At 45.5% G+C, this 144,179-nt stretch overlaps 4 protein-coding genes and 1 long non-coding RNA gene across 5 annotated transcripts; 2 read left to right on the plus strand and 3 right to left on the minus strand.

Annotated features, from left to right (window-relative positions):
• Nucleotides 1–14,578: 14,578 nt before the first annotated feature.
• On the minus strand, nt 14,579–16,735 carry LOC125426339 (disintegrin and metalloproteinase domain-containing protein 20-like). Its single transcript, XM_048484598.1, has one exon. It carries the CDS (start codon nt 16,733–16,735, stop codon nt 14,579–14,581), a length of 2,157 nt encoding a protein of 718 aa, XP_048340555.1.
• Nucleotides 16,736–20,268: 3,533 nt separating this feature from the next.
• Nucleotides 20,269–24,063, minus strand: LOC125426645 (disintegrin and metalloproteinase domain-containing protein 20-like). Its single transcript, XM_048485202.1, has one exon. It carries the CDS (start codon nt 24,061–24,063, stop codon nt 21,955–21,957), a length of 2,109 nt encoding a protein of 702 aa, XP_048341159.1. The 3' UTR covers nt 20,269–21,954.
• A 3,911-nt stretch (nt 24,064–27,974) lies between these two features.
• On the minus strand, nt 27,975–43,279 carry MED6 (mediator complex subunit 6). Its single transcript, XM_048485796.1, has 8 exons — nt 43,203–43,279; nt 35,373–35,532; nt 34,327–34,418; nt 32,264–32,346; nt 31,646–31,754; nt 30,873–30,988; nt 29,801–29,828; nt 27,975–29,303 (listed from the first exon to the last, which is right to left on the minus strand). The coding sequence occupies exons 1-8, from the start codon at nt 43,222–43,224 to the stop codon at nt 29,173–29,175; spliced, it is 741 nt and encodes a 246-aa protein (XP_048341753.1). The 5' UTR covers nt 43,225–43,279; the 3' UTR covers nt 27,975–29,172.
• A 14-nt stretch (nt 43,280–43,293) lies between these two features.
• On the plus strand, nt 43,294–43,866 carry LOC125426931. The gene is made up of 2 exons (XR_007243600.1): nt 43,294–43,408; nt 43,707–43,866. It is a non-coding gene; the product is annotated as an uncharacterized LOC125426931 (long non-coding RNA).
• A 36,344-nt stretch (nt 43,867–80,210) lies between these two features.
• On the plus strand, nt 80,211–115,043 carry TTC9 (tetratricopeptide repeat domain 9). The gene is made up of 2 exons (XM_048485734.1): nt 80,211–80,700; nt 114,679–115,043. Exons 1-2 carry the CDS (start codon nt 80,319–80,321, stop codon nt 114,888–114,890), a joined length of 594 nt encoding a protein of 197 aa, XP_048341691.1. The 5' UTR covers nt 80,211–80,318; the 3' UTR covers nt 114,891–115,043.
• The last annotated feature ends 29,136 nt before the right edge of the window (nt 115,044–144,179 follow it).

A 144,179-nucleotide genomic window follows, 5' to 3' on the forward strand; every position in this document is an offset into this window, starting at 1 on the left:
ACAATAAAATCTTTAAGAACTCAGCGGTTTGGAGTACTGGAGAAAAGAACCTGGTCAGAAACACAGGAGTGAATCTCCCTAATTCTGGTAATTCATGTTGTAAACAAAGAGCTTTATTAATAAGATAATGAAAAACTAAAATTGTATACATTCAATTAAGTATATACATGCATATAAAAATAAAAGTGCGAACTTGAGAGAAAATGGGGGAAGGATTTTAGGGATTGGTGATATTTACCAGTCTCAAAGAGAGAGATGTCCAATGTAAACAGTGCTGAAGAGGGAAACGGCTAGTGTTTCTGGAAGCAAAAGGAAAAGTGAGGGTGTGCACACGGATCCAAGACACACATACATTAATCAAGGCCAAAGGACTAATATTTATTCCCCCAAATGTGTCCTGAGGCAGTATGAGATAAGCTGGCAGGTATGCCAGAGATGAAGAGAGATAGTTTTTCTGGGCCCAGTGCTATGGGCCATCAGGATGGAATAGAATGCTTTGAACTATTTCCTGAATATTGAGTAATGGCTGTGATAGATGCAGATCAGAGCGGAGATGGCTTCGATGGATGTAGATCGGTGCTGAGATGGCTGTAAATTAGAATATGGAGTTTTGCATGAATGAACGAACAGAGACGTAGTTTGAATGGAGATGATCCACAGAACATACTGTACCTTTAAATATCGCCGTTCCCAGCGATGAATTGATTCCGTGCATTTGAATTGAATGGCTATACATTTGGACTGCGTATACTGAGAATGGACAATACTTTGTATTGAATGTTTTGAATCTTTATGTTATAGACCTCATGAATAAGAGTTCAAGTATATTATATAAACAATAAGAATATTGACTTAAGCACAGAATAAGCGTTATAATACATAGCTGATGTGTTTATTTGGAGTATACCTGAATTCATAGCTCTTTTGCCTTTGAGTGCAGTGTGTTTTTGATACTACAGTACTTTCACAGCACTCCAATTTTTTGGTTTCTGTAAATTAGAATAGACAAAGACTGGATCATAGCACTGATTTTTTCATCTTAGGGTGAACAAACGGAGTTCTGCTGACCTCTTTGTTCATTTGGGCATATCATAGACCACTGGAGAAGTACAAACTGATAAATCACCTTCTGACCCATGCTATGACATGAAACAGAGGCTCAAAAGTCTCTGGCCATTTCTGCACAGCCACGCTCGGGGGGTGCGTCGGCATATATGATGCCGACGCACCCCCATGGGACCATTTGCACGAACGGTCCCGGTAGGGTGGGGAAGACGGCACTGCCTGCGCAGAGGCTGTGCCGTCGTCCGAAAGCCTTACCATCCCTCCGACCTTCTGGCCAGGGGAGATGCCCCCAGGCCAGGGGACACACCCCCTGCCCTGCACGACAGCTCTGAAGTCTCAGGGCGGGGGGGGGGGGCATGTCCCCTGGCCTGGGCAACGCTTCGGAGGGACAGTAAGGCGTTCGGGAAAGGGGGGGAAGTGGTGCCTTCCAGCTGCTGCCGTTCGCACAGCAGCGTTGGGAAGCTGCTGTCGGAAACAGCAGCTTTGCGCCACTCAGGGGTTGCGATGCAGCTGCGGTGGCTGTGCGAACCCCTCACCAGGGATGCTGTTTTTAGCGTCCCTGGGACGCTGTATTCCACCCGTGCAGAAACAGCCTAAGAAAGACATCCATTTTATGTGGAGCTCTCACACTGGTGGAGCTTTCATATTGCTATAGCAGAGATAGCATTTTGAGAAAAATATATTAAGTGCTTTGTATAAGAATAGATAGAAGGAAGAAATGTTTAAATGTAAATGTTTAATGAATGAAAGGGATAAACTTTGCTGTCTAGATTGAGAAGTTACATTTAAAGGAAGGGTTGTATAAGAATGTCTGTCTTTAATTTTTAATACTTGACTGGCAAAGTCACATATCTTGAGTATCTCCGAAGCTAGTGGGAGGGATGTTTTGTCAGCTTGCCAAGATCTTGCTAGGGGTTCTCTGCTAGTCACTCGTGTCTTCTACAAATGAGACACGACTCCCTCTCCTTTCAGCTTTCAGAGGTAGATTGACCCAAAGTAACTTAGGGCAATATAGGAAGCCTGCTTACATGGAGGGCTGGTTTAAGATTACCTCATTGTAGTCAGGTGGGGATAGATAATTCACAAAACTCTATAAAAGCAGGAGTTCTGAAGTGACTCTTTGCTCCTTTAAAGCCAGTCTGTGGGGTGCCACTAGGGCTCTTGGGCATGACTTCTAGTCTTGCTAAAATATGCTATGGGAATTGGCTCTTCCCTGGCAAGAGTCTTTTGGACATCTACTGGAGCAAGAGAGCCAATAAGCTATATTTCTGCCTTCTTGCTTTGATAGCATTAGGTAAAAATCTGATGCAAATTCTATTTATTAGGTAAAGAGTCTTTGCATTGGGGTGATATGCGGTTTCCGGGCTGTATGGCTGTGTTCTGGTAGCATTTTCTCCTGACGTTTCGCCTGCATCTGTGGCTGGCATCTTCAGAGGATCTGAAGATAGTAAAGCAAGCGGAGTATATATCTGTGGAATTTCCTGGGTGAGAGAAAGAACTATTTGCCTGATAACAAGTGTAAAGGGTGCAACTGGCAAGCTTGATTTGCATGTGTTGGGTGGGATCCACCCATTTAGCATGTGAGTAACCTTGAAGATAGCATAATCAATTGGTGGATGAAGGGCATCTGCATTGTAGTAGCCTGGCCTTTTGATCCCTTTGATTGCTTACTGCCTAGAGTGGTGGGTGGTGCTCTGGGTGGTGTTCACTAGCCCTTTGACAGCTTACTGCCTTTGTCTGGGTGGTGTTAATCACTGTCTTGATTCTAGTGTTTTCCAGTATTGGTAGCCAAATTTTGTTCATTTTCATGGTTTCTTCCTTTCTGTTGAAATTTTCCATGTGTCTTTGGATTCCAATGGCTTCTCTGTGTAGTCTGACATAGTGGTTGTCAGAGTGGTCCAGAATTTCTGTGTTTTCAAATAATATTGATTGAAGCTTGATTTAACACGTGTTCTGCTATTGCTGATTTTTCCAGCTGAATTAGTCAGCAGTGGCTTTCATGTTCTTTAATTCGTGTTTGGGCGCTGCGTTTGGTGGTCCCTACATAGACTTGTCCACAGTTGCACGGTATGCGGTGGACTCCTGCAGAAGTTAGAGGATCCCTCTTATCCTTTATTGAACATAGCATTTGTTGAATTTTCTTAGTGTGTCTGTAGACTGTTTTCCCTATACAATCAGATAATCTCTTGATGTATGGTAAGACCATTTTCCCTCTGGGTGGCTGTTTATCTTCTTTCCTGTGGTTTGTTCTTTGTCTTGCAGCTCTTCAGATGTCTGTAGTAGAACAACCATTAGCCTGTAGAGCTCAGTTTAGGTGATTCAGTTCATCTTGAAGGAGGTGGGGTTCACAGATTCTTTTTGCACGATCTACCAAAGTTTTTATTGTGCTCCTTTTCTGTCCTGGGTGATTATTGTTTATGTAGATATCTATCAGTATGTGTAGTTTTTCTGTATACTGTGTGGCCCAATTGTTGTTTCGGCCTAGAAATGGTAGTTTTCCCTCATTTTCTTTTTTCATAGTAAATTAGATGTCCAGGTGGATATTGTTAATATGGTCCAGAAACTTGTTTAGTTCTTCTTCCCCGTGGCTCCAAATTGTGAATGTGTCATCCACATAACGGAACCATATAGTGGGCTTTTTTGGTGCTGTTTCCAGGGCTTGTTTCTCAAAATGTTCAATGTAAAAATTTGCTATTACAGGACTAAGAGGGCTGCCCATGGCTACTCCATCTCTCTGTTCATAAAATTCATTATCCTATTGCAGTGATGGCGAACCTATGGCACGGGTGCCAGAGGTGGCACTTGGAGCCCTCTCTGTGGGCACGCACATACAGAGTTCGTCATGTGGGGAGCGGAAAATCACCCCCCCCACACACACACACACATCTAGGCTGGCCTGGACCACTAAGCATGACGTGCACGCACCACTGTGAGCAGGGAGGACTTGGCTGGTGAACCTGGTGCCTGTGCTCAGGGTGGCTGTTGCCTGAGGGGGGGGGGGCACAGAGGATGCAGAGATGCTAGAGAAGCACAGAGCGGTGCACGCGGGACTTGCTAGAGGCTAGAGCAGGCTGGCCCCTGCTCAAGGGTGTGGGGCGGAGGAAGAGGGAGCCAACCGGTTTTTTCTAAACTAAAACCTCAGCATTCGGGTTAAATTGCCGGGTTGGCACTTTACGATAAATAAGTGGGGTTTGGGTTGCAATTTGGGCACTTGGTCTCAAAAAGGTTCACCATCACTGTCCTATTGGAAGTAGCTTGTCGTGAAGCAATGTTGGAACAAGGCTGTAATGTCTTTAGGGAAAATCCAGTTAATGAGTGCCATGATGTCTGCTATGGGGACCTTGGTGAATAGGGAACCACATCAAAGCTGATCAGTTTGTCATTGGCCGATTTTTTCTATGAAGTGGGCTGAGTCCTTAATGTAGTGTGTGGTAAGTCCAATATGGCTTTGTAATTGTGCAGCCAGAAATGTTGCCAAGTCGCATATAGGGGATCCAGTGGCACTCACAATGGGTCTGAGTGGAGTGCTTATGAATTTTTGGAAGTCCATAAAGTCTAGGAGAGAGAGTTTCAGATTCGCATAGATGTTGCCGTATGTTAGGATGAATTGTATTTATTTATTTGTTGGATTTATATCCCGCCCAATCCCCGAAGGGCTCTTGAGGAGTTCTTAATCAAAGTGTTGATTTTTCTGATGATTTGCATTTGCAGTCTTTGCATTATATTTGACTTCTTTTAGAAATTTTGTTTTATTGAGGTCTGGTTATTGTTGTCTATATCATTTCTGATATGGCCCAAGTAAATATGAATATTTTAAGTCTCTGGAGTTACTGATTGAGTTTATGAGCTCCAGGGTTTCCAAGGCTGGGTCATTAGGAGGGGACAGCGTTTGGATTTGAATCTGAATATACAGATGCACTTACAATACCAGTTCTTGTTCCACATGCCACTTATGAATCCTCTATCAGGGCAGCAGTGCAGCTACCTACATTGCTCTACATAGGGCTGTCCTTGAAGATTGTCTAGAAGCTAAAGTTGGTACAGAATGCCATAGTCAAAACACTCACCAGAGTGAATTGTCTGGACCAAAGCACTTCAGTCTGGTACTATCTGGTCCTCACTTTGCTTCCCAGCCTAATTCAAGGTGCTTGTACTGATCTTCAAAGCCCAATATATCTTAGGGCCGTGGTGGCGAACCTTTGGCACTCCAGATGTTATGGACTACAATTCCCATCAGCCCCTGAAGATTCTCCTAGCCAAGAACTAACCATGGTCAACCTTGCATAGCTGCTGCGGATATTCAGACTGCTATGAACTAAACTATTCAGCTATTAATATAAAATGGATGTGTTTTGCTTATTATGTTGTAAACAATCCCTGGAAAATAGGATTTTGACTATACAAGCAGCTCTTCATATCTTATGCCCCCTTGTGTTCCCAGCTTATGCCCATCTCCCCTCCCCACCTCATTCAGTGCTTCTGTTGTCAGTGACTTGCTCAATTACTTCAAAAAGACTTTGAATTAAAATGCTTCCATAATTGGTATTTCACTTGTTACTTGGATTTGGTTGAGATCTCAGCTCCACTAGTGTAAACTGGGGATAGTTCACTTATTCAAATAGCACTGGAAGCCATATACATTTCTGTGACTAAGTCCTCTGCAGGAACAAAATTGGTTAATGGTAACTTATTATTTTCTTTTTCCCCCCTCCTGTGGTAAAGGAGGTGGAGGTTCTGAGAATCAGAGAGTGCATTCAGAGAACCTAATTAGTTAACTTAAATAGTACCAGAGCTTATGATCTGTTCATACATATGAGAAAAAAAATCCATAACACACCAGTTAAAGTGAGTCAGATCTTTGTACATTACAACATCTTTATGCAGAATAATACCACATGGTACTGGAATTTATATTAATATTATAATAATATACAAGTGGCTAAAGCTTTCTCTCAGTTCATTTTGAGACACGTTATATGTTAATACACTTAGCATTATTCTGGGCTGTCTTTCTTTGTCAGGTCCCAAAATATTCTATGCCTCTACATCAGATTGGCATGTTGTTTCTGATTTACCAGGATGTGCTAGGGCACCAGAGATTGGGTATAGAAGAACCCAAAATCTCAAACAGAATTTGGTGAAGGCAGATATTTTATCTAAGAAGATAACCACCCCCAGTTGGGTAGGCCACTTTAAATGTGGGAATTGTGCCCAGTGTGGGTATTCCCTTAATACCAAGGTTATTGATATTCTACAAATTAATGTACATTGGAGGTTGGAACAATTTTCAAATTGTAATATGAAAAATTGCATTTACATCTTTTTGTATCCATGCAGCAAATTTTGTATAGGTTCAACGACCCGAGCTTTGAAGATCAGAATTTCAGAGCATAGATTAAATACAAGGATAAGAAAGGAAGAAGCTCCTTTGGTCCAACATTTTCAACAAATGGGACATTCTGATCAAGATATTAAATTTGCAATGTTAAAAAAGATAACACAACACAGGATATATAGATATGAAGAAATTATTATTGCAGACAGAAAATAGACTTATTTATAAATTCCAAAGCTATAAAATTGGATTGAATAAAGATTTAGAATGTTCATGCCATTTGTAAAAGTGGATACTCATCAGAACCTGTACCTTTTAGCTTGCACCAGCAGGTTAACATCACAGGTGTGATTGATTAACAGGTCACAAAAACCCAGTAGGACTGACGATTAGTAAACAGACGATGAGCCAACTTGGAAAAATACAGCTCCACGGAGAGTCATGTAAGTTATTATATATATTGATGAATGAACTGAAATATTATATGAGAAGTAATATTATATGAGAAGTATTATGATTGAAATAAGTAACGTGAAACACAGCTTTCATTATTGGAAAGATTGGCGTTTGAGTGCAATTGATAATAAGGGTAGAGATAGACATTTATAATATAAGTATAAAGGTTATAAAATTAGAGATATTATTTTGTATTATTTATTTTATTACACCAGAATCCCATGCATGTTGGACAGTCTTACATGATTAAGCAAATACTGAAGTGAAAAAGAAAACACCTCTAATGCGTGGAGCGTTCTAAATGTTGTTTGACGGACCAGCAGACAGAAGTCTCACTGGTATAGTGCCTGATATAGAAGCCGTGAGTGCACAAACAGGGCTTCCGGATTGACAATTTACACATACAAACAGAGAAATCCAGGACTGGTCTGTCACTTTAATTCATTGTGTTGGTTTGTGAAAAGGAAACGTCTGAGGAACTTTGCAGTTGCAGTCATTTGGATGCTTGTTGACACATTCAGGAAGCTAGACAACCAAGCCATTAGATTTACAACCTGAGTGCATGAACTTTACTGACTCCTGATGAAAGGGATTATTTATGTTCACTGAATCCCAGCAAGGGAATTGTTTATATTTGGGTTTGTTTGGTTTAATCAGCACTGATTAACATTACGTATATATGAGTTGAATAACAGGATAATTTGTGCATATTGATGTGGTTACACAGTTAAGAGCTTGGTGCCATGTATAAAGTAATAGAAGATTTTATTTATTTATTTATTTATTTATTTATTTATTTATTTATTTATAATTAATTTTATATACGGCCCCTCCCCCGAAGGGCTCTGGGCGGTGAACAACAGAGTAATAACAGCAATAATATTAAAACCCCGATTAAAACAGCAGATTAAATAAAATATATTTTAGAATATATTACAGCATTGAATTATTTCGGCTTCAGAGGGCCTTGCGTGGTTGGTACTGTTGGGATAAGTGCTCCTGGTAGTTGGAGATTACCTTTATCGTAGTTAGCAGAGCGGCACGGGTGGCTAGAACACAGCAGAAGCCCTTACCTCGTGTGCGTGCGTGATGGATCCCAATGTGCTGCAAGCTTACACAAAAGAAAGTCGGAGTCAGTTGTAGTTTCTAGTCTAATAAAAAGAGTATTTATTAGTGAACTCCATTCTGGATAGAAAAGGTAGAGTAAGATAGAGAGTCACTTTATGCTATCCTAATCTAGCTGGATGAGAGATAAAGATGCGAGGAGCATCCATCCTCTCTCTAAGAGCATGGTAGGAATAGAAGAGAGAAGGGGTCGAGGAAGAAGCCGGAAGGAAGGAAGTCCCTGAGAGTATCAGTCTAACATCAAAGGGATAGAACCAGCATGATAGAGTAAAGGTGTCAAATCCCTAGGTCCCTATCTAGCCACTAGCTCTCTAGTAAAACCCCCTCTGTAGGTTGAGGCAGGAAACAGCGTAAAGTCCTTCACTTCCAAACGGTACTTGATTGTTTACTTTGCTCTCTGCATTGGTAACTTTCTGGTAGAGCTTTATGTGGCAAAGATCAACAGAGTGCACTATAAATGGCTGAAGAAACTTTGGGAGAAAGAGTGGTTGTATCTGGGCTGGTTTATACAAGTTGTTGAATGTGCATCAGACATTTATTAGTGAAGGATTCGGCCCAAATATTGGGAATCTCCCCAAACAAAATTATTTTCAGTACTGTGGAGACTTCAGAACTATGATTGTTTTATTTATTTTGATCAGCAACATGAGTTTGGGCAACAATAGAGAGTGAGTCAGAATCAGTAGACTCTTGTCAAATAACCCAATATATTGGTTTTGTGTGTGTGTGTTTTTAATGATTTGGAGGAAAAGAATGTCTGTAGTGGAGTTTACTTGTTACACCCCACATTCACCATGCAGATTATTCAACACTTTTTAATAACAGGAATATCGAGATAACATCACTGTATTCATCCTTTACCTTCAACAATACTGGATGCTCAAACAGGCTGCCTGGGAAAACCCCTCCTGCTTCCCTGTGCAAAACACACCTTTGCAAATGTCTGTATGTGTGATGGGGAATCTGCTTTTGCAAGGGGATGGGATCACTTCAATAAAAAATGGAACACTACTAGGAACTTTTACACTATAAGAACAAGGTTACAGTTGATTGGTGAGTCATGTGAAAACAAATTTTTGGATTTTGGATTTTTTGGATTTTGAGCTATATGTTTAAGTAAATATTTTTGCATTCATTTCACTTTTCTGAATGGTGAGAAATTTCTCAGAGTGTGTATCAAGACAAAATTTGTGTTAGGAAAAGTAACACAACTAAATTCACCTGGTTTGGCACCAGTAACTCCTTGCGTAACTCACACAATCAAGCAAAATAAAGCTTCAATAAATAAAATTTTAAAAGAAGATATTAAATTAGTAATTAAAGTCCAGAGCCAGTAGACTGCAATAAAATTACAAAGCTCACCAGGTGTAGTACTTACTTGAGGACACTTCAAATAGTTCTTAAAGGGCCACTCCCCACTTACCTCGTCTGAGTGCAACCCCGCAGCAACCCCTCGTAGAAAAGCCTTCGTGGCTTTTGACCACGGAGACATTTGTTCCCCACTCATTTTCCATTCAGGAAATAGCGTGGGGTTCCACATCAAGAGTCAAAGAGGCAATCAAGCGTTCTGATTGACTGGCACGCGTGTGCGTCATTTACATGTGGGAGTTGCAGCCAGCCAAAGGCGGGGCTCCATTTTGATTGGCTGACCCGAAAAGTTGGTTTGGATAAGCTGAGCGCATTGTTTTGACGGGCGTCACCGCATGCTGGCGTCACTACCCGTTTACCAAATTGCTTGGGCAGAAGCGAAAGTAAAAATCGGTTTCGGTTTACGCCCGTGACACAACCCTGTGCTCCAGCCCGGCACTTTGCCGAAGCTGCAAAACCATGCGGAGCTTCCGAGCAAAAAGAGGCAAAAAAAGAGCAATGTTGGGACTTCTTGTTGTGCACATGTCTCAATTTCCGAGCACTTTCTGACAGGGACACCCTCCCTAAACAAAATGGCGGTTCCTGTTTCCTGATTGGCCAGAAGCTTCTGGCGATGTCAGAGCCAGAATCAGCAGCGCGCATAAACAACCAAAAAGCCCGGCACCCGGCTTTTTTAGTTTTTTTGAAAATGTTGCTCTTTGCAGAGGACCTAATTTGCCGCGCGACAAGGAGGTGGGAGAGCGGCGGACAAATTAAGGATCGGAAGAGTCGCGCGAGTGGAGCACTGGTTGGCGATGAGAGACGTCCATCCTCCTCGTGTCTTTTAAAGAGGTGACCCCGCGGCTTATGGTGAGTGGGGAGTGGCCCAAAGTGTTTCCAGAGGTCTTCCTGCAGCACAGATGAGCAGAAGAGGGAAATGAAGGGGGTGGTAAAGGAACTGTTTTCTCTAGTTACACTTATGGGAAAAGCTGACCATAACCTCCTGACCTGACTAACCAAGGATGTAGGTAAGGGGGGGGTTCCTCGGGTTCAGACCCCCCCATTCATGTCCAAAACTCCGCCCACCCATTTGTGGGTTTTAAAAACATTTTAGTGTTTTTCAGTTTTTGGCCTGCAGGGGGTGCATTGTTTAGGCTAGCAGCACCAAACTTTCTGGGATTGTTTGGGGGAATCTCCTGGTGACACTACCCAGGTTTGGTGAGGTTTGGTTCAGGGGGTCCAAAGTTATGGACTCCAAAAGGGGGTGCCTCCATCATCCATTGTTTCCAATGGGAGCCAATAGAAGATGGGGGCTACACGTTTCAGGGTCCATAACTTTGGACCCTAATAGCTCTTGCGCTCTGGGTAGTATCGATAGGAGAGTCTCCTAAAAGATACCCTAAAAAAAGTTTGGTGCTGCCTAAGCTAACAATTGCACCCTGACAGCAAGCACCCCAAATTTCCCCAGATTCTCCTTTTAAAATCCACCCCCCTTTGGGCATGGATTTAAAGGGAGAATCTGAGTCAGTTTAGAGAAGAAGAAGGAGGAGGAGGAGGTTTGGATTTATATCCTCCACTTTCTCTCCTGTAGGGAGGAGACTCAAAGGAGGTTTACAATCCTCCTTGACCTTCCACCCCCTCACAACAAACACCCTGTGAGGGTGGGTGGGAGCTGAAGAAGGCTCCAAAAAGCTGTGACTTAGCCCAAAAGTCACCTGCCTGAAAAGCATTGTGTGGGAGATGCTGGGGCTAATCTGAATTCCCCAGATAGAAGCCTCCACAGTTCAAGCAGCGAGGCGAGGGAGATCAAACCCAGTTCCTCCAGATTAGAGAATGCACCTGCTCTTAACCACTACACATGCACATTAGAAAGTGATGCTTTTGTTTCAGGGGTGGGTGATGAAATCCCACCCCAAAACAGCGAAGTTGCATTTTTCAATGTTGTTCTAACTGAGGGACCCCAGAATTCTGCCCTTTAAAGTTGGATTTAAAAAGGAGAATTTGGCTCTCTAGGTTCTAAACACCATTGAAAGTGATGCTGTTTGGGGAGATTGGATTCCAGCTATCACAGCTGACTGCAAGAGGGGTGGAAGGGGCGGGATGGGATGCAAAACTCAGATTTTGCACCAGGCTCCATTTTCCCTCTATGCCTCTGCCCAGAGGGGAGGGCAGAAGGAACTGCCAGCTGCTGGCTGGGAGCCCACCTGATGGGGGGCAGGGGAGGGCAGGGCGGGGGAGTCTGCCGTCCCCGGCCTTGGAGAGCTGCTTTTATAAGCGCTGGGCCAGGGGCGGGGCTTGGGGAGGCGTGGCCATGCCCTAGAGTTGGATGGGGGTGTGGCCCCACCCCCAAACACCCCCCCATAAAAAATCTATACCTACATCCCTGTGACTAACCAATCGTAAGTCAGCACTGATGGAAGATTCCAAGGAAGAAGCAATTTCTCCCCTCCCAGACCAGATTCACAACTAAAATACATAAGTTAATTAACTAGCCCAGGGAACTGACCTTCAAGAAAAGCTGCTGTGTTCCACGAGTGAGCTGACACTGGCATAGCATCCAAAAAAAAGAACCCAAGCTTAAGCTGGAGGAGTCCTTCAGATGGTCTTTCTCTTGAGAGAGGGATTACCTGGACTGTTTTTTGTTTTGTTTTTTTGGAGTTGAGAGCATTGGAAACTTATTGCATTTTTCTAATAGTTTCCTTACTTAATGTTATAAGCTGACCCTGTTCCCGCCTGATTCTGTCATTTCTTCTGGCAGGGGTGTGGGATCCTTTTTTGGAAGACACGTTTTTAATGTCCTGAAGATGTTTTATTTATGTTGTGTGGAATGGGCCATTATAATTCTGGGGTTATGATGGGGCAGTTAAGGAGGGTATTTGCCAGTGGAAGTGCTTAGGAATCTTATGGTCTCTTCTATTTAGTTTATAAACTACATGACCAACAATCTTCTGTTCTTGATTAATGGCAGAGAAATGAAAAAGTCTATTCTCATCAGCGTTATTTTTAGTTCTTCTTACAAACCCCAACCCCTAAGCGATATTCTTCCTTTTCATTCTCACTAGCCTTGTGAGTGGAGGGGTAGAAATGGAAATACTTCTCCCACCCAGATGATGGGCTCACCCAATGGCGACTCTTGCAAAGAAAGGCTATCTACTTAGATACAGGACAGATGACACACCATGGCAGTAAAACACAATAGATTGTTGTCTTCACCTATCCTTTGCAGTGAAGTCTCTTTACCCGTCTATCTCCTTTGCCCACTGACAAACTAACATTTTGGGTTTCTCCTTCAACTTTTAGAAGGGAATTTCCAAATTTCCTTATTGCTTTCATTTCCCATTTAGCATCTAAAGCAAAGAGACCAATTCAGTATTTCTTCTGGGACCAATACTGTGGTCACCCAATGGAGTTCTGCCTTTCTTCCACTAGAACCTCTATCCCAATCAGCCTGAACCCAGTCCTCTTCCATATGATCCTTTGAGTTGGATTCCCCTGCTCTACCAACCACCCTGTCCTATTCATTTTCCTACTGGAATTCAAGGATTTGTACTCCTCATCCTGGGACCAGTTTTTCTTTTACATCTTGTATAACAGACACAATGTTTTCAAGCACTTGCCACATGACTGGAAAGTTCCCTCAGAGTGCAGTAAATAGGCTCTGAGACAATTGAAACTCTAGGGGGTTGCAAGACACTGTGATGGAGAGGGAGGGGGAATCAGGCCAACCAATGCCTGGGGTGAGTAGAAAGAGATAGGGAGACAGTCAGCTGACTGAAGAGAAATGAGCTGGATAGATTTGGACAGGAGCTTGGAGATGAGCTGTAATTCTGGGGGATCCTCAAGTCCCACCTGGCGATGGCATTCCTACCAGGCACATACCCACAGAAAGGCATGGAGGAGAAATTGGGGAAGGGTTGCCATTTCCCCACTCCCAGCAGAAGATCCCCCTTTTTTGAGTCCCCAGTCCCTGCTACACTCTTGATCAGCTGGTGGGTGAAAAAATAAGACAACAAATCACCATTGCACCAATAGCTGAAATCCTAGAGCAGCATCATGTCACTTCTAGGTTCATCCCAAAAATTACATTATGCTATTGACACAATGTTCTGCTGGATGCCAGACACAGGCTGCTAATATGGGGATGGGGGGTGGGGGTGGTAAAGAGAAATTATATTGCCAAATCATGTACCTTTATAGCTACTGGCTCCAGCAGTTCTATGCTTTGGCCCTTCCCTGTTTTCCTCCTGCCCTAGATTTCTCCTGGGATGTTGTCAGTCAATCCCAGAGGGGGGAGGATTCCTCAGAAGAAGAGTTGGGCCAGGACACTTCAGTCCAGCCAGAGCCTCAGCAAAATTGAACAACAGATTAGCCAAGGCTCAGAGCCCCAGTACAGACTGTTGCTAACACATGTTAGAATTATGGTGCTGTGCTCTTCTAAGGAAGGCAATTTATTAATGTTCACACTGTATTCAGCCACAGAGAATGTTCCTAGAATTACATTTTATGTAAGTAGTACCATGAATTTCACAGTTGCCAAAGCCGTCAGCTCGAGTATTCAGTTTTCTGAAGCAGACCTCTGAAGCAGCTGTTGCCCTTGAGCCAAAGATCATTTTGCATTGTTGACTGTGAGTTGAGCAATTCCCATGATAACAGTAGGCCTCATCTTGGCATGGGGCCCTATCCTGCACATAAACATCTTCAGGACACCAATCTGAAGTCCAGAAGTTGGTGCTGGTGCAGCATGCTGCAGCTTGGCTACTGTCTAACACCCAACCTTACAATTGTCTTCCCTTCCTCTTCCCACAACAGGTACCTTGTGAAGTAGGTGTGACTGAGAGGTCTGAGAGAACTGTGACAAGCCCAAGGTCACCCAGCAGGTTTCTTGTAGAGAAGCAGGGAAGACAAACCCAGTTCATCAGATCAGAGTCCACTGCTCATGCAGAGTGGGGAATCAAACTAGGTCCATTGTTCTAAACCAATACATTACACTCATTTGCATAACTGATACATTACACTCAATTGCATAACCAATACATTACACTCATTTGCATAACTTGCAATCCAAGTGGTTACTTGGATTGGTTGAGATGGGGTAGATATTGTTAAAGACTATCTGGACTTTCTCTAGCTGTCATTGCCATGAGTACAGATGATTTTGTAAAGGAATCAGTAAACCTGAAATATAGGGGAGGCACGTGAACATCCTATATATGTGTGTATATATATATACATTGTGATACATTGTGGACTTCATGCCATTGGATAGAGTCTTCCACTCAATCTTCTATACCATGGCATCAATCTAGACTTGGAATATAAACACAGGCCTAAACATACAGCAGCACAAAGGAAAATTACAATTCCTTCTATAGTTCTTGCACTGATAGCCTTATGGGGTGGAGGAGGACCACTGTCAATACTGCCACCATAACCTTTACTTGTACAGTACGGAGGAGCAGAGCCATAATCACAATGACAATGTTTCTGGTTGTTGCATGTTCCTCGATTATGGCACTTTGTTATATTACAATCGAACTTCAAGAAGGAAACACTGGTACATTCCCTATTAATACATATCATGCCATTGCCACATGGTGTTCCATCTCTAATGGCTCCAGTATCAGCTATCCTCATTCCATTATGGTAATCTGTCCCCCAGCATAGCCTATTATTAATGCGAGTTTGAATTATGCTATTGTGCTCCTCCATTGAAGGTAAATAATTAATGTTTTCACATTGGATCCTGCCACAAAAGATGTCTTGAACTTTACACCCCTTAAAATCTGAGCCTTTAGTAATGCCACAATTACCAAAACGATCACCTCGTGTATTCAGTTCTCTGAAGCAGGCCTCTGAAGCAACTGTTGCTTTTGAACCAAAGATAATCTTGCACTGTTCTTCATGAGTAGAGCAATTCCCATGATAACAGTGGGCCCCATCTTGACATGGGGCCCCATCTTGTATATAAACATCTTCAGGACACCATGCTGAAGTCCCATTGCAATACTCTGGTAGGTCACAGATACTAGTACTTTTCCTGCAAACAGTTCCCACCGGAAGATACTGGCATTTGGAGCAGCACTCTCCAAAAGCACAAATGACACCTGAACTCAACTTGCAATCGGACTGGCAACAGGGATCTGATTCACATTCGACTTTTGAACCACAGTCACATTCTTCTCCATCTTCTAGTACTCCATTTCCACAGAATTTGGGCATATACAGTTTATTGGGATCTGGACGTATTTTCATACATTCTTTTCTACCCAGAATTATTTCAGTGTAATAATCATTATAACTGCAGCTGCTAAATTTATGAGAGAGGGTATGAAGTTTAGCCATAATACAATTTGGTAGTTCACAAATACAGTGCCCTTCATCATGCCTCATGCCAAGATTATGCCCCAACTCATGGGTAAAAATAATCGCAAAAGAGATCAAAATAGAAGTGACATATGATTCAACAGCAGATGCATGCTCAGGTGAACACATACCTGCAACATATGCTAATCCAAGATCAGTTCCAAATTTTTTATATATAAATAAATGACTTGAATCATGCTCTAGGCGTGGTGCAAGAACATTTTGTCTCCACAGATTGAAATCATGAAGCACAGTATCCAACTTGCCAGCAATTGGGATGAGGTTTTTTTCCGACCATAATTCCATCCCAACCAGGGACACATGTACACCAAGTGGAGCATAAAATGAATTTGCCATATGGATGATATCCAACAGTTGCATAGCAACAACAGTTTCATTTCGGCCAAACTGGACATATCGCTCATGTTCTACTACAACTGCAACTTTCGCATATCTGGTGTGTGTCCACCAGGATCCTCTAGAAGAAATTTTAGCTACATTTTCTACATTTCTGATCATGGCCATTTGATGATGTTGCTTTTCCACTGTTAGCCCACACCTCAGGTGGAAAGCCTCTTCCTCTTCTTCCAGTCTGTACACCACATGTTGAAAGGTAGAAGATGTTTGGATAGGCTTAATTTCATAGGTCTTATTTTCTACTCGCAACAGACCTCTTAGGCCCTGTGAGCAAGTGCTGAGGGCAACCAAAGCAAGAGGCCTACCATGTATTAAACCATCATAGAAACAATCATCCCTGATGAAAGGATAGTCCACCAGGATATCCCCCTCCTTATTGTAAGTGAATACAGTAAAGTGTTTAGGGACCAAGTCTTTCTTTTGTCTGAGCTGAACCATGTGGCTTTCCCCCTCAATCTTCAGCAAGTAGGTAAGTTCTTGAGGATCTTGTTGTCCATAGCTGAGGGTCTGTCTCCTGGGGATGATCACTTCATAAGAGGCATATCTATACCCTTGAGGTGGTATTCGAACAGCAGTCAAAATGTCTCTCAGGACCAGCATCAGCAACCAGACGAGGTTACTAGTCATTTTCTTGACTGGAAAAGAATCATGTAGGACACCCTGACCCTATCTAGGAGAAAGAATTTCCCTGCAGCAGCTGGTAGATCAGTACCAAAATGGGAAGAAAGCTCCATACGATGCAGCAGAAGATTCTGACCACAGTAACAGCCAGTGACATTATCCTTAGAATGGGGGTGGAGCTTGGAATCAGGAACAGAATAGAACATATGGAGAATGGCAGGAAAAGATTCGAATGGTTGGAAAAAGGGATAGTTGTCACAGACCCGAAGGGCTGTGAAATTGAAAACAACGCAGAGGTGGGGAGATGGGGAAAGGAAGTGAGGGAAAGGAGTTCAGAAGCAGCAACTGTAAGCTCAATACTAATGTCCTAGTGGCAATCCTGGTTATGCTAAGAGGTAAACACATACAAATGGCAATTATTTATCACAAATATTCTTCAAACAGGATTTTCAGTTGGAGCTGGATACAGTATCTATGGAAAGCTGCTTGGCTTCCACCTCTCCTCCAGCTGGTAGCGTCATCAATGGCAATTGAAAGATGAAGATTAGGTTGGGGATCTAGGCATGGTAGAAGGGTACTCCAGTCTGATGAGAGGGAGTCCTCAGCTAAAGCTTGGTCCAGATATAATGAAAGTGTATCAGACTGACACTACCCTTCCCACTAATCACTGCGCTGAGAGAAGATGGAGAGAGGGGGATCTCTGTTGCATGCACACACATATAAAAGTAATATAGAGGTAACATAAGATAAAAATACTGTTTAATTAAAAAGAAGAACTAAAATTTGGCCTGGAATTAAACTTCGCATAGTTTTATTTTCTCTCTTCAATTAACTCTCATTGTGTGGATGATTCACTGATTATTGTTTAGTTATTTTTAAATCATATTCAGTAAAGGATCTGATTTGATTGTAATTTATTCTACTTTATTCCACTTACATTTTTGTTCCAAATTATCCTCGACCATAGGATCAATGATAAACAATAATTGAATAATACACTTACATTTTCAAGGTTGGAGGAAAAAAGCCAAAATTATTTTAAACTCATGGAACTTTCTCACACATCTCACTAAAAGAGTCTTTCAGTTTCTGATGTAATATTTCTGTGCATGTGTACAATATTTTAACAATTCTGAATGCAGAAAATGCTATTTTAAATTCATTTGGGATCTGCATCTGTGCCAGCTGGGTTTACAATCATATTTCATAGTGCTTTTGGTTTCATTTGTATATACTCACAAAGGATAAGATTTGATCTACAATTCCATCGGTCATTCTCACTGAAGGTGTAGCTTCCAAACTGAGCAAGGGGATGAATGACCTCTCCCCAACTAGATTAATGGGATGGAGTAGCAGCAATTTCCACCCCCATCCTACATGCTTGAACAGAAGAAAAATGCACATTAACTGAACTACCAGAAACACTGAGAGATTAATATTTTCTACAATAGGCAGCTCCAGGAAGGGGATCTTTCTGAAGTCAGAAACAACAGCACAGGGGGTGCTTTGCCATCATCCCAATATGAATGCCACTAACATCTACTAATAAAAACATTATTGGGTGATCCATAGATCTCCTAATTTGTCTCTGAGAAGAGAAAATAATTTTTATAGTTTCCTATTTTCTTGCAACTTTATAGTAGAAGAAAGGAACCTAGTCTTGTAGTGAATTTGGTGGCTCTCATTAGCACTGTCCCAAAGAAGCGGCACCAGGTGAGCACCCTTGTTCAACATTTAACTTGCAAGGAGCAGGATTACTGCAGCAAGTTTTCACTCCAATCTACAAGTATGCAACAGAATACAACATAGAACCTGGACACATTAATGTGTTGACTTGGGTTCAGTTCCATGCAAGTAAAAACCCTGGGGAAATTTTCCCCAGTTATGCAGAAAATCATGTACCTGTGTCCATGTATGCTAGGTAAGCCAAAAGGTAAGGGGCGGCAATCGAGTCTAAATAAATAAACACAGTCCAAAGAATACAAATAGATCAAGACGGAACAATCCTGAACACATTGTCTTTCTCAAAATGTCTGAAAAGACCAGCACTGAGATGAGACTAGGTCCTTGCTGGCACACAGGACCACTTCTCTTTAAATGACTGTCCAAAGCTCTTGTCTAAAGACTTTCACTTTAGAGGAAAAAAGTTTTAATTAGTTGCCTTTCTACTTCCCACAATGCCATTTTCCTGTAGCTGATATCTTTCTTATAAGTCACTAAGAAATTTCCTTCATACTTACTGATCTTCAGTAAGCATTTGTGAGGCATGTAAGAGGGAGAAGAGGAGGGCATTTCACTTGAGAGAATATGCGCAATCCCAGGACTTGGCTAACTTGATTCTTGTGCAGTCCCATTGCATTCAGTGGCAAGATCTATAAACAGTTGCACTCAAAGTCCTGCTCATGTCTACTCAATGGGGATTACTCACAGGAAGGTCTTAGGATTTCACTGAAAATAAACAGGTGGAGAAACAGAAGCAAGATCTCCTAAAAACTAATGTCATATTGGGCAAATTTAGACCCCTATATCAATTGTTTCCATTAGTACATGCCTTTGGTTTTCCCATATTAGTGAACAGCTAAGGAAAGGAAATGTTGTGCTTTGGAACAATTTGAAAGTTGGAGAAAATAACCAATACTGACTGGTCTGGCCGCCAGAAACAAGGATGCCATGAGAGACCCCAAAGCCCCTCTAATCCCTCCTGCAAGAACAATATGTATTTGATTCCTTTTTTACTTCCACGCATCTACACCAGGAATAGGGTTGAAGGGAGGCCAAGAGACTCAAGAAGGAAGAAATATATAAGATGGGTCTTACATATAACATGGATCCTCTTTTCTACCTTCTCCAATGAACAGAAAGGGACAGGAAGCTGCTGACAATGCTGGACTGCTTCATCCTGTAAAGTACCAAAGCCAAGTAGCTTCCAAGAGTGCAGTTCTTATAAACACTGGTTCCATTACATAATTTGAGCAGGAATGGGTCACATGATTCAACTCTGTTAAGATTCAAAATGTTGAGTACTTTGGAGCAGGGTTTTTTAAAAAAAAAATTAGAATCCTTGTTTTTCTCTGTATAGAAAAGATAGAATATTCATTCACTCACTCAGTGAGGTAGTACAGACCTCAATTTTATCTCAGCTGAGGCAATACAATTTGAGAAGAGGCATGGTTTTCATTCGGAGGCTTTAAATAAGAAGTTTCTCACACAAAACTCAAGTGATTAGGAGAAAAAATGTAACAATTCAAAATGTGAATGGATTACCCTCTCCTCAGAACAACTTTTATACACATTGCCTCTCTATTTTGCTCCCAACAATATTTTAAATCCTGTATAGTATCAAGATAAAGGGGACATCACACTAATTTGGAAAATATCAAATTGTTTATAGAAATTATTTATAGAAATGTACACTTTTTCCCTATGGTTGTCACCACCACAGAATAAGAACCCTGATTGGAACAACCTACAATTGTTTGTAAATAAGATTACATTTAATAAACAATTTAAAATAATTTCAAAATAGTTTTCATGGTTATACATCACTAAAAGCACATTCTAAAGTAGCTACAATATTGTACAATGTGATAATAGTAATCAGTTAAAAATACAGTAAACTGTGTCTACTGTGAACAGATATTACTATTTAGAACTCTAATAATCTTTACAGGAAGTTCATGTACTAAACAATGCAGCCCAAGTGTATAGATTCTGAGAGGAAATTCAAAGGTAAAAGTTTTGGGTTACATTAGAATATATTAGACTGTATGGACAAAAACAGTCACATTTTGTTACAGATGGAGATATTTCATTGGAGTAATTCTCTACATTGAGCTCTGGTTGATCAAGAGACATAACTGTTATAGCATTCACACCACAAAAGTACCTTGGTTTGCACTTCTCTGTCCTGCAAAATAATTAAAGAAAAACACAAGAAATGTGACAGAACTGAACCAGTATGCTATTTCAAGCCCCAATTATGGGCTTACTCTTGCTTGCAAGACTGTTTGCGGATAGATGTGCCATACTGAAGTTTTGTTCAAAGGCAGGCTGTCATTTGTTCCACCAATAAAGGCTGCAAATCCCAAAAACACATAGACATGATACTGTTCATAGAAACATATGAAGTCCCACTAGATGGAACATATTTGCACAGATTAATTAAAGACACAAGCTAACAAATCTTGCATGTGGGTACTGAATGTGCAATTTTAAGCTGTTTACCTCTTTTCTAAAGACATTGTATATATACAAGGAATCCAACATTATTGCCATTATTGTCAGTAATATTGTTCATTATTTTGTGTAAATGCATCCTCTAAGGTTTGCCTCTAAATTTCCTAACTGGTTTAACTTTTCCAAGCCTTCTTACGGACAGTAAAAAAATGCCAGTTCATGTAAAAATTTGGTCCCATAAAATAAATGTTAAAAGATTCCTGTGGATGTGCACCTGTGAAAATATTTTAAGCAGAATGAGCTACACACATAATTTGCTTGAAGATGACACAGAGAATCAAATCTATTCAAGAATCTGACCTAGCAAACTTGTAAATGTCCAGTTATAGCATGCTGTGAAATAGGTATATGCATGAGAATTATTTCAAGAGCTGTCTTGTGGGCTGAAAATATCAGGGCCCAGATGACTCTGTTTGTCAACTGCCACTATATTTGGCCAGCAATAGGAACAAGTCTCTTGGTTTTTGCCATTTAGAGAACAGAACTTTTAAAAACAATATATAGGAACCAATGAGAATATGTTCCGATACAGAATTCCTCTCTGTATTTTTAACCCCTGGATCTCTGTTTGTGCTGCTTTCAAAGGATCTGTAAATAATCTGACAGCCAAAAGCTATAAAAGTGGAGTACTGCTCAGTGTGTGAGAGAGACATTCCACAATAATTGTGCAGAGGCATGACAGGCATTGTATGAAAGCACTGTCATACATTACCTTCTGGGTGTCCCAAGTGTTTTCATAAGAGGATAGGCCTGAAAACTACAGAGGAAAAGAGGTGGGTTTTTTTTTTATGGGAAGGTCCAAGCTACTGTACAAAAATTGCATTACCTGTGTTATAGTTACCACTGAATGAACTTATCTGAATGATTATTATCTCCTCTTACATTATGTTAGACTTGACACTTTAAGAGTTGTCCTTACTAGGAGTTTGTCCTCTGAAACTTTGGCAAGCAAAATATAGTAACGTAACCAACTGCATCAGAGAAGTCCCTTATAAGATACCAGTACCAAGAACATTAGCAGCACAAACTGATAGTATTATTACAGCACTTATCATTCCTACATTGCCACTGTTGGGTGGAGGGGGTCCACTGTCAATGCTGCCACCATAACCTTCAATTAGACAATATGGAGGGGCCCAGCCATAGTTACAATGACAGTTCTTTAGAGAGTTACATGCTCCCCTGTTGTGGCATTTTGTTTGATTACAATCATAGTTCAGGACGGTCACCTTGATACATTCCCTATTAAGACATATCATGCCATTGCCACAGGATGTGCCATCTTTCACTGCTCCAATATCAGCTGTGCCACTGTGGTAAGCTGTACCCCAGCACAAGTTTGAATCCAGATGAGTCTGAATTACACTGCTATGATCATTTAAATTAGGAACTTCATTAATGTTAACACACTGAATTTTGCCACACAAAATATTACTATTGTCACATTTTTTATAAACATTAGAACGAACAATTCCACAATTGCCAAAGCGGTCAGCTTGAGTATTTACTTCTCTGAAGCAACCTAATGGGGCAACTGTTGCTTGTTTGCCAAAGATCCTTTTGCACACTTTGTTGTGCGTAGAGCATTCCCCCTGATAGCAGAAGGCATCATCATGGCATGGGGCACCATCCTGTACATAAACATCTTCAGGACACCACTCAGAAATTCCAGTGCAGTATTCAGGAAGATCACAGATGCTAGTCCTTTCCCTACAAACTGTTCCGGCTGGAAGAAACTGACAGTTCGCACAGCATGTTCCAACAGCACAAGTTGCTCCTGAATGCAACATGCAATTGGGTTGGCAACATGCATCTGATTTACAATGAAGTGGTGAGCCACAGTCACATTGTTCTCCACTCTCTACCACCTTGTTGCCACAGTTTTTGAGTTCATAGAGTTTCTCATGTTCCAATGGAATTAGCAGACATTGTTTCTTTCCACTGTTTAGCAGACTAGAAAAGCTTTTGTAACTACAATTGCTAAACTTAGTTGTGATGCTCTGTGATGTAGTCATAATGCAAGAACGCTGATCACAAGTACAGTATCTCCCATCGTGTTGCATGCCAAGGTTATGGCCCAATTGATGAGCAAATGTTACAGAGAATGAGAACAAACTAGAAGTAACAAATGCCTCAACAGCAGATGCCCAAATGGGATCACACACTGTTCCTACAAATGATAATCCCAGTTTAACTCCAAAATGCTTATATACAAATAAGTGGCCAACATCATGCCTTAGATGTTGAACTAGTGTCATTTTCCTCCAAATATTGAAAATATCAAGCAATTCATCTAAACTTCCAGCAATTTCTATGAGGTTATTTTGAGACCAAATCTCCAGTCCAACCATGGCCACATTAACTCCAAGTGCCTTATATAATGAATCGGTCATATGAATGGCATCTAGCACCTGCATAACAACAACAGTTTCATTTCTGCCAAACTGCACATATCGTTCGTGATCTACCACAACTGCAACTTTTGCACACCTGGTACGTGACCACCAGACTCCTCCTGGAGAGATTTTTGCTACTCCATTCTCTGTATTTTGGATCACAGATATTTGGTGAGTTTGCCCTTCTTCCACTAGTCCACACATCATGCCCAAAGCACTCTCCTTTTCTTCCCAGTGATACACCACATGCTGAAAGGTAGCAGATGCTGGAACAGGTTCGATCTCATAGATCTTACTTTCCACCTCCAGGAGACCCCTGAGTCCCCCTGAGCAAGAGCTGAGAGCGACCCATGAGGAAGGCCTGCCTTGTACAAAACCGTGGTAGAAACAGTCAGTCCTGACAAAGGGATAATCCACCTGGAGGTCCCCCTCCTTGCTGTAGGTGAAAACTGGGAAGTGTTTAGGGATTAAACCCCTCTTCTGCCTGAGATGCACCAGGAAGCTCTTCCCCTCCATCTCCAGCAGGTAGGTCAGGTCTTGGGGTACCAGCCCCCGCCTCAGTCCCATCCTCTTTGGGATGATCACTTCATAGGAGACGAACCGGAAGTCCTGAAGAGGCGCCTGACAAGCTGCCTGGCTCAGGAAGAGTCCCCAAGCCAGCATGAGCCACAGGAGGCCTCCACCGGCGCTGTCCAACCCCATTTCTCCCACCAGGGGCCCAGGGGAAGAAGGGCCTCCCCACACTGCGGAAAGCGACAGCGCCAAAAGCAGCTAGGGCGCACGCTGCGGGGAAGGATGGGCCGGGAGCGGGGACGCCATCGACGGCGCCTGCCCGCATCTCCAACAACCGGCTTCTCTGAAAGGGATGCAAGGGGGTGGGGGTGGAATGGAGCAGCTCGGAAAATCCGCAGGGGCGGCGCTTCCACCGCACCCAAGGAGAGGGCAAGAAGGGGCGAAGAGCTGGGCGAACTGAGCTCCGCTGGGAGCAGTGGGGCGGGGGAAGGGCAGAAAGAACAAAGAGGGGATGCCGACTTTAGGTTCCATCAGCCTCTGGCACCTTAATGACCAGTAAAAGTCATTGCAGCATAAACTTTCCTGTGTCCTTAGATGCACTGAAGTGTAACACACTAATGCACATTTACAACAGAAAGAGCGTGTGTGTGTGTGTGTGTGTCGGCGGGGGGCGGGGAGATTACAAAGAGCAACAGCGGTAAAAGGAGATCCAGTTCAAAGGGTGGCCGGGTACCTCAAGATCTGATCCCAGTAGAACTGAGCGCAGGATTAATTGAGATAAATTTATGTTAAGGCGAAGGGACGCCACTGAACAAAAAGGGGTGCTCAAATAGAGTTTGTCTCTCCCTAGAACGCTGATATCTGTTTTGTTTTCCATTCAGAAAGAGGCCAGTGGGGAATTTAGCAGGGGCAGTTTCAGTTGCACCACTTGCCTGCCGCCGTCTATTGCATCCCGAAGCGGCCTCTTTCTGCAGCGTCCACCTGGACGACGAGCAACGCTGAAGACCAGAACTGGCGGGAAAACGATGGCGGTTTAAATGGCTGGGTCACAAAAGATTGGGCTCATGAGGAGGCCTTAAGTGGTGTACCTTAAGTGGCTGCTCTGAGAAAAAATTCGTTGCCCTCTTGTTTTCTGCGCCGTAATATATCGCTTGGTGTTGGCAGTGACTTTCAGTCCTAAAACGAAACCGTTAGTTAACCTGCTGAAAAACGCGCACCAGTCCCGCCCCCGCCCGCCAATACGCTCGAAGGTGTTTGAATGAAAGAAAGCTGTATGACAGGCGGGATATCACACGGCATGGAGAAATATGCATGGAATAACTAAACTTTGAGGGGAAATATTGTTTTAAAATAATAGGACAGAGACTAATTAAGTGTAGATTTATGTACTTTTGGAAATAGTGTCTATTTTCCTGAACTTTAGAAGACATGATCTTCAGTTTCTGGTAAACCCTGACCAGAGACTTTGCTACCTCAACAATTTGAGTCCAACAAACCTGCACTTTACTCATCCAAAAGTTGTCAAAGAGCATATTTTTAAAAATCTGATGCAGGGTCTTAACCCTTAATCTGTTAAATGGCAGGGGACTAAGAGACAGTGCACATTTTTCTGTTGTCCTCCATCAGTCATATTTCCTGACTGCTTAAATCTGCTGTGGTGGGTGAGCTGGTACTGATAAATTGGGTCAGGGAAACAGTAAATGCCTCCATGAGAGAGGCCTTGAAGCAGGCAGTGGTGGTTCTACTACTGCTGTAGATCCAAGAGAGTTAAATAACTACCACCCAATCTCAAATTTACCACTCTTGAGCAAGCTTGACTCAGCCTTCCATCCCTCCGAGGTCGATAAATGAGTACCCAGATTGCTGGAAGTAAAGTGTAGACAATTGGAAAAGACAATGGCAAACCACCCCATAAACACAGTCTGCCTAGTAAATGTTGTGATGTTATGTCACCCCATGGGATCACTTTTTTATCTAGATGTTACCAGGGCATGAGCATGCTGACAAGATCTTTCCTGCCCAAAAAGGGGCCACAGATGTCTTATCAGCCACAAATGTCTCACCTGCCAAAGCTGGTGAAAGTCAACCCTTCTCACCACTTACACCTGTTGATGCAACAGGAGGCCTGAGTTGAGGAGCACCCCAAGCTATGAACTCATTTAGACGAAACGTAATTCCATTCAAAAAGAGGTATCCCAATTCTTGGGTCAAACCTCTCTCCTTCCCCCTCCCCACTTCTGTTTTTTTGGAATCACGTTTCAGTTCATTAGCTGTCACCATTTCAAAATTGCCTTCAGGCACTAGTTCATGGTTTCCACAACCTCCCAGAGATCCGCTGAAAGCATGACACCTAAGAATCATTCACCTATCAGTGATAACTTAGCCCAAATCTCTGGATGCCCTTTCCCAACGGCTTTACATAGATGTTGAAAAATATGGAGAAAAGACAGCACCCCAGAGGCCAAGGGATAGAGTTGCAGTCCCCCAGCATCACACTCTGAAACCATGACAGAACAGTGCCTCCAAGTCCCAGTTCCAAAAAGTGTTCCAAGATATCGTTGACTGATGGTATCAAAAGTCACTGAAAGGGTCTAGGAGAATTAACAGGGTTGCACTCCTCCATTCATCCCCTGGTGCAGGTCATCCACTAGGGCAACCAAAGTCATTTCAGTCCCGTTCCAAGTTCTTTAAAACCAGATTTGAATAAATCCAAACTATCCACTTCATTCAGGAATATCCAAAATTGTCCAGCCAAAATTGCCCAGATGCATAGCCAATGGATACCATGCAACAAATTATTTCACTTCAGACAGCATTTACTTTTAAACGACATTTATTTGACCTCGGACAATGCTTACCTTTAGTCATTAAATGACATGATGTCATCTCCTTGCCCAGCCAAATAGAGCAGGGCAATAGTGGAGAGAACTCTCAGTTCAATACAATAGTAACCATAAAACAGAGAATCAAGGGTTAATTGGGAGCACAGCATGTAGATTTAGTAATGATCACTTGCCTAATGAAGAAAAAATTATCCATTCTGTAACAGCAATTCACAAAATTTACAGCCATCTGAGAAACAGAACAGGCATCACAGTTTTATGGGTTATATTTCTGAAACTGCAACATAACTACTTCATCTCAGTCCTCTTATCCCATTACACTGGAGTATTAATGCTAAAATGCTCGGGGAATTTTCTATTTCCGCTAACAATTTGATGTCCTAAAACGTTACCGGTAAGAATAAGGCAAGAGTTTCTTCAAATGTCTTTGTAGCTTATTACTTATTATTTGGCAAAATTGACTCAAGTTGCTGTAGGTAACAGAAAAAAGACAAGAGGCAATTCTGCAATATTCAAATAGGAAACCAAGTCTCATTTTTTTTAAAAAAATAATCTTTATAATAAAATTGTTATTGAGCTTGGATTAAAAACTGGCAACTGGAAACAAAATTACTGCAATTATTTTGAACTTGTACAATATAAAGATTTTATAGTATATACATGGAAATATACACTGGACTCAGGGACTGTAGCCAGCTTGATCTGGTTCATTTAAGACATTTTTAAAACCCTCATGAGTCCTTGGTTTTCTGAGGCTATATCTTTTCACAAAGAATCTAACTGATAAGTACTTACAAGATAACTAAATGGGCATGGTCAACTAACACATAGACAGTTTCCTTGCATTCCTGCCAACAGTGCAAGGGAACTGTGCCTGGCTGCCTTTCTTGGATCCCTTCTCATAAGTTTAGGACATACTCTAGAAGCCTCTGTATTATCATAGGAGTTTTTCAGGCAATCTTTCACTTCCTGGTCAGAGAAGTGGATCACTGCTCTGACATGACAGTTATATTCTGCTGCCTCCAGGAACTTTTGTCTATGGGAAATTTCAGAGACATTTCAGGGGTCTGTTATGGTAATCCCTCATTCCTGGAAGGAGCAGATGAGATGCCTGTGCTCAACAGTGAGACCTCTGTGGTCCTGGCACTCATCGGATGCTCAGCCATGCCAACCCTTGATGCTGTCTATCCCTGCCACTAAATAACATCTAAGTATTTTGTACAGCTAAACTGGTAATTAAAAGGTCAAATCAGAAAATAAATTTTCACAAAAATAATTTATTCTTGCTCTTTATTAGTTAAACAAGACACCATTTACACATTGGGGATACTATACAGAGTGAATATCTTCAAGGCAGGCAGCTGCCACTAAAGCTGTGATAGGACATATTGATTCCTCGGTTATAAAGCATTTCAGAAGGGGAAAAAACAGAAAGAGTTCCAAACAGCACAACATTTATAAAATGATGGCATGTGGTTTACTTTTTATCACCAGGCACCACACCTAAATAGTTATTGGCTGCTGACTGCAGTACAATTTAAATTATGCTCTGGACACAATCTATTCCATATGTGAAAAATAATATTCTGCTGATAGTCCCCAGAACACTTCTGCATCCCAACTGAGTTCAACCACTGGTTACTGACCAATATAAATACTATCCCATTAAATGGACACAAAGAGAGGAATAACACCCCTTCCTAACTTTCCCTCTTTTAAAAAGTATAATTTGGGGGCATAATCAGGAAGAAAACAAAATTTAAAGTTCAGAAAAATATATTTAGGTTGTTTCATTCATCCCTCTGTATCACTATTAAAAATGAATACAAAGCATTTTTATTTGAGATCATGGACTCATAATCCTGTATTATTAAAAGATTAAATTTCATATTCTCATTGATCTTTCTCTAACAAAGAAAGTGTATATGCTGATTTCTAGAGAAAGATCAATCAGAGCATGAAATGTTACCTTGAATTTGAAATCCGGTTATATGGATTATACAAAGCAATTATGAAAACTCTCTTATCTATAACTGACATCTTCATTCTTCAGTAGCAAAACAGTTTGCACCATGCTCCACATAAGCACAACAGGCAATCACATCTAGTAATCAGATTCAGAAGACGCATTCTTCCCCAAAGCATCATATGCCAAGAGATATTGTTTACAGGGAAAAAAGAAACATTTAGTCATAGAAAAGCCATCTACCTATGGCTTAAAAACAATGGATTTGAAGATGGAAAAGATAAATAAAGGGAAACTTAGAAAACTTGTCTGCTGCAAACAGTTTTCTGAATATTTAATTCCTGGTCAACAGTTTCATTCAAAGGAGAAAACTTCGTATGTTTAAGCTTTAAATGTCACAGTCCTCAAGGCAGTGTTTAGACTGCAGTGATGGGGAAAAAATTGCTCATTTCTTCCTTGTACACTGGAACGTCATGGGACCTCCCCGGCTCATTGCAATCTCATCCTTTTCTCCGGCGGGCCTTTGGTGCTTGTGCTCTGCTGAGTGATCTTGGCAGCCTCTTTCTCCTCTTGCTTGACAGCTTCAGGGGCTGGCTCAGGCTCTTTTTTGATCTGGTCCACTGGTGAAATAAAATATACACAATTGAATCCAAAACGCCAAGATAAAGAACTACGTTGAACTGTAGCAGGAAGCACCCAGGACCCCATTGCTTCATGTTCCCTTTTCGCAGGGTTAGAACCCAGCTGGGATGCCCTTAGCCAGGGAAAGCAGTTCCTGGGCTTCTCTAATTCGCATGCCCCCTGGCATTACTTGAAAGGTCAGTGAAGCCATATAAAACTGCCATGACTCACATGAACTGCTACTATTTAGTTGCCCTACCAATGAATCATGGCTTCTTGCAACCAGAACATTTGTAAGAATTCACAATCCCATTTTTTTTCATTTGTTTTTTTCTTTGGGAATTCTTTAAAATTCTACTTTAGGGAATCCGTACATACAAAGACTTTCGGTAGGCATGAGCTTGATGCTAACATTGGCAACCTTCCCAGCATCCCCAGCAGATACACAAACTCTGGATTTGGCCTCTTCAAAACAAAAAAGTGACCAAATTCTCACCTGGGATGGGTTTTTCTCCAGGCTTTTGCTGTGGGGAAAAAAGGGTGGGGAAATCATCAAGGTCATGAAACGGCTTTGGCATACTCTTCGTAAACTGAGCTTTATATTCAAAATGCCCTGCACAGAGAACCAGAAGGACAAAGCTGAGAAGAGGCTCTCATACCTTTGTGATGTGTGATACCTCTCTTATGATTACTCAAACAGAAAGACCATGGTAGTCACAGACAAACAAGCTTCCTACTGCTCCATCACAGCAGAGCAGAAACTGGCCACTGCTTCCTTGTCAGGCAAAATTCTCTTTCCCCCTTCATACACAATATTAAATGACGCCATCAATGAATGTATCAATAGGAACTGCTATGTGACTGATGCCAGTGTTTTCAAGATCATATAGTCTTTCTCTCCCACAAAGGAGTTGAGGGTCCTGTCTTAAATCAACCACAGCACAGACCAACAGTACCGTTTCTCCGAAAATAAGACATCCCCTGAGAAGAAGATGTAGTAGAGGTTTTGCTGAAGTGCTAAATATAAAACATCCCCCAAAAGAAAGACGCAGCAAAGTTTTTGTTTGGAAGCATGCCCGACGAACGGAACACCAGAGCATGCAGCTGTGGAGTGGAAAAATAAGACATCCCCTGAAAATAAGACATAGCACATCTTTGGGAGCAAAAATTAATATAAGACACTGTCTTATTTTCGGAGAAACACGGTAGAATGTTAAGGCCAAGACTGAAGATATGGCACTCAGAGATATGAATGAAAAAAGCTACTGCATAGCCGTAGGCTTATGCAAATCTTTTCACTTCCACTGAACTCACATAGGAGATGTTTCCAATAAGGTTTCTCATTTTTAGTAGTGGAAAGTTAATAATCCATTGTCGATAATCATATTTTTCAAAATCACAATTAAATCACAGTATATCATAATTTACCAGGGTTAAAATATATTCTCAGAGAACAGTATTAATCTCAGCAGAATGTTCTGCCCTTCAGATTGGGTAACATAGCTCTACCACCTTTATGAAGACCCCCTGCACATCCAACTGAAAATAAATACAATTTAACCCAGTACCTGCACAAATTTAGGAGGGAACTTTTGTCTTAGATCAAGAAGTAATGCATCCACACGTTGCTTCTGGAAAATAGAGCTTGGTTCTTCCTTCTTCTTGGCTTTGGGTTTGGCTTTATCTGAAAATAAAAACTGAGGCAATAATGAAGCATCCCACAAAATCAGAGTTTTTTTCCTTTCACACATCCTTAATGTTTATGGATTCAGCTTCCCATCTTCCCCAGTTTTCACTGGGTAGTGTTTCTCCAGTTCTCTCTCTCTCTGGCCAATTATGCACCACATCTTATTCCACCCTTTGTCAGCAGTAAATTCGCCTCCCTTTCATGCAGGCCAAGTAGTATATATTGGCACACTCTTGTCCCCACCTCTTCAGATTTTTTATGGCTTGGTGAGGAGTCACACTTGTCCTTGCAAATCATGTTCTCCTGCCTCAGGTTTGTGTTGTCACCATGATGTGTTGCCTGTGGGTTTTTTTTCCAAAATTTGCTTGGGAAATTAGCATGGGGAAGTTGTATTGGATCTGCCCAGATCAATGTCCTGTGACATATGTTCCTTTTCTCCCCGCGCCGTCATATGACCTCTAGTGCTCTTTACCTAAAGTCTGCTTGGGGGTTCACCCAGAAGACTTCCACAGTACTTTACCTCTTCTTGGCTGCTTTTTAAAAATAAAAATCAACAGAATCAACAAATTTTAGCACAAGTCAAACCTTATCTTAAAGTGCACACTGATGAAAAAGGGGAGTAATTTTAGAGTCCAGAATCCTTAGAAACCCTACCTCGCTCTTCTTGATCTTTGAAATGCCACCAATAGCCTTTGGATGGGTGATAGCGGCAGTAGGACAAGGCTTCCTCAAAAGCTGACTGGATTCCATGTACTGCAGTGAGCTTTATCAAGGATAGGTAAGAACATGTATCATCTCATGTGCACTGCTGCATGTTAGCCATACAAAACAAAGGTCACAAAATAAAATCCCATGTATATTCAATGCAATATGTTGAGCTGATGTCATGTGTAGAACCTTCCACTGGTTTCTTATACCAAAACTAGAAAGGGGAAGGAGATTATTACCATACACTAGATCCTCCTGCTAGCGAAGCATATAGATAAAGTGCATATATTTAAAGGCTGCACTTAGGAGTGGTAATATCAAGTCCTGGCAAACATTAAGAACCATTCAGGTAATTCTCACCTTTAAAATAATATACTATGTAACAGTTAATAATCCAAAGATTTGCTTAATCTGCTTTTTCTCCATTGCTCGTTGGCTCTTGTACATTCTCCAGAAAAGAATTAAGGGAGATAAGACTGTGGGGAGGGTGTTAAGCAATCGAGGAAGAAATCGAATACTGCTAAAACAACTCTTAGTATCATAAAAAAGATGACAGAGACTTACCACTCTAGAGTTTACAACTGACCCCAAGTCAGGTGCCTGATAAATCACTCCAGCAATTATGTAATAATCAGCCAATGGAATAACTGTAAAAGAGTAACCCAGAGCACTGGATATAGGATGGATGACTTGGTTCAACTTACATCTCAAAGAAAAGTAATTACAAGTTTATTGATCTTTCACTGTGATTTCAGGTAAAAAATACAGGCAGCGTGTTCTCTCTGTGGCCCCTTCCGCACATGCAAAATAATGCGTTTTCAAACCACTTTCACAACTGTTTGCAAGTGGATTTTGCCATTACACACAGCTTCAAACAGCACTGAAAGCAGTTTGAAAGTGCATTATTCTGCATGTGCGGAATGAGCCCCAGTGTACTATAAGTGTCTCAAAGTCACCCAGCAGGCTTTATATGGAAGACTGGGGAATCAAACCAGATTATGTCCACTTCTCTTTTCACTATACTATACTATGCTGGCTCCCACTTTCTGCATACTTACTTCCGATAAAGACTAGAACTGCCACTGCTCACTACCTTCAAATCCCAGCTAGGCAATAAAGAGGGACCCCAGAGTAATGGTATTGTAAGCTGCCAAGTCATTCAAAAGAACTACCCATGTTTATTCACTGAAATAGTCATCAATGAAGGTGACCAACTGTGCAATGCTGAGAGGGGAGGGGAGTTGCACCACAACTGGGGACAGCAAAAAGATAAAGTTAATATTTCATTCCAAAAATAAAAAACCTGGGAGATGAGAAACCACCAAACATCAGCTTGTCCCAGGACGGAATATTTAAGGCTGGCTGATAGTTGTTAGATCAGAGGAATCAAAGGAGAATTTATTCAGCAGCAGCTGTTTTATGGTGCCTTGATGTGGGAGAGGGACCAGGCCCTCCCCACAAAGGCATTTACTACCTTGGCACTCGTTGGCCAGCTCCCTCAGCCATCAAGAGCCAAGAAGAAGTGTAAAGCACACCAGTTGTAGGTGATTTGCTGCCAACACTCTGGCAATGATTCAAGTCATTTATTTTCCCTGAGATATTTAGCTAAAAAAAAGAAGCTGACTGAGTTCTACTCTGCTGAAGAGAAGCCCAAACATTAGCTGTCAGGACTCAGTTCCAGAGATCAATGATGCCTTCAACAGATTGCCAACCAGTCACATCCACTGGAAAATCTCTAAAAATTAGCAGGAAACTATTTGGATCCAGCAATCAATGGGGCAGATATTTCTAACAGGCCTCTGGCTGTGCAGAGGCTATAAGAAATGGCAAGTCTAAACATTATCTACCAGGATCTACCAGGACAAACTAATTACAGCAAGTTCTGCCATTCTGAGAACCTCCCTTGAATCTAAATAGAAAGCCCAAATGAAACCATAACTTGTAGGGTTGCCAACTGCCTGGAGAAAAAGTGTTCAGTCCTTTTAACAGAGGCTTAATGGGATGGTATTTACCATATCAATCCTCTATTAAAGAAACAAGGGAATTTTTTTTCCTGGCCTGAAGGCAACTCTACTTGACTGCTCAATGAACTGGATACAGTCAATGTAGGACACAGTCAAGATAAGAAGAAGAGTTTGGATTTATCCCCCACCCCCTTTTCTTTCCTGTCTTTCCCTTCTTCTCCCCGCAACAGAAACCTTGAGGTAGGTAGAGCTGAGAGTGTTCCGAACAAACTGTGACTAGCCCAAGGCCACCCAGCAAAAATGGAGGAGGGAAACAAATCTGGTTCACCAGATTAAAATCCGCTGCTTATGTGGAGGAATGGAGAATCAAACCCAGTTCTCCAGATTAAAGTCCACCTGCTCTTAACCACTACACCATGCTGGTTTCCCAAGGTTGTCAAGACGATCATGAAACCCTGAGCTACACCACACAAGAAGGCCTCATCATGAATGTTCATGTCCACCAAATACATGCTTCTCCTGTGTTCAGGTGGATGGGAGGGATACAGCACTGAGCTGAATGCTCTGGTGATCCCTCTGTGTGTGATAATATACTTACGCACAGGATTGCACCTTATTTTTAAAAGATAGGAATTTTACATGGAACATGATAGAAATCTTTACCTTGAGTTGGGGACTGTCTTTGCTGCTTACGAATGATGAACAAAATAGGCTCTTGAGCATGGAGAAGGATATATTCTATACCAACCATTTGGCTGAAAGGGAAAAAAAAGATTAAATCAGAAGAGCCAATGATTACAATTATATTATAGGCAACAGAGAAACCAACCAAGGCTTGTCACTAACACTCTCAGCAGGCGGTGTCCCTTTAACAAAGGTTTAATGAGCTTAAGCAGGGCATAGCTGTTACAGTGTCAGATTAGGGACTGAAAAAACCAGGTTCGAAATCCCAACTCCACCATGGAAGCCTGCTGGATGACCTCAGCCCAATGATACACTCTCAGTCTAACCGCAGGTTTGTTGTGAAGAAAAAAATGGAGGAAAGGACAATGATGTAAGCCACTCTGGGTCCCCATTGGGAAGTAAATTGGGATATGAATAAATTAATAAGTAGATAAATATGTGGAAATGGACAGGTGAAATTTTTTTCATGACATGGAACTAAATAACATAACCTGGTAAATAACAGCCTATTAAGTCTCTATTGCAGAACATTTTTTTCTCTCCATGCAGTTAGCAATCCTACTTGTCATCCATTCACTGATGGGTTAATGAGACCATAAAGTGAGATTAAATCATTGCCTGGGTATGATCAGGCCTTGAACATCTTTGGAAGCAGAACATGCAACGCATGAAAGAATCAACAACATTTCTGAACACGCAAACAGAAAGCAGCAGCTTGATTTTAAAGCATTTTAATGAGATCACTGAAATTATTTTCTGGGGAGCATCCTTTTCAATGCAAAAAGGCATAATACTGCTCTAGCCTCATTAGTCTATCTTTTCCAAGAAATGTTTTGGTTCATGTTTTATTTGGAAAATGATGAATAATTTCTGAAAGGTTAGCTTCATTATTTGACATTACTAATGATAAAAGGAAAATAACGTCCCAACAATCTCTGTTGCAGTTACTGGAAGTGTGCACCCATCACGGAAGCCAACCCTCACTATCCTGAAAACAGTCTGATATGTGTCTTAAAGTAACTTACTTCAAGTGGTCCAAGGTGACCCGTTGCATTTTCACCATTTCATTGTTGCACGTTCTATCATAAAATGGGTTACTACGTTCTGAGAAGTAGTCCAATACACTTCCACTGTTTAATATCGGAATCCAGGAGCTATCAACCCAGGAAATTCCCAGAAGATTATCTAGGCAGAAGGAAAGAAAAACCCAGAGTTAACACAAGTATAGTACAATGGTGACATATTCCCACAAATTAAAAAGCATTTCTACGTCCACACAATATCTATTGGGATTTCAAAACTAACTGTTGTTAGGTAACTTTGTTAAGATTCTACCAGCCTGAAACATGACAGTAATCATATATAAATACACCCTTAACAATACATCAGTCCTGACCCTGAATGATACCTAGAATGGTGGCCAACTAATTATGGTGGAAACTGTGTATGTACGAACAGAAAAGATGAAGTGGCTAGAGGTGGTTAGAGCTGTCTAATCAATTTCAGATGAGTTCAAAGATTATATCATTAATAAGGAGTCACTTGCTCTCCCACAAACCTTTGTTATGATAATGTTTTATTCATCTTCCATCAGGCTTCATGGATGCTTCAAATAACAGGCTGTCATAAGAACACTGGATTCTCTCATGCTTAGAGCATACTCTACATCCAGAGAGCACAAAGGACACAAAGCAAAGCAAACTGCAGCAATGCTCCCAGCAAAATTAAAGGGAAGGAAACAGGGGGAAACTAGAAGGAATCAGAGTCTCAGCTATTTTATACCACTGAGGAAATCACACAACTCTCCAAAGTTCTCCAACAAAGAAAATAAAGCATCTGCCTTACAAGGTAAAAGGATATTGCACAAGTGTGATAAAGAGTACAGGACTATAATGAATTTGCACCATTCTTTACAAATACAGAAATCTGATTTGAGAGGAAGTTGTAAGTAAACAAGTAATGCAAGTTCAGCTACAATATATTCAGCTGCATAAAATATGAATACGCAGTTTCAGAAATATTTCAGAAAGCTTACCTAGATGCTTGGGAAGACATGATTAACAAAGCATAAATAGATTTATGAATAATACATACACTGCATCAGTCTCTAATATACTGGTCTAACTCCTGCATAAATAGAAGCAGGCAAAGAGCTATTCAAATTACTATGCAAATGCATCTGTTATCTTCTGCCTCTGTTAAAACTGGTTTTGTTCAATGTAGCAATTCACCAATAATTTTTCACTATTGGCTAGAGCAGAAATGTATGTTGTTGAAACAAGAATGTATAAACAGCACAAGTTCAATAAACGTACACACACACACATTTACTATTATACATGATCACTGTTGGCTGCTATTCACATGACAAGTTAATCACATAGGACAAGTTAACCACACAGCAATGCTCCCTATGAACAATCATACTTATGTTATGGAATGCCTGGTAAAAGTATACATTGATCACTAAATCATAAAGCAAAACTACAAATGGAATCTGAACCTGTGGGAAATATCCACATGTACAGAAAGTTAAAACTGGACATTGCCATAGGCTGTTTCAGCAACAACAACAAAAAAGACATGCACAGAGATGCAGCAACAAAGACCAAGAGCTGTAAAAAATGTTGTGACCATTAACTTTGGTCACTATTTTCAGGAGTAGCCAGGGGCAATATAACAAAGAGATCACACTAAAAACAGATTAGAAGCAATGCCTATGTTTAACATGTAAATAAATTAAAGAATAGAAATTCTTATGCTTACTGTTACAAGAGATCTCAGTTTCTAAAACATCTACCCAAATTTTGAGAATATGGCGTTCTGTTGCTACTTATAGCGGAGCAGTTACTTTTAGTGGTACAGTTGTGTTTATCTACTGTATTAAAAAAATTTCCCATTCAAAATTACATTTTTAATCTCATGAAGAAGCACAGGACTAAGGCCGTTTCCGCACAGAAGCGGAAGCGGCTGGGTCGGCGCATTTTGCGCCGACCCAACGACGCTGGGACCGTCCGCATGGACAGTCCCAGAAAGAGCCGGGACGACGGCGCCACAGAGCGCTGTCGCCCGGCCGACCTGGCATAACCTCGGGCCTTTGAGCATGCCGCTGCGGCCTCGAGTATACGCCCCACCGTTTGCGCGACCTGCTCCAGCGTCGCAGGGCAGAGATAGCGAGTCCCTTGTGGCCTTCGCGACGCTACCGAGGCCCGGCGACAAGGTAAGTGCAGGAGGGGAGTGGGGGGGGAGGTGCCTTTGAAGCCGCTGCCGTTCAGACGGCATGCTTCTGCCCGGCGTTCCCGGGAAAGTGCGCTTCCCAGCGCACTCCGGAAATGCCGGCTTGGCGCCGGTCGGGCGGTGCGAGGGCGGCGCAGCTGCAATGCAGCTGCACCCCCTGTGCGAATGGCGGCCTGGGGACGGCGTTTTTGCTGTCCCCAGGCCGCCATATTCCACCTGTGCGGAAACGGCCTAAGTTTCTCCAACACAGAAAAGCAGTGGAACATACATAACCTTTTATATGATTTTGGGAGTTCAAAATCAATGCCAGAAGCTCAAACCAAATGCTAAATCACTCACTCAATCAGCCGCCTGCTTTTTGTGGTCATCAGAATAAACTAAAGCAGTAGGAAGCAAAAGAGAAAGACAAACTCAACTCATCACATAGCTGTGCTTATGATCAAGCAGTACAGTAATAATTTTGGATTTTGTTCCACACCTGATTTTGACCATTCTAGCAGCAGCAGCAAAATTTGCCCTTCTTCAGAATGGTGGATTTCGCACAGCAAATGTAGAACTGGTTGTGGTTGTTATAAAGCAACCCAAATTTCCTTTTTCCTGTTCACATGTGTGCCATTCAGGCAGCAGCTGGAGCCCATGGAAACCATCCGAGTTGCTTTCACACCTTCGCAGAGAAGCTTCTCTTTTTATTTTAATGTCCTGCCACACATGCATAGCTGTGCAGGCATACAGAAATGAGTCCCTGCAGCCATGCGGGTCATCCCACAATACTATCGGTTGCACCTGTTAGCTTCACATGTGCAACACGCAAAAGAAAAAAAAAGAAAAAAGGACCTCCCTGCAACGGCAGGGCAATACTGAACGAGTTGCTGTAGATTGGTCGCACTCACTGACATGGGGAGAAAACATGCCTGGAGGACTTTGTACCCTGTGGGGCGCTCAGAGAATCTGCCCATAACCTGCTGGGTGACTTGCACAGAATGGCAGGTGACGAACTCTCCTTGATGGTGGACGACACAGAACTTACTGTGAATGGGTGGAAGGAAGAGAAATAACATGTCTCCTGCCTGGCTGTTCATGCTGGAGCAGATCCAACCCGGGATTTTGGGGGGGAAATTGCTGATTTAGCAATTTTCAAAAATCCTGGGTTAAAAGAAATAAAATGGAGCAAACTTGTTTTGGGGACATGACCTGTATTAAGTCCCCACCCCCAAAAGGTTTGTATTGCGCTCTACACCTGTTATATTTGCCCTGTGCGGAATCCACCAGTGTTTCAACTTGAACTAATCTACTAGTTCTTGCAAACAATCCCAGGGACTTTCAGTTAGCTGCAATCTAAATCCAATGCAGCTCAACATTGGCCAGCAGTAAACTTTCAGAATCCTGAACTCATTCAGGTTCCATACGTTTTAAACACCTGATTACTCTTTCACTTCTTTTAAACAACTTTCAAACTCACTCAAGTCAATATTTACAGCTACATAGTTTACTTGTACCTCACACTTACCCAAAAGCTCATGGCAAATTACATATTTAAAGTTGACTCCAGTGATAACAGAAGATGGTTGAGTTCTGAGGAGCCTCTGTGCCAGAGAAAGGAAGTTCAAAAGCTGTAGAACACACTCATTGATCATACCTTCATAGTTGTCTTGGCAGATTTAAGAGGGCACTGTTATGGTTTGCAAATGGTTCCAAGAGAACATGGGAAAGGGAAAGAGGCTCAATCCACTTTGGTCTTCATGAGGTAAAACCGTAGCTCCCTAAGCTGATTCATAAAACCTGCCAGTCACTAATAGAGCCTCTGAGAATCAGTATAACTTGGTCCCACTAGTCCTGGCCTAAAAAGTTGTCAACCACATTGTGAACATATGTAGTGCTGAACAATCTTCAAGAGAAGCATTTAAGCAATATAAATCAGAAAAGTTCAACTGAAGGTGGCCATTTCAAATAAGAGTTAACCTGGTGATGATACAAAGCCCTCCTAACCACAACTGTTATGCTTGGCAAATCACAGCACACATTTGTAATTCTTGATGACCAGGCAAATGACAACATCCAATCAGGGACAATCATTCACACTCTAAGTCACAAGATCTGTAAAATACCAATTAAGTCTGGAAGGACTCCTTGGTAAGAGCAGTTGAATTAATTGGTATAAATGGATCAGGCTAAAAGTGAGTCCTAGTGGATAGAGACTAGAGTACGCCCTGATTCACACCTACCACTCGCTCATGCAGATTTCTGGGTAAGCTTGGGTCAGTGACTCTCCTCCGCAGGATCACTGGCAAGAGAACATGGGGTGGGAGAACAATATATGGTATCCTGGTTTCCTTTGAGGAAGAGTAGGATAAAAATAAGATATATGCCAAGTTCTGATTCAACAGAAAGTCCAATCCAAAACCTCAGGTGGCTGGGGATAGTACTGCCTCCAGAGGGCTTTCAGGTGGCATGGGGAGGCAGGGAAAAAGAAAGCCCTCCACTGCCGGAAACTTCGGCTCATTCCGCACATGCTGAATAATGCACTTTCAAACTGCTTTCAGTGCTCTTTGAAGCTGTATGGAATGGCAAAATCCACTTGCAAACAGTTGTGAAAGTGGTTTGAAAACGCATTATTTTGCGTGTGCGGAAGAGGCCAGAGTTACTCCAAGGCCCCAAGTGCTGTGTTCCCAGAAGCAAAGTCCAAGTGGAAGCCGACTAACATCAGCTCCACCCCAGGGAAAGCCCCTGGAGTGTCCCAAGATGCACCAGTATCTTCCTGGATGCCAACACAGCTCTGAAGGCCACCCTCTCTTCTGGATCAGGTGCTGATGAAGTCTGCGGTGCCCGCCAGCCTTCCAGTTTGCCAAATGGGCAGGTGGGTTAGGCAAACACACTGGCACAAGTTTGTGCTGGTTCCATAGACCCATTCCCTCCCCCCAACCCCTCAGATCGGGCTGTTAGTTTAACTCATGTTAAACTAGTTGGCATAATTTTTGGAATACAAAACATTACAAAACAATTACTCAAAACCATCACAGTAAAATGAACCACTTGTGACAGAGAGATCCAAATGTATTTGGCCTTAAAATGGCAAAACATGAGGTCAAGGTGATGTAAAGATGTAATATCTGATCTTGTTGTGATTAAATATACAGTTATTAAGTGGTAGTGATGGTGACATCAAATGCCACTTCTCTACTACCAGTTAGTTCATGACTATCCCAGCTGTTCAAGTTAGAATGTAATCTGCTGACTCGTAAAGTTGAGCCTTCATTGTATCAAGACCAGACAAGTAGCTGAGATACTGTGTTGTCGAAGTGGCATGCTGGAGTGCTGTGGGGTTTCCGGGCTGTATGGCCGTGTTACAGTAGCATTTTCTCCTGAAGTTTCGCCTGTATCTGAAGATGCCAGCCACAGATGCAGGCAAAACGTCAGGAGAAAATGCTACTGGAACACGGCCATACAGCCCGGAAACCCCACAACACTCCAGCTGAGATACTTTTGCAAAGTTTTTCACTAATATAACATCAAGAATAAACTCTGGTTTAGATGCCAGTTGTAACATTTCTGCTAGCAGAAATGCCTAATATACTTGTTGTTTTATTTGTGGACACTTTGACCCTGTTTCTATAACGGATATCAACAAACTCCTGGGGCCCACAAACGCCACTAGTGGTGCCTTGAATCCATGTCCAAACTAGCTTCTAAAATCATGTAAAGACCACATCAAGGAGCCTATTGTAAATCAATCACTAACTCTGAGGACCTTCCTTTTGCTTTCTAAGAGACAGTTATCCATCCACCATTGAAAAAAGGTACATACCCACAAAAATGATTTAAGGATCCAAACTTACTGCTAGAGAAACAAACAAAAGTAGCTGCAAAAAAGCCTTCTTCTCAACCTAGCCTGGAAGATGGTCCCCTACAACAATACAGATGATTTGACCATCTGGATCCATGCCCTGATAATATCAAGACCAGATTACTGTAGTGCCCTCTACAAAGTCAGTCCGGAGACTCTATCCAGCACAGAATGCTTCAGTTCAGTTATTATTGGGAGTCAGAGCATGCATTTACTCCCACTTTGTAGTCACTCAACTGGTTGTCTTTCAGTTACCAGGCTCTATTTAAGGGGCAATCACATTCAAACCCCTCTGTGACTTTGGTCCCCATCAGCAGCATCACCTCTTCCTCTATGCCCCACCCAAACAGCTTTGCTCACCTGGGCAGGGCCTTCTACTGATGCTAACCTGCAAATGAGCAAAAGCAACAACTGCCCATTCATGTGCATTCTCTGTTGTGGTCCCCACCTTAAGGAGTGGCTGATGAGATCAGAAGGCTCCCCCTTCCTGGCTCTCAGCTATCTATGCAAAGCTGAATTACTCAGTGTTTTTTGCGAGAGAAATATGACTGCACAGTAACAACATGGTTCAGAAAGAAACTTGGGGAAAAGGATTAGGGACTGTAGCCTATACCACTGTGTATAGTTTGTATAATCTGTTGTCATAAGCAGGTTCCTGCCATGTAATTTTTGCCTTTGTTTAACATGCCATGTTAATACTTGTGCTGTGCTTCACCTCTGGTATGCTGAGTGCAGTGATTTACTTTATGTAATCTGTCTTGAGTCCCAATTACAAACGAGGACAATAGATAACATTAATATGCTTTAAAATATTATGTTGGTTTTAAATAGTAATTGGGAATGTGACACTGGATTTGTTTCAGAGAACTGAAGAGATCCAGAATGACTGAAGTTCATACTGACTGTAGATGTATTCATACAATCCTGCAGAGCAGCATTATTTTCTACCCCCAGCTCTTGCTACACAATGCAGCATTAATTTCTTGCCTTCTAATATAATTATTCCACCACAGAATCTTTGCAAAATTGGAAGGCAGAGAATCAGCTTTAGTTCTAACACCACAATGTATGAAGTAGACTCGGTGACTAAAACAGCCCTGGAAATGGGCCTGCCCAGACACTAAACCTGATGGAGGTCTGGGACCCACCTTGCAAGAATACATCTATCTGCCTATTTTCCTCGACTTATCTTTGCCCAATCAGCTCCATGGGCAATCATCATCGAGCAGCACAGCTAGTCAGGTACCAGTCAGGCAAAACAAGCAAATCTAGGCACGGGGTGGTGAAGACAGGCTTTTGTTCTTGCCTCTGTTCATCTTCCATCTGGCCCAGGAGTGACGGGGTAGAGTAGTGAGATCCGGCTCCGGCACCCTCACCGTCAACCCAGCCACGCCAGCCTGCTTGCCTCCCCGCCGGGCGGGAGAGCATCAAAAGAGGCAAACCATCGGCTTGCTGGAATTTTTCCCAGGGGATAGAACAGCCAATCTGCGCCTGGCACAAGCCATTTGGTGAACACAGTCTACTTCTTCCGCTGCATTTTAGAACTAGAGATGTTCCAAGGTCCATGACCGTGTTTCTGCTCTCCAGTCCCACACCCACCCCGTCAAGCCGGAGGTGATCAGTTTTCCGTGCATTTGACTCTCCTCCGGCATTTCACCATTAAAACAAAAGTATCTTAGGAGGGGGATCGAAGCTGTGTCCGGGAGTCCATTTCTAATCTGCTGCACTATAGTAACCCACAAATCTAACCAACGACGAATAAACCCTTTCCAAATACCTCGTATATCCACCGCCGCCATGATTTTCAAGACTAAACGTCGCACAGCTATGACCTCATTAGAACACCGAGAAGGTGGTGGCTAGAGCGACATGAACTACATCGGCGGCACGAGCAGCGGCGGCGGCGGTTTGAACTTGGATGTATTGCAGCAGGTTATGTGCAAAAGTTAGGGACGCAAGCAAATGGATTGGAGTGTTTTCCAGGTACCCCAGACTTCGCGCTCCACAGAGGGGTGTGTTTGTGTGCTTGTATAGATCTGTAGATATGTCTGCCTGCTTTAAAATACCAAACGCTGTTTGAGTGTTTGTGTGTCTTCATCTACACTGGGGCGGGGGGAGGGAACTCCCTTAAGTTTGGTTGAGCCTTGGTCACTTCGATTTTCCATAGGGGTTTTATGATCAGAAAACAAATAATTTTTTAAAAAACCCTCTCGTTTGCTCTTTTTGGTTCTTGTTTGTGTTTATTCCTTCTCTTCTTCTTTTTCTGTATGTTTCATATCAGATGCATTGTGTTAAGAAGACACAATTGAAGAGGAAAAGAGGGGATCCCTTTTAGATTAAGAAGAAGGGGAAATTATAGAAATATTACAGCTTGTTTGCACTTTGCGCTGTTTGACTGTTTTCTATGAAAAATCAATAAAGGATTCACAGTACAATACTGAGCAAACAGTCTCCTTGATTCATCCTGGAGTGACTGTCTTGCCACAGTGTTGTGGTAGGCTTGAGGCTCCAAAATGGGTTCAGAGGTTTGTTCTGGCAGACCTCTAATGAGCAGTATTGCCATTTCTCCCTTGATCCAATCAAGCTCCATTGAACTATCCAAAATAAACATTTCATGGGCCTCATACATCAAGAGGAGGAAAAAAAAGAGGCTCTCCATAATCATTTATATGACAGCTTGTCTTAATTTCAAGCAGGACAAATATATAATAGTCATGAAAAATAAAAAAAAGTTCTGTTTGAATGATGGATTATTCCTATGGAAGAAAGTACTTTAAAACCAGGACATATGATCATGAGATGTTCAGTAAGAATACATGAATAAAAGATAATTATTTGACAGAATTACTCATTGAATGATGTGTAACACTCACAGACTAATAGTCTCATCTTGTGTAGAGTTATACTCTCTTCAACTGACTTAGGCCCCTTCCGCACACGCAAAATAATGCGTTTTCAAACCACTTTCACAACTGTTTGCAAGTGGTTTTTGCCATTCCGCACAGCTTCAAAGAGCACTGAAAGCAGTTTGAAAGTGCATTATTCTGCATGTGCGGAATGAGCCTTAGAAGGACTTCAGTGGACTTACAATGGTGGAACTTTATTTACGATTGCACCAAGAAATAATGTATTACTTGGACACAAATGCCACTGCAATCAGAAGGTGTGATTCCTAAATGAAACGATGGAAGAGACGGAGAGAAATGAGACAAGAAGGAAACATGTATTTTACCAACCTAAAATGATCTAAACAATAGATCACTTGAAAGCCTAGAAAGTGATAATGTAGAGACACAGCAGACGACAGATTACATAAAGGCCTGATATCATGGCAACAGTTGGTATGAATCCATACAGACACAAATGTGACTATTCTAACATCACAACTTACATGTATCATAACAATGCGGGAGGGCCCTGTCCAGTTTGTAAAATTCATCTAAGATTGAGCACATTATTTTGTCTGTTTCAGGCAAGAAGACTTTTTGAGTTGCAGCAAGGTTGGTGGATATAGGTATCAGTAATGTGTTCAGGATTGCCCTGTAAAAACAATAATTCTAAAAGAGAATGCAGTTAATTAAATGGGGCACTCAACAAAGTGCAAATTGTAAATAGTCCCTGGTGATTTTTAAAGTATCTTAAAAACCACCTCTTCCCTTGTATCTAAGACTACTGTGCTCTTACCAATGAGGGGGAGGGGCTCCATGATGTGGAGCGGGGGATGCCCAGATGTGGTTTTGTCTTTGGGCGCCATTTCTCCCCCATACGCCTCTGAACAGATCTATCTCCTTTTAAAACCAGAAGGAGCAATAAAAAAATCTTGGTAACCCCAATTCTTATCTTGCTTAACAACTCAGAAACATTTTTTAAAAATCTGAATTAAAACTGAATTAAAATCTGAATTAAAATACATCCCAGTCTTATACTTTAAAAGATTGCTTTTAGGTTATATGTCTTTTGATTGAAAGGACAAAAGCCTGTATCATGCAGAGATACAACAGCAACTTCCTCCGAAGGCAAATGTTCCTGTGCTCGCTCAATGGCACCCAGTACTCACTGGGTTTGCTTCAGTCGCACCCAGTACAGAGACAGGGCAGGATTACTTCCAGTGAAAGCTGATTGAAAACTGGGAAAGCTAGAGAATTAATCATGCAGAGATATGATGGGCAGCTTCCTCTGCAAGTGGCTATTCTAGCAGTTTGTCTGTTCTCTTGTGACGTAGGCTCATTCCACACATGCAGAATAATGCACTTTCAAACTGCTTTCACTGTTCTTTGAAGCTGTGCGGAATAGCAAAATCCACTTGCAAACAGTTGCAAAAGTGGTTTGAAAATGCATTCTTTTGCGTAGTCTCAGGTGTTCTAATCTGAGGTGTGTTTAGGACTGTGACTTTTAAAAGTGTGTAGGAAAGGATAATATAACCACCCATGAAATATGTCAACAAAGAAGGAAATCATGGATTTTTGAAACCATTTTCATGAAAAAAGTTGTATTTTATCTGACATACACCTGCCCTTAAAAGCAGACTATCTATAATATCATTCTGGTTTGTGGCAGTAGGAAAATAAATGGACTGTTAGTCACTAGACTAAGTTCATAGTGAACTTTGCATGCCTTTCATCCAAGGATTGAAACATATTTTTTTCCTTCTCAGAATTGTAATTATCTTTTGCAGTACATCTTTTAGGTGGATACAGATAAATTCTATTTAATTCCTACATTGCTTTTTATGTTTTAAAAGTGCTGTGCTAACAAACTTTAAATTACAGGTTTAGAAAGACACAGTTGCACCATGGAAAGTAGCAATCATGCATCATCATAATGGGCAGTTGCACCATGGAAAGTAGCAATCATGCATCATCATAATGGGCAACAATACTTTTGATGTCTTGCATAATATTTAACCACAGTTTTGGCTGAATTTCTCTAGTACTTGCTAACATTGATGGGCAGTGGAAAGAGAAAATGTCAGGAAGGGGCCATATCTACATCCTATTGTTAACTTGCTGTTAACTGTGGCTCATTCCGCACATAAAGAATAATGCACTTTCAAACTGCTTTCAGTGCTCTTTGAAGCAGTGCGGAATAGCAAAATCCACTTGCAAACAATTGTGAAAGTGGTTTGAAAACGCATTATTTTGCCTGTGCGGAAGGGCCCTCAGTTCAAATCGGAAGCGTCAAATAAATTCTTAGTTTAGACTCCAGTTGTGATTTTTAAAAAATAATTAAAATAATTGAATTAATTATTTATTGCAAAGTGGCAAAAAGTTCCAACAAGAGCTCACTGTTTCTCTGAATTTGCCCTCTGAGCTCTTTTTCCCAGTCTCTGTTGTGTCTGCGAGTTCAAGTTCTCTCTCTGTTTCTTAGTAACTCAAGTTCCAGTTCTTGGGAGCTCAAGTTCCAGTTCTAGTTCTCCCTAATGCAGTCTAAACTGCTCCTTATATAGAGAAATGTACAGGGTAATAAAACCTCAAAACAGTTTTGACAGTTCATCTACCTATGAAATCCCTTTTAAATTATATCACACAACTGAGGAAAGAGTTGGCATAGGCATTTACAAAGATCTCTGTTGGTTACTTGCTTTGATTGACAGATTGACTTAATATCAGCACAGAAGCAGGTACAGTGAAAATCACCTGAGTCTGCTCCTCGAAGTCTTAAATGATATCATTTTCTACAGAGCATCCTATCTGCCTAACCTAAGGGTTACTCTAGGTCAAAAATGCTGTTACAGAAAGACAGCTCTTCAAGGTCACAGCAGTTTTACAGTTACAATATAAGAAATCTCAAACACATTGGATTTAATACTGAAGGCTAGGTAAGTCTCTGGCTGTGCTTTCCCACTCAGCCTCTGCAGCATGGGACTATTAACTGTAGACTGTATTATTGACTTGAAGTGGCATACCGCCCAGGGAGACATATGGGGTCAAATGTCCCTGGGCGGACGCCATTTAGTCATGTGGGGGGGCGGAAAATTGCCCCCCACCCCCCTCCTCTTTCTACTGGGTCCATACACTGACCTGCATAGTTGCACCTAGGGGCGGGGAGCCGCAGGAAGAGGTGGCAGCGGCAGCAACCCCCTCCCAAAAGGGTGCAGAGAGGACAGTGGCAGCTGAGCTGACAGGCAGAGCGAATTTCTTACTCTTCCTACCTCGAAAGCCAGGCGGGGCATAATGGGCACCTGGGACGAGACTGGCCCTGGCTGGTGTCTGCTTCCTCGGTCCTGTATGAGTGCAGCGCCCTACTCTTTGCATGGGGGGTGGGGGGGGGCTGGAAGGGCTTCAGCAGCAGCCTGCAGGACTTGCCGGGCAAGAAAGGAAGACCGCGCCTCATCGAAGAAAAAGCAGGCTGCCATGCCACGAGGTTGCAAGGAACGGCTCCATAGCTGGCCCAGCCTGTTTTGTGCCCTGCCGGTGGGTATGTCAGAACCCCAAGGAGGTGTCCATCAGCAGAAGGGGCAGAACTGTCAAGCTGCTTGGCTCCTGGGTGGGACTTGGCAAGGGCAATTGACCCGGGGAGGAGGGGGAGAATTCACGATTTTGCAAATAAATAAATAATAAAGTAATGAAAAAGGCCCCAAAAATAAAGCTTTAACATTGACAGGCCTCGTGTTTGCAGCCAGTTTTGTCTATTAAAAACAAGATTGTGGGAGGCTCCCTTTTTCATTATACAAAGATACCAGACAGTTAGGAAACCTGGAGGACCCCTAGGTTTGGTCTGCTCTCCAAAGTGGCACCCGGGGGCAGAGGGGGGGGGGCATTTCCTTTGGAACTTCTTTTCGGAGAGATTAATCCAGCTCTGTTGGTCACTGTCTTCTGCCAGCAGGTAAAGACTTATTTTTTGGTTCAACACCCTTTACTGTCTGGTCTCACTCCCTGATTTTGGTTTCATGTGTCCTGATATGTCTTACTTGAATTGTTTTATATATTGCGTTCTTTTTGTGGTCAAGTTGAAGCCTATCTATGTTGGCCCCTTGTGAGATTTTCAAGACAAGTGACATTCAGAAGCGGGGTGCCAAGAGTGTGAAATTGAGGTGGGAATGTGGCACTAAATTTAAACCTGAAAAAATATTTTGTTGTCTGAGTAGGCACTGCATATTTAAATTAAAGATATTATTAGTCTGGCTACTTGAGTAATAGGGAGTAATATTAGACCTTTCTGGGAGCACTCAGCACCTTAAAAAACCCTTACTGATTCTACCTTTATCTCCAAACATGAAAAACGAACTAACAGTTACAGTGGATAATGTCCTGTTACACTGGTGCAACTGTCCATAGAAACATGAAGTGAGCCACAAACTTCTAGTGAGCCACGAACAGCCCTTGATCATTCTTAATCATACACAAAACATGGAGCTAGCAATTTTGTCTTTCCAAACCAAGCTGCACATTAATTGTTTCTTTTCTAATTTTACAATGGAATGTAGCCAATGAGTCGAGATAGGATTATAATACAGAATAAAGACTGCGTCATATAGTTAAAAAGAGGCACAATTGAAGGTCAGTGAGTTGGGTTCACCCTCACCTGCAATCTCAAACAGAACCACGGTCAGCCATCCCAGTGCCAGCCAGTCTCGCTCCATCCCCATCTCCTTATGGGCCCACTTCAGCCTGGCTGAAGCCTGACTTGGATCCAGCTCTAAGCTGTACCTGCAGCTTAGAGTTAGATATATCAGTAATACATTTCTGGGTACTTGAGGCCTAGCCTCAGCAGGACTCAAGAGTGAAGCCAGATGTTGGCTCCACCCCCCAAGGTCCATATTGAGTTGGAGGTGGAGTTTGGGGATGGAGCCAACAGGATAAAACCCTTCTGAGCCCTGCTGAACCTAGACTTGGATTTAGTTCTAAGGTGCAAGCTGCAGCTTAGAGCTGAATCCAAGCCTGGCTTCAGCCAGGCTCAAATGGGCCCTTGCTGTCTCTCATCTCCAGATGGAGATTGGGTGGGGCCAGCTCCACACCTGACCTCCATGTTGAGATTGTGAGCCCGGCCCGCAGGGTGAGCCTGGCCCGCAGGCCCTCAACTATGTCCCAGTCCCAAATTCTACCAGGAGTTCCAAACCAGGTGCATTTCAGGGGACCACAGATGCACCCCAAAAGAAGTGAAAATTGGTATGTACCCAGAAATGTATTACTGATATACATTGTTGTTGGGTTTTTTTAGTTGAATTGTCTTTTGCAGTTTTAAAAAAGATGGGTGCTGGATGCTCGGGGGGGGGGGGGTGTCAGTTCTTACCCCGGGCTCCATTTACTATAGATACGCCACTGTTGGCTAGTTGTTGAGCTATCTACATAGCAGATGGAATTAACCCTATGAATTGTTCCATCAGTACTTCCTCATGAGTTGATAAGTGGTAATCAGATAACATTTACACACATACAAAATTGCAGCTGCAGTTACCAGCATGGTAGGGAAACCAGTAGAAGGGAAGCAAAGGTTCTGGGAATGGTAATAACTTATTCTGTCTTCATGAACACTCATAGCTGGGTGAAGTAATACTTTTCAAATGTAGCATCCTTCAAAATCATCTACTGCCAGGGATAAAGAGCACATGATAAAGAGCTCATGATAGCCACAGCATTTCAGCCAACATAAAATATACATCACGGGCAACTAGGGGAAGTACTTAAATCTTAATGGATGCATTTGTGCAAATACTGCAGGTCTGGTGCATGAGACTGCAATTCAGACACCTTTGTGTTTCATTCTGCTCATATAGAATGGACTTTGGAATAGTATTCTTTGAACAGTAGCCCACTACAAATTACTTTTGAAACTCACAGCAGCATAAGATAGTACAGGGATGTGCCATCGGTATATAACACTCAAAAACCCCAGTGGGTTCATGAATCATTTAAGTAGGCAGTTCTGTGGGTGGTAACTGGCACAGAACTCATTTCTCACATTTTCAAGACAGGATAAGGAACCTTGCAGAAACCAATGGGGGCTTGGTTTGTTCCTGAATGTTTCTGCCCCAGTTGGAAACCACATGAGTCTAGTCTGAATTCTTGTTGCTGATACTGGATACTGCTAGTGATTTCTGATCAATTAGAAAAAAGTCTGCCCTATTTCTGTCCTTTTAATGCTGTTTGGTGTTCAGCAAAGCTTTTCACAGCCCAGAGATAAGCATTATCACCCACACATATCTGCAGATAAAACTGCTGGTAAAGGTCCAGAACACATTGAGAGGCTCGTGAATTTAATGATCTGACACAGGGAAATTCCTGGACTCTTGGGAGTATTGTAGGGGGCTGACAATATACCTAAAGTGCCCCCCCCCCCCATTTGGCTGACAGTAAGAGAATTATAGCAGTACCAAACTATAGACCAGTTATTATACACTCAAACAATGTCATGACATTATATGTTAAAAAAAAAATACAGGGCAACCAAGTTTTAACAGTGAAATAAAATACAGACCGCCAAACAGAGAGAACTAATTTAGCAAACATTAAATTTTGGCGGCAGTTAGCCTTTCATGAGGTTTTTCTGCAGCTTTTATGTTGCTTTAAAATCACGTGACCCTCAGTTGCCAATATTTTATTGGTTTTCTTCTCACGTCCCTTTAACCACGTGCATTTGCAGCTTTTAGTTGGTATCTTTGTGCTATGAAATGTTATCTTTGTGATATGAAAGGTCTTGTTTGCTGATTCCTGTACATTAAGTTGCTATTGGAGGTACAGGAGCAGCCCAAGGCATCTGTTTTTTTTTTCCTTAACTAGCAATTCTGACTAACCCTCTGCAGAAACTGAAGAGGATCTCTCTCATCCTTTCTCCCCCTGCCTCATCACAGAATTTTAATGAACCCAGGAGGCTAAAAAAGGGAAGATGCAACTGATGGAAACTTAAGAGTGCAAATCCAATTCTAAACACTGGGGTTTAGCACACGGGGAAATGCTTGTGTGGTTTCCTGGCTGCTGCTGCTATAACAGCATAGCAGCATCAGGACTTCCACATGACTAGTTTCCCCGTAGTGTTCCTGCCTCAATCCCCACACCTACACCTACAGGGCCTTTTCAGGCTTTAGAAAAACAGCAATTGAGTATCATATTGATGTAGCCCTAGTATTATTACCATTGTACATCAGGTTCTCTGAATTACCAGTCTGTATTTTTTAAAAGATAGTTCTCTAATACCTTTCATTGCAAGACTCTTTAGCATCATACCCCTAATGAGCTCCCCCTCCCCTATCAAGGCACAATGCCTAAATCTCCATGAACTTCCCAAGTGGAGCTGGCAACCCTACCAAGATGACAATTCCCCTATATTTCAATGCAACCTGCTGGCCAATCCTATGCATTTTTATTCACAAGCTTTCTCCATGGTAAGTATGCACAGAAATGCAGACTTATCCATGACTGATTTTAGCTTGTTATCTTCAACATGCTTATTTATAAGCAAAACCAGTGAGGACAGACCTTTTTGGACTCCAGGCAGTGTAGTAGTCAGCAGGGGGGAAGGAAGGAGGGCAGGAGTGAATCCCCTTCCATAGAGGATGCCCCAGGGAGATTCATATGGCTCCTTCTGCTGCTGTGTTCTGCCAGCAAGTGAAGGGGTTTTTTTGTTTCGTTTGGCATTCCCTCAATGATACTTCTTTCTTAACCAATGTTTTTATGTTTTCTATGTATTTCAACAATTTTAAAAGTTTTTTTACAAAATGTTCTATTTATGTTTGAGAGGGGTTGATTTTATTGGTTTTCTAATGTAATTTTATTGTGTACATTAGCTGCCTTGGCATTCGGTGTAAGGACAGACTTATTTCTGTCTGTGAATGACACAGATAGGGGGCAGATCCCTTTTCAGGGCTATTTCTGCCTCCCAATACACCCTTGTTCCCCTTCTTCCTCCTCTTGAGGGAGGACACACAGTGGGGTTTCCAGGCAACTTGTTTCCTCCAGAAGTAACATGGGGTGAATTCACATCACACTATCACTTCCTGTTGTACCAGAAGTGATGTCAAATGGTCTAGTATCTTTTGATTTCTGTCGTAGAAACCATAGTTAATTATATAAGGCAACCTTATAAGGCTAACATATTGGGACCAGGCCCAACAGCAACTATTGGGCAGCTTGCCACCATGTAATTTGCACTCAGGTGCAGTGATGGCTTTGACTTAATGCCACAGAAGTTTCCCAGGTCCAGCAGAAGCCTGCATGCATCTTGTATGGGTTGGACAGGCCTGGTGGAGTAGTTAGAGACCCAGGTTCAAATCCTCACTCTGCCATGGAGGCATGCTGGATGATCTTGTACGAGTCATACTTGTGCAACTTAATCTGCCTCACAAGGTTGCAGTGAAGATAAAATTGAAGAGAGAAGAATTATGTATGTTACTTTTGGGTTTCCACAGGGGAGAAAGATGGGGTATATTAATTCAATAAATAGTTAAGCTGAGGAGTCAGGGGACAGATAAAAGGAAGATCAGTTGGTGAGTGGAAAGAGGAGAAAGAGAAGATGATATATGGGCTGCCAGAAGGCAAGAAAGAGGAAATAGTGTGGGAAAGCGGTTTCAGGGGGAAATGAAGTGTCTCCCATGCATATACGGAGATCGCCTTATAGATTCCCATGCGTAATGTTTCCGCACTTTATGAGAGTGTGCCTCTTGAGGATGTTCCGATCTACTACAACTTGGGTTCTAATCCCTTTTTTCAAAATGTCCTTCTGAACATTTCGGGGTGGGGGGGGTCCTCTTGCACTTTTCAGGAAAGCCATTGTCCATCCGGCGAGGGTAAGAAATAGCCATCCACCCCAAAAATTATTGTGTACAAATGCCGGTATTACCTGATCTTTATGACTGTAGCGGATTTCCAAAGGTCCCTACAGGGACCGATTTTAACTTTTCCTTTTAAAATAGTAATGTCTGGTCCAATGTCAATTAGCCAAAGGAGGTTGAAAGGGAAAAAAAAAAAATAGTTTGACTTGGCAGAAACAGCTACATGGGCAGCCCCATCCAGAGGCACCCCCACCACCTCCAGAGGGCTTTTTGTTGTGTGGGGAGGCAAACTATTAAAAAAAACCCTCCCTGCTGCCAAAAGCCTTCCTTTGGGTTTATGCCACTGCAGGATTTGCCCCACTGCCAAGTGAGTGCCCTGAGGAGGGCATATCTGCTGGCATAGGACCACACCGTCTCCCCACCTCCAGATTGGGTCGTAACTTTTTTCATCTCCTTCCACAACTAACATTTTGGCTTGTGTGGTATTGGTCAGAACTATTTCCATGTTTCCAGCATCTATGAATATACTTTCTACAGGTTTTTTTTATTTTCTACATGTAAAATTTTAGTATCATTTCATAAACTTAATTTGCTCAGCCACTTCTTTCTCACTATCTTTTCATGTAATCCATTACTAGTTATGGTTGCTTGGTAACTCAAACCTCTATCTTTCTCTCCCACTGATTTCCTTTCCCCCTTTCCCCACTCTGTGACAAATGATAACATTCATCCCTGCTCCAGTATGTTTCTTTTCCATCTGTGCCTCTTCAACATTATCTCTCAAAGACGGCCAAGTGACCAACCTACGGAACTCCACCTGTTGTTTTGCTTGGTGGTAGAAGAAGATGTTTAATGACCTTTTTTCTGTTACTGGGAACAAAGACTGGCACAGCTGAGAAGTCAGGAGGTGTCACACGTCTATGCACATGAGTTTAGTCCCACATCACCCTCAGATTTCTGCTCTCCAAAAGCCCTCACTTTGAGTGGGACACTTCGTGGCAGTTGTTTTCACACTTGGCTCTCGTTCCATATAACTGCCATATAAACATGCCCTCGGTCTTCAGGTCTGAAAGGATTCTTTAGTTCTACACAAAGACGGATCAAGAATGGAAGACAGTATTGGCAGAAGAGGTATTTATGGTAGTTATTTATTTAGACATTTATACCCTGCTTTTCTCCCCAGTAATTCTTCTCTCCACCCCTTCTGTCATAATTCTCCTCTCTGCCATTTTATCCTCACAACAACCCTATGAGATGGGCTCAGGTGACAATAAGTGAATGCCCCACGGTCACCAAGTTTCCATAGTAGAGTAGATATTTGAACCTGGGTCATTCAAACTCTAGTCTGACACTCAGACCACAGTGACTCATATTAAAGAGAAGCCATGAACCTCTTTTCATACAACCATGGGCTTTTCTGTTTGCAGTTCACAGGGACAGACCTATAGCCTTTCCCTCAGGGTTTACAGTGGTGGTTCTTCTGTTTTTTGCAAGTAATGGGAAAGGTCTTCTGGGGTTTTTTGCAAGTAACGGAAAAGGTCTATAGGAAACACCCATCACTAACCTTGAAAGAAAAAGTTGCCTACTAATCTCTCTGACACGCCTTTACTGAAAACAGTGGGATTACAGTGCTGTTCTACAGTTGCTGCCTGACGAGTGACAACTCCAGTACCTGTAAAATGTGCTACTGCCCAGAAGAATGTCCCCCATTTGGTGTGCTAAATATTTTACTGTTCAGATGCAAAACCTTACATTTATCTTTATTAAATTGCATCTTGTTCACATTTTCCCAATGTATCCAAGTCTGATTATTATGTCTATCTTCTGAAATGTTCACTACCCTACCTGATCTGATGTGATCTGCAAATTTAACAACTGTTCCCTTCATACCGTCATCTAGATTGTTGATTTAAAAGCACTGAGCCCAAAACCAAGCCCTGTAGCAGTCCACTAAATACTACCCTCCATTCAGACAAGGAGTCATTAACTACCATCATCCAACCAATTCCTTATTTACCTAACAATCCTAAAGTCTAATCTACATCCCTCCAACTTCCTAATCATGGAGAACCTTATCAAATACCTTACTAAAATCCAAATCTGCAATATCCATGACATTCCCACAATATACCAAACACATCACCCGATCAGAAAGGGAATAAGATTAGTTTCACAGGACCTATTAGGGACAAATCCATGCTGACTACTTATCGCCAAGTAATCGTCTAGATGTTTACAAATCAGTCCTTTTAAAATCTGCTCCAAGATTTTCTCTGGAACAGAGGTAAACTGCGTAGTCTATAGTTCCCCAAATGACACTCTTTCCCCTTTATAAAAATCAGGACAACATTCACCCTTCTCCAGTCATCTGGCACATCACCCATCCTCCAAAAGGCCTTGAAGAAAGTGGCTAACATGGCACCATCCAGCCAAGGAGATCTATACCTATCCAGAGCATCCAGATACTTCTGCATGATTCTGCACTTGTAATAGTTTCATTCTGAGAACTAATAACTAGGGGTGTGCATTCAGCAAAGCTGAACCAAGACCCCCCCCCCAGAAAATTCCTTATTAGTTTTTTTGAAGGGGGCTTATCCCCCCCCCCAAATAATGGCAATTTAAGGGAGCTGAAAAGTGAATCCTGAATGATGTCATTTTTCCAGTATTATTTGGGCTGCCTCAATCCCACCACCATAAAAGAAAAAACTGGAGGGAATCCCCTCTCCCTTCCCACTCTCTCCCCCTCACTTACCTACTGACTGGTTGGTTTTGGAGACAGCACATGGGCTTGGAGGTGACCGGTGGCTACATAGTGACTCTGGAACAACTTGATTCTTGAAATATCAGGATGGAAATTTCCAAACCATCTGTAAACCACGGGTGTAAGAGTGATACTTGTTCATTCGTGTGCACATCTTTTTAAAATCATATCCAATGACTTCCAAACACATATTTCTTGGTTATCTATAAAGCAATCTTTTGGTCATGATATCAGAAATCTTTTTTTTATTATTTGTCACAACAATTAAGCTCTCAAAGCTCACAGTGTTCAGAACACCAAAATTCACAGCATGCTGAAAAGATATCCATGGCAAGAAGGCTGTTATTCTACCAGAAAATTATAAGAACAAATGTGAAACACCCTTGGAGCTGGTATGCAGAATGAGACAATATGTTCATATTTCTCAGGTATGTATGCTGAAGGATACATTTCTATATTGTAGAATGAGTACTTTTTCAGCTCATAAAGTGCTCATAAAGCTGAACAATTACCCATATGAAGACTCTGGGTGATCCTTGCTCATGATATTCAGGAATACAGCCATTTTTTTTTAAATCAAAGAATGCCTGGTGTTAAACGTTTGAGCTTCTATAGGGGCAATAAAAGGACTTTTGCCATTTAAAAATAAAGATCTCTCTCCCTTTGTGATTTTCCAGCAAGGCAACAATGTTCTGCAGTGTATTAAAGAGAATTTTGTTTATTGCATTTTTAAAATCCACATAAGAACAATCTGGGCTTTTGTAAATACCAGGAAGGGTCATGTGATGTGAGGGTGACATTTTGTCTTCCTCTGCATTCTATAGAAGGCGGCAGTGTGATGCCAGTCTACAGATCGACCATATGCAACAATCCCACTCGAGGGAGGGGGGAAGCCCCTGGGATGCCAGCGGGTGTTTCCAAACTTCTTTAAATATGAGGCCAGTTGCTCAGCATTTGCAGCTTGAATATTTGGGATGAGAATGCCTGTGTGTGAAATTCATGAGGCTTACACCATAAAAAGTTAGTCAATTACTAACCTGCTTGTATGCAAAGAGCCTAATTTCTATAATGAAAACTACACACCAATTCTCTGCTTGCATACCAAATTAAATCCTCGTCTTTATGTGCACCATGCGATAGTTTCATTTCCTGTAAAAAGGAGCAACATTTCTCTAGGAATGCACTAAGGACTGAAGAAAGGGATATGGAAGGATATTATTTATTGATATGAATTTTTATTTGCCATTTAAATCATATGAAGGAACTAATAATCATGCTTAGCAGCTATATTGCCCAGTTCTTCAGAAGCTCTCAGTGGAAGTCACTGAGTGGATCAACTGGAAGTAAGCTCAAACTTCACTGTGTCCCAGGCACTGCAGAGAGGGTTTGGGGGGGGGGGATTGGGGGAGGAGCTAGTTATTAGTTATAGGTTGAGGGGAGCTAGTTATCAGCTGATAACTAGCTGATCAGGATTTGGAGACAGATTTTGATGCCCCAAATTGTAGCTATGACTCAGAAAGAGAAGTTTCAGGATGTAAATAGACTTTTTCTACCCCCTCTCCCAGAGCTTCTCACTGTATCCCTGCCAGGCTGGGAGGTAGTGAGATTCTCGGGTCATAGTAGAGTTGGTATCAGAAGCAATGACCAGTGTTCTTCTCCTTCTCCAGGCTTTTCCCTGTATCAAGCACCTCTGTGTCCCATGTCAGCACTCATAGAAATATACTTTTGGCATTTGGTTCATGTCTACAGAAAAAGCCAAGTCATGTCAAATGCTTTCCATATCCAACGTATAAAAAGATTTTAACACAAAGAAAGCTTTGGAAATGAGCGGAGGAAACATGACATGCAGAGAGGCTTCTGCTTTACAGTGTTGGTTTGTCTTTCCACTTGCTCAAAAGAAGACACCCGCCCATGCTGATAGTCTCTGAAAGTAATTTACCCACCCCACTCCTCCAATTTACTGATTGACAATTTTTTTTTTGTATGCAATAAGGGCCATAAACCAAAGCACTTTTTACTAGGGAAAGAGAGCTTCTTCTGTCTACCATCTGGTATATTTAATCTACAAGAAATTGGGGCAGTAATCTATAGGGGAGCCACACATGATTGGATGTTCCTGTGTCACATGTGGATCCAGTCCCAGATTCAGAGTTCATAGCCAAGCAGAGGTCAAAGCCTGCATTTCAGTGTATTGAAGATGGAACTACATCTGGCAGTGGCAGACTCATATCGTCAAATGAAAAAGCTGCAGTGAGAAGGATTGTCTCCCTTGACGCCCCCATAGAGCATCTCCTGAACAGGGATAAGATTTCTTCCTATCTTGGAGGTTGGCTGGAAGAAACACCATCTTGCAACCTATGCCACCACTCCCCTTGCAAGTCTTTACAGGTACTCCACTTGCTATTACTAATACCCACAGCTGTTCAGCTTTTCTTTTTCTTGGTAAAGGTAAAAAAGGTAAATGTAGTCCCCTTTCAAAGCATCATGTCATTACTGACCCATGGGGTGATATTACATCAGAACTTTTACTAGGCGGACTATGTTTATGAGGTGGTTTACGATTGCCTTCCCCAGTTGTCTGCACTTTACCACCAGCAAGCTGGGTATTCATTTTGCTGACCTTGGAAGGATGGAAAGCTGAGTCAACCTTGGCCCAGTTATTTGAAACCGACTTCTGTCAGGATCAGACTCAGGCTGTGTGCAGAACGTGGACTGCAACTTAATGTTCTGTGCCCCAGTAGTTCATAGAAAACTTCCAGCTATAAGCATAAAACAACATTGATTTCTGAAATCCAGCCAGCCATGCTGATAATATTGATAGTGCTCAACAGGCTGCGGCACTTTTCCTGCAGGAGGGAATATCCTGCAAGACCAAGGGAATACTGAGAAGGTATTGTCTCATTGTCTATAGGTTACTTAATCTTCCCAATGTAAAAATCAGATTGTGGCAAGCTGGCCAACATCCATCCATTCCTACAGTGCACTGGGTGATGAAGCTGATTCAACAAAGTAGTCAAGAAAAGAAAAATAATGCTTTTTTTTCAACAAAGAAAGACACTGTAAACTACAGAGATTGTGCAAAAGGTGAGTTAGCTGTCCTAGACAGTGAGCTTTTCTGACACCACAGAGGGCAAACAGATGTGGCACTAAACAACAAAGTAGAATGACCAAACACCACAAAATTTGTGGGTGTTGTGTGGTTTCCAGGCTGTATGGCCATGTTCTAGTAGCATTTTCTCCCAACGTTTCGCCTGCATCTGTGTCTGGCATCTTTGTAATGTACAGTTAACACACGATCCCTTGCAGATTTTTTAACAAACATGCAGCTGTATCCAGAAACTCTAACTTGTCCAAATGCAGCTGTATTTTTAATCAGTTGGAATTTTTAGATCAATCTCAAGGTTAGCCCTGCATAGAGGAAATTCAAAAGTCCAGTCTGGAGGTGACCACCGCATGGATCACTATGGCAAGGTCATGGTGAGAAAGGCAGGGTACCAGTTGCATTGCCTGGCTTAGACTGAAAAAAACATCAGTCTGGCTGTGTGTGTGTCCAAAGCTTCCACACACTGAGAGGCATCAAAAATCACAACTAAGCTCTTGACAAATAGTGCAGGTGCTACTTGCACCTGGTTAAGTGCTGGAAGCTGGCCACCCACAGCCCAACCATAGGACTTCTATCTTCGATGGATTTAGCTTCGGTGGAATTAGCTTCGATGGAATTAGCTTCTACTTCATCCAACTCATTGTGACCCCCAGACAACTGACCAGTACCTCCAGAGTGGTCATCAACTGGCTGCCCATCAACAGATAAAGCTGGGTGTAATCAGCATGGTGCTAAACAAAATTCAAAGATCTTGACCAACTAGGCAAGGATCACATATAGACATTAAACAACATGGGGAAGAGGATTACCCTTTGTGGGACCCCACATACCAAGGGGTGTCATGGAGAAATTCTCTCTCCCAATGCAACCCTCTGACCCCAACCATGGAGAAAGGAGCACAGTCACTGTAAAGCTGTCCCATGTATCCCAGCATCAGTGAAGTGGTAAGTCAATGCTGTTGTGTTAGGTCTCAGACCCATAAGCCAATAAACAGACTCTGGGGTATTGATCAGTAGCGTTTATTGAACAGGCATCGAAGCACCACATTGGTAAAGGCAGTTCTGACAAAGTTGGCATTCACAGTCCCCTTTTGTGAAAAACAGCCTTTGGAGCTAAGGCGCCCCAAGGTCACCAGCGGATAGCAAAGGAAAGCCATCTGGCTTCCTGCCCCATGAGATAACAGATGTAACATAGTTCCCATGGGACAGGAGAGCCAGGGGAAGCCTAGTTGTCTACAAGTATGTGAAGCCATAAAGTAAAGATCAAGGAAATAATGCGCAGATGGAAGTGGATACATATAGGAGGCTGGTTACAAATATCTTAATAGCAACAGCAATTTGTTACTTTAAGCAGTTACACGATTCAAGGAACGTATCTCAATCATCCACTCCCAGTGGAATTCCAGATTGTCTTCAAGGTGTTGGTTTTGACCTTTAAGGCCCTTTACAGCCAGGGGCCCTCATATCTACGGGACCGTCTCACCCCATATGTCCCGAGTCGCGTCCTCTGATCAGCGGAGGCAAATCTGTTGGTGGTCCCCGGCCCCTCCATGAGGCGGCTGGCCTCCACGCGGACCAGGGCATTTACTGCCCTGGCCCCTGCCTGGTGGAACGCTCTTCCTTCAGCAGTTAGGGCCCTGCGGGACCTCGGAGATTCCGCAGGGCCTGCAAAACTGTGTTGTTCCACTGGGCTTTTGGGGGGGCGGCCGCTGAGCCCACCCCTCTTTTGTTGCCCATGCACTGGCTATATATCTGACCATCTGCCTACCCCCTCCCGCACAGGGTTTGTCCACTGGGGGTTGGGTCCCAGACGCCTTTTATTATCATTCATTTTTTTGTAGGTTACTGCTGCTATAGTTTTAATAGTTTTAAGGTTTTGTATTGTTTTAATTGGGGCTATTCGATTTGTTTTATTGTCTTGTTATTTGTTGTTGTACACCGCCCTGAGCACTTCGGGGGTAGGGCAGTTTATCAAATCAAATCAAATCAATAAATGAATGAATGAATGAATGAATGAATGAATGAATGAATGAATGAATAAATAAATAAATAAATAAATAAATAAATAAAAAATTAGACAGCATCCCCCTGACATGTTGTCAGATCCAACAGAACTAGCAGCACTGACCTGCTGCAAGCTGCTTTTGAAGATCACCCAAGAGGGTGACCAGCGCTGTCTCTGTCCTATGGCCAGGATGGAAGATGGACTGATATGAATCTAATGCTGATGTGTCCTCCAGGAATCTTTGGAGCTGCTCTGTGACTAAACTTCTTTTAGAGGACAAGCAGGATGTATATGAACACTTCAGTCCCCAAAGCACATCTTAAATATATGTACATATTTTAGTTTTAAGCATTCATTGTAATGAATTTTATGCTTCCCGTGCAACTATGGCAACCCTTGCATGCTGAGAGATTCCTTGCATTCAGACAGAAGGTAAATTATTTTGACTTAATGATTAGAATCAGCCATCTAGCAATGGCTCAGTGAATTGCCTCCTGGGCTCAGTATAAATACCACAATAGAATCTATAATGAACAATATTCTTTATCATTATAACTCCGGAAATAAAAAGCCATCAAACGGAGGGGATCATTTGATAGTCCCTCAAGGTATCAGGCTGGCATAGAGTGAAATCACAGTGCAACGAAGGGCTTCCACAGAGCAAAGGATGTAATGCAAAGTATTTGTGGATTGGTAAACAAATTGCTATAGGTGTTGAATGGCATGGAAATGCCACGATGGGAGCAGCTGATATACTCTACATACAAAACATATGTTGGCCACCCCAGCCACATATGTCACTTTGATTCTATGGATCTAAAAGTCCAAAATAACCTTTTACAATAGAACAGGAATGGATGATAGCAAAATACACATGAACGTGAACACAGAAAGATGCTTTGCACGGAATTTGACAATGGATCTATTAAGAAAGTCAGTCTTGTCAACTCTAACAGGAAGTTGCTCTCTAGGGTCTAAAGCAGTGATGGCAAGAGCCACCTATGGCACGGGTGTCAGAGGTGGCACTCGGAGCCCTCTCTGTGGGCACACGCACACAGAGTTCGTTATGTGTGTGTGTGGGGGGGGGGGTGATTTTCATACACATATCTAGGCTGGCCTGGGGAACTGAGCACGACGTGCACGCACTGCGGTGAGCAGGGAGGACTTGGCTGGCGGGCCTGGTGCCTGTGATCTGGGTGGTTGCTGCCCAAGGGGGGCGGATGGTGCAGAGGAGGCAGAGATGCTTGAGAGGCACAGAGCGGTGCGTGAGGGACTTGCTGGAGCTAGAGCAGGCTGGCCCCTGCTCGAGTGGGTGGAGTGGAGGAAGAGGGAACCAAGCGTTTTTTTCTAAACTAAAACCTCAGCATTCAGGTTAAATTGCCGTGTTGGCACTTTGCGATAAATAAGTGGGGTTTGGGTTGCAATTTGGGCACTCAGTCTCAAAAAGGTTCTCCATCACTGGTCTAAAGTCTTTCACAATCACCTATTATCTGATCCTTTAAAAAAAATTAATACGTACTAAACTTGGAATCTTCTGCATCCAGAAGCTCTACCACACAACCATGGTTCCCTCTGTTTGCCCCCTCCCTTTTCCTACTTACTTCACATAGGTTGCCACTATAGTTTCATCATGGCAACTCATTTTTGTGATTGTGCTGTAGAACTTCAGACACCTACAAGATCAGAATAAAAAGAAGAGATCAAAATTCAAAAATTACAAAGTCATCTGCAGCCCGAGTCCTGATCTAGGACTCAACAAGTTTCAGGAAAGTGATAGGAAATCATCACATGACACTAGAATCATGTGACAGGAAAATGGGCAAATGATGTAGAGAGCCAGAGACGACGACGACGACGAAGAAGAAGAAGAAGAAGAAGAAGAAGAAGAAGAAGAAGAAGAAGAAGAAGAAGAAGAAGAAGAGTTGGATTTATATCTCCCCTTTCTTTCCTATAGGAGACTCAAAGGGACTTTACAAACTCCTTGCCCTTCCCTTCTCACAACAAACACACTGTGAGGTGGGTGGGGCTGAGAGAGCTCGGAAGACCTGTGACTAGCCCAAGGTCACCCAGCTGGCATGTGTGGGAGTGTACAGGCTAATCTGAATTCCCCAGATAAACCTCCACAGCTCAGGCGGCAGAGCGGGGAATCAAACCCGGTTCCTCCAGATTAGAGTACACCTGCTCTTAACCACTGCGCCACTGCTGCTGAAGGAACAAGGTTGCTTCCAAAGCAATTTGAAAGTAGGCAACCTGGATTAGGCAGCCCTACAAGAGATGGTTAATAGCTCCTTGAGAGGGAGTGGTCATCCCAGCCTTGAAACAAGCTGTAGCGCATCCTCCATTTAAGAATCCTACTCTGGACCCAGTGTGACAGAAATCCTAAAATTTGCTAAGGCTCAAGAGTGTGTTTGGAATCATAGACTCCAACATTCCATCAGATTGAGGTATTCTGGTAGTCAATCCCTTCTGGACAAAAGGCAATACAGTTTGGACTAGAGACCATCTATTTGTCATGGAAATTCAGAGCCATCACCATACTGTGTATGGCTTTGATCAGTAAAAGTAGCCTCTGCCAACTGAGATGGGGATTTGCATGGCATTAAATAAATCTACTTGTTCTTAGAAAGGAAGCTGCCTTCTGTCAAATTTAATTTAGCATGATTATTTGGACATTTAGAATCTTCTCCTGTCTTTAGTTTTCAGTCTTCAGTGCAAACTGGGTCCAAAGGAAGTTGGGTTAAGGACAAAAGGGAATATACTGGACTTGGAAAACATTGGTATTCCTGGCATTCCCAAATTCCAATATCGATATAGTATTTAAATTCAGGGTTTCTTTGAGTTTCCAAATTTTTAGGGTCCATTATTTTCTATGGGGAACCATTCTGAATTGCTGGGGACTGTTTTTAAAGGTACAGCACCAAAATTGTAGCAGAGCTGCTTGGTGCCTTTCTTTTGAATAACCTAATTTCAATTAATTGGATCAAGAGGTTCAATTCTATGGGCTCTGAAACAGGGTGCCCCTAGCTATCCTCCATTATTCGCAATGTGAGGGGGAGAGAAAGAAAAAAATCTCCAAGTTGCTTCCAGGGAAAAAGTTGGGCCAGCAGCGACCAGTGCTTAGAGGCAGTTCTGAAGTGGATTCAGTGTAATAAATAAACGTTTAATCCTGACAAGATGGCACTGCTACTGGTGAGTAGTTAATCCAATGTGGGACTTCAAGTTTCACCTGTTCTGGATTGGGTTGCATTCACCTTGAAGGAACAGGACGATTATTTGGGATTGCTCTTGAGATTAGGTGGGTGGCAAACCAGAAGAAAGTCTTCTTAGGTATGACCAAAACTCTGGAACTCTCTCCCCAAAGAGACTTGCTTGTGATCTTCTTTTGCCATCTTCCACCTGTGGGTGAAAACTTTTCTGTTTTGTCTGGAATTCCCTTAGTGGTCCTTCCATCCTACCCTGTGTTTTAATCAGTGTTTTTGAGTTTTGGCAAGTACACTTTAATTGGGTTTTACCATAATTCTTTTAATTATGTGCTTTTCCTTTTGTTTGGATGGTTCTTAAGATGTGTTTTTCTTACATATGTTTTTAATCAGTTACCTGCCTTGGTAGCCCTGGTGAAGGCAGAAAAATGTGGAATAAATTTTGCAAATAAATAAGATGGCTGGAACATTTTCTTATACGTTTGTTAACATGCTGGCATATCACTTACAGCTGATGGTAACCCCATGAATTAATGCCAAAACATCCTATCATTAATAGCCTTGCTCAGATTTTGCAAACTAAAAACTGCAACTTCCTTCTCAATCCACCTCATGTTGAGTTTTTCTCTTTTCCTACTGCCTTCAACTTTTCTTCCTATAAAGCTATCAAAAACAAAGAAGCCCACCCTGCATTGAACTTGCATATTCTCCCTACTTGGGATGATGATAACATAATATACTTGGGGTAGAAGAGGGGAGTAGAAATGTGCCTCTGAAGCAAGATTGGTCATTATTTCCTTCTGCTTGTAATGACACAGATGAACTGCTTCTTCTTAGGCAGAAGCCATGCTTCCCAGGGGCAGAAAGGGTCTCCTGAGTCCCTCGCATGTATGGAGCTAGCTCTGCAGTGAGGTGAAACAGTGGCCCCAGGCAGCAGATCTGAGAGGCCAGCGGTCATCTCTGTGTCATAGAATCATAGAGTTGGAAGAGGCCCAATGCCCTATTCAACACAGGATCAGCCTAAAAGCAGGGGTAGGGAACCTGCGGCTCTCCAGATGTTCAGGAACTACAATTCCCATCAGCCCCAATTGGCCATGCTGACAGAGGCTGATGGGAATTGTAGTTCCTGAACATCTGGAGAGCCGCAGGTTCCCTACCCCTGGGCCCTAAAGCATTCCTGACAAGTGAACATCCAGCTGCAGTTTGAAGACTACCAGTGGGGGGAAGCTCACGACTTCCCTCAGCAACTTATTTCACTGCTGAACTACTCTTACTGCAACATATTTCCCCCAATTGGGACCTTTCCACTCATAATTTATACCCATTATTGCAAGTCCTATCCTCTGCTACCGATAGAAACAGTTCCCTACTTTCCTCTAAGTTTCTTTCCATCACCATTTCCCTCTTACTGGTAGAGGGAGGAGGCCTCAGGCAGCCCCCCCCCCCATGAGTCACCACTTCCCATGTAGTGTCAATGACCTAACTGACCAGACCATGGCCTTTTTTAACCTTGCCTTGTATTTTCACTCACTTCCACAAGCAGCTCAAACCGCAGCCCATTCTTTGGAAGTCACCTCAAAATGATCCCCAAAATATCCATTCTTCTGTTCCATTCAGTCTTAAGTCATTATTGTGCTGCTCTGTTCCTTTAATCTAGATCAGTGTTTTCCAGGACTTGGTAAACGGAACAGGGAGAAAGGAAACTATTCACTGTAGCTCCATACAGAGAAATAACTGGACTTATTAAACTGTGCTCCTATTTGAAACTATGCTGCCTCTTATTTTGATGCCTAGTATTAAGTACACGACAATTATTTAACAGATGCCCTGAAATGCACACATACTCTGCTATAAAATATCTAGACAATGAGCCTTTGCAGTTGTGTAAGGCAGGCTTTCCACTCTACCTGCACTTTGCCTTGAAAATCAACCATCTCCTATAGTCATAAATCTGCAGGCAGATTCAGCAGCCCTTGAGACACAGACAGAGGAATGTCTGAGGAAATGTTTATAATTGTCAACACCACCCTCTCCTACCCACATCTTTTAAGAATTTTACCAGCCTGTTTTTAATTCTTTAAAACTCCTAAATAACTTCAGTGTTCACAAAGCACATAATTAAGCACCTTTACTTGCATTCCTTCCCTGGTACACCTGCATTACTCATACTTTCCCTCCTTCAGTTCTCTCTGCTTGTTAAACTAGTACATTGTGAGCTTCTTGGGGCAGTGCTCTTTTTGTTGTTCTTATTCTTTAAAAAGTGCCAGGCACACTGCAAATGTACCAGTAATAGTAGAACTATCATTCATAAATAATAAACAATAGATCTGGAAACAGAACTAGCGGCTGGTGCCAATAATGCCACTTTTTGCTGGGGAATTGTGATCAAAAGGGTTTTTTTTTTAAGAAAACAAACCCAGTGACACATGTAGCAACATTGTAGCCTATTCCATGTTCTGCAGGCAATATCAACTCACACTGGTAGGCTGTAGCTCTTCTCAGAGCTATCCCAAGCAGAGTTATACTCTACTAAGTCCATTGAATGGATTGGGAATGGAGTGATGCAACGCTCCTTAGGATGACAGAATTGGGGATTTCTGCCTCCTGGCAACTGTGAACATCAAGGGTATTCTTGGGATGTGGGTCATAAGGGAGCAAGGAAATAGCAACCACCGTGGCAAAGGTGCAACCCAGAGTCAGATGTCTTCTAGAGGATGGTGTTGCAGTAGCTGAAAACTATGAGTATTGTAAGAGGTGAGGGAAACTCCGGTGCTTGCAGATTCAGGAGGCCTTGGGTCAGGCAGGGGAAAAAAGAATGTTGAATTATGAAAACCCAGAAAAAGGAGTTTTGAAACTTCTAAAAACTTGGTTAGATTTATTTTATTTTTTTTAAATGCTTTGAGTCATTATCCTATTCCTATTGCATTCCAAGGCAATAACAATGTAATGTTACATTGAACATCCATATAAGAACTCCATTCACAAAGAGTCATTTTAACTTATCCGTTGACTTCCTGTAAGGAATTCCATAGAAGCAGAAATAAAAGGCTTTTTGGGTGTAAAAGTCCGTTTATTAAGACATCTTAGAAAGCTCACATACACGTAGTGGCAGGAATGGCACTTCCCGCCAGAAGCACAGGTTATAACACCATTCACCCCATCCCCCCCTTCCTGCTTCCCATGGGAACGGAGTCTTCATCTCCCGCGCAAAGATAAAGTCTCCGCCGATGAATCTGGCCCATCGCCCGGGCTGTGGAATGCACTCAAGGTTACTTCACCATCAACACCATTGAATCCTTTACACTCTGCCTCCCTTAAAGAAGACCCCTCCCCCCAGGTTTGTGCGGAAAGGCGCGGTGGAAAGCAGAAATAAGGGTGGGGGCTTCAATATTTTCGGAATAAACCCATTGATTATACCCAGAGGAATATCCCACCCAAGAGACTAAATATTGCAAGCGTTTGCGATTAAAGCGAGAGTCCAGGATAGCGTCAATTTCGTAGTGTTTGTGACCATCAATAATAGTCGGTGGGGGCCTCTCCGGCGGGTCGTGCCAGGCATCGGAAGCGGGAGCCTCCTTGAGCAAGCTGGAATGGAAGACAGGATGAATGTTACTAAGAGAGTTAGGCAAATCTAAGCGGGCAGTGACATCATTAATCACTTTAGTAATCTGAAAAGGTCCCACAAATCTTTTGCCAAGTTTGGAAAATTTATGCACGTCTCTGAGATTTTTTGTAGATAAATACACCCAAGAGCCCACACGCAGAGGAAAATCCGAAGGTGTTTATCCGCTTGCAGTTTTAGGGAGTCCTTCGCTTGTTGTAAGGCGGTCTGGACCGCTTTTCCATCCCTCGGCTAGGGATGAAATCCATTGTTGAAACTCTGGAGGGTCCAAAGCTGTCGCTGGTAGTTGTGGCAAGGGCGGGAAGGAGCGACCAGACACAATTTCAAAGGGGGTTTCTTTGTACTGCTATGGACCGCATTGTTATAGGCATACTCCGCAAACGGAATAAGCTCGCACCAATTGTCTTGGTGGTAGTTGGTGTAACAACGTAAATACTGCTCTAGGGTTCTGTTAGTTCGCTGCGTCTCGCCGTCACTTTGAACGTGGTAGGGGCGGCGACGGCAGGGGCGGCCCCCAACAACCCCAAAAACGCCTTCCAGAACTTTGAGATGAATTGGGGGCGGCGGTCGGAGACCACCTTATACGGGGGCGGAATGGAGGCGGTAAACATGTTGAATGAACAGCCCGTGCCAACTTAGGAGCGGAGGGATGGAAGCACATGGAATAAAATGGGCTTGTTTAGAAAATAAGTCTACCACCACCCACAAAACCGTGTTGCCATGACTTTCGGGCAAATCTGTAATAAAATCCATGGAGATGACCTCCCAGGGGCGGGAGGCCACCGGGAGCGGTTTCAATAGCCCATGGGGCTTTCCGGATGGTTTTGGCTTCTGCACAAACCGAAAGCAGCCCTTAATGTATGCCTCAATGTCCTTGCGCATTGCGCGCCACCAGAACTGCCGGCGGGCCAAATGCAGAGTTTTCAGAAAGCCAAAATGTCCAGCCGAGCGGGCATCGTGGCAAGCTTCAAGAACCTGCTTGCGGAGTGGGGGGAGGCACGTACCAACCTTCCCCCCTCCGCCAAACTCCATTCTCCAAACGCTAATTGGGAGTCACTTTCTTCCGCTGGAGGCTCGTGTAGCCCGCCTCTTCGAGTTCCCGCAGGAAAGGAGAGATGAGACTAGAATGGAGGGTGGAGGAGGGGTGGACGTTTGAGATCGGGTGACAGCCAACCCCAACTGGGAGGGAGAAAGAACAGTGCGTGGAATGTCACCGTAAGGCAGCTCCACCCCTCCCCGGGTAGGCCTTGAGCGCGTCAGCCAGTTTATTAGTTTTCCGGGGAAAAAATGGACTGTAAAAGAGAAACGAGAAAAGAAATCGGCCCAACGAAGTTGTTTTGCGGACATCTTGAGGGGGGTGGACAAAGCTGCCAGGTTTTATGATCCGACCAAACCTGAAAGGGGTGTTTGGCCCCCTCCAGCCAGTGGCGCCAAGTGGAGAGTGCTACTTTGATGGCCGCAGTCTCTTTGTCTCCTACAGTCCAGTTGAGTTCAGCACCAGAGAATTTCTTAGACAAATAAGCACACGGAACCAGCCTACCATCTTTATTTTTCTGCAACAGGGCTGCCCCAAGTGCTTTGTCCGAGGCATCCACGTGAACCACAAACGGGAGATCTGGGTCAGGGTGCTTTAGGATAGGTTGATTGAGTAAACGCAGACTTTAAGAGTTGAAAGGCTGTTTGACCTCCTCAGACCAGGAAAGGGGGGGCCCGAAAGGCTTGGCGGACAGTGGATCTTTATTCTTAGTGCGTAAGAGGTCTGTGAGAGGGAGAGTCAGTTCAGCGAATTGGGGTATAAAGTCACGGTAAAAATTAGCAAAACCAAGAAAAGATTGGAGCTCTTTGCGGTTGATGGGGTAGGCCATTTGGAGGACTGCGTCAATTTTAGCAGGATCCATTTTCAAGCCCTCGGGCGAGATCCGGTAACCCAAATAGTCAATGGAGGTCTGGTGAAAACAGCATTTGGAGAGTTTGGCAAAGAGAGAATTGTCGAGCAAGCGTTTCAATACCTCTCGGACCAATGTTTCATGCTCTTCTATGGTTTGTGGGTAAATCACAACGTCCTCTAAGTATACCACAACTCCCTTGTACAATAAATCATGGAGAACTTCGTTGATAAGGGCCATAAAAGCCCCGGGGGCCCCACTTAACCCGAATGGCATTATCAAGTATTCAAACTGTCCAAACTTTGTGTTAAACGCAGTCAAGTGTTCATAGCCTTCAGCAATTCTGACTCTGTAGTAAGCTTCTCTCAAGTTCAATTTAGTAAAAATGCGTCCTTTGCCGAGTGCATCTAAAAGGTCCTTGATCAAAGGCAAAGGATATTTATTGGACAGGGAGACCGCATTGAGACCTCGATAATCTGTGCAAAGCCGTAAAGACCCATCTTTCTTTTTTACAAACAAAGCGGGGAGCAGCGTGTGTGTGTTTGGTAGCTCGCCGTATGAACCCGCGAGCAAGGTTCTTGTCCAAGAAGGCACGGTTCCCTTCTCCTCATTGGGACTCATGCGGTAGATTCTACCTTTGGGTAGTTAAGCCCCTGGTTGTATAACAATTTTACAGTCAGTGTCTCTGTGGGGTGGCAACTGATCGCATTCTTGCTCCTGAAAACTCTGGCTAGATCATGATACGCAGGTGGGATGCCAATAGAATCGGGAGCGATCGCTGAAGAAGCCAGGGGGGGGTGTGTCAGGAGAAGTTGGGTTTTCCCCCCAATTCATGTGTTCACCGCAGGGAGGGTCAGTGAATTCTAAGATCCGTTCTTTCCAAATGAACTTTGGTTCATGTAACAATAACCAAGGCATGCCCAAAACTATGGAGTGTTTGGCCACTGGCCAAAATAAAACTAATTTTCTCCCAATGGTCGGTATAGCGGAGGAGAACCGGTTGTGTTTTGAACTGGGCCGGTCCTTCGTTCGAGGGGGCTACCGTCCATTTGGGTGAATGGTATGGAGCTTAGCCAGGGAATTTGGTCCAGACCTAGCTCCTCTGCCACCTGGGGCCGCATCAAGCAGTGGGAGCAGCCAGAATCCACAAGAGCCGAGGCTATAATGCGAGTGTGTTTAGCGGGGTTGGCCAGAAACGCTTGGACAGTAAAGGGGAGCGCTGCCTTCACTCACCGCGTCAGGAGTCGGGCCCATGTCCATGGGGCTGAAGAAAGGCAAACAGCTGCTTCCCTCCTCTGGGTCGCCCGATGACCGCTTTTAGACGAGCCCGTCGGAGGCGGCCCTGATCTGCGTGGTGGCTTAGCAGATGGAGTGCGTGGAGCTGGAGCAGTTGGTTTTTGTTTCTTGGGACAGTTGGCGGCTAGATGACCTGGCCCTCCGCAGTAAAGACACAATCCCAGTCGGCGGCGGCGTTCAGAGGTGGTTTCGGTAGGGGCGGCTGGGCTTGGCTTGGTGGACACAGTGGTGGGTTTTGTAGGCATGACCTCCGGCACGAGCGTATTCCAAACGAGATGCCACCTGGGACCCCAACTGGATCCAATCTGCAATAGTACGAGGAACCCGAATTAAAAACACCGTTTCACGCAGCTTGCCGTCCACAGCATCCGAGAAGTATTCGCATTTCATGCGTTCAGGCCACTCAGGAGGAAGTCGAGCAGCCGCCGCTACTGAAATTCACGGGCAAATTCTGCAAACGGGCGGTTGCCTTGCTGGATAGTTTTGATGGTGCGGATAGCTTCATTCTCGGCGCCTGGATCCTGGAAGCGCGCTCTTAAGGCTTGGAGGAATGCGGGCACCGTGCGAGAGTCTTCATCTTGCAAATCCAAAAGAGTCACGAACCAGTCGGCTGCTGCCCCATCCAGGACTGAGCCGATGTCCCGTATTTTCTCGCGCTCAGACCGGTATAAATCATCATAGTCTTCCAAGTGGGCATTGAGTTGCAAAATGAAGTAGGGAAGTTTGGAAGCGGTCCCATCAAAACGGGCTGGTATCGGGGGCCGATAGTAGCCCCGTTCAACGGCTCTTAAGCCTGCTGGGGCGGTGGTTGCGCTGAGTTGAGCAGGTTGGGCAGGCAGCTGTTGTATGTTGGGGGGCCGGAATCGGGCGCTGGCGGTGCAGCTGGCGTTTGGAGTGGCAGGACCCAGGCATGTGGCCCCCCTGGCACCGGCGTGCATCAGTAACAGCATAGACTCCAACTTGGGGCTTCCTGGTCTGCTGCCTCCTTAGCTCCCTCTCCAACGCAGCCAGCTCCCCTCTCCTTGCGGGTCAATGCACCCTGGTCCGCATGCAGAGCAGCTTTTTCTCGTTCCAATTTAGCCAGTTAAGTCCCGTTTAAGGGCTTCAGTAAGCACACACTTTGCGTGCGCAGAGGCTTGAACGCTTTCGCGTTGCCGTTGTAAATCCAGTCTGGAGTGTTCCAGGACTTTATCATGGACTGACAGATTCTGGGCATATTGTCGTTGGAGCGCATCTTTGGCACGGTCCAACTCGAGCTGGACTTCTTTGCGTTGCCGTTCCGGTCCCGCTGCAGGTTTTCGCTCTTGCTGCAACTGTGCCCGTTCCTCCTCCCATAGCTGACGTTCACGGGTCCATGCTTCTGGGCATCTCGCAGTCGCCCCACTTCCTCATCCCAGGTCTCCTTCGATGGGAGAGGGAACAGATCCGGCTGGGAGTGCAGGCTTTCTTCGGACTCTTCGTCGTCTGGAAGCGGGACATCGGAGACACCGTAGCCACCAGTGGGTCCCCGGGGCACATCAGGGGCGGTGGCTGGCCCGGGATCAGGGGTCCGATTGGAAGACGGTACGGATACCCCTCCCAATCCCAGGTTTAGTCCCAGTATCCTTCGGACGGGCCCCAGTGCTGTGCCACGGTGGTCCTTTGGGAGCATCACCAAAATACGAGTCCAGGAATCGTTCAATGGATTCCTGGGTTGCCGCATGAAAGGTGGTCAAGCCCGTCTCCTCCATGACAGGTTGCATCTGAGGTTTGTAATCCACACGAAAACGGGTAGAGATCCGATCCACAGGCGCTCGATCCATAGACAGCGCCCCAAACGGCTCATGGAAGTCCCCATGGTCGTCGTCACGTCCCTCGTTCCAACGGAGTAAAGGAAGACTCGTGCTGATACGAGGACGGGAAAGAGCCACCAGCGAGGCCCGTTCTCCTGCCGGTTCCTCCAGATCCAGAAGGGAAAGGTCGGAGCCCTCTTTGGGGGCTACCGCACCTTCCGCAGTAACATTCAACCTCTCCATCGCAAGACAACAGAGGTCCACTGCACAGGAATATAGATGAATTAAGATTCCTGCCACAATGTAAGGAATTCCATAGAAGCAGAAATAAAAGGCTTTTTGGGTGTAAAAGTCCGTTTATTAAGACATCTTAGAAAGCTCACATACACGTAGTGGCAGGAATGGCACTTCCCGCCAGAAGCACAGGTTATAACACCATTCACCCCATCCCCCCTTCCTGCTTCCCATGGGAACGGAGTCTTCATCTCCCGCGCAAAGATAAAGTCTCCGCCGATGAATCTGGCCCATCGCCCGGGCTGTGGAATGCACTCAAGGTTACTTCACCATCAACACCATTTAATCCTTTACACTTCCTTCCTTTCACACTACTGTTGCTGCCACATTCTTGAAGACAACTGTAACCATTTAGTTAAGTTCAAGATCACAGAGTAAGCAAAAACACAAAATATCCAATATACAAAGCTATCAATACCTAGACCAAGCAAAAAGGCAACCCTCCATAGTAGTAGCAGGAACAGCCAATTTACCCTGAGTTCTCAATTCAGCGCCAGGAGCCAGTCAACAGTACAGCCTGGTCCAAAGTCCCAAGATATCATTCTTCTTTCCTCTTATGTACCTTTTTCTTCCCAGTAGAAACTGCAAGCAGCTCTGTCAGGAGTCTCTTCACATGACTCTCAAGAGCTCTTTTGGCCTGTGCTCACAGGCATAAGTGGAATAGCTTCAAGACAGTGTCTGTTGCAGCTCATACTGGGGCAGAGGAGCATTAAAGAGCCCTTCGATGCATCTTGGATGTTGCTCACTGCTTCAGCCCTTACTCAATTCAAAGTATGTTGCTCCTTGTTAAAAACAAGGTTTATGAGCTGGGGTCGATAAACAGGGAGTAGCTGGGAAAGGAGCTAAACGGTCTCGGTGATTTGCAAACTCCTCTGTTTAGTCATCTTCTTGCTTTTTTCCCCTTCTCCCATTTGCCCAACCCAGAAAAAAAGCTAACTTAATGAAAGAAGGACTTTCCCATGCCTGCTTGTGAAGAAAAAGACATATTTCTCTAGTATTCTAGCCTAGCTCATTTTGCTTGCCATATTCCCAAAGCTCAGCTTGGCTGTTTTTTTTATTAATGATGAGGTGTGCAAAATCAGCTTGCAAATACTTGTTCCCTGAGAACTGAAATTCAGTCAAATCATGCTGCCTCTCCAGATCTCAAGCCAGCTCATAACTAAATAAAAGCTAAGACAATAAAAACAAATTGTGTTAACAGAATGTAATAAAAACACATTTTAAAAACCAAGAACAGTCTGACTATGAACACCCACATGATGAAAGTGCCCACTGATCAATGCTCCTAATTGTGCAGGTGCAAAAGCAGCTCATAAACACCAAATATGCCTCATCTGAAATGATGCCAGGTCAGACTAAGCAGCCCCAGCCCACAGCAACAACAGCAATGAAGGTGAAAAGCACTGCCAAGTAACAGTCAACAGAAAACCCAATAGGGTTTTCAAGGCCAGAGATGTTCAGAGGTGGTTTACCATTGCCTACCTCTGTATAGCAACTCTGCAGTTCTTTGGTAGACTCCCATCAAAGTATGGACCAGAAGTGACCCCAATTAGCTTCATGGATCTCATGAGATTGAGCTAACCTGGTCCATCCAGGTCAGGATAATAACAATCATAAACTCCCCTAACTTACCTCATAATTTTGCTGGAAGATAATGAGAACTGAGTTTATCACCTGGACTTTCTTGGAGGAAGGATGATTTTGTGACTGACAGATCACTTGAAATGCAAAACATTCCAGCATCTCCACAGGTTTTTCAGAGCAGATTAAGAGTTTGGGAGCAGGTTGGTATGGTGGCCAGGAGCTCTTTCTATCAGCTGTATCTGATTTGCATATTTTTCTATTGCTTAAACTCAGCTGATGTGGTCATGCTGATCCATGCTTCTGTTACCTCACAGTTGGATTCCTTCAACACACTCTACTTAGGGCTGCCCTTGAAGACAACCTAACAACAACAGCTTGTCCAGTATGTGGCTATCAACTGCTGTCAGAGGCTAGTCCCAGGGAATTTACTTTTCCCATTCTGACTCTTATTCATTGGCTGCTATTCTGTTTCCAAGTTCCATTAAATCTGTTGGTTATGACCTTTAAAACCCTTCATGTGTAGGATTCACATGTTTGAAGGACTGTCTCCTTCCATTTGTCCTTATGCACCAACTACAGTAATCAAGCAGCCATCTTTTGGCTATCCCAGTACTTAGGATGCCCCATCGGAAATAGACCAGAGCTCAGGCCCTTTCCATTGTGGCTCTGGCTCCATGAAATAGACTCCCTGAAGAGGTGAGAAGGACCCCCTCCCTGGATATTTTCAGGAGGTACAGCAAAGCCTGCCAGGGCTTTTGATGGGCTTTAAATGGCAGGCATCTATTAAGAGGGGTGGGTTCAGGCCTGCTTTTTAATCTGTGAATTTAGCTGTTGGTGTTATAACTATTATGGAACTTTGATCCATTTTTATCCATTTTAGGGGAGTTGGTTATGCCAAGAAACTGAAGAAGAAGAAGAAGATAGATAGATAGATAGATAGATAGATAGATAGATAGATAGATAGATAGATAGATAGATAGATAGATAGATAGATAGATAGATAGATAGATAGATAGATAGATAGATAGATAGATAGATAGATAGATAGATAGATAGATAGATAGATAGATAAGAGTCAATGACACTGAACAAGAAGTGATCAGCACAAGTCCAGACTCTAAAAATACTACAGAGAACTGCTTTTAAGCAATTGCAAGAGAGATAAAGAAAACAGTGCAATAACTTGTGAGATCTGCTGTTCAGGATAAAAAAATATCTACTTGTGCTACACATCCCAATAATCTTGCTTTAGGATTTGAACTTTTTGTTTCTTTTCTAATTTTTATTTTTACAGAAGACCTGACAAAATGGGGCAAAACATTAATTCCCTATCTTTGTCAAGTGAAGAAAGGCCAGGCTGGTTAATATGGGGGTAGGGAAATGAAAATAAAAATTGAGCATGTGCAGACAGCATTCTCTTCAGAATATTAATGGATGTAGCTCAGTCACACCCTTAGAAGAATTTTCAGGACAATTATGAAGGACACTTCTCTCCTTATATCCCGTTACTCTGTAAAACCAGAATACATATTGTATACCATTCCACAAAAAAGCTGATCTTTGTTTTCTTTCTCCCTTCTTTTCCTCTTCCTCATCCCAAGCCTTATCTCTACTTCCATTTTTCTTGTTATAGAGTTAAAGAATAGCCAATTTCTGCGTAGTTGTTCAACCCAGCAATAACCCTACAGTCATTCCATATCTGAAAGAAAGTCCTGTCCTGGTGTCGACAGCAATCTCCCTTCATTTCAGCACCCGCAAATGAAATATGTATTTTTGTTGTTAATCCTCTATATTTTTGCCCTGCACTAGATTTATTTTCTGTTCAGCCTTTTCAGTGTAGTTGAGAGTGGTCTTCACCCACTCTGAGTGAACTGACTATTCCTAAACTTGGATATTGTTTTTAACTGTCTTTCCAACATGCTCCCCCACCCCCCGCATTTTTTGTTGCCTGCAGCATTTGAAATGTATCTGCCTAAAGGCTGAATACTGCATTCATTTGATGAAGTGAGCTGTGTGACTCATAAAAACTTATGCTGGAATAAATGTAGTTAATCTCTAGTGTCACTGGACTCTTGTTTCCTTTTTGTTATTGTTTGCCAGGACTGAAAGGGGCTTGTTGATCAGAAGGATTCTACATAAAGAGGGAAGGATGGAGCTCAATAGCTGCCAGGCTCCAGGATGAGAACAGGGCCAGAGGAAGTGACGGGCCTTAGCAGCTGGTCTGGGCCATCCTGTGGTCCAGTCCAGGATGTGCAGCTCCCTTGCCTTTGCTGGCTAGAGCTGAACAGCCCAGCAAGGAGATTGGGGGGAGAGGTTACATTTGGTCACTAACTCACCCCTCTCAACTTCTGAAGCTGCACTCCACCTGCCACACCACACAAAATGCACACAGTCAGCATCCCCATGTCCCAGGCATAATTGTACTTGGAGGGAAATGCCTTGTCCTTTAATAAAGTTTTTAATGTATACAAATGGATCATTGAACATTTTCATGACATGAAGTTAAACATCACCTAATAACTGTTTGCAGGTCAAACAGATACTAGAGGGAGCTGTGGGGTGGATGTGTGCAGAAGTGAACAGCTGTGACCACCATATGTTCATTACAACCTGTTACATTTGGCCTCCCCTTGCAAAGCTGAGGGTTGTACTTTTGCCCCAAGGTCCTGTGCTAGGGGCACTTCTGCTTGTCAGCTGCTGTGCTGAATATGCTGTCAATGGACCAGACGCAAAACCATTTGAAATACTGCTACTTGCAAGCACAGCATTAGTGCAACCCTGTGGAGTAGTCACCTTGAGAGGAAACATCCATTGCAAGCAGGATAGGTTTTATCATTTTAATGTCTTATTTGCAAAAACTGGATCATCTTCACCTGTCAGGACAGCAGGATAGCAACAGCAGTAGAAATCTGGAATCAGTGGGTCTGGGTCTGGCAAACAACCTTACCTACAAATGTGAAATATCAGTGCAGAAAATTGTAGTGCGACTTTTCAGTTACTGGTATCTCACTCAAGTAGTCTGGATGTAAGCCACTCCCACACTGAAACTGGAAGTGGTTTTTATTAGTTTTGTGGTCTCATATAGTTGTCTGCAGTGTTTCAAGGTGACTCAACTAAGGTGTAATAATTTGATATGCACAAATTTCAGCCAGGTGTAATAATTTGATATGCACAAATTTGAGGTGTAATAATTTGATATGCACAATAATAATAATAATAATAATAATAATTTGATATGCACAAATTTCACAAATTTCAATTGAGGAACACCAAAACACATTTCTGACACTTACTAAGGAAACTTCCATTCTAAATCAGGCACACCCAGGTTCATCCAGACAGCCAAGCACTTCCAGACACCCAGACAAACACACCCAGGGGAATTCAGGCAGACACGCACAGTCTGAGTTACGTAAAGGACAGGAAAACATGTTTGTCTAGACAGAGATAGGTAAAAGCTCAAACATGAAGGGGGGGGGGGACATTGGAACAAATAGGTAAAGTGATGTCTACATGGACCCCCCTTCCACTGTTGAAGACTTCTGAGCATTCCAGAACTTTCCCTTGGATTGTTTCCCCTTAAAAAAGAATTGGTTTTTCAGTCCTGTGTAGTAACTGCTGTGTCTAGAATAGCTGTAGAAATGGCAACTTGTGAGATGTACCACCAAGACATTTTTCTCATCAAAGGCAGGACAATTTGTGACAAGAAATAACTGGAACTGTCTGGGAGTCAAAGGTTTTAAGTTAACTATTCTATGGCTCTCAGCAGATAAAATCTTACAATGTAATCCTAAACAAAGTTACACCCTTCTAAGCCCATTCACTTAGACTGATTTAGATGGATTTAGATGAGTATAACTCTGCTGCACTGTTAAGCAGACCAGAAGATTTTACTTCAAACTGTTCCTCTTTGTTTGCTGTGAAGCAAAATAACATCCAGCTTTTGTTGAATTTTTCAGAATACAATTAATGAACATTGGTCCACAATGGTGGTCCACAAATTTGGAATTGTTTATACCTGAATAGGATATTGTTGCCAGAGAGTGACTGAATGAGAGGCCAAGTGGAATTTTGGATCCTTAACTTCTCTGAGTCATCCACACACTCATGTTCTAATATATATCATTAAGGCTCATACATCACACTTCTAGTTTCTGCCACACACCCTGCCTTTGCTGCATCAACACCTTTGCCTTTTGTTTCTTTTAATCGCATCTATAGCTGTGCTTGCAAACATTCTAATTTACATGCTCACTTATACACATGTGTAAACATTCTGTATGATTTCTACATTATTTGCTACATTTTGATGCTACTCTTCCTCCAAGGACCTCCAGGCAGTGTATATCTATCTCCCCTCCTCTGCTTTATCCTCACAACAACCCTGTGATGTCAATTTGACTGGCCTAAGGTAACCTAGCAAGCCTCATGGCAGAGTCAGGATTCAAACTCGGGCACCCCTGGTGGCATTACCTTTATGATGGGCTTTGTCAGAAAACACTGGAGCTCTGGCTGCGTTTTGGGAAAATAACTTCAGGTATGTACAGCAGTTCAGAGGAAATGCTAATCTGGAAGAGAATGAGAGTCAAATGCTGTGGCGGTTGTTCAGTGAAGCTGAAGCTGGTCAGGGTTATTGTAGGGTTGCTGACTGGTTGACATTCACACGCCAAATGGGCTAAGGTAAAATGTATTTAATATCTAGTCTTTCTATATGTTACTTTGCATCCATTTATTTAATGATGGTTCTCTTACTCTTATTGGTTATAATATGAATTAGTACTGGCCTCAATCCTTTTTGAAGTTGTCACGCACAACAGAATAGTGCTTCTCTGAACAGTGGGAACAGGAAATCTAGCGGGATAAAAAAAAAAAAAGCATCTCTTAAAGCGTCCAGGAAGAGAAGGGAACAAACTGGTAGCAATCCTGGCCTCAACAACGGGACAATTCCAAGCACCAGTTTTCCAGAGGGCACCCCACATCCTTTGACTGCCGCCACAGATGCAGAGCACACTCATTATTTATACAGCCCTCCCCTTGTATCTGTGTGGTGGCACAGGCAGGCATCCTATCAACCATCTTCAAGCACAGCCACGACAATATCGCCGCCTCCTTTCCCTCCAGCCCCTCAGCGTTTTAGAAAAAGAATCCTGCACCTTAAAAAAACACACCAAGTACCTTCCTGTAAATATCGAAAAGGTGCGTTTGGGTCGATTTTGTGTGGAGGGTTTTTTTGTGTTGCCTACGTCACCTATTAGATCCCCTCCTCAATCCCAGGCCGGGGGGGGGGGTGTCTCTGCCTCGCCCCCCCCTTCCCTCCCTCTTATGTGCAAATAGCTTCTTCCGGGTTAGCAATCGTTGCCCCCAACAGGGGAGCCAGCCAGACACCCTGCAGGTGACGGGAGGCGGTGGCGCTCCCCTGGCAGCCAGAGAATGGGAGCCGCCAGCAGCAGCAGCAGCAGCCGAGCCGAGCCCAGGGGTGGCACCAGCGCCAGCAGCAAGCCAGGAGGCTGCGCTGCCTTTTGAGTCCTCTCACCAGGCGGGCGGGCAGGCGGGAGTGGGAAAGGGGCGGGGGGAGGCGGCGGCTCGTCGCCCGTTGGATTGGACCTCGCTGCTGCTGCCGCTGTGCCGTGCGAGCCCCGAAGGGCAGAGGAGCAGCCAGCGAGCATGGAGCGGAGGAGTCCAGCTGCCGCGGGGAAGCTGCACGCCAGCAGCCGGGCGGCGGGCGACGGGCACTGCGCCCTGGGCGGCGGCGGCGTTGGGAGCCAGGCGGCGGGCGCTGCGGAGCCGGACGAGCTCATCCGGCGGGCGCTGGACTTCAAGAGCCAAGGGGCGCAGTGCTACAAGGAGAAGAAATGCCGCGAGGCCATCGGCAAGTACCACCGGGCGCTGCTGGAGCTGAAGGGGCTGCTGCTGCTGCTGGCCCAGGAGGAGCGCCGCGACGAAGCCGCCTCCGCAGCCTCCTCGGCCAGCCCCGCGGCCGGACTCAGCGACGAGCAGAGGCGCCTGCTGGAGAGCATCGAGGTCGACTGCTACAACAGCCTGGCAGGTCGGTGGGGGCCGCGGTGGGCGCGCGAGCAAGAGGGCGGGCGGGCGGGCGAAGGCCGGGCTGGGGGCGCGCGCGCGCGCGGCCGCAAGAGCAGGTCTGGGGGAGCCGGTCTCCCGGCCTCAGGGAAGCCACAGTGACAGCGGCAGGCAGCAGCGGCAGCAAGACTCATTTCCTCCCGGCCAGCGCTGTCCGCCGATGCCTCTCTGGGGAACGGAGGGAGGGATTTGCCGCCACTCGCTGTTTGCGTAGGATCGGCATTGATTTGTTCGACCAGAGACAGCAACAAATATGCCCTGTTTATTTAGGAGGGCAGCGAATTCTCAGCGGTCTACTTTATACTTGGCATAAAAAACATACTCTGTGTAGTAGTGTGTGCTTGCCTGCCTGCCTGCGTGCGTGCGATTCTGGTAAGCAGACTTGCCTGTGATATATGTGGAACTTTACCAATCCGAACGAGAGAGGTCTTTCTGTCTCAACCCCAGGAGCGGATAAGCTGCATTTTAGCAGAGGGGGAAAGGGATCACCGGGATAAGAGCAACAACAGCAGAAAAACATCGAACTGTCAGGGCAAAGGGTCCATTTTGTCAGATGTGTGAAGGGTGATCCTAGTTGTCAGAGATACACATGGATCTGCCTGCTTGCCTGTCAATGGGGAATGACACTTTATGCATCAGAAAAAGTGGTTTTGTTCCATGAAATCTTATTCCGGAACGAACATATAATCACTTAGGTTTCACTTAATTTGTGTCTTGTCTAATGCTGCATTTATCACTAGGTGAAAATTACAGGTCAATGCAGCTGCACTGTTCTTGACTTTGCTTCAAGAGGGAGTGAGGACAAAAAAATATGGATTTTGGGCAAGGATCTCAAAATAGTAGTACTCTTATCTTGAAAAAGTAAGTACTTCCATAGTGGCTTATGAAGGTGGGGTGCAGCATACAGACACTGAAATACATTTGCAGTGATACCTAACAAAATTATGCCTCTTAAAGCTCGTTTGGATGAATAAGAAGAGTGAGAGCAAACATAATGCATTTGGTCAGGCACGCATTTCCCTTAAGTCTTAAACCGCTATCCAAATACTAACTTGAAATCCCATAGGACTGTGAACAGGATGATGGTGACAACTTTAAAATTAAGTGTCCATCAAAGAATTCACCCCATGTAGTCCTTCTGAAGCTAATCTGCATTTCTCTTCCAGTAGGACCTTAGAAACCAACAAGGGAGCTTTGACTCTTGAAAGCTTATATCCCACCCCCCACCCCCCAAAAAAATTTGGTCGTCTCTAAGGTGCCACTGGACTCCAATCTTGCTGTTCTGCTGCCACCCCTCTGAAACCATCCCCAAATGACAGGCTTCCATTATCAAAGGGGTTGAATGATTGTGTTCCTGCTATCATTATTGAAATGTTAGGCTTGCACTGAGAGCTTTGCCCCCCTTCCCCTCACTTCCAAAAGCTTCTATTTGGAACCCAAACTGGACTTGGCTTTTTTTGTGTTGATGACCATGATATAATGGGAAGATACCCGCTGAAGCTCCAATGCACCCAAGTTTTTCTTCTCCTTTCTCAAGCTTGTAATTTCTTGTTCTGTTACTGAAACTTTATCAATGCATAATAATCATACAGAACTAAAGCCTTATGGAGCCAATGGTTGCTGAATATTTACAAATGCTTTGTTCTAAAAGGATGAAGAAATGACAAGGATGCTGTGGTGTGGCACGTGTTTATTAGAATCTATTTGCACATTGCTCAAAGACAAGGGGGGAATTCTGTCAAGGCAGTCAGGACAGAGTCCATTTATGTAAGTCATTTCTCATCTGGCCTATGAGATTCTGAGATTACATTCACAAGGTCTGGCATGCGAATCCTGCATTGGGATAAAAGGGCACTTCATCTCCTATGCCAGTGGTGGCGAACCTTTGGCACTCCAGATGTTATGGACTACAATTCCCATCAGCCCCTTCCAGCATGGCCAACTGGCCATGCTGGAAGGGGATGATGGGAATTGTAGTCCATAACATCTGGAGTGCCAAAGGTTCGCCACCACGGTCCTATGCTGTATGATCCAGCAATCTTCCCAATCATACAGCTGTCATGCTGCTTTGCTTGTTGCACCACTACCTTCCAGTGTGCCTTCTAACAGAGGGAAGAAGTGGGAATGCCATAGCACCCTTTGCCTTTTTCTGCTTATAGAAACAATGTCTCATAGGCTACTTCACTGCTCTCTGAGCATAGCATGGCTGTTTGAAGTTACAGGATGGAAGTGTGAGAGAGTAAAGAATCAGGAGAGCTCTTTTGTTGATTGCTAGTTAGCTAGCTCAAGCTAGGTAGGCTGATCTTGTCAGATCTCAGAAGTGAAGCAGGGCCAACCCTAACTACTATGTGGATGGGAGACCTCCAAGGAATACCAAGGTCATGACTCAGAGGCAAGCAACAGCAAACCACCTCCAAATTTCTCTTTCCTTGAAAACCGTACAAGGTCACCATAAGTCAGCGGTGACTTGGTGACAAAAAAGTTACTGTTTCCTTCCTCAGATACAGCCTTCCTTCCTCAGATTCACACATGCATGTCCATCAGATGGTGCTTCATCATTTGTTGACTCACAGTTCAGCCCATGAATAACATCTGCGGAAAGACTGAGTGTTGTCAGATGACATGAAAGCTCCATCTGTGGTGCTTGAACTGTGATATGGATGGGGCATTGCTCTGTGTACAGCACAAGCTTTGAATGCAGAAGGTCCCAAGTTTGATTCCTGGCATGGCCAGTTAAGGGTTGCTGTTGGTATGAAACATCTTCTCTGCCAGAGACCTTGGAAAACTGCTGCCCATTAAATGGACCAATACTCTGATTGGTATAGCACAGATTCAAATGATAGCATTTGACAAACATTTATAGGTGGGAAAGGTGGGCTAGAAATCGAATCAATCAATCAATCAATCAATCAAATGATCAATTGATGGAACAGTCACTGAATGATCAAGGTGTATGTGTCAACTCCTAAAACAATACGGAATTGCAGCTGTTGTAAGTGCATGCACATGCGGCCTCGACTGATGCATCATTTATAAATCAGCAGTGTTGCATCTTCTTCTAGCTAGCTCGTATAAATGATTTAAAGAAAGCTATGGAATGAATAGAGACAAAATTCTGAGACTATCACTCCTTCTCATTCTTAAGCATCATATGCAGATTGAAATGTCATTCCTAGAATCTCTACAACTCTGTGCCTGTAAAAAGAAAAAGGCGAGCTCAACACTCTTTGCTTGCTCCTGTCTCACATTGCCTTTCATGCTTGCAACTACTGTATAAATTGTCAGTGCTATAGCATCAATAATTCAGTAAATGCTGAAGTGCTCCCTAGTTTTGAAAAATAGATATGGCTAATTGGAAATATACCTGGGTTGGCAGTAGAGAAAGACCACCCGAACAGAAATCTGGAAGGTGAATGAGTTTGGGAGGAGGAGGTGGCATTGTGGCTACTGAATCTTTCAGCTGAGCATCTCTAGTTCCCTTGTTGAAAATGGCTACCCTGAGGGGCAGGATTGTTTTGCATAAAAATAGCAGCTTATGTACTGATGTATTAGTTCTGCTTCCTTGTTTTGCTTTATTACTCTCTCCATTTTTGATATTATGAAGTCAGAACATCAAATGGAGTACATATTTCTTGCAGTTTCTCCAGACATTTCAATATAGCTTTATGCCTACAACTTGCAGGAACAGTGCACAAGATACATTCAGTAGCATTGTTATCACATCATTTGGTATAAGACACATGAGAGATGCTTGCATGCCATTCCAAACTGCCTTTCATTGCTAATCCCATTCCAGTACTTTACTAGTGTACACTGTGCCTTTTCTTATGATCTTACCGGTATGTTCTTTCTGTGCAACTGCTCTCAGCTTTGTACAGCTACCATGGCACTAAGTTAACCTTCAGCTCCAGTGTGTTGTCCAAGGTCAGCTTTCAATGTCAGCGCAACACAGTGGATTATCATTGTATTGTGGTTGTGGGATCTCATCCCTATATATAACTTGCTGTTAAAATGAGTGTTAGAATTAGCAATTCGAGCACAACATAATTAACATTACTATCAAGGACAACCAGATTGACACCTCAGTGGAATAAGGGCAAATGTTGAAGTGAATGGGTCGAAATTAGTTTACAGGGAACAATCTGGCAAACTTAATTTGTGGGTCAAAATGATAGGGTGTTTGCCTTCTGATTTTCTTCTGTCTCCAATAGCATTACATACACTTGTAGAATAATAAACAGGAGCTGAACTATACTTTGACTTCTACACAGTGTTTAAAAGTGAAGGGTTAAAGTTGCATCGGATTGCACCATTAGACTTTAAACATGTGGTGTCTTTTTAAAAAAAGACAGATTGGCCCATCAAAATTGAGAACTTCTCCTCATCCTAAAGCTACAAAGTTATACTTAATTCCATTGAGTGATTTACACCCATTTTTTTTTGTTCCGCTAATGTCTGGCAGGAGAGCAAAAAAACAGGGAAAATCCTGAATAAGTGCTTTAATACTTCAAGGTGTCAAGGCAGGAATACTTTGCACATATCCCAAGAATCAGGGTGACACGGTATACCTACACACTCTTTAGGAAAGAGGCTCTCTTCACTGACTGCATGACACCTTAGGCAGGTGGAAAACAATCCATTACAGCTTCAACTTTCTCCATCCTCAGCCTATTATAATTGCCTCCAACTTTCCTCCTTTACTAACCTACTTTGAAGTTTGTGCTACGCTTGGGCTGTTAAAGTAGCTGTGGTGATCCAAATCACTTGGTGGTGGTGGTCCTGCCCCTATCTTTTGCCAGCCCTTTTGGTTGGGCAAATCTGTCTCCCGCTTTGAAGCAGGGGAATGAAGGGCATGAGCAAGATAAACGAATACCCTTGCAGTAAATGCAAATGAAGATAATCTTGAGGAGTTTTTTAAAGCAATTTTTAATTGTTTCAGCTCCAGTTGAATGATTTAAAAAGGCTGTGACATGACCAGAGCAAGGGATGTTAGCACACAGAACTTTTCTGAAGAGGGGAGGGACTGCATTTCAGCACCATGTGCCAGTCAGGCAGACTGTTTTGCATGATACAGCCCTGAACAATGGAGAGCTGATTTGCTTTTGCAGTTGGATAAGCTATTTTTGCTTATTATCATTACCTCATGTACCAGGAGAGCACTCTATGTGTGATCCTCTCGATATGCATGGTTGCCATTTTGTGTAAAGAAGACAAATCACAACTTCAATACACGCAAACAGAAATCCAGACCACTGAGGGTAAGTGTCTGCTGAGAAATATATGCACAGCCATATTCACACAAAATGGTGGACGTGTGCATCGACAGGATCATGCAGAGGCGTTCCTCCCAAGGGCAAAGTGGGCAGTTGCCCTGGGCGCAGCAATATAACTGTGGGGGGCGCAAAAACTGCAGGTTCGTTTGTGGGATTTTTTGTATTTTCAGTGTTTTTTCTTTGGCCTGCAGAGGGCACAGTTTTTAGGCTAGCAGCACCAAAATTACAGGGGTGTTTCGGGAGACTCTCCTGATGCTATCACCCAGGTTTGGTGAGGTTTGGTTCTGAGAGTCCAAAGTTATGGACTCCCAAATGCGGTGCCCCATCCCCCATTGTTTCCAATGGGAGCTAATAGGAGATAAGGCTACACCTTTGAGGGTCGATAACTTTGGACCCCCCTGAACCAAACCTCACCTGGAAACCTGGGAGGTATCATCAAGGAGAGTCTCTTACTGATAACTTACCCAGGTTTTGTGAAGTTAGTCCAGAATCCCAAAGCTAACTATGGACTTCCCAAAGGTGCCCCATCATCCATTGTTTCCAATGGGGAGCTAACAGAAGATGGGGGCTACACCTTTGAGGGTCCACTTAACTTTGGACCCCCTGGAACCAAACTTCACCAAAGCCTGGGTATGGTATCATCGAAGGAGAGTCTCTAAATATACCCTGAAGAGTTTGAAGTGCTGCTAACTAACAATTTCACCCTGACAGCAGGCACTTCCCAAATTTCCCCAGATTTTCCTTTAAAATCCCCGCCTTTGACATGGATTTAAAGGGAGGAATCACGAAGGACCCCAGTTTCCCCAAACATTGAAAGTGATGCTGTTTCAGGGTGGGGAGGAATCAAGCCCCAAAATAGCATCACTTTCAATATTGTTCGCTAGGAACCCCATGATTCTCCTTTAAAGGTGGATTTAAAGAAAAAAGGAAGGAATCTGGGCTCCTAGTTTAAACTTACCATTAAAGAAAATGAGAATACTGTTTGAGAGGATGGATTTCAGCATCACTTGTTTTAAAACTAGAGGGAGCCCAGATTCTCCTTTGAGAACAATGAAGAAGTGATGCTGTTTCCCTCAATTAAGGGGGGACTGGATACAACACCATAAAATGTTTTCATAGCAGTAATAAAACATTTTGAAAGCATTTTGAAAATGTTTTCAAAATTTTATTTCTGCTGTGTGGCATGGCTTATTGCTGTGTTCAGATTTGTGAGTTGGGGCATGTTCTATAATGTGATGGTGACTTTAGAGCATAATACAACCTGGTGTAAAAAAAAATCCCATTGCTTAGTCACAGTGGGGGGGAGAATTGGCTGCCCATGGGTGGCGCCAAACTCCAGTTTGCCTAGATACGCCACTGGAAGTTAGCTACAAAGGAGTGTCGCGTTACTGCATTAAGGCGCTGCAGCCGGAGAAGTGGCATCAAACTCAGGTTTTGCCCAGGGCTCCAGTTTGCCTAGTTACGCCACTGGGATCATGTATAACACATTCTCTCAGTATAAGAGATAGGAGCACAAAAGTCGTAAATGTTTTCAAAAGTCTGCTTGTTTACATGCAAAGCTTTGTTCTACAGAAGGGGCTTCCTGCTTGGCCTACTGACTAAAGATCTAGATTCAGCTTCCAAAAGTTGACTAGATTTCCACTTCCATCTTGCTTCCCTATCTATTGTATATTAGTATCCTCCTCCCCCCTTCAGCTGCGAATGAATGCGATGCAGAAATTAGTACATGTCCTGGGCCTTAAGGGAAGGTAGGCTGTGCATCTAAACAGTCAGTGTATTTGCATCCCTTTTAGCCAGTGACAATAGCACTGCGTTCTTCAGCTGCATCACAGCAGAGGCCATCAGGAGGACACTGGTGAAACCCTGCTTTGCTGACTGTTGCTGGGCTTGCCAAAATAGCAGAGTCTCTGAGTAAGCTTTTTGATCAACACATACCAAAGAAGCTGCTTCCTGAAACTGTACAGCAGGCAACATGAAACATTGAAAAGTCTCTCATACGACATAAAGTCACCTCATTTCAGTATATGATTACAAGGCAAGCAGAGCCTTGCAATTACCATTTGACTGTGACTCACTGCCTGCCAATGACTTTGGGCAAGGAAAGATTTTGATGTCTTTTGCTACAAACAGAATGAAATTATGAAAAATGAAATTATGGGGGTGGGGGGCAAGGAAAGGCAGCATGGTACAGCCCGATCATGCCAGACCTCGGGAGCTAAGCTGGGTTGATACTTGGAGGGGAGACACCAAGGGAGACTCTGCAGAGGGAAGCAGTGACAAACCACTTGTGCTTAATCACTTGCCTTGAAAGCCCCTTGCTGGGATTGCCATAAATCGGCCGCACCTTGATGGCACTTTATATACATACCCACAGACACACACTTATTCACATAACTGCTCTTTTCCCTGACCTTTCCCCATGTACTAGAAATATATTTTCCAGTAAATATACAAAACAGTAGGCATCGCTGAGCCTCAATAGCAGAGACAGTATCCACAGGCCAGCAGTTATTTGCAGATTTTCAATTTGTATTTTCATAGGTGTTATGCCTGTCCAATAATTAAAAGGTCCAAAGGAAAAGAATAATCTATATCTCTTGTCACTTTCTTTCCCCCCCCCCAAATATCTATTCAAATTTGGCTGTAAACTTTAACAAAAATCAAGATTATAAAATATAAAACACCTGCAACATACACAAGATCACACATTCACATAAGTAGGTGCCAAAAAAATTGATGTTCTCAAAATGAGTAACATAAGCATTAGACTCAGATGTCAAACTTGCTGTATCGTGAGTGGGTAGCTAGAAAATTCTGGGGAGAGTTAACAGCTGGCAAAACAAAATCTGCTACCTTTAGCATAACCTATTTTGTCAACAGTTATTTCAGCATTTGCACAGTAGACCAATGGTTGTGAAAGAAACCTCTGCCTTGGCGTTTCTGTGACTGGACACAGAAACAAGCCATGACAGATATAATCTATAGGCTGGATCTAGTGCGAAATTTCCACTTGCTCTGCAGCTCTTGTCCAAGTGGACACAGAAGCAAAAGTCTGAGCCCTTGTGCTATCACACCCACTTGTATTCCAACATAAAAATCTTGTGCATTTGATTTTTGGATACTATGGTACAGACCTTGGCCTGGATGGCTCAGGGCTCAGGCTAGCCCAGTCTCATCAGATCTCGGAAGTTAAGCTGAGTTATCTCTGTTTTGTTCTTGGATGGGAGATACCAAGGAAGTTCAGGGTTCCTGAGCAGAGACAGGCAAGGGCAACCTTCGGTGTTCATCTGCTGCCCGAAAACTCTCCGGGTCACCATAAGTCATCTGCACTTTCCATCACCACCATAATATATTAGGAGGAAAGTTCTAGGTGTTGCACAAGAGATTGCATAGATAGAACTGTGCTGAACCCATTTATGTCTCTGCTTGCTCTAAGTCGATATGTCACCATTGCCCCATTTAAAAAGCAGATTAGAATGATTTTATATCACCTAGTGGAATTATAAGTACACTATACAATGTCATATTTTAGACAGAGAAAAATAGTTTCTTTTACTATAAAGGCAAAAAAGTGTCTTAATGAGTCTTAGGGTTGCATAAAGCTTTGTTCTGTGGAAGACTGCAACAGACAATTGTTTGTCAGTTTTTCCTAAGCACAAGCAAGAACCAAGTGCGAGAAGAAAACAAAGATGTTAAGTAAAGCGATAAAAAAGAGTCGTGTAACAACTGATCTAGTTTCGAACTCTGCTAGAAACCTGTTTTGTGATCCTGGGCCAGCACTATTGCAGTGATACTGAAGTATACCATCTTAGGGTAGGGGCAGGGGATAGTAATTAGCTGCATAAATTTCTTTTTAAAATCTTAATTAACAAAACAAATGTTTCTTAATATGTGGTTATGAAGAGGGCCATTAGTCATTCCAGCTGGAAGGTGCAGTATAACTGCAAAATCTTGGAATATTATTAAATCATCAGATGACCAAAATTAGCCATCCTTAAACTTAAAAGACATGCCATGGAAAATATTTTTTATCACCAGGTCTTCATTGCTTTAAGAATGGAGGTTGAACGGAACTGAAATTACAGTAAGACTATTTTTGAAGCAGATCATCAGCAGGAGGGGTATAAATGATTTGCATTAATACGTATACAATTTATCATATATCATATTGCCAAGTAACAGCTGGCACATATATGTATTACACTTCAGAGATTTCCAAGGAGCATGCTTTTTCCCCATGATGTAATCTGAGTTGTCCTTCATTTGTAAGTCCTTTCTTATCAACTGTACATAGCAGGAATTGAGGTGATGGTACTGATCTGCAATATTTAATCATAGATTTTTAAAAGACTGAATCAACATTTAATCTTATTTTTCCTTCAAGGAGCACAAGGCAGCATGGGCAGTTCTCTCCTCTCTACTTTCTCATTAACATAATAAAAGACAAATTAAGCGAGCAATTCTAAGCAGGTGTGCTCAGACCCCTTCAGGAGTCTATTCAATGGAGTTTACTTTTAGGAAAGCTTTCTTAGGATGGTCTAAATAACCTAAGACAGTGGGACTGCCTAAAGTGCGCTTCATAGCAACTTGGAGCTTTCTAGTGACATTCTAACTGTAGGCTCCTCAGACTGATGGCTGTGTTATAACAATGGGTGAAATCCAGAAAAAACATTAATGGTTCCCTGTGGTAAACCCCCCCCCCCCCCACATCCTGAAAGATTTGACTAATTTTGGAGAGACACAGTTTTGGGTAGCCAGGGAGTATCTACAAAAAATAGCACCTAGGGCAAGCACTGAAATTGCACCCTGTCCAAACATCTGACATCCATCTTTTAAATAACTTTATTTTTACTATAATATCAACTTTTAGATACCATAATATTAGGAGAGGTGATGAGAGCAATCAAGGGAGAGTGATCCAGGCAGTGGGCGGGAGAAGGAGGAGAGGTGCAGAGAGCAAGGAGGGGAAGTGGTGATGGAAGGAGGAGGAGAGGTGCTGAGAGCAATTGAGGGAGAGCAATCCAGAAGGAGAGGTGCTGGTGGAGGAGGGGGGGAAGAGGAGGAGAGGTGCCAAGAGCCAATTAGGGAGAGTGATCAAGGCAGCAGGAGGGAAAAGGAGAAGAGGTGCAGAGAGTGACGGGGGGGGGGGTGGAGGAGAAAAGTACTCTGCAGCCCAAAAGCGTGCAAGCCCCTGGGCCCATTTTATGAAGGTTTCCTCCTTCACATGCCCAACCCATATCAACCTACCTCAGCTGACCCTCTAGTGCCCATCTCTGCTGAGGCAGGAGGCACTTACCTGGAGGAAAGAGACCCAAGAGGAAGGGAGAGTTGTGTTCTTTTGACCCCACTTGTGGCTGTCCATGGCTGGGTGCCTAGACTGTCTCTGCCTGCTGCATCCAGTCCTGCCAGGCCTTCCCACTTTCCCAGCAGTGGTGTGGGTCACAGTGTCTTGTCATCCCCATGTTAGATAGGCCTCTATGTGTAGCTCCCAAGCACTGCTGTTTATTTACATAGAGCTCCATTACGATTGCTCATCTAGCTCCCTACTCTTTCTCCTCTGTCTCATCTGAGGGTAACATTACACAAGAAGGTTTTTAACAAGTTGGGTGTAGGTTCCTGGAAAACACACAGCAGCTGTGGGATATGGCATTTTGAAAGTCTGAATTGATTCTTCTTGGGACCACGGTGCAGAGGGCAGAGGGGCTTCTGTCTTCCCACCATATCATTTTCCTGAGCTAAATGGGCTAAGGGGGAGTTATTCGTCCCATGTTGGATCTGAATCAGGCCTCTGCAGAATTTTAAAATGCCATTCCCTACAGCTGCTGTGTATCTATAAGGAAAGGTGGTCAGATCTGAGGGGAAATGTCTTGTGTAGTTTGGTCCCTCGAGAATCACACTGCAATCATAAGCAGAGTTACAACCTTCTAAATCTATTGAATTAACTCTGTTTAAGATAGTGCTATTAATGACAAAAGTAAGACATGTTCACTTACAGCTTCCATAATACAGACCTGCTTATTGTACAATTTATTAAGCATTTAGAATGGATTAGACAAATCCATGGTCTGACATACCTGTGAATACCAAACAGTGAGAACAAACAACACCGGGAAACTAGTGTCTTCATGCCCTAACGTGTAAGCTCAACAGAGGTTTCTGGGGAGTACAGTCTGTCTTTGGTCTGATATAGTATAGGCCTGTCTTTATGGTCTTGTAGGGCAACACAGTGGAGCCTGTACAGTAGGATGCATCTTTTTGTACTCCACCATTGGCTGTTTCATAAGCCCCCATGGCAATGTTGACTTGACAGCCATAGCTCTGCATGGACAGATAGTACATGATGGTACCGTGGAAACAAAGAACTGGGGTAAGAGCAGCTGCTGGCCTCAGTTGTAGGTGGGGCAAGAAATATTTGCAGCAGTTATACCAGGGGTGCGATGGAGTGTGGTGTGGCGATGAATGCATATGAGTGGGTGCAGGGAGAGATTCTTGTATTTTTCAAGACAGCCTTCCATTCCATATTGTTAGAGTCCATGAGACTTCTGCACAGCTTCATATATCTACATTTCTCTTCATTGGGCTCATTTGAGATCATTTTCTTAGTTCCTGGTCTTTTCAGGCACTCCAGGTACATAATGAACATTATTAAACTTAGATGAGTTGACCTTCAACCATAAGAACATAAGAACAAGCCTGCTGGATCAGACCAGAGTCCATCTAGTTCAACACTCTGCTACTCACAGTGGCCCACCAGGTGCCTTTGGGAGCTCATGTGCAGGATGTGAAAGCAATTGGCCTTCTGTTGCTGCTGCTCCCAAGCACCTGGTATGCTAAGGCATTTTCAATCTCAGATCAAGGAGGATCAAGATTGGTAGCCATAGATCGACTTCTCCTCCATAAATCTGTCCAAGCCCTTTTTAAAGCTATCCAGGTTAGTGGCCATCACCACCTCCTGTGGCAGCACATTCCAAACACCAATCACGCATTGTGTGAAAAAATGTTCCCTTTTATTAGTCCTTATTCTTCTCCCCAGCATTTTCAATGTATGGCCCCTGGTTCTAGTATTGTGAGAAAGAGAGAAAACCATACTTTCCCCCAACGTTTCTATGCCTGTATGACTCATGTGCAGGATTGTAATCTAGAGTTCATGCCTGTAAATGTGGATAGGGGCTTATGCTGTTCATTAGCATGTTCTTCTGAACATGATTTTAAATGCGCATTCTTCTTTTTGTTTCTGGCTCAAATCCAAAGTCTCTGTCTCCCTAAATGACTTTCAAAATACAATTTCCCAAGTCTGTGTCATGTACATGAACTCTGGGGAAGACAGAGTAACACAACAACCCCAGTCATCCTGGAGCCATGGCTTGGGAGCAACATCTCTCTGAGTAAACAAACCCGCTGCAACATTAAAGGATCTCCCATCTTCTTGGTGCAGTCCTATGGTCTAGGCACATTGGGAGCTGCTACAGCAGTACCTGCAGCAACATTGCATGATTCTGTGCTTTCCCAGCAGCCTCATCAAAAGCACAAGAAACCCATTAGATACAAAAGCTAACATAACAAAACTAACAGCCACTCCAACTGTAATCCTGGCAATTCTGCCACCGCCCACCAATCACAATGATGTTCACTTATGATTCCCACAAGTACTGATCAACATATGGCAATGACAGAACCACCATGATGACATTACAGAACCCAGTTCATATCACCTCCCACAAGAAAACACTCAGGAAGAGAATCCAATTAACAGCCATACTTTGGTAAGATCCCCTACTATTGTAGCACAAATTCCACATCGGTAATACACAGAACTCATCACATTTGCATGGCGTGAGAGGAATAATCTTACAGCAAAGAAGGGCATAAAGACAAGGAATAAGGCACACTACAACAGCTATTAGGTGATGCTGCTGGCCATGAAGTGAAAGGAAGAGATTGGACTAAGTCATATTTCCTGGTATGGAAATGTGGCCCCTACAATGGAAAACCTCCTGTTTTGCATCTGTCAGCAGCAATAATTTTACTGAAAAACAAAGGGAAAACAGCTGTGGCTACCCGCTCCCCCAAAGCGCAAAACATTCCAGCGAACATTAATCTAAACACATAGGCACAAGAATAGACAGGAAAAGTGTGCATGCTCCCAGTTATATATCTATGATACAAAACAAACTGATATTGCTTACTCCCTCCTCCCACTTTTCTAAAATAATGTTGTAATGGTAGAATGACTTTAACACAATGTTATACTTCAGGTGTTTTAAATACTTATTTATGATATGCATAATCCAAATGACTATGTGAGTGTTGTTACTTAACATTGTTGTGCAGGAATGCATGGGTTAGGATCAAATTGATACAAGGGCGGTTAAATGTGTAGCACTGCCCTCTGTTATGGAGACTGACAAAGAAACTATACTATAGGGAAAGGGCAAGCAGGAGTGTTGGTGTCAGTGTCTGGCTGGGACTGAGGGGAATTTGTTAGGAAGTCTAGAATTTTAAAGAAAGGCTTTTGCTGTTATAAGATATTATTGGACAGAAAGTTGCAAGGATGTGACAGTATCATGATACAGTTAATCTAAATGGTTGAAAAGTGTATATAAATGTGCTTGTATATTGACTTCTGAATCTACTTGCTTAACAATTTTCATAGTAATACAGTCTCGATAAGGATTTCTTCATAATAAAAGGTTTCTTTTTTAAATAGGCAGGGGGCACTTACTAGTTAAGATTTATCTTGCTAATCTTCCATGCCTATTATCCACTTACAAAAGAACCGTGAGAGTGGTCTGTCCCTAATCTGGGACTCCACAATTAATTTAAGAGTAATGAAAGGAATGATCTCACTCATTCATGCCTCTGGGTACCTTCTGTTTTGCCTGACCAACTTCACCCCTTTGAGTTACACCTCCAGCATATTAATTTGATAGATTTCCAGGATCTGTTGGTTATTTTCCCAGTGGACCTAAATGTTCATGACCCTCCCCTCATTCATGGCAACAGCACTGCTTGGTCCATCATACCAGCAATAGTGTGTGCATGGGAGGATGTTTACAACTTTATAGAGTACTGGGATATGTCATGGTCATTAATCCCAGAAACTAGAGTACAATGATTGGTGTACACAAACAATAGTGGTCCTTTCCTTCTCTAGAATTGACCAATGGGACCTTCCTTTCTGCAAACTGTATGCTTCTGCGTAAGCTGCCGTTAAAACCCTTTGGGAAAGGCTGTGTGGTCTCTCTGTGTCCAAGGGTGTACAGGTGCCCAGTGGAATATGTCCTGGAATCAACACTTTAAGGCATAGGCTCCCCAACAAGTTCCCTCAACTTTAGTGAGCTGAGTTGGGTACCTTGAACTTGCAACCCATTTGCAGTTGGGGGGGTTGAGAATACCAGGTGGATATTAGGTCTTGAGGTCCCATAAGCAGAGTAGCTGTAAGGAGTTGGAAACCACAACTGTTATCTGTCTGCCTTTCCTATTTTGTTATTAAACTTGGTGGGTTTTTGTTATTGTTGCTTTCCAAGTGCCTATTCTCTGAAATTCCCCTTCACTACATAACCTTCATGCCTGTAGATCTGGGGGTCAAACAATGCAGCACCAACCAACATATTCTAATACATAATTGAGTAAGGGTTGGAAAAAATCAATGACTCACTTCCAGTCAATGGGCGCCAGAGGCATAGCTCCAAGGGGGTGGGGGTGGGGGCAATGCACAGGGCGTGCGCCCCTGTGCGGGGGTTGGTGAGGGCATTCCAGTGGCGTGGCGGGAGCGTGGCAGGGGCGGAAGACGCATCAGTGCACCGGGTGCATTTCCCCCTTGCTATGTCTCTGACGGGTGCATAGGACTCATGAAGTGAGTTCTGTGCATCCATTGGTTGAAAGTCAGTCCCTCATATTTCAACTGCCTCCCCCCCCCCAAACTGCGAGCTGGGCCAAGCCTCCCCACTCCCTCACCCATCCTTTCGCAGCATCCAAACTGCAACCTGAGCCCATTGGGGGAGGGCGGTTTATAAATAAATAAATAAATAAATAAATAAATAAATAAATAAATAAATAAATAAATAACAACAACAACAACAATCATCATCATCATCAATCATCATCAATAGGGCAGCGCCAGGTTGTGCTGCCTTGCCAGCCCGGCCCAACCTTCCCACTCCCTCTCCCAGCCCCAAACTATAACCCAAGCCAGTAGGGCAGCATTGGGTAGCCATGCGCTGCCTTGCTCCTCAGCCTAAGCCTTCCCACTCCCTCACCTGCTCTTTACCACCCTGACCCAAGCCTCCCCATTCCGCCCTCTCCCCACCCCAAGCCTCCCCAATTCACCCTCCCCCCTGCATACCCTCTCCCACCCTCCCAAATTCCAAGCTGGGCATGGCAAGGCATGGACACCAAGCCACCCTACTTTCCAGTCCAGGCAGCACCCTCCCCATTCCCCTCCCACCCTCCCCCACCACAAAGGCCAAGACAAAGACTTATACAGTGACAGAAGTGAAAGGTAAGTTGATGGGGAGGGACCAAGAGAAGTGGCGGGGGGAGGGCAGGCAGGAGAAGATGGGGGGGCAGGAAAACCAGGGGGCCTCCCAGCATTCCCCCACCTCCTATATAAAGCCCATTTTATTTTTAAATTAAAATGGGCTTAACTGCTAGTCTTAACATATTAGCTTTGTTCACATGTTGAGGCTCATGCTGTGTCGTGACTGGCTGCTTAGTTACTCAGAATCCACTGATATGTCAGAGGGAGCGGGTAGGAGGCAGTTCTGTTATTCAATTTATTTCAATGGAAGTATTTTTTATATGGCAGAAAAAGCAGGAATAATCTTCAGGTGAGCAGACTCTTCCAATTTAATCCCACTCCTTCCTGCCACAGCCTTCCCCTACCTGATTTTTCATTAGTGTCACCAATCTGTGACTGGGACAAGGGATAAAACTGGATGTATCATCTTGCCAGCCCAGCAATATCGTTATACGGGCATAAATTTATTACACAAGCTAGCACTCCACACTGCTAATGGGAATGAGTCTACTAATAATTCTGTGGCTGCAGTCCTAAAAACACATTTCTGATAGTAAGACCCATTGTATAAAATGAGAGTTACCTGTGAGTAGATCAGTTTTGAGTTGCTTCTTTTGTCTCATTGTCAATGTAACTCACAGGTAGGACTGGACAGTAAAAGAATTAAATGCTGAATGGAATAAGGAAGATAAAAACAAATGCCTTATTAAGGGTGACCTTGGGCTAGTCACAGCTTCTCGGAGCTCTCTCAGCCCCGCCCACCTCACAGGGTGTTTGTTGTGAGGGGGGAAGGGCAAGGAGATTGTAAGCCCCTTTGAGTCTCCTGCAGGAGAGAAAGGGGGGATATAAATCCAACTCTTCTTCTCTTCTTAAATACAGCATATGATTTGTACTTATTGGCAAAAGTATCATTGATTGCATGAACTTAAAAGAATTGTCAAAGGATAAGAATCATTCGATCTTCAATATGATTAATGATAGTATTCTCTATCATTTAAAAATAATTTAAATGTACATTCTCAGTTCCCCAAAGAAAATCAAAAATAAATTTTGGGTACAATCAACTAAGTAGTTCTCCTGAATAAGCCCCACTGAAATGAACATTTGCTTTGCAATACATTGTAGCCTTGAATTGATTGGACAGATAGAGAATACAGATAGAGAATACAAATTCTCTATCTGTCAGATAACAAGCTTCATCCATTAAGTAGCCTCCTGTTTAAAGTCCCAAGCAGTTAAATCCCCTGTGAAGGATATCCCAGCCAGGGTTGCCAGGTTTCCTCCTGTCCTTATTTCCCATCACCAGTACAGGCAGCGGCAGGAGATAACTTTTTTTTAATGCCAGTGTCTTGCCCTGTGTGACATCACATCTTTAAAAAATCTGGAAGTGATGTTAAAAATTTTTGGAAATTGCTAGAAACTTTAATTTTATCATAGAGTCTGGTGATTCTTAAAACAACATGATGTCACTTCCAGATTCTCCTGGAAGGGATGTCATGGTGCACACCCCACTGGCACCTCGGCATGTCCCTGCCCCCAAGCTCCTGCTGGTTGCCAAGCTGTCCCAACCAATGAGGACTTTTACAGCTGCCACACATATACAAACAATGGTGTTGATGTTCAGGACAGCCGCCTGGCCTTGACTGAATTCCATAACCCGGGCGATGGGCCAGCATCTGCGGCGGAGACTCTGGCGGAGACCTTATCTCTGCGAGAGAGATGAGAACTCCGTTCCCATGGGAATCCGGGAGGGGGGATGGGATGGACAGAGTTATAACCTGTGCTTCTGGCGGGAGACTTTATTCCTGCCACGTCGTGTACGTGAGCTTTCTAGGATGTCTGAATAAACGGTCTTTTACACCAAAAAGCCTTTTATTTCTGCTTCTATGGAATTCCTTACATTGTGGCAGGAATCTTAGTTCATCTATCTTCCCAGTGCAGCGGACCTCTGGTGTCTCGGCATGGAGAGGTTGAATATTCCTGAATCTGTGGAAGGTGCGGTAGCCCCCAAAGAGGGCTCCGAGCTTTCCCTTATGGACTTGGAGGAACCCGGCGGGAGAAGCGGGTCTCGCTGGTAGCTTCTTTCCCGTCCTCGTATCAACACGAGTCTTCCCTTACTCCACGTTGGGGCCGAGGGGCGAGGGAAACGATCATGTGGACTTGCATGAAATTAGTTTGGGGGCGCTGTCTATGGATCGAGCGCCTGTGGATCGAGGATATCTGCCCGTTTCCGTGTGGATTACAAACCTCAGATGCAACCTGTCAAGGAGGCGACGGGCCTGACCACCTTTCATCGCGGCAACACAGGGAGTCCATTGAACGATTCCTGGACTACCGTATTTTGGTGATGCTCCCAAGAATCCACCGTGGCATAGCACTGGGGCCCGTCCTAAGACCACCCGTTGGAAACCGGGACTATATCGAGAGTTAGGGAGAATTATCCGTTACCAACTTCAGATCGGAAGTTTAAGATCCCGGATCAGCAGCTGCACCTGAAGCGGCCCGTGGAGCCGCCCGGTGAACACGAGGTGCTGCATTCCTGATGAAGAAGGAATCCGAAGAAAGCCTGCCTTCCCATCCGGATCCTGCTACCTCGCACGTCAAAAGAGAGCTACAGGATGAGGAAGTGGGCCGGCTGCAAAGATGCCCAGGAAGCGTAGGCCCGTGAGCGCCAGCTATGGGAAGAGGAACGGGAGCAGCTGCAGCAAGAGCGTGAAAACCTGCAAAAAGACCGGGAACAGCAGCATAAAGAAATCCAACTTCGAATTGGACCGTGCCGGAAGCCCGGCGCTGCAAGCGGCAATATATGCAGAATCTATCAGTCCATGATAAGGTCCTGGAACGCTCCAAGCGCTGGACTTAGAGCGTCAACGCGAAAGCGTTAAAGACCCGTGCGTACGCCAAAGTGAACTAACTGCAGCTATTCAGCGAGGGCGAACTGGCCACACTGGAACGAGACAACGCAGCTTTGCATGCGCCCCAGGATGCCTTGCCTCGCATAAGGAAAGAGACTTAGCCGCCTTGGAAAAGGAGCTGAAGAAGCAGCAGGATAAGATGCCCCAAGTTGGAGTCTACGCTGTCACTGGGTACAGCCAGCGCCAGAGGGGCGACGCTGCTGGGACCTGCACTACTCGGCGTATCTGCCACCTTCCGAAGACCTGCTCCCACCTGCAGAACACCAGCCCGGCGCCCGGCGTTGGTGCCCCCACCTCCACCCGATTCCGGCCACTCCTCGCGCCGCTGCCTCAGCCTGCGCATAACCCGCCCGCCCCAGCCGGATAAGGGCGATGGAGAGAGGATATTACAGACCTCCAATACATGCCTGTTTCGATGGGACCGCTTCCAAACTCCCCTACTTCATCCTACAACTCGATGCCCACGCGGAGGACTATGGCGATTTGTACCGGTCTGAGCTTGTGAAAAAATGCAGGGACATCGGTTCCGTCTTGGATGGAAGCGGCAACCCGGCTGGTTTGTGACTCTTTTTTGATCTGCAAGGGGAGGATACTCGCACGGTGCCTGCGTTCCTCCAAGCCTTAAAGAACCGCTTCCAAAGATCGAGATTGCTGAAAATGGAAGCCATCCGCACCATCAAATCTATTCAGCAAGGCAACCGCTCCTTTTGCGAGATTTGCCCGTGAATTTGATGCGGCTGCTTTCGACTCCCTCCTGAGTGGCCTGAAGCGCCATGAAATGCGTGAATGCTTCACCGAGGATGCCGTCGGCAACGGCAAACTTCGCGTGAAAATGGTGTTCCTTATTTGGATCCCAGCACTATTGCTGATTGGATCGAATTAGGATCTCAGAAGTGGCGTCTCGTTTGGATTACGCTGCGTGCGGGGGGCATGCGCACGGCCAAAACCCGCCGCTTCGACCACCGCTGCGACTCGTAAGCCAAGCCCAGCAGCCTCTGCCGAAACCACCTCCGAGCGCCCGTCGCCGTCTGGGTTATTAATGTCTTTACTACCAGCGGAGGAGACCGAGGTCATCTAGCTGCCAACTGCCGAAAAAAACAGAAGCCAACCGCTCGGCGGCGGCGCGCACCCCATCTGCCGCGAGCCACCCGCGCCAAATCCGGGCCGCCCCCAGCGGGCTCGTCTAAGGCCCGGTTACCGAAGGCGACCCAGAAGAGGGGGAAGCAGCTGTTTGCCTCTCTTCCAGCCCCCATGGATATGGGTTTGAAACCAGATGCGGTGAGTGAAGGCAGAGCTCCCATTACGATTCAAGCGATTCTGGCCAACCCCGCTAAGCACTTTCGTATTATAGCCTCAGCCCTTGTAGATTCTGGGTGCTCCCATTGTTTAATGCGGCCCCATTTGGGTGGCGGAGGAACTTGGACTAGACCGAGACCCCCTGGCTGAAGCCCCATACCGTTCACCCAAATGGGCGGCAGCCACTCGGGGCGAGAAGGACCGGCCCAGTTCAAAACGCAACCGGTCCTCCTCCTTTGCGCTGACCATTGGGAGAAAATTAGTTTTATTCTGGGCGCCCGGTGGCTAAACACTCCATAGTCCCTCGGCATGCCATGGTTGTTTATTTGCATGAACCAAAATTCATTTGGAAAGAGCGGATCTTAGAATTCACTGACCCTCCCTGTAAGAACACATGAATTGAGGGAAAAACTCACCTCCTAATGATATATACCCCCCTGGCTTCGTCAATGATTGCACGCTCCAATTGCTCCCGAATCTACCCGGCATTCCACCGGCTTGCCAAGATTTAGCCAGGGTATTTCAGGAGCAAGAATGCGATCGGTACGCACCCCATAGAGACACTGGCTGCAAAATCATTATTACAGCCAGGGGGCTCCAGCTGCCCAAGGGTAGAATCTACCGCATGAGTCCCAATGAGGAGAAGGAACTTCGTGCCTTCTTAGACAAGAACCTTGCTTTCGTGGAAGGTTCATCACGACCGAGCTACCAAACTACCACACATGCTGCTCCTGTATTATTTGTTTTAAAAAAAAAGGGCGGGTCTTTAAGGCTCTGCACGCAGTTACCGAGGACTCAATCACGGTTTCCCTGTCCAATAAATACCCTTTGCCATTAATCAAAAGGACCTTTTAGATGCACCATTGGGCGAGGGACGCGTTTTTACTAAGTTGGACTTGAGAGAAGCTTACCTGCAGGGTCAGAGTTGCGGAAGGCTATGAACGATTTGGCTGCATTTAACGCAAAATTTGGACAGTATGAATACTTATGTAATGCCATTAGCGGGTTAAGTGGGGCTGGAGCTTTTATGGCCCTTATCAATGAGAAGTTCTACATGATTTATTATATACAAAGGGAGTAGTGGTATGCGCCAGATGATGTTTTAATTTATTCTACAAACCATGGAAAGGCATAGAGCGCTGGTTAAGGAAGTATTAAGCAGCTTGCTCAACAACTCCCTCTTTGCCAGAGCTTTCTAAATGTTGTTTCCACCAAACTTCTATGCGACTATTTGGGTTGCAGGATCTCTCTTCCGAGGGGCTAAAAATGGATCCTCTCTTGGAATTCGAAGCAGTCCTCCAATGGCCTGCCCCTACCAATCGGAAGGAACTCCAATCCTTCAAGGGTTTGCTAATTTTCTATGTTGACTTTATGCCCCAATTAAGCTGAACTGACTCTCCCACTCACAGACCTCTTACGCACTAAGGGTAAAGACCCACAGGCTGCCAAGCCCGGGGCCCCACTTTCATAGTCTAAAGAATGTCAGACAACCTTTCAACGGTAAAAATCAGCTTTTACTACCGGAACCCTGCTAAAACACCCTGACCCAGATCTTCCTTTTTTGGTTCAAAATTTGGATGCCTCCCGGACCAAAGCACTTGGGGCAGCCCTGTTGCAGAAGAAATAAAGATGATAGAGCTGGTTCATTGTGCTTATTTATCAAAGAATTTCTCCCGATTAACTGAGCTCGCTGGACTGCTTAGAGGATAAAGAGGCTGGAAGCATCAAAGTAGCACTTTTCGCCAGCCACTGGCTGGAAGATAGCTAAACACCCCTTTCCAGGAATTTTAGTCGGATCACCCAAGAGCAGCCGCCCTTTCCACCCCCCTCAAGATGTATGCAAAGCAGCTCCGTTGGGCCGATTTCTTTTCTGCGTTTCTCTTAACCACTTCTCCATTTTTTCCCCGGAAAAACCAATAAACTAGCTGATGCGCTCTCGCGCCTGCCCGGGGAGGGGGGTGGAGCTGCCTTACTGGGATATCCAGCGCACTGTTCTCTCCCCCTCAAATTTGGGGCTGGCTGTCACTCAATCCTCAAGGCGTCCACTCCTCCTTCTCCACCCATTCCCAGCCTGGTCTCGCGCACCTGCAGGAACTTCGAGGTAGACTCTTAGCGAGCCACCAGCGGAGGAAGGTGACTCCCAATTGAGTCGCCTGGAGAATGGTGTTTTGGCGGTAGCGGGGATTGTTGAAATGCGTGCCTTCCCCCCCCCCTCCGTAAGCAGGTTCTCGAGGCACCATCATGATGCCCTTCGGCTGGACATTTTTAGCTTCATTAAAACTCTGCATTTTGTGCGCCGTCAATTTTGGTGGCCGCGATGCGCATGGAACGTGAGACATATATCAAAGGTTGCTCTGTTTGTCGCGGAAGCCAAATCCGTTCGGGGGAAAACCCCATGGTCTGTTGCAAACTCTCCCGGTGGCCACCCGCCCCTGGGAACTCATCTCCATGGATTTTTTTTTATTCGCAGTTTGCCAGAAAGTCGAGGCAGAAAACCGCGATCAGCCACAATGGGTGAGTGGTGGACTTATTTCCTGAACAAGCCCATTTTCATCCCATGTAGCTGAAATCCCCTCGGCTCCTAAGTTGTGGCGATCTGTTTTGTTTCGGCATATTTGTAGTACACGCTCGGCCCCCGTTAAAAGGTACGTTCTCCGACCTGGGCTAATTCATTTCAAAGTTCTGGAAAGCTTTCCTGGGCTTGTTAGGGGCCGCCCAGGCAGCAGTGCCGCCCCCTACCGCACGTTCAAAGTGGCGGTGAGTGGGAGAGAGCGAACAGAACCCTGGAGCAGTATTTCACGTTGTTACACCAACTATCACCAAGACAATTGAGTGCCCGGAGTTAATTCCGTTTGCAGAATATCGCCTATAATAATGCGGTTCATAGCAGTACAAAAAAAACCAGCTTCGAGAATTGTGTCCTGGTGCGATCATTCCCTCCGTTTGCAGCTTCCTGCGGAAGCGTTGAGTCGGGAGTTCCAGCAGTGGATTTCATCTCTGGCCGAGGGGTGGAAAAGCGGTCCAGACCGCCTTACAACGCAGGCTAAAGACTCCCAAAAACTTCAGGCGGGATAAGCACCGCATGCAGTTCCCTTTGCGTGTGGGCGCCTGGGTGTATTTGTCTGCCAAAAATCTCAGAGGCATTACGCAAAATTTTTAAACTGGGAGCACGAGATTCCAGGCGGACGCCAAAAGATTACTAAAGTGATTAATGATGTCACTGCCCGGTTGGACTTGCCTAATTCTCAAAGTAATATCCATCCTGTCTTCCATTTTCCCGGTTTTGCTCAAGGGAGGCTCCCGTTTCAGATACCTGCTTACGACCAGCCGGAGAGACCCCTTGACTATAATTGATGGCCTTAAGCATTCACGAAATTGGCGCCATCCTGGACTCTCGTTTTAATCATAGCGGCTTGCAATGTTATTTAGTCTCTTGGGTGGGATATTCCTCCGGGTATAATCAATGGGTCTATTCCGAAAATATTGACGCCCCTGCCCTCATTTCTGCTTTCCATCACACCTTTCCGCACAAACCTGGGGGGGAGAAGTCTTTCTTAAGGGAGGCAGAGTGTAAAGGATTCAATGGTGTTGATGTTCAGGACAGCTGCCTGGCCTTGACTGAATTCCATAACCCGGGCGATGGGCCAGCATCTGCGGCGGAGACTCTGGCGGAGACCTTATCTCTGCGAGAGAGATGAGAACTCCGTTCCCATGGGAATCCGGGAGGGGGGATGGGATGGACAGAGTTATAACCTGTGCTTCTGGCGGGAGACTTTATTCCTGCCACGTCGTGTACGTGAGCTTTCTAGGATGTCTGAATAAACGGTCTTTTACACCAAAAAGCCTTTTATTTCTGCTTCTATGGAATTCCTTACAACAAGGGTGCTGTGTGGTTTCTGGGCTGTATGGCCATGTTCTAGCAGCATTCTCTCCTGACGTTTCGCCTCCATCTGTGGCTGGCATCTTCAGAGGAAACCACACAGCACCCCAGTGATTCCGGCCGTGAAAACCTTCGACAATACAACATCACTACAGCTTGTCAAAAATATGATAGCCATGGAGTCCATGGCAATATGGAGTACAAACCAACTGCTGACAATAATGTGTCTCTCTTCCTCAACCCCATATGCTGGAAAGTTTCAAACAGCCTTTCTACTTGAAGTGTCCTTCAGAAAAAGGAGCACTGTTGTCTTTCAGTGGCTCTGTGAAAATCTGTTTATCCATTTGTGTGTTTGGAAAGCAGCATTCATTACAGCTACTGTAATGCTATTCCCAAGACAAAATCAGTGCTGGTCCCTGGAGTCAAACAAACAAAGAACACACCAGAATGTTCCTGCCAAGCACCTACTTCTAAGCGATTATAAATCTGCTGCAAGAAGCCTCAGTGCAGGTAGAGCCAGCTTGAGGGGAGAGTTTTAGTCTCGAGGGAGGAATTTTTGTCACTCCCATTTACCCTCTTGTTGGGTGCCCTCCTAACTGGTGAGTCCTAGCTGTCAGTGACCATCTTAACTTGGTGTGTCCTAGCTGTCAGTGACCATCTTAACATCTCAGCACTCTGAACAACATGGGAAGTTATATAATATTGAAGTTTAGTCTTCTTTAGTCTTCTTTTGTTGGCACCAATTAAAAATGGCCCATTTGTTTTAAATTATTTTTTCCCCAAAAGATTGAAAGCCAGTCCTATGAGAAGGGCTGTGCACATTCTTTGCGGGGGAAAATATGATAATTTTACAACCTACCAGCTAAAGAGAATCTGAATTCAGTGCCCTCATTGGTTACCATAAATGCAGGAAGGGGCTTGTTATAGTATAGACAAATAATCCCCAAATACTTTTGTCCCAACAGCAGGTCCATAGGTCCATTTCAGGACAAGAAAATGGCACAGGAGAAAAGACTTGTCTCATTTGTATTGGTTCACTAAATAGAACTCTTTGAAAATATATTGTTGGCTGCCTGGACCATTAAGAGAAATGATGGCTTTTTAAAAACTAGATACTGAGTAACAGAACTCTGTGATTGTCCACTGCAGTCAGATTGCAGTATGGAGAGGCTTGGTTTTCTAGGGCGTATATTTAACTACCTCCCTTCACAGCTTTCTTGTTGTGAATACAGCAAGGATTACATTTCTTTTTAAACCATTTTCAAAACTGAAGCACTATTTCAAAGTATTTTTAAGAAGTGAAAGTGTTACCCAAATGATTTATGGCTATGCCCAAATGAGATTATTTCAACAATATCCTCAGGGTGCTTCACAGCATTTCCAAAGCCAGCCAGCTATGAGAGTGTGTGTGTGTGCGCGCGCGTGCACACACACACACACACCTAAAATTGGGATTCTTTTTTCAGTTTCACTGGCTGTTTGGTGGGAAATGGTGGGAGAAGTTAGTACAGTAACAGTGATGGACAAAATAGGGTACCCTATATCTACAGCCATTGGGAATGAACAGCCATACTCACTCTCAGGTTGTGAAGGAAGAGACATGCTGAACAGGGATGGGAACTTTACAAAGGCTGGTGCCCAAGCACCGTTTTCAAACGTAAAGCCAAACATGAGCTGGATCACCATGGTGTTCAAGCATCCCTACCTATGTGGGACTTTAGAGCAACTGGAATTTGTCCTGTCATACCTTGTATGATGTTGATAACAAGCTCTCAGTCCTTCTGTGGGGTTCACTCCTGAATCACTGAACTTTTCAAAGCAAGAACCTATTTCATTTAATGAAGTAGACCTTGAGGATGTATTTGGGGGGTAGGTGGGACTTGCTTTGCAAGATAATAATAACAGACTGGATCAGTGTATATGTTGGAATCAGAATGAAGGTCCATGAATTTCAGTTCTGTCTGGGAATTTGTAATGAGAAGAAGAAGGGGCACAAACTCTTTTGCTGGGAAAGACCAATAGGGAAGGAAAAATTGAGGTATAGCTGGATGAAGAAACATTCCCCGTAGGTGAAAAAAATTGCAAAAAGGAAAAGGCAGCTCAGGAATGCAAGAACTTCAGAATCCCAAATTCAGCAGGCTTGACAAAACATATTGATTTTGAAAGATAAAAGCTAGGTCTGAGATAACTGCGATAATTAAAAAAGGAGGCAAAGCGAAAAGAATAACCTCCTGGGCATTTAACTTGCTAGATCAACAAAATTAAAAAGTGAACAAATACAAATACAGGAAAGGATTGAATGAGGCTACAAAAAGAGAGGGACAGACATGGAGGCATATTCATCAGGCTTTGACATTGGCTTGGCTATCTTTCAGAAATGCTTATCTACCACTGATTTGAATGCTGATTTACTATTATTTATGTTTTATAGCTTTTAAACAATGTGCCTAATATCCCAATAAAAATAAAACTTGGTTTTAAAAGCAGCAAGCTGAAACTATGAGGAAGTAACTCTGTACATACCGTGAACGAAACCAAGACAGCGTCCATGGTACATACTCCCAAAGATGCGCTATCCTTATCTTGTGGCCCCTCAGGGGATGTCTTATTTTTCTGTGTTCTGTTCGTCCGGCATGCTTCCAAACAAAAACTTTGCTACGTCTTACTTTCGGGGGATGCCTTATATTTAGCACTTCAGCAAAACCTCTACTACGTCTTATTTTCCGGGGATGTCTTATATTTGGGGAAACAGGGTATCAAATATGAAGAGCTGTGCATCTTGCCTGTGAAGATGAACTCTGACCCATTGTTGTCTTCTCAGATGATGCCTCTACTTCTGTTTTCCTGTCCATCTATACTCTTCTACCCCAATAAATTATTCTTGTATCTCTAAATGTTTCTGTGTTTCATTTGAAGAATCGTGTAAGACTGTGAAAAAAAGAACATTTTAGATCAAATGGCAGAAACAACGCATTTCTCTTCATTTGATGTGAGAGTCAGCGAAGTGTAGTGGTTAACAGCGGTGGACTCTAATTTGGAGAGCTGGGTTTTATTGCTCGCTTCTCCACACGTGCAGCAGACTCTAATCTAGTGAACTAGATTTATTTCCCAACTCCAACCCATCTGCTGGGTGACCTTGGAATACTCACAGTTCTCTCGGAACTCTCTCAGACCCACATATCTCACAAGGTGTCTGTTGTGAGGAGAGGAAGGGAGGGAGTTTGTAAGCTGGTTTGAGACTCCTTGAGAAAAGTGGAGCATAAATCCAAACTCTTCTTCTCTTTTTTGTTTAGAATTCTAAGCTGAATTGAAAAATCAAGTAAATTATCTAATAAACCAACTGGCAAAGAGAAAGAGAGAGAGATTGAGAAAGTACTAAGCATGTTTAATTTTCAGGGAAAAGGCATTCCTAATTTGGCAGTGAAGCTTGCTTTTTCTGGCAATATTATTAAACCATTTTAATCGGATCATATGAAAAATCATCCTAGAATCTCTTTCACATTTCTGTTTGTTTCATTTGGTAAGGTATGCCAAAGATAGGTCATTACAAAACAACAAGAGAAGAGGACTCCCCCTCCAATACAATCTGATGCATGATTTGAAAACTAAAGATGGAGATCAAAAGTGAGAGCAGCAAGTTCTTTGGGAATACAGGTGAAGACTGAACAGTAAGTGCAGTCAACCAGCTTAATGGTGTCAAATAGACATTGGGCCAATTTGGGCAGATCAACAATACAAGATGAACTCACCAGGGATGAGTTTCTGGCACTCTTTGGCAAATGCCTGAAAAGCTGAGCTTGAGGTAAGCACTTGGTTTAGTATGCAGTATCAGCAAGGAGGCACATAATAGGTTCGGTCTGTGGAAAAACAACTGGAAATTAGCGCACATTGAAAGAGAGCCATGGCTGAAAAGGTCATGCAAATATTCATTCAGCATCTTCTTGCTGTTGGGGATTAGAAACAAGTGACTGGCAGAGCTGGCCTGAGAGCAGATAATGTAACAGTGGAGAAGGGAGACTGGAACAAAAGATTTATCCCAATGTGCCAGAATCTTAAAGGATTTATACTGCTGCTATAGTATTAATTGATTTTTGCTATAAAGTCTGAATCCCTATGCCCATGCCATCCTACTGTATTAAATGCCACATCATATTCACATTGAAGGGTTTATCTAACATAATGTTAATAAACAGATACAAAAATTACATAAAATCATCTGCTAATTGGAAAATGCATTGATTTTTTAATTTCCCCATTCATCGCAATAAAACTGCCAAACTGGATTTGATTAATGCTACAGATGATCAGGGAGGCTATAAGTAGCATGTTGCTGTTGACAGAGTGTAGAAAAGTCCTATTTGATTGCAAGCTCGTGCAGATGAAAAACTTCTTAGATCCTCTGGAGCGCCTTCTGTTCTTAATAATTTGAATAGGCACTGAATGTGAAGGATATTTTCTATTGAACACTTGGGTAAGCAATGAAATAAAGGGCTGTAGGCTGGAGTATGAGGATCATGTTGTGTAGCCCCATGGGCATGTGAAATCAGCCTGAAACTCAAGTCATTTCACAGAGGTATTTAGCCCAGTTCTATTTAACTTCTTAAACTCAGCAGTTCTCCAGGTAAAGATGTCAACCCAACTCTCACACCATAGGTGTATGTAGGAAGTGAATACAGAAGGTGAAAATTATAAGCCTGTATCAACAAGCCAAGATTTAAATATTTTCAGATGTAAAGACTCAAGCTTTACCCAAGCCAAAGGCTGTTTCTGCATGGCACAATTATACCGAGTTATAATCAGTATTTTACAATCTGGGTCTGTTAATGTTTTACAGTATTTTACAATCTGGATGCCGCCGTTTCCGACGCCGACCCGACGACACTGGGACCGTCCGCATGGACGGTACTGGAAAGAACTGGGCAGCCGGCGCCGCAGAGCGGCGGCACCCGTCCAACTCGGCATGCCCCCGGGCCTCTGGCGCGTCGCCGAGGCCTGGGGACACGCCCCCCTGGCCCTGCGCGCCTGCTCCAGCGGCACAGGGCAGGGGGGCGTGTCCCCAGGCCTCGGCGACACGCCGGAGAGCCCGAGGATAAAACAGATGCCGGGTGGGGGAGGCGTCTTCGAAGCCGCTGCCGTTAAAACTCGGCGAAAGCTGACCTCGAGGCGGCGTTTCCCCAACAAGAGCGCTTCTGAGCGCTCTGGGGAAACGCCGGCTTCGCGGCTGTCAGGCGGCGCGAGGGCGGCTCGGCTGCGATGCAGCTGCGCCCCCTGTGCGAATGGCAGCCTGGAGACGGCGTTTTTGCTGTCTCCAGGCCGCCATTAAATGCCCATGCAGAAACGGCCCCAGTTTCTCCCTTCACATGGCTGCCCATTTCTGTGAAAGAATCGAGTGAAGGCTGGGAGGAAATACTCCAGTTTGTTTCGCATGTTTCCGTATTTATACCGCAAGCATATCCACACATGCGCAAACATCACTGGTGTCCTGTGTTCTGATTGGCTGTTGTTTTTGGGCAGCAGCTTGAATGAACGTCTCTGGCTTGCCTTTTAATTTGAATTGTTGGAGCCCGCCTTTACACCTGCTCTGCGGTTTTCGGGTAGGAGCACATCTTGTGAGCTGGAAGATTCTCTGTTGAACCTATTGAACATGGATCCAGACCTCCTCAAACTCATGCTGCGTGTGCCCACTACCAAGAAGAGATGGCCCAGGAATCTCTTCAGTTTGCTGTGCTGAGGAAATGTTGCAGGTGGGCATGGTTTACCCCAGTGACCGCCCCCCAGCACCCTCATTACTGGATCTATTGACACAGGAGCAGGGACTGGTGGCACAACTGTGTCATGGCTTGTTGGGACGATGAGGAATGGCTGAGAAACTTCGGCATGACCAGGAAGACCTTCATGAGGATTGTGGACAGCCTTAGACTCCATCTGCAGTGTCAGGACACGAACATGCGGGCTGTATTCCCGGTGGAGATGATAGTCGGCATGGCTATCTGGTATCTGCCAAGCCCAAACAGTTTCTGTGAGGTAGAACAGCAGTTTGGTGTCGGACTGGCAACTATTGCAAAAGCCGTGAATGAATTCTGCCTGACCATGAGGGTTGTGCTCTTCAGGAGGGTGGTCCATTTCACGGATAATGTGGAACACATACATGGATTGTTGTGTCCAGCTGGGGTGGCCCCTTTGTGCAGAGGCTGCGTGTATCAAGCCACTTCTCACTTTATGTTCTTGGTGTCAGTATGTATGAATTCATGGCTGCCCCGCCTCAGAGCTCCGTGTCGACTCCCCCTCCCCCCATGGCACTTTTTGGTCTGTGGAGTGATGCTTTCTTTTGCCTCTCAACAGGTCATGGTGGGATTTGCTCAGATGGGCTTCCCCCAATGTGTGGGAGCCATGGATGGATGCCATATTCCCATCAGAAATCCTTCCAATGTGCCAGGGCAGTACATGAACTGGAAAAACAACCAAAGACAAAAGAGATAGGAATCTACAGTGTTCTGGGCAAAAGGGGGCTGAGCCCCTGTGAAAAAGTATTTTCCCACCTCCACAAATACATATACAGTTTCTTACTACGTTACTCTTAAACACTATTTTGAAAACATCTTAAAGAAAGGAACTCTGAACAATACTGGGGAAACCATTTGGACAATTCAAGAACAGCTGCTGCCACAACCATTCCTGTTAAAGACATGCAAATATAGAACAGCAGTCTGAAGAGCTGTCAAGGGCTCCAGCATAAAAATCATGCTTCAGGGGGGGAAAGAGCAAGCGACAGGAAGAGAGAGAACAATCTTGGCACATTCATTTCAGGATCCATTGGATCAGAAAAACAAAATCAACATTGGATAAACTAGAGACAATGATACTGAATGGAGGATTTTTTTATAGAATGCTTGAAAGTCTTCTAATGGCTACAAGTTGGTTGCTTTTGAAATCCACGATGATTTTCTGAAGACACCATATACCTCTATAGGTTTAATTCCCCTCCCCCATTTCATAGTCATTTCTTTGTCTAGCTAGCCCATTTCTCTGCAGTTTGACTAGTCTTGACAACAACTTCCCACTTTCTAAACTAGAAGTGCTGAAGAAGTCCTTGCAAAAGACCTTTCAAAACCACACAGAATTTCCTGAACAGTTGCTTGCCAGTCTTTATTTTGGACTATGTCCCTCCACTGAACCTTTTCTATTGTCTTGAGGAGTGGGAATTTTCTCATGAATAGCTTGTACTGTTTCCAGGCCTGCAGTGGGATCAATTGGTTTAGCCTGATACCTGAATTATTCTTAATCTAGAAGCAGATTCTGAAACTGCACCAAGAAAGGTAAAACACATTTTTTAACAACTCAAGTAGCTTCAGAGTAAAACTTGACTTGTTCTGTCTCCCAGTGTGGGAAATGACCAAGGAAATGAGCTAAGATCCCGTCCTCAGGGAAACCGGCCCATCCCTGCAAGGCCGAGAGACAGTGAAGCTCCCTGGGGGTAGCAATCGGAAGCTGGCTCTTCTCGGTTTCCCTGATAAACTGAGATTTACTTTCTGACCCCCAGTCTGGGAAACTACCTTGTAGTCCTGGGATGCAGTGAGGTCTGAAGAGGAGAATCAGAAACCCACTGCCCGTTGATTGAGAGGATCTCATGTTTTTCAAAGAGAATGGAGCTTTGTCATGTTCTGTCTGTATGCATATTATTTGTTCAGTGGTTCTGAACTAAATACTTTGTGCAATTCTTTGGTTTCAGCTTGGTAGGACAGTACAGTTCTCCCCAAGATCTTTTTTTAAAAAAAATTAAGAGGAAGTAGAAAAGCAAAATTTCTTGCCTCATGTCCATAAAAATCTGAAAATAGCCTTTCTGCGTGAAGTAACCAGTCTGGGTACAAAACCAGCTTTGCTTCTATTTTAGTATTGGTTAAAAAGCTAATGTTGAACTGTGGCTAAAGGGCAGGTTAGATGTGATACAAAATTGGATCTGAAATTGGATCTCCTGCAGTTAATACTTCAGTATAATGAGACTGGGTTGCTCATTTAATTGGGGAGGCAGTGCAGAGTGTTGGGAATTGTCCGGTTCCCCATGTGCCACATCACTGATTTAAATCATCCTGTCCAACCTCTCCTAAAGACAGACACTATCAGCTCATAGAGGGAAGGGGAGATGCAGGTTTCATAAAAGTACCCATACTTTTGCCCTAAAGAAAAACAGCCGATTGGGAGACTTATATTGGGGAAACTGTGGAGTGAAGGAAGACCAACCCCTCACATAGCCCTTATCCAGCTGCATAAGTTGGCCCTTGTGGCTGCACATCACAAGACCCAGGACTGATGGAAGAATATAAATCTGCTTAGGATGGTACTGTCTGTCCACTAAAGTCAATTGGCCAAGAAGGATATAATCATGTTTTGGATGGCACTGTTATTCTCTCATGTCCTTTAGCCTGATTCATATTTTTGTCTCTCCAATGAACTTTCCCAGCATCTTCAGGCAACTTGCTATCTCTCTCCCTAATCTATGTATTTGTAAGACAGGGATAATAATCATGACTGGATAACTTTTATGTTATTTGCAAATATTTGTAAGGGAACATATGGAAAGCTTACCCTCTTAAACAGCAGTGTCATATTTGCTGCCCGGGGGGCGGGGGTTTGATTCAGCTCCTTCAGGGGGCTTATCAAGCTCACAAGCCAGCTGGGGCCACCCCCACCCCCCTTGCTCATGATCTGGCCTAAAGAGTCTGCCAGGGTTGCCAGTTCAGATGGGGAGTGAGTGGGACGGTTGCCTCAGTTGGCTTGTAGGCCTGATAAGCAGCCACCCCACCGCAGGCTTGCCAGTCTCCCCAGTGCCATTCTGGGGCCAGCCAAGGCAGTGCCCCCCCCCCCCCCAATCCCACAGTGTTACCTTCATTTAGGATTCCAGGATCTTGCCTGGTATCAGTGAACCAAATAACCAATACCAAGAGTGGAAAGAAAAACAGTTTATTTTTGCAGCTGCAAAAAGGCACTCCGTTAGCATGAAGCTTCAAAAGAACAGGCACACTGTGTCGCAGGTTACAATTCCTTTTATACAGTTCAGTTAGCACGTGGCATAGCAACAACTTCTCCACTGGTTCTTTTATCCATATCTTCCTCCTCCTGCAGGAATATTTAAGTTCCTTATATTCTCAACAGGCAGTTTCATCTTATTTGGCAAACAGCCTTCTAACACACACACACACACACACACACACACACACACGAACTCTTAACATGGCCTGTAACAATTTCTATATTTTTCATTTTCTTGCTATCATCAGGGGTTGGCCCAACCAAGTCATATTTATGTCATATCCTGCCCTCATAACAAATGTGTTTGGCATCCCTGCTCTAAAAGGTAGCATATTAGTATTAAAGGAATTGACAGTTGGGGTGCACGGAGAGCACAAGCGCCACACATCAACACTCCACACATTTGCCGTGCAGTCAGCATCAATGCAGACAGGTGAGTGTGGCTGTTGGCTTCAGCGGATTCTTTTGCCCTGCAACAGGAGGAAGCAGGTGGGATCGTGGATGGCTTCAGGCAAGGAATCCTAGCATGCAGGTGTTCTGGGAACAGGCAGAATTAAAAGGATGCCATCAAAAGAGAAATCAGTGCAAGTCAGACATAATGCATGTCTTTTATATTCAGCAATCTCTTATTATTAAAAGGGACGTTAAATTTAAAAAGTAATCCTGCTCTTTTGATGTGCTTTGAAGCTGCCTGTCAGTTTAGCATTCTGCTTACATTTGATTTCCTTTGTTGGGTCAAAACCATCTGTCTGTTTTTGGAATTTCGTTTCCCAGTCCACAAAGAAAAATGTACAAATTCCTGTCCCACCTGCAAAACAAACAAATGCCTACCGATTTATCTTTACAGAAATATCTAAATATGGCCTGTTTCTACTGAGAGTAGGGAATGAAAAGCGGGATTTGACACTCATGCTAGATGACTGCCATTTTCTGAGTCATCACCTCACCTGGTTCTGCATCTTTCTCATTCCAGTAGTGAACATGGGGGAGGGGAGCAGTTCTCTAAACAGTTCCTTTCTTGTTTCTCTTACAGCCTGTCTATTGCAAGCTGAGCTGGTGAATTATGAGCGAGTCAAGGAATACTGTCTGAAAGTACTGAAGAAAGAAGGAGAGAACTTCAAGGCACTCTATCGGTCAGGTGTAGCATTCTACCACCTCGGAGACTACAACAAAGCACTTTACTACTTGAAAGAAGCAAGGTCTCGACAACCAGCAGGTACTGGTAGTAGGAAAACGCCATTCTGAGATGGTATTTCGTAACTCTCCTTAAAAAAAAATATTTCATGCAGGATAGACTCCCCTCTCCTTGTCTTCCTATATTTCTTTTTTATCTCTTTACTCCTCAGAGTTCATATAAAATGCAGAACTTGACATTACACCCAACATAGAACTGCCACCTAAAATGGCATTCCCAAATCATGTTCTCTCCCATGCATACATATGGTTTCACTTTCAGTGCAATCATAAGCAAAGATACACCCTTCTATTGATTTCAGTGGACTTAGTAGATAAAGATTGCATCACACACTTTCCCTTTTTGAGATGTGGCTACAATGCAAATGTGTGCCTAACTGTTATTGGAGAACTGGGAAACTCAAAATGGGGTTTAGGTCTCCAAGACCAGTTTTAGGTCTCCAAAATGTAGCATAAGGAGTAAGTGATCTCACATTTCAAGAGCTGAATGGGAAGATTTACAAATAGAGCCACCAGCAGAGTAGATTCCTGCCTGCCCTTCTGAAACACATGTTTCACATACTGACCTACGAGGCAGAGATTTATTTCTCATCAGTTGCATGCCTGATGTTAACAGCTCTTGAGACAGGCATGTCAGGTAAAATAAGTTACCTTAAGCTCATAAAAAACATTAATGAAGCTTAGAAAGTGTGTGTGTGTGTGTGTGTGTGTGGATATATATAAAACCATGTACACCTACACAAACACCCATGATAACTCCCTCATTCCAGCAAAATGGACATTTTAGAAACATAATTTCTGGAGGAAGATACCGAAAGGGAGCCAATGGAGGAAGCTGAGAGTCAGCAGTCCATAGCTCCCTACTGCAATTTTGCTGTCCACTGGTGTTCACTTGCTAGGAACCACTCTTGGCCAATGAAATCACAATACATGTTGAGGAGGATGCAGATTTTGGAGCTGGTGTGTCTAAAAATACATAATGTAGAGAGGTAATTGACAATGTAATTTCAATTGGGTCTTTTCAGTTACTCCTACACTTGTAATCCTGTCATTATCCCGCAGGTGAGCTACAAATGATGCACGTGTGCCACTCAGAAAGACAGTAGTTCCTATTGTTATTGAGTTTAAAGGATTGCTTCTGTGTGTGGGGGGGGGGAAGAATTTATTAATAACATTCTTCTATCAGTATGCTTTAAGGCAGGGGTGTCAAACTCTGGCACTTCAGATGTTCATGGACTACAATTGGCCATGCCTGCAGAGGCTTATGGGAACTGTAGTCCATGAACATCTGAAGTGCCAGAGTTGGACACCCCTGCTTTAAGAAAAGGGAAGAAAACTCCAAAGGACATATGGATTTAATTCCTTTACACATCTCCACCCCCAGCCAGATCTGGTACCTGGGCCTGTGCATGCAGTGGTCTTTGCTAAATGGTTTTACATCACTAACATGATTGCTAGCAGTGCAGGAGTTAGCAGCACCAGTCATCCTTTGAAGTAGGGACTGAGTCCCATCAGCCTCTCTCCAGGAGTCCAGGGGCCTTTCCCCACTTACCTTAAGCCCCGCGCTACTTGAGGAAAGTAGCGCGGGGTCCCCCAGCACTCCCCACGTCAGGGGCGGCGACAACGCAGCCGCCCCGACGCTGCCACTGTCGCGCCCTCTCAGCGCGTGGCATCCCAGGCGCTCTTCTTAACGGCGCCTTTTGATGACCCCGTGCAGAGCGCGGGGTCGTGGGGATGCCCGGGCGAGCACCTGGGATGCCGCACGCTGAGAGCAGTGCACGGCATACTGGGGATCGAAGAGAGTGGGGAAAGGCCCCAGATCATGTAGGAATCTGGGGATCATAAGATTGTCAGAGGAATGGGGGGAACTCCTCTGCTAATACGGATCTGTGTATTATAATAAAGATGTAGTTAGGTCAAGGTCCACTTCAGTAGAAGACATGTGGAGGCATGCCCTTCCATTCTGTAAGGTGATACACACTGGAACAAAAAATCCCAGCTTCCGGTATAGGCTCATGGAGTCTGAACCTGCTCAGCCTGAGAGGGAATTTTTTTTTTTTAGATCATAGTAGTGTCAATCAAAGTATGCTGCAGTGGTGAAAAAGGCAAACTATCTCTGGGATTATTAGGAAAGGGGTCAAAAATAAAACAGCTGACAATATGAGGCCTCTATATAGATCTATGGTGTGGCTTCATTTCGAATACTGTGTGCAGTTTTGGTCACGATGATAGCGGAGCCAGGAGAGAATCCCACTCCTGGGTTATGTCTGGACTAAAGATTAGAAGTTTTGTTCTGTTTTGGTATTAGCTAGGTAGAAACTGACTGTATTGGGTAGAAAATAGGATTTGTAAGTTTCCCTGTATTTGTAACTGTATGGAACCTCCTTGGCCCAAGGCAGAGAGCCATCTCCGCTCCACCTGGGCCCATCCCATTCACGTGTAAAAGTTCCTGATACACGCGGACAAAGGGAGACCTCGGTCGAAGCACCTCGCCCTGCCTAATCCCTTCAGCATGCACATAAGGAAGCCCTCGTCATCACTCTCTGCTTCCTGACCCCGGACACCTAGGGGAAACATTTGTGTTTCTCCACGCCAATTAGCAGACACGTCATCGCCCTCACCCTAATCTGGCCTTGAAACTCGAGGAAGGGGTGCCTACTCCAGGTTGATTGGTTCCTGCATGTTGCAGGTGTATGATTAGTTGCTGGGAATTGTGCTAATGAGTGGTGGTGGGCGGTCGTGTATTCTCCCGGGCTCCCGACGGGAGGAAATGTATTTAAGATGTTGTAAGGCTGCTAGGCAGCGCAGTTGCTGTGTGGAACGGAGGTGCTGACACCTAGGTCAGCATCTCAAATAAATCACCTTTATCCATCCGAGCCGTGTCGGGTCTTGCTTGGGTTCCTGGGCGCTGCCGAGAGCGGGAATACTTCTGAGCAAGGGAAGTGTTACCTGAGCAGTGCGGTAACAACGATATCTCAAAAAAGACACTGCAAAGCTGGAAAAAGTACAGGAGAGGACGAACAAGGTGAAGCATCTTCACTATTAGGAAAAGCCAAAGAGTCTGGACTTTTCACTTTAGAAAAGAGACAATTTAGGGGGATATGACAGAGGTTTATAAAATTATGCATGGGATGGAGATAATTGATTAAGAGAACTTTTTCTCCCTCTCCCAAAATATAAGTACTCAAGGGTGTCCAGTGAGGCAGTAGATTCAGGGTGGACCCAAAGGTAATTCTTATTTACACAGTGAGTGAGTAAAATGTGGAATTTGCTGCCAGAGGAGGTAGTGATGGTCAGAGACACAGGCAGCTTTAAAAGAAGATTAGACAGATTCCCATGGCTGCTATCAGTGAAAACAAGACATGGTGACTAAAGAGAACTTCCAGGTTCAGAGGCAGTCAACCTCTGAATGCACATGTCAGGAGGTAACGTCAGAGAAGGTCTCAGCTGCTATGCCCTGCTGTTGGACCTCCAGTGTAACTGGTTCGCCACTGTGTGAGACAGAATGCTAGATGGACCACTGGTCTGATCCAGCAAGGCTCTTTTTACATTCTTATTTTGCACCAGGAATGCAATGAATTTAGACTCCTTATGATGTCAGTCCCCCCCTCCCCCATACTGAAGTGTACATTGCCAGCTGAGGACAAACTTTTTACATAAAGTGAGCTCTAGTCCATGAAAATGGATGTCCTAATAGATCTCTTTAAAGATGCCATAGAATTCCTTTTTGGTTCGACCACAGCAAACCAATACAACTTGGAATCTGACGTCTTAGCATCCTGCCAGGCTGTTTCCATCTGTCATATTTGGGCAGCCCTTTGCCTGAAGCGACTTCATTTGGCTCGAACAGCTGTGCAGCTAGTGGGCTTCTATATCCTTTCAGTCTATCCAAGCATGATTAGAGTCTGCCATCCCTGCTTCCGTCTCAGTTTGCTACAGGAAATGCATAGCCTTATGAAAAGGAAAGCCAATTAGAGAGAAGTACAGAATTATCCTCATTTCCCCCCTAAGGTCCAGTTTAGATTCACATCTTGGTCAACATTTCCAATCGCTGCATTTTTATGGAAACTGAAACTTCTACACAATTTGGAGCTCTTATTTTCTACTTTACAATCTGATTTTCTTCATTTTAAAAAATGCTTCAAACCTCAGATTTTTTTAGCAGAATGTTTAGGCATTTTAAGTAAATACAAGTTTATGTGGGAAAAATTGAGAGACCTTAACTCCAATTAACATGCCAACAAAAATATAGCCCCCTTGGATTTTTGAACAACTGCCTCTTTCATTTTAGTATTAAATGGTAGGAGAGGGAAGGCAGCATTGTGTAACCAGATCTCATCAGATCTCAGAGGCTGATCAAGGTTGGTCCTTGGAAGGGAGGCTGCCAAGAAAGGCTCTGTAGAGCAGGGGTCCCCAAACTACGGCCCAGGGGCCAAATGTGGCCCCCTGAAGGCATTTATCTGGCCCGCCAGGCATGGCGGCGATGGCTCCATTCATGTGCAGTGGGGGCTCGAGGGAGAGGAGGAACCGGCCCCAACGGCTGTTGATTGCAGTTACATGATGACACCCCCAAATCTCCATGAATTTTCTGACCCAGAGTTGGAAACCTTACATGTGGCAGCGCCTGCTCCGCCCTTCCCTCTCAGCTACTCCATGTGTTGCTCTCAGGCTTTCTGTTCCGCCTCACTCCCATTGGCATCAGCCAGGCTGGCAGATAAGCTAAGCTGGCTGCTTAGGGAGGAAAGAACCCATGAAGATACCTGATCCTGGGTTAGATGGAATGCTTCATTGGGAAAGTTCTGCTTTTTTTTTTTTTACAGGGGAAGGTATTCCACAGCCTCCCCAACAATATTTGGAGCCCACCCTGTACTTGACATACTTTGGTCACTGTTCTAAAAATAGACTATGACAGAAAGGCTGAAAGGTGAAATCAAACATTTTACAATCATTTGTGCATAGGAATTTGTTCATAGTTTTTTTTAGTCCGGCCCTCCAACAGTCTGAGGGACAGTGAACTGGCCCCCTGTTTAAAAAGTTTGGGGACCCCTGCTGTAGAGGAAGCAATGGCAAGCCACCTCTGCTTCTCACTTGCCTTGAAAGCTTCATGTGGATATTGCCATAAGTCAGCTGTGACTTGATGGTACCTTACGCACACAGTAAAAGCTAGAGATTTGGGTAGATGGCTAGAACTGTAACTAAAAGTCATGATCACTTCAAATACTTGAACTCCATAGTTCACATGTGTAAAGAAATGAGTTACTGGGTTAAGCACTAATGGGCCAGTTGAGGTTTGCTCTGATTTGTCATCCAGGGCCTCCAAGCACAACAAAGGTCCATTTTGCACAACCCAAACAAAATGTTTTGAGGCTGGAATATGAAACGTTTTGGGCGGAAATTCTGCACAGCTTTTACCCCAAAACGTTTTGGAAACCCAATCTTCTAGCCTCCAAACATTCTATATCAAAAACACTAACTAGAGTTTCTTTGTCAAAATGTTTCCTACTTGTGCAGAAAGCAGGAAACGTTTTATTTTTTCTGTCCAAGTCCTTACTTTTGTTTTTGCCTCTCTTGCTTACCATTTTCTGTGCTGCTGCAGAGATCCTCCATGCCGCCTGCCATTTGCTGAAAGTTTCCCACAGAGGTTTCCTCTGCTTGCAGCCCATCCACATGCGATTTCACTCTGTAAAGTATGTGAATAAAGTTAGTTTTGCCAGAAGATCCTGCACACGTCATTTTTCCTTTTTTTGTTTTGAGGGAGCTGTCTTCAAAGCCACAACACAATATGAGAATATGCAATATATGTGCATATTTCAAGTCTCTGTAACATTGAAGACAACTCCCTCAAAAACAGAAAAAAAGGAAAAACAACAGGTATGCAGGATTGCCTGGCAAAACCAACTTGATTCATGTACTTTACAGAGTGAAGTTGTGCACGGATGAGCTGCAAGCAGAGCAAACTTCCATGAGAAACCTTCAGCAAATGGCCAGCGGACGGAGAATCTCCACAGCAGCACAAAATAGCAGGCTCAACAAAATAAACGGATAAGCTTGCGGGGGGGGGGGGGCATTTTGGCCTGAAACGCTTTCTTGCCCATTACTGTGCGGAAGCAAAAAAGCCAAGATGGTTCTTTTCAAAACGTTCCCAAGAGGTTTTAAATCCTTTGTGTGGAATGGACAACTGTTGATTGGTTAAACTGCTGTGCTTGAATCCCAGTTTATTCATGTAGGCCTTGGAAATTGCAGCTATTGAGCTGTGATCATAATGACCTGCTCTTATTCCTTCACTTTTGCAAAATGAAAAGAGTCCAACTGGAATTTGTTCGCGAGACCAAGTGGCACACTGCTAATAGGGACATGGGAAATCCCATGTCCCCAGATGCATGCCTTTTTGTCGTGTGGGGGGAGGGGTGCCAGGGGCTGGCCGGGTCCCTGCACCCGGCCTCTCCCACAGCATGGCGACCTGACCAGCGCCCCGCCGCTCCCCCCATGCCAGGGTTCTGCTCGTTGGCTGAGCTATTCGCCACAGCCACAGGTCAGCTCCCGCCCCCCACCCAGGGAGGCTGGGGAGGGCAGGAGCTGGCCTCCCAAGTCCTACCCTCCTGAGCCCTCCCTGCTGGCTCTGGTAAGTGGGGCATGGGGAGCCAGGCAGGGAGCTGGGGGGGGGGGGGCGAGAACTGGCCATTTTATCTCAATGTTGCACTTCAGAATATCCATGTAGCCTCTGGATATTCTGAAGTGCTAAGAATGATGACTCTGACAACAGTCATACCTTTCCTTGCCTCCATTCTGCATTCTCTTTTGCTGTTTTCTGAGCTCTCATGCTTGAAATGTTATCAGCAAGTTCTCTCATGTATATCAGTTGAAGAAGGATGCATTAGGACAAGATATTGGAAAATTACTTTTCTGAGCAATGGAATTTCTTAAGTGGCCAGCAGGAATTTACTTCACAAATGCCTCTCTGTTCTGAAACTCTCCTGCTGGGGAAGCAAATCTCTTTAAACTATTTATTTTTCTGCCAAAGGCTAACAGAGCTGAAACTAACCTGCCTAAATGGCTTTCCTTTGCCCTTCAACCTCAACTGCAAAACCAGCCGAGGAAAAAAATTGAAGTAATTGTGCAGCTCCCACATTAAGGAGGCAATTTAGGGAAAGAACAGGAAGCTTTTAAAAAATTGTGGTAACTTTTTGGTGAACTCTACTGGTGCATTACTAAGTAGCTTATTAGTGTGGCTGTAGTAGTGGCAAGAAAGGAAGATTTCTGAGCATCTCCTCCTTTAGGAGGGCTCAGCCTGACCACGGCACAGTTCCTTTCTTTCAATAGTATCTTATGGGTAAGATAAGCAGGGATAAACCTGCTTGCACTTTTTTTTTACTTCTAAATACAACATTGCATGGACAGCTCCTCTAGCTCATCATCCCACTCCTCCGCTGACCCCACTCTCAGAAGGCGGCTTTATGGCTCCTGGCTTTCCGGATACTGTTGAAAGAGACAAAGATTCCTCTGAGATAACCCCGGCTTGACCAAAGAGATGATTTGAATCAGAAACTACAGAACTCTTTCTTAGCTCTGTGGTATATATTGTTTTTATTACATTGATGGCAATGAGAAACCTCCTTTGATCCATACATGTACCACACGTGCTACCTGTAATCTTGGTTGAAGACTAATAGCACAAAAAAACGCAAAGCAAGAGGCATATACTAAGGTTTGTAATACTTACCCCTCAATTAATTATGTGGTCTAATTTTGTCATTTAAATTGCTTGTGTCAAGCTCTGTTAATCTCTTGTCCGTAACTTTCTTCACTTCAGGATGATTTTTGTTCTCCATATTTTAATTTGGCTCCTGCTTATTTATGTGTTGTCTCATTGCCTATATTTAGGAAATAAACTCATGAAGCTACTTGTATTGAGTGAAAGCTTTGATCTCTTAAGTTCAGAATTGCCCTTTTAAACTATTACTTCTTTATCTAGAGTTCTGCTAGTATTAATTCACACATATATATTTACTTTTTTGCTCTATTTAGCCTTTTAAATAGCCTGTGCTATTTTAAAGTATATTTTATATATGATTTCAATCAGGGGTGTACCGCTAATGGGGATCTGGGGTATCCCATGTCCCAGGCCTTACCTCATTTTGTCATGTGGGGAGGTGCAGGGACGCTACGTGATGAAGCTTATCTGAAGCATAATACTTTCATTGATCTTAATGTCAGGTACATCATGCAGTCTTGGGGCACCCTTTTTTGTGCAGCAAGTAATCTCACATAATATATTTTATTCACCCTTGCTTGAATTTCTGAAACTGGGATAGACATATTTTGCTAGCTCTGGTAGAAAATCCTTACGCAAATCTTCTCTGCCTGATTCTGGTAAAGCACGAATTCTCAGCACAAATTCCTTTTGACTTAGCTCCAGGCCAATTAATTTTTCAGCCTGGCATTCAATCCTCTCCATTTGATCTGGTGAAACTGGAATAGCTGGGTCTGAAACAGCTGTCATTTTGCATTTTGAATCAGCCATTATTTCCTTCTCCTTTTCTCTTGGTTTCCAGCTGTATTAAAATTAAGTCTTTTTGCTCTGGGTAGTTTATAAGTCTAGGTGAGTTAAAACTCCTTTTTTCAAGCAAGCTTTTTTTTCATTTGTTTAAATTGTGGAGGATCATTACAGCAATACAACACTAATAGATCTCTAAACAAAGACCCTCATTCTAGCATGGCAAATTTATGATGTAGTTCACAAATCAGGCACATAACTCAGTTGTGCTTATCTGTTTGTGAGAAACAAATTCTTGCAGGATGAAGAATATGATGACAGGCAAGACTCCCTTTTTTCATTTCTTATCTTCTTCAGAAAAAAAAAACAGTATCAAGTCTTACAGCTTTAAATAGTTTTTTTTAAAAAAACTGCTTCTTGTCCCATTGCCGGGAGGATGTAAAGCAGGCTTTGGTGGGCAAAAGAGCCAAGGCTTCTGGGTTTCTTCCAGTGTCCCTCACCCCTCCATTCCCATTACTGCAGAGCACAGTGCCTTTCTTTCTAATAGCACCTTTTAATCCAAGGAGTTACAGTCACTCAGAGACATTACCCAAAAGAAAAGGAGAAAACAGGATAGTCTCTGCCACAGAATAGCAGCAGCCATCATGGTGCCAGAAGCTGGAAGTCCTAGCCGAAAACCCTTTTGATTTAATTTCAACCCATGGATTCTAGTCCAACCTTCTGGGTTCTGGTCTGATCTTTCATTCTATCATTGTCAAAATAAGTTGGTGTGTGAATTTTTTTCTTTCTTATGGAAAAGCTGGTGTGGTATAGTGGTTACAGTACTGGACAAGTGTAACAGCACCCACTCCCTGAGGGAAGACAGAGGCCCCCAAAAGGGAGGGAAGTCTGTTGCTGAGGGTGGTTATTTTGGATAGCTGACTTGGTTAGCCTAAGGCACTCCCCTCAACTCACGCTCACACAAAGCCTTTTTAAACAGGAGTCCTGTCAGGGCAAACTAATCTATAGTTATAAAGCTGCCACCAGAAACTGAGGTAAAATAAATGGAACTTATAGAGAGGCTTTTGTCTCCATTAGTGGTATGTCCCTGACTGAAATCATATATAAAATATACTTTTAACACAGGCTATTTAAAAGGCTAAATAGAGCAAAAAAGTAAATATATATGTGGTGCATCTTCCACCCCGCCACGCCCCGGAATGCCCCCGCCACACCCTCACCAAACCCCCACAGGGGGGTGCGCTCAGTGCATTCCCCCCATTCCCATGGAGCTTCGCCTCTGCTGACAGGCTTCTTCCTGCTTTTATAGCAGACAACGCACCCTATCTGTGGCTGCCAGCTATAGCATTACAGTCCAGCCAATCTTGCTCTGGCTAACTGCACCTTTGCAAATTAACCCCCTAGGAAACCCAGGTTCATATCTCCACTTGTACTATAAAAGTTTGCTGGGTGGCCTTGGGCCAGTCACTCACTCTCAGCCCTGATCCTGCCTATTATTTGAATGGGAGACCTCCAAGGAATACCAGGGTCATCATGCAGCAGAAGGCAATGGCAAACATCCTGCAAATGTCTCTTTCCCTGAAAACTTTACAGGGTCTATTAATCAGTTGTTACTTGATGGCAAAAACACACACCAAATGCTACAGGAATTCTCCACTTTCTTGTCCTTCCTTGTCCCTCTGTTGCCTTCAGCATCCCCTTCCAAATGTCATACATTGAAGTATTTTTCTCTTGCTTTCTCTCTCCAATAATACACTCCCCTCCCATCATATGTGTGCAATCCTGTTTAGCAGCTGAAGTTACATTTTCTCAAACCCTCTGTCCAAATTTTAGAAGTTCTTATTTTATTATGTGGGTCATGATGTGGAGGCAGGCAATGGCAAACCACCTCCAAATGTCTCTTGCCTTGAAAATACTATGAGGTTAAGTCAGCTATGGCATTACAGCAAAAAACAGATAAATCAAAAAGTGGTTGTCTTGTGCCAGTAATGAAAATGGAAAACAAAGTAAACCACCGGCAAGAGCCTCTCTTGGAATGCAGGGAAACAAATGACTTAGCAGTGAAAATAAACCCAACAGTGGGTTGATGGGGACTGACCATGAAATAGTGACCATAGTTGTGAGGAGACTGAAGTAGGAATGAGACATTTCTGAATCATTTATTTCCCCCATTCCTTGCACAGACCCAGCTTGTGCCAAAAAAAGTGTGTGTGTGTGGGGGGGGGGGGGGGGCAACCCGCATGCCTAGGTGCAGAAACATAGCTTGATCTGGTCCTGGTTGTCACCCTCAGCAGCACTGACCAGTGCTATTAACTGTTATTAATTCTGTGTTGCAATTTAGACCAGTGATCCCATAGGCACATCCAAGGACTCATTTGAAACTCTGTAATAATGCAGGATAGTCTTGAAAGCCTAGCATGCAGAACAGAAACAAAATGATAGGTGTTGAGTTGCCACAGTGTAGGTTTTAGCGGAATGCCAAACAAATTGTGTGAAGCTGTAAGAAGAGATAAGAAAATAAAATACATTGCCAAGGGAGATTGCAGAAGCCTGTTGACTAATGGAGCTGGAAAAGTGCTACTTAAGTTGATGTCAGGAATTGTTTCAACTGGAGAATTTCTTCCCCAGGGACTGATTTGGGGAGGGGGAGAATAGCTGGTCCCTAAGCTATTGACTAATTTGATCTATAGCTGATGACTGCATCTCTGATGAAGTTTAAGCGACTCTTATGTTAAAACGTGTCTGAGAAATTTCTAGGTAGGGGTGTGCATTCAGATATGCCAAACTGAAAAAAGTAGCAATTTGAATGGAGACAAAAAACCAAAAGATTTTTAGGGTTTTCCTGGCTGTTCAGCTTTCCCACACTCCATTTAAGGGCACAGCAGCAGTGTTCCCCCCCTAAAAAAAAAAAAATTAAAGGCAATATGCAAGTTGACAATTAGGCTTTCATTTATAAACCCCTCCCTCATTTATACTGACTTTGGCTGGTGCTCTGCTGGGCTTTCAGGTGGGTTCTGCTGAGTTGGCAAAGGTGCCCCTTCCCTTTGCGGGATTACCCTTTGGCTGGTTTCCAGCGTAACAGTAGGTGGAGAGAGGCATCTTGAAGTGCAAGTAGGAGAGCTTGCTGGAGCTTTCCTGTTTGTCAACGGCTGCAACTTTTTCCATCGGAAACAACTGAAAACTTCATTGGAAGATAGGGGAGGGGCACTACCTTTGGGGGCCCATAAAGTTGGACCCAAACTTTACCAAGTTGGGGGTTCTTCCAAGGAGAGTCAACTGCAAATAGTACCTCTACCTTGTAAAATTACATCCCCAAAACCCACCAGGATTCCTCGTGGACTTTAATGGAGGCCAACATTTTCAGATATTCTGGGGGGAAAAGTCAGAAAAAAACATTTACCAGTATGGGTATTCAGTTTTTTCAGCTTTTCTGAAAAATTTCAGCTCCAATAAGCCTGAATCAGAGAAGTACAAGGAAAAAATGGTGCAAACCCCTAGTAGGCACTGAAAGTGTCTTGTGTCATAAACATGACTTAGTCCTGTTCTGCCCCCTCCCCCACATTCTTGAAATAAGAATGCATCTGAGAAATTATTCATGTGGATAAATCTGCACATTGGATCACTAGTTCTTTTTCTTACTGTGCAGATGGGAAACCTCATTTCCCAAATGATGTATGGAACTCTAATCCAACACATACACTCACACCTCTTCACTCTCCATTTTAGGTATCCAGTTGCTGCAAGTTTGAGCATGTGTGATTTCCTAGTACAGCTATAATTATCATTTACTACAGTCACTGGGCACCCATTCAAGGTGTCGAATGTATGCCATGAGGAAGCTCACAAAGAATACAGTGTATGCAAGAAAGAAGGGGTGTGTTTTCATGAGAGAATAAGAGGAACTGATTTAATTGCCTTAAACCTCTAAGCCAGGGGTATTGAACTCAGTTGTTATGATGGCTGGATATGACATAAATGTCACTTGGTTGGGTTGCGTCATCATGTGGACCATAAAATTTAATGCCAAGTACTGGAGACACAAACTTTATAGGAGACACAGGCAAAGTTAATTAATTATTTTTACTTAAAATACAAACATTCTTAAAACAATAACATTCTTACAGTATTTTCTTTTTATTTAGCAGTCTTTGATAACTGCCACCTCTTGATGTGAACTACTGCATCAAAATTTGGAGTCCAAGTTTGTACTGTAGCAATTTTGAGTATGCTGTTCAGGTGTGTCTCTAAGCTGCGAACATGAGTTTTGATTTATTAACATTCATTACTAAGAAGAGCTGTTCACACACATATGTTTTGTCCCAAACATAGACGAAATTTCAGCAGCAAAAGCCTTAAATTGAGGGTAATTTGGTAAAACGACTCCCTTCTTAACCTTTTAAAAGCATCTGGTTCTCCATAATGTATCCCCCATCTTTTTAAAAAAAAAAAAAAAAAAAGTGGTAATACATATCTATCATTTCTCTCTCTTTCTCTCTCCCCTATATTTCCTTCAAAAATTTCAGGGAGGAGTGATGGTTTCTAACATGGTATGATTGCATTTTGTGTTATTGGTTTTAAGTGCCCCAAGTGGCTTTTGGCAGGAGAATGTTGGTATTAAATAAAATATTGCAGTATTACCAGTCAGAAAACATGAGATCCTACACAGCCACTGACATTCAGCTAGTATATATAAGTGTTCTGAAGTCCTTGAAGAAAGAGAGAGTTAGTAAATAAATAGTTACATTGATTACAGACAATTATCTCTCCCCTGATATTCTAATTTATACATCATGGAAATACTGGACAGCTAAATACTTTCATGCTAGTCTTAAATTCCCTAGTGGAAAAAGGACAAGACTGTACCATTATGTGGTGAACAAAGCAAGCAGAAATAAAAACAGGAAAGAGCAGTCCATTTGATTTATGGTGAATTACTCAGATTTTTTCTACAGACATAACTCAGTTTGAGATAAGCCATACTACCGGTAAGTTACTTCTAGATAATGCAGCTTTGCATCCTGTTGGTCATTAGTCTCTCAGTGATACCACACACTTACATTATATGACTTTTGCCTTCGCCTGAATGTAAACATGCAGTGGAGGAGGGATGAAAGGCAAGAGCACAAATGTTTGTCTGTCAAGATAAAAGTAAGCCTGCTCTCTTTGTCATCTGCCAAGTCAAACTGATGAAGGTCCATCATAAGCTCAGTAAATTGCCTGGTTTTGTTGCTTGCCTGAATGTCTAAAATGGTGGTATCTTAACTACTTTGCTCAGCAAAGTTTGAATCTCCCTTTCAGGATATCTTTCTCTGAGGCCGTTTCACGCCCGCGGCCCAAAGCAGCTTGACGGCCTGGGAGTGCAAAACACTGCCCCCAGGCCGCCGTTACGTCCTGACGCCGCTGCTGCAAGCGCCAGCAGCTGGCGACCTGGCTGCGCTTCCTTCCCTGGGTGGGGGGGGGGGGGGGTGGGGGGGGGGGGGGGTGGGGGGGGGGGGGGGTGGGGGGGGGGGGGGGTGGGGGGGGGGGGGGGTGGGGGGGGGGGGGGGTGGGGGGGGGGGGGGGTGGGGGGGGGGGGGGGTGGGGGGGGGGGGGGGTGGGGGGGGGGGGGGGTGGGGGGGGGGGGGGGTGGGGGGGGGGGGGGGTGGGGGGGGGGGGGGGTGGGGGGGGGGGGGGGTGGGGGGGGGGGGGGGTGGGGGGGGGGGGGGGTGGGGGGGGGGGGGGGTGGGGGGGGGGGGGGGTGGGGGGGGGGGGGGGTGGGGGGGGGGGGGGGTGGGGGGGGGGGGGGGTGGGGGGGGGGGGGGGTGGGGGGGGGGGGGGGTGGGGGGGGGGGGGGGTGGGGGGGGGGGGGGGTGGGGGGGGGGGGGGGTGGGGGGGGGGGGGGGTGGGGGGGGGGGGGGGTGGGGGGGGGGGGGGGTGGGGGGGGGGGGGGGTGGGGGGGGGGGGGGGTGGGGGGGGGGGGGGGTGGGGGGGGGGGGGGGTGGGGGGGGGGGGGGGTGGGGGGGGGGGGGGGTGGGGGGGGGGGGGGGTGGGGGGGGGGGGGGGTGGGGGGGGGGGGGGGTGGGGGGGGGGGGGGGTGGGGGGGGGGGGGGGTGGGGGGGGGGGGGGGTGGGGGGGGGGGGGGGTGGGGGGGGGGGGGGGTGGGGGGGGGGGGGGGTGGGGGGGGGGGGGGGTGGGGGGGGGGGGGGGTGGGGGGGGGGGGGGGTGGGGGGGGGGGGGGGTGGGGGGGGGGGGGGGTGGGGGGGGGGGGGGGTGGGGGGGGGGGGGGGTGGGGGGGGGGGGGGGTGGGGGGGGGGGGGGGTGGGGGGGGGGGGGGGTGGGGGGGGGGGGGGGTGGGGGGGGGGGGGGGTGGGGGGGGGGGGGGGTGGGGGGGGGGGGGGGTGGGGGGGGGGGGGGGTGGGGGGGGGGGGGGGTGGGGGGGGGGGGGGGTGGGGGGGGGGGGGGGTGGGGGGGGGGGGGGGTGGGGGGGGGGGGGGGTGGGGGGGGGGGGGGGTGGGGGGGGGGGGGGGTGGGGGGGGGGGGGGGTGGGGGGGGGGGGGGGTGGGGGGGGGGGGGGGTGGGGGGGGGGGGGGGTGGGGGGGGGGGGGGGTGGGGGGGGGGGGGGGTGGGGGGGGGGGGGGGTGGGGGGGGGGGGGGGTGGGGGGGGGGGGGGGTGGGGGGGGGGGGGGGTGGGGGGGGGGGGGGGTGGGGGGGGGGGGGGGTGGGGGGGGGGGGGGGTGGGGGGGGGGGGGGGTGGGGGGGGGGGGGGGTGGGGGGGGGGGGGGGTGGGGGGGGGGGGGGGTGGGGGGGGGGGGGGGTGGGGGGGGGGGGGGGTGGGGGGGGGGGGGGGTGGGGGGGGGGGGGGGTGGGGGGGGGGGGGGGTGGGGGGGGGGGGGGGTGGGGGGGGGGGGGGGTGGGGGGGGGGGGGGGTGGGGGGGGGGGGGGGTGGGGGGGGGGGGGGGTGGGGGGGGGGGGGGGTGGGGGGGGGGGGGGGTGGGGGGGGGGGGGGGTGGGGGGGGGGGGGGGTGGGGGGGGGGGGGGGTGGGGGGGGGGGGGGGTGGGGGGGGGGGGGGGTGGGGGGGGGGGGGGGTGGGGGGGGGGGGGGGTGGGGGGGGGGGGGGGTGGGGGGGGGGGGGGGTGGGGGGGGGGGGGGGTGGGGGGGGGGGGGGGTGGGGGGGGGGGGGGGTGGGGGGGGGGGGGGGTGGGGGGGGGGGGGGGTGGGGGGGGGGGGGGGTGGGGGGGGGGGGGGGTGGGGGGGGGGGGGGGTGGGGGGGGGGGGGGGTGGGGGGGGGGGGGGGTGGGGGGGGGGGGGGGTGGGGGGGGGGGGGGGTGGGGGGGGGGGGGGGTGGGGGGGGGGGGGGGTGGGGGGGGGGGGGGGTGGGGGGGGGGGGGGGTGGGGGGGGGGGGGGGTGGGGGGGGGGGGGGGTGGGGGGGGGGGGGGGTGGGGGGGGGGGGGGGTGGGGGGGGGGGGGGGTGGGGGGGGGGGGGGGTGGGGGGGGGGGGGGGTGGGGGGGGGGGGGGGTGGGGGGGGGGGGGGGTGGGGGGGGGGGGGGGTGGGGGGGGGGGGGGGTGGGGGGGGGGGGGGGTGGGGGGGGGGGGGGGTGGGGGGGGGGGGGGGTGGGGGGGGGGGGGGGTGGGGGGGGGGGGGGGTGGGGGGGGGGGGGGGTGGGGGGGGGGGGGGGTGGGGGGGGGGGGGGGTGGGGGGGGGGGGGGGTGGGGGGGGGGGGGGGTGGGGGGGGGGGGGGGTGGGGGGGGGGGGGGGTGGGGGGGGGGGGGGGTGGGGGGGGGGGGGGGTGGGGGGGGGGGGGGGTGGGGGGGGGGGGGGGTGGGGGGGGGGGGGGGTGGGGGGGGGGGGGGGTGGGGGGGGGGGGGGGTGGGGGGGGGGGGGGGTGGGGGGGGGGGGGGGTGGGGGGGGGGGGGGGTGGGGGGGGGGGGGGGTGGGGGGGGGGGGGGGTGGGGGGGGGGGGGGGTGGGGGGGGGGGGGGGTGGGGGGGGGGGGGGGTGGGGGGGGGGGGGGGTGGGGGGGGGGGGGGGTGGGGGGGGGGGGGGGTGGGGGGGGGGGGGGGTGGGGGGGGGGGGGGGTGGGGGGGGGGGGGGGTGGGGGGGGGGGGGGGTGGGGGGGGGGGGGGGTGGGGGGGGGGGGGGGTGGGGGGGGGGGGGGGTGGGGGGGGGGGGGGGTGGGGGGGGGGGGGGGTGGGGGGGGGGGGGGGTGGGGGGGGGGGGGGGTGGGGGGGGGGGGGGGTGGGGGGGGGGGGGGGTGGGGGGGGGGGGGGGTGGGGGGGGGGGGGGGTGGGGGGGGGGGGGGGTGGGGGGGGGGGGGGGTGGGGGGGGGGGGGGGTGGGGGGGGGGGGGGGTGGGGGGGGGGGGGGGTGGGGGGGGGGGGGGGTGGGGGGGGGGGGGGGTGGGGGGGGGGGGGGGTGGGGGGGGGGGGGGGTGGGGGGGGGGGGGGGTGGGGGGGGGGGGGGGTGGGGGGGGGGGGGGGTGGGGGGGGGGGGGGGTGGGGGGGGGGGGGGGTGGGGGGGGGGGGGGGTGGGGGGGGGGGGGGGTGGGGGGGGGGGGGGGTGGGGGGGGGGGGGGGTGGGGGGGGGGGGGGGTGGGGGGGGGGGGGGGTGGGGGGGGGGGGGGGTGGGGGGGGGGGGGGGTGGGGGGGGGGGGGGGTGGGGGGGGGGGGGGGTGGGGGGGGGGGGGGGTGGGGGGGGGGGGGGGTGGGGGGGGGGGGGGGTGGGGGGGGGGGGGGGTGGGGGGGGGGGGGGGTGGGGGGGGGGGGGGGTGGGGGGGGGGGGGGGTGGGGGGGGGGGGGGGTGGGGGGGGGGGGGGGTGGGGGGGGGGGGGGGTGGGGGGGGGGGGGGGTGGGGGGGGGGGGGGGTGGGGGGGGGGGGGGGTGGGGGGGGGGGGGGGTGGGGGGGGGGGGGGGTGGGGGGGGGGGGGGGTGGGGGGGGGGGGGGGTGGGGGGGGGGGGGGGTGGGGGGGGGGGGGGGTGGGGGGGGGGGGGGGTGGGGGGGGGGGGGGGTGGGGGGGGGGGGGGGTGGGGGGGGGGGGGGGTGGGGGGGGGGGGGGGTGGGGGGGGGGGGGGGTGGGGGGGGGGGGGGGTGGGGGGGGGGGGGGGTGGGGGGGGGGGGGGGTGGGGGGGGGGGGGGGTGGGGGGGGGGGGGGGTGGGGGGGGGGGGGGGTGGGGGGGGGGGGGGGTGGGGGGGGGGGGGGGTGGGGGGGGGGGGGGGTGGGGGGGGGGGGGGGTGGGGGGGGGGGGGGGTGGGGGGGGGGGGGGGTGGGGGGGGGGGGGGGTGGGGGGGGGGGGGGGTGGGGGGGGGGGGGGGTGGGGGGGGGGGGGGGTGGGGGGGGGGGGGGGTGGGGGGGGGGGGGGGTGGGGGGGGGGGGGGGTGGGGGGGGGGGGGGGTGGGGGGGGGGGGGGGTGGGGGGGGGGGGGGGTGGGGGGGGGGGGGGGTGGGGGGGGGGGGGGGTGGGGGGGGGGGGGGGTGGGGGGGGGGGGGGGTGGGGGGGGGGGGGGGTGGGGGGGGGGGGGGGTGGGGGGGGGGGGGGGTGGGGGGGGGGGGGGGTGGGGGGGGGGGGGGGTGGGGGGGGGGGGGGGTGGGGGGGGGGGGGGGTGGGGGGGGGGGGGGGTGGGGGGGGGGGGGGGTGGGGGGGGGGGGGGGTGGGGGGGGGGGGGGGTGGGGGGGGGGGGGGGTGGGGGGGGGGGGGGGTGGGGGGGGGGGGGGGTGGGGGGGGGGGGGGGTGGGGGGGGGGGGGGGTGGGGGGGGGGGGGGGTGGGGGGGGGGGGGGGTGGGGGGGGGGGGGGGTGGGGGGGGGGGGGGGTGGGGGGGGGGGGGGGTGGGGGGGGGGGGGGGTGGGGGGGGGGGGGGGTGGGGGGGGGGGGGGGTGGGGGGGGGGGGGGGTGGGGGGGGGGGGGGGTGGGGGGGGGGGGGGGTGGGGGGGGGGGGGGGTGGGGGGGGGGGGGGGTGGGGGGGGGGGGGGGTGGGGGGGGGGGGGGGTGGGGGGGGGGGGGGGTGGGGGGGGGGGGGGGTGGGGGGGGGGGGGGGTGGGGGGGGGGGGGGGTGGGGGGGGGGGGGGGTGGGGGGGGGGGGGGGTGGGGGGGGGGGGGGGTGGGGGGGGGGGGGGGTGGGGGGGGGGGGGGGTGGGGGGGGGGGGGGGTGGGGGGGGGGGGGGGTGGGGGGGGGGGGGGGTGGGGGGGGGGGGGGGTGGGGGGGGGGGGGGGTGGGGGGGGGGGGGGGTGGGGGGGGGGGGGGGTGGGGGGGGGGGGGGGTGGGGGGGGGGGGGGGTGGGGGGGGGGGGGGGTGGGGGGGGGGGGGGGTGGGGGGGGGGGGGGGTGGGGGGGGGGGGGGGTGGGGGGGGGGGGGGGTGGGGGGGGGGGTGGGTGGGGGGGGGGGGGGGTGGGGGGGGGGGGTGGGGGGGGGGGGGGGGGGGGGGGGGGGGGGGGGTGGGGGGGGGGGGGGGGGTGTGGGGGGGGGGGTGGGACATCAGCCTCTGTCAGCATGGCCAATTGGCCATGCTGGTAGGGGCTGATGGGAATTGTAGTTCCTGAACATCTGGAGAGCCACAGGTTCCCTACCCCTGCGCTACACCTATTGTTACAGGGTTATATCACTATAATAGCATTCTTTTGCTAATAAAAAAGAACAATTAAAAGCATCCCCCTCAATTGCCAGGGAGAAAGGGGCAGCTGTGGGTACAGGGAAGACAACTGCCATGTTGACCAAAACATATGAATTTACCCACCCACACAGCAGCTGTTCAGATTTTGCTGTGTTATTTCTCAAAACTTCAGAGCAAAGTTGGTTTGTGAAATGTTGAAGAAAGCTGGGGGAACCCGTGGAAGCAATACAGGGAGAAAGCCCCTCATTTCCCAATAGCAATGAACTCATGGAAGATAACCGGTATGGAAGACCCATAAACCACTCCTGAATCTCTCTACATTGTCATTTAGAGAGTTTAGAGCTTAGTCCAGCCAATTTAAAGATCTACCAATTTTAATGGGAAAGCTAAGCATATTCTCAAATCTCGCTGAAAATGATGGTTTTAGAAGCACTAAACTGTGGGTGGATTGTGCCTTTAGTTTATGTTATTTTAGCCACCTTCCTCTTGGCACATAAAAGGTGCGTGAACAGTTGCTCACAAGAATACAAAAGTTAGCACCACTCACTGGCCCGTTTCTTGGGCTCTTTACCAGCTTACTTGCACCAAGTCAGAGCATAAAGTACATCTAGCTCTGTGCTATTTGACTGCTAATGGCTCTCTCGGGGTAGGGTGGAGGGGTTACAGGAAGGCTCTCCCAGCCCTTCTACAAATGATCTGTTAACAAGAGATGGATTTAATATGGGCCCTTTTACATGCAGAGAATGTACTGCTAAATTACATTTTGTGCATCTGTCAAAAGACAATGGTGTGAATTCTCAGGTTTTGTGAATGATAATCCTCCTCCTATTTTGTACTGTCTGGGGTTCATTGAGAGCCTGGCTATATGATCAAGCCAGGCTATAAGGCTATGCAATATTCACTGGAGATCAAGAGGAGAGGGTGGACATCAGGAAGATCACACAGATGACATGAATTAGTACAAAAGTCAAACATGAAGAAGTAGATGGAACTAGAGTGGAGGTAGAAGGAAAACAGCCTCTGAGTTGGACAGACCATTTGAGAGTAAAACTGTCTCATCTTTAATTGGGAGAGAATACAGCAGGAAAATGGATGAGACCTGAAACATCTTTCTAACTGCAAAGCAATGGGAAGGAACACAGTGATTTTTAAAGGCAACATACAACCATCTATGCACTTAGTTAATTTTGTTTTCAGTCTTAGCAGTCATGGAAGGATCCTAAAGGGGTATCATTCTGCATCTAAATTAGGACCTGGCTGTTGGAAAATTTTTCACTTTTGTGTGCCACCCTTCCTCTAAGAACACCGAGCTATATAGATGGAGTTAGCTCAATTTATTGTCACAATAATCCCCTGAGGTGGGATACACTGAAGAATCAAGTACTCTGCAAACTTCCTGGCCTACGCCTCACTGGTTCCTTAAAGTAGTACTATCCAGTCTGCTAGAGCCAGGACTCATCTTTTATCCTGGACAGTTGTATGGGACTCTCTGAGGGGCAAACACATGACACTAGATTTCTGTGACAGAGAGATGAATAGTCAGGGTCCTACCTCTGCTAAAGTTGGACCCTTTCCATTGCTGAGCAGCCTGGTCTCCCAGTTCTGCTGCTTTCCTATGAGTGTAAAGAGAGACAGGAATTCGCTGGCAGCATACATGCATCAGCAGCAGCTCCTACCCAAAAGCAGCCAAAAAAAAGAAGATTAATAGGAGCTTGGAAACCAACAGCTGGAGCTCCCTGACACACCTGATTGAAGGTCCTGACCCATGAGTTGAGGACTGCTCCCTGGACCATACAGGTTAGCTATTCAAACACAATAGTTTCACAGTTCTAAAGACATAGCCTAGAAGTAAGGATGAAAATGTGTAATACCTACAAGATATAAACTGCCTGTAATTTTTCTGAGGGTCTATCTGAGCTTCAATTAGTACATAATTAGTGCTTAGCCATATATTTCAGTGTGTAGTCACTGAACATGTGAAAAAGAGCCCCACCTCCAAGCACAAGCAGAGGGCTTTCCACGTGGCACCAAATAAACCCATGTTGTTCCAGAATTCAGAGCAACATTTCCAGACCCCCTATCCTGTATGTGGTGGCAGTTTGACCTCAAAACTTTTCCGTTTAGAGATTAACTGCTGAATTACCTGTTCTTGTAACTGTATCCTGCATAATGAAGTTTAGATAGCATTCCCTGTGCTCTATTCATTTCTGAAGGATGGATTTCCCATTATTGTATTTTAACTTGACCTCTGCACTGCATTTATAAAAACCATGTCCTAATATATTAAGATTCTGATTTAAGTGAAATTTGTTTTTAAATAATTTTGCTGAAGATCAAACTAGAAAAGTGTCCAAAGCGTCATTTGTCTCATCTACCTGATCTAGATACCCCAAGCTAGCCTGATCTTGTCAGATCTCACAAGTTAAGTATGTTGGATGGGAGACCTTCAAGAAATAACAGGGCTATGGCACAGAGGCAAGCAATGGCAAGCCACTTCTGAATGTCTCTTGCCTTGAAAATCCTGCAGGGTAGCCATGAGACAGCTATGACTTGACAGCACAAGAAACTCTGACCAAATCTCAGAGCTCCACTTGGTAGAATAAATACAATCTGTAAGTTTTGTGCAATTACTTTTTCCTGGGGTTAGTACATTGCCCTTTGGTGTGCAGTATTAGTATGATCTCAGGGATATCCAGATTAGCCTCCTGTCTGTGGAAGTTCACTTTTGGTTTATAAGGAAAAAAGTTATCAAGTAAAAAATTCCAAAGAAATTAATCAGATTCATTCATCAGTGAGCCATGAGATGCTGGTTGCATGTGCTATGTAAATGTGGTAGTTATGTTGGGGTAAAGGGAAAAATAGGTGGCAAGAAAATGAGGCTAGTAGAAACAACAGTTTCTTGTGAAAAAGGTAACCTTCACCACAGATATACGAAGATTAATGTGCTCTCAGAGTCACCATGTACTGTTTCACACAGTCAGATCTTGAGCTAGAATTGTGCACCATTTTCTCATTGGTGTGCCATTTTCACAGAAGGATCTTATTCCATGTGGCCATCTGATTGCCCCCACTTTTGTGGGAAGTTCTATGTAAAGTTCCCCTCATTCTGTGTATAATTCACATAGTGACTATACTTTTCCCTTTTGAGCAGAACACATACAAGCACCATCCCCACTCACTGTTTTGCGTTGACATGGTGATATGTCATACATGGATGCCTTCAAATAAAACAGTCACTACATCAAATTGACACAATAAACCAACTTGTGGAGTTTATACATCAGAAAACAGGAATATCAGTGCCCCTCCCACACACTGTAGCCCATTTTCACCATGACATTGTCACTCCCATTACCTTCCTAAAAAGAGGGACATGGTGAAAGTTACAACTGTCTACTGTTTCATACAGCCTGCTAGATGCTCATATTTTGAGCAGTCAACCATGCATGTGATTTTAGCCAACACATATGGAGAAACATGGGAAATTGCAGAAAAATATACTTTCAGAAAAAAATATTTTCAGAAAGGACTCTGAACATTCTTATCAGAGAAGGGCACAGAATAACTGCCTGTTTTTGCATTTTAAAACCCCCTGAAGTACACATACAGAACTAAAAACTCTAAAAGGCTACTTTTTACCTTTCCTTTACGCACTTTCTCAGGAGGATGTCCAGATAACAAAAAACTGAGGCCTGTCAGCATTTCAAACGAACAACAGAGAGCCACAGGAAAGTTCTCTACTTGAGGTAGAAGATTATCACGTGACGTTGTACCTTTCTATTAATGTTTTCTGTGGGCGGAAATGAAAGAACACCTGCAGACTTAATGATATCACTCAATTCAAGCTTGCTACTGGGCAAGCATAAATTTCCAGTTAAGAGACCTCCAGTGTATTACATGTAGGTGGTTGCTTATCTATATTTGCAAAGTTATTAAAAACCATCTTTGGTTTTGAGGGAACAGTAGTAAGAGACAAGCAGTTTCAGGAGAAAAAGCAGAGGAATAGAACCAGAAGGAAATAAGTTTTGCTTCCAGTCAACCTATAGAGGTATTTGATGCAATAACAGACACCCTTAAGGCCTTAGAAAAATGAGGCCCATTATGCATGGAGCGCTTTCCTCAGGGCTCTTTGCTGAGCAATAGGGTCATAGTGGGATCTCGTTGCATTTCTGTTTACACATAAGGGGGCTCCCCACTACCTGCTGTGAGGCTTGCCTACCCCCACTTCCAGGTCACTCCTGGTCATTGCAAAATTGCCAATTTGGTTTTTAAAACCCTTTGAATTTTCATATTGATATTCCTAACCTATATTGCTATTTCTGTGATTTTTTTGTCCTTTTCACAAAAGCCTGCTGTAGATCCCCCGAAAATGCCCATGAGGAGTGGAGTGGGGTGCGTGGGTGGGGACCAGAAAAAGCAGGAATTCCAAAGTGAGGGGAAACACTGGGGGTTCCCCACTCCCACTAACCGCAGGGCTTTTGGAATTTGTGGTACCTTAACAAAGAGCGTGTCAGTACAGAAATCTCTGCCCCAAAGGAAACATTTTCTCCCTGAAGGACATAGCAGCAGTGTATAATCGGCCTGAGTCTTCACTGCAATGTGCAACTTTCTTTCTAGTCTTTAAAACTTGTGTTAAATATTGCAGTTTGTCCACAGAGCCACTGAAATGAGAAGAGAACCCAGAGTTCTGGAAAAGTTCCACAGCTCTGCTGAACATGCTCTAATTTCACTGTCTGCACTTCAAAAGTTGCACATTCTACACAGTCAAATAAGTACTCTATTTACCTTGTCAAATTTCTACATTATTTTGCTGCTGACTAGTGTTCTTCCTCCTCATATACATTTTCTAATATGCTGTCATGAGTTTTGGGCATTGTTTCCCCGCAATGCTGTTCATCGCTGTTGGTTTTGGTAACCAAAATCATTTCTTCAAGCTTCTGAAAAGCCATCTTGTCACATGTAACATTCTAAAATAATGTGGGCAATCTTAGCCAACAGGATAGTAATGCAGGCAAAAGAGATCAAGGATTATGTGAACAAAGCAATAGGAGAACATTGGCCCTGGAAACACTAAACAATATACCTTCAGTCTCAGTGAGAAGGGTACAGGGGGGTATCTACAGAAAGCGGTGGCTGGGGCAAGCAGAGAAATTGCACCCTCCCCCAAAACGATCTAGCACACCCTTGTGCAGGGAGAGGAACAAGAGTGGGTTCAATTCCCCCCCCCCCCATCCTGGAGCCTTCTTGACTTTAGCATGACTTCATGGGGAATAGAGATAGAGATCTTTTATTCCTCCTCCTCTTTGCAAAAGCAGATCAAGCCAAGCCAGGGAAACTTGGAATGTACTGAGATCCCCCCCCCCCCACTGCCGCCTCCTGTGGCAGTTTGGTGAACTCACAAAAAAACCTATTTGCATTTACTCTAAGGGAGAGGAACAAGCAAGCAAGCCACAGCTGCATCCCTCTGATGGGGATGCTGGGGAAAGGGGAAGGGAAATGAAGAAGAGTTTTGAATTTATACCCCCCCCCCTCTCTCCCGTAAGGAGACTCAAAGGGGCTCACAATCTCCTTTCCCTTCCCCCCACAACAAACACCCTGTGAGGTGGGTGGGGCTGAGAGAGCTCCAACTAGCCCAAAGTCACCCAGCTGGTGTGTATTGGAGTGCACAGGCTAATCTAGTTCCCCAGCTAAGCCTCCACAGCTCAAGCGGCAGAGTGGAGAATCAAACCCGGTTCTCCAGATTAGAGTGCACCTGCTCTTAACCACTATGCCACTGCTGCTCCTCTGGCCACTTCTGAACCTCCCTGGTGGAACCAACATGCTGAGCATCTCTGGGCTATAGGGGAGAGGAGGGACATGTTTCCATTGAGGAGGGGGAAGAAAAAATGGAATTCTGAGTTGCATGAGATGGTTTGCAGAGAGGAGTGTTGCTTCTTGCAAGCAGCCAGTATCCCAGAAGGTGGCAAGTGGGGCAGATGCCCTGGCCTTGGGCTGCATGATCCACTCCCTCTTTCCCGCCTACCTTCCCACCTTCCTTCTACTGATTCAATGACAGGATCTCCACCTGCCCATTCTATTCAGGGGGCTGCAAGGGAAGCCCCGCCCAGCCACTGTTTCCCCCCCTGACTTGCTGCCTGTATCCTCTTCTCCCCGCCCCGCCCCCCACTGGTTCAGTACCTGGCAGGGATCTCAGGGAGCAAAGTTCCCGCCAGGCATCACTTTTGGCAAAGTACTGGTGGCAGAACCCTCTTGCCACAGTTGGAGGGGCTTACTCGGGAGTAAGCTGGCAGTGCCTGCCAGCCTTCAGCCCTACGTGGGTTCGCTTGGGAATCAGCCCAATGATGTATGTGTGGGGAGGGGCTTTCTCACTCTGCAATTGTTTGAATGACTTCTTATTCAAGAGTAAGCAGCTCTGAGCCAGCCAGGATGGACTAGCAGGGAGTCCAATGAGGCCAGGACAGGGACAGGCTGTGATGACTTAGGCTGCCTTCCTGGCCTGTGGAGAAGGAGGGGGGCAGCTGGGGTGGCCAAATGCACCCCCCCCCCAAGTGATAAAGCAGAACACTGTCTGGGGCAACAGCTCCCTCTCTCCCCCACTAGGTATGCCAGTGGAAAGGCAGACTATAAATATCATAAAGAAACATAACACATTTGTAGGTGTTGAATAGACATTGAAAATGGGGAACACTGACACAAAAATAAATGCAACTAAGTTAAAGGAGTTGCTGCTCAGCTCTAGCATGCTTATGCAAAAGCACAGAGCATCCCTATTGTAAGAGCTAGTCATAAATTTGAAGGCTCTGCCTCACTAGAGGCATGAGGCATTGGTGAGAGCCCAAGAGCACTTGAACTAAAGCAATATATTTAAGGGAAATAAGACACAAAACATTCAGACATCAAGAAAAATAAAATGATCGCATTTTATTAAAAAGTACATTTTTGTTAACATAGTGGAAGTTCTTTTTGTGATCATTGAGAAATGGTGGGCAGCCCAATCCTGATGGGGGGGGGGGGATGTCGGATGTCGAAGCTGGCAGGGAGGCCCAGCAGAAAAGTGTGCACCTTGCAGAGCTGTGCTGATCTCAACCTGGCTACTGGCGCAGCTGGGGGTAAGGTAGGGATGTTTCCTGGGGTGGAGCTGACTTTAGTTGGCTTCCACTGAGTTTTTGAGCCAGGAGTGTCCCCAGCACAGGTCTTAGACTTATGCCACTGGAAAGGGTGGCCCCTCTTCCTCCTGTGGAATGCTCCACTATGAGCATGGCTGTATAAACCTATGTGCAAGTGGAGCATTCCACAGGAAGAAGAGGGGTATTGGGTCATGAGCTTCAATCCTTTGGCGAGACAAGGCATAGATGTCTCAAAAGAAGAACAGTTGAGATATCTGAGTGAGATGTTGCAGAACTTGGGGTTTTGTTTGAGGATCCCTAAAAGCAGTGACACAAAAGCTGAAATCTGATTTGCTTTTAAAATCTACTATTTGCTATAATATGATGAAGCAATGCTAGGAACCCTGATAATTTTAGCATTTATTTCCACAATATTCATAGGGGTCATTCTTTATTTTTTCCTGTCTGGCTCCATTTAAAACAGTCTTTTCTTTCTCAATCTATCTATCTATATATATAAAGCAAACAGTGACTTTGTTAGTCACTCCCTAACGCCGAAACGGCTGGACAGATCGCCCCCAAATTTTCACATGACGTTCCTCCCTGTTGCGAGCAGGTAATTGGACATTCAAATCGCCGAAAGTCCATACCTGAGCCAGGTAAAATATCTTTTTCCTGGCACACCAGGCCATGAAGCTGTTTGTGTTTAACTGTCACCCTTAGAATGTTCGTGCAGCATGTCTGAGGCCTGAGGGCTTGGGATGAGGGGTTAGAATGTTCACAGAGATGGCCAGAGATGAGCAGTGAAAACAGTAAATAGGTAACACTGTTAGGTAATACGAGTGGAAGTGAAACACATACACACTTTGCCGTGTGAGACACCAGGTGGGGTTTCCCCCCCACACACACACACACGTAACTTTTACTCTCTGTGCCTCACCCACTGCTACCGCATAACACACATACTTTCATACACATCCAGCTCATCCTCACACACCTCACTCAGCCCTCCCTCACATCCAACCACCACTTACTCACTTCCTCACCCATATTCGCCACAGCTCTCTTTTACTAAAAGCGAGCTGGAGTTTGCCTTTTTCTTCTAAGAAAATCCGCAGGGTGGGAGCGAACCAACACTACTGGCTCCGCTTCTTTTGCACATGGCCCTATAAGAACCCAGGGAGCTGGCCTCGATCTGAGCACCTCACCACCCTGCCTCTGCTTCCTGACTGGGATAGCCTCCTTGCCCCAGTTCTGCCTTCCCCAAGCCAGGACTGTGTGTGTCAACCAGCCTCATGGACAGCGGGATTTGCACTCTGGACAGTTCCGTTGTGGAATGGAAAGGGTTACCTTATACTAAAAAAACAAGACACCACCATATAACAATGTGAATTGAAAAAGGAAAGAGGGATTCCATTTGACCACCCCAAAAGGCTATGCTGCGGATCATTGGACCTGCATGGACATCTGTGTGGGTTGCAGACTGTGATTAGAAGGACAATTGCCACAGCAACGCGTGGCTGGGCCCCGCTAGTAAGAGATAAAAGTGTACACAGGTTTCCTGTCTGATTTGTGGATTAATAGTTTAGAGAATGGATCTTTACTCCCTATTTTTTATAATATCAGAATTAAAGATTGTAAATCTCCTTTAATTTGATAAATTCTGCAGAAATCTCGGCCAAATCAGTTTTGTACAGGCAACAGACTTGAAAGTTGTTTAGTGCAGAGCTTTCAATAGTATGCAGGAAGGAATCTCTCACTACACAGTGACCAGAGTACCCATTGCCATGGCCTGCAACTTTTGCAATTTATGTTACCCACTACCTGCAGCTGTCACTTAATGATGCTGCATTTCAGTCAGCTTCCTGAATCCTGCGCCATATGTCCACAGACTTGCATTGCAGCAGGATGTGATACTAAAATCCTTTAAGTGGAGAGGCCAGTAATTGAATCAAGGACCCTACAAATGGAAACATGTCCTTTTCCACTGAACTATAGCCAAGGTAATGTAATACAACTGACAACTGCACATTATGATGGCATTTAGTAGTCAGTACAGAATTCAACTGCCTTAAATGCCAGGCTTTTAAAAAGAAGTTTCTGGCACAAGGCTGCAAAGAAAAGCCTTACAGTATGTGGATGAATATCTGCTGAAAGCGCAGAATCCAGAAAATGGCCATGATCTGAATTTCAATGGGAAAAGGAGCTTCAGTGCCTTGTGTATTCCTTTCACCCCCTTAAGACCAAGAAGAGCAGCACAAAATATATAGAATTACTCAGATTTTCCAAGTTAATACAGTAAAGCTTGTATAGTTCCAATTTTCTTGGTACATAATTTGGAATGGATTTCCCTGCCCTGCAAATACAAGTCTGGTTTTGGTTCGGTCCAGTGTGGACTTGCCTTTACAGAACAGCTACCGTTTCAGAATTAATTGGCAATCCCTCTCTTTCCTCAATAGACAACTGACCTTCTGCATAAGCAGGGTATGAGTAAATTAGCTTCTATTGCAATTTCTGATTGTGTTGATATGCTAACTTCAGAAGATATTACTTAGTTCACCAAGGGGGGAGAACTTCCATTTTCCAGGAGCCCCTCCTCTAAATATAATTAGCAGACAACCTTAATTGGATTGTACAAATAAGTACTATTTTCTTGCTTGTTCAGCTCATTGTACAGTTTAACCCAGACATCTGCTTTTAAAGGAGGTTGCAGAACTATACTAGAAAGCAAGTGTCAGCTTAGTGCCTCTTGTCTGAATCTGAAGGGATAAATAAGATTTCATAAGACTAAGGAAGCTCCTCTGCCCACTTTACAGAAAAACATCATGGAGGGGATCTATTAAAAAGTACTGATTGGTCCCAAGGAATGTATCCAACAACCTGTAAGCATTGCTAAATGCTTCATAAGTTCTGCCTGGAATCTTGTTTGCTTCATGTTAACACATAGTCCCAAGAACCTCTTTCCCTATTGTATCCCAATGACACAACACTACCCATTTTTAAAAAAATACAGACTAGAGATAATGTAAATCCAGATCTCATCCAGCAAGTAAGTTCTCATGTTATTTTTCTCTGGGAGGCCAGGTATACCTAAGCCACTTAATATTCCTGGTTCACTTTCCAACCCAGCATACAAACAAAATGGTGGGCCAAGGT

Source organism: Sphaerodactylus townsendi, linkage group LG02 (genome assembly GCF_021028975.2).
Source record: "Sphaerodactylus townsendi isolate TG3544 linkage group LG02, MPM_Stown_v2.3, whole genome shotgun sequence".
NCBI lineage: Eukaryota > Metazoa > Chordata > Lepidosauria > Squamata > Sphaerodactylidae > Sphaerodactylus > Sphaerodactylus townsendi.

Bases quoted from the DNA above. Each gene is read 5' to 3' on its own strand.
- LOC125426645 (XM_048485202.1), bottom strand. From the start codon at position 24,063: ATGGGGTTGGACAGCGCCGGTGGAGGCCTCCTGTGGCTCATGCTGGCT.
- TTC9 (XM_048485734.1), top strand. From the start codon at position 80,319: ATGGAGCGGAGGAGTCCAGCTGCCGCGGGGAAGCTGCACGCCAGCAGC. The intron at 80,701-114,678 runs GTCGGTGGGGGC...TTTCTCTTACAG, and splicing joins CTGCTACAACAGCCTGGCAG to CCTGTCTATTGCAAGCTGAG.
- MED6 (XM_048485796.1), bottom strand. From the start codon at position 43,224: ATGGCGGCGGTGGATATACGAG. The intron at 32,347-34,326 runs GTAAAGATTTCT...ACTCTTTTACAG, and splicing joins AAGACAGTCCCCAACTCAAG to TTATTCCATTGGCTGATTAT. The intron at 29,829-30,872 runs GTACTGGGTTAA...TTTTCCCCACAG, and splicing joins TCCCTCCTAAATTTGTGCAG to CAAAAGCCTGGAGAAAAACC.
- LOC125426339 (XM_048484598.1), bottom strand. From the start codon at position 16,735: ATGACTAGTAACCTCGTCTGGTTGCTGATGCTGGTCCTGAGAGACATT.